The sequence below is a fragment of the Hirundo rustica genome, chromosome 9, assembly GCF_015227805.2.
Source record: "Hirundo rustica isolate bHirRus1 chromosome 9, bHirRus1.pri.v3, whole genome shotgun sequence".
In the NCBI taxonomy this organism is placed as follows: Eukaryota; Metazoa; Chordata; class Aves; order Passeriformes; family Hirundinidae; genus Hirundo; species Hirundo rustica.
In genome coordinates this window covers 19384012-19528190 of record NC_053458.1, presented here as the reverse complement: position 1 = coordinate 19528190, position 144179 = coordinate 19384012, and the positions used below count along the sequence as shown (strand labels likewise).

The 144179-nt window shown below is 37.4% G+C and overlaps 1 protein-coding gene across 2 annotated transcripts; it reads left to right on the top strand.

The window, feature by feature from the left end:
* The first annotated feature begins 60082 nt into the window (after positions 1 to 60082).
* Positions 60083 to 115405, top strand: OLFM3 (olfactomedin 3). 2 transcript variants are annotated; one of them, XM_040073520.2, is made up of 6 exons: positions 60083 to 60372; positions 99438 to 99584; positions 101960 to 102115; positions 104982 to 105201; positions 112649 to 112755; positions 114062 to 115405. In XM_040073520.2, the coding sequence occupies exons 1-6, from the start codon at positions 60304 to 60306 to the stop codon at positions 114737 to 114739; spliced, it is 1377 nt and encodes a 458-aa protein (XP_039929454.1). In that variant the 5' UTR covers positions 60083 to 60303; the 3' UTR covers positions 114740 to 115405. The 2 variants fall into 2 exon arrangements, with proteins under 2 accessions (XP_039929454.1, XP_039929453.1); XM_040073519.2 differs by lacking the exon at positions 60083 to 60372 and adding an exon at positions 94344 to 94477.
* Positions 115406 to 144179: the final 28774 nt, after the last annotated feature.

Here is a 144179-nt window from a genome sequence, read left to right as displayed (position 1 = left end):
AGTGGAACTCTGCACTCACAACATTCCTGCTTGACTCTGTCCTGAGTCATCACAAAGAGGGTGTTCTGTCCTTGAATATCAGAACCTGTGTCCCCACATAAAGGACAAACCTGGCCATCATTCTCATGTGGACATCAAAGTTGTCCTTGTGCTCCCTCACTACATCAGCACAGAACAGTGGGAAAGCCCTGAGAGGAACTCAGCAGTGGATACTGTCCCATTTGTCTAAGGTTCAGATGGCAGAAAGAGCCACGGGCAGTGAAGAGAACTCGGTGAATTTGTGCTGACCATTTCACATCAGTGCAGATATTTGAAAATATCTGCAGTAGCCTAAGATTTCTGATGTTTATGTCCATTAACTGTGTATGTGAAAAAACTCCTTGTAATGCTAAGCAAAGCCTTCACTTTCTGAAGGCATCTGGAAGACAAAAGTTCCTATAATCTATTGGTTGTAGAGTTGGTTGTAATTTTGCCCCACCATGACACTAAGTTTCCTTGATCTCTGAGTTTCTTTATACAAGGTTCAAGTACAAGTACAAGGGCTTTAATTGTCACACCATTCAATGTATCTTATTATGTATAAAAGCCATTTGTGTCCCATGCTTGGGAAAATAAGGAAGCCTAATAATCTTTTGGAGCAGATAACACTAATCAGGCAGATAGCAAAAGGAATTACTCATAAAATCTTACATGCCTGGAAAAAGAAAACAAGAGGTGGACACTTAAAGGAACCTAGTAATAGTAAAATAGATATGTCTCTAGCTAGACACTGTATTACAACTTCTACCTATCTAAAATTTGCAACTTTTCATTGTCATCTGGGATAGTTAAAATACTCTCCCACCAAAACTGCATTCAGTTGACTGGCTTTACTGATTCCAAGGACCTGTGGCAAGAGTCTGAGTTGCTCCTGTCTGCAGTAAGAGATCCCATCAAGGAGGCTGCACAGTATTTCTTGCAGACTGATACATATGTCCAGAAATTTTGAAGTCTTGCATAAACATCTATAAATTAAACCTCAGTATTACACTGTGTCAGAAAGTCTTACATAAACATCTATAAATTAAACCTCAGTATTACACTGTGTCAGAAATTCTGGGTTTTCTCATTTGTAAACTGAGTTATTGTGTAGGCCTATTCTCTTGATACCACTGAGATTTCTGCTGCAGAAAGAAAACCACAACCCTAGTCCTATCTCCTCAGCTACAAAAAACGAATGGATTTGATCCAGCAATTAGTTCTAAAATGACAAAGGACATGTAAGAAAACTTGGGTGCACAAAATTGTGCCTAGGATTCAACTGAGCAAGTAAAGTGAAATGCCTGATGTGCACAGAGACAGCTGAGCTGCAGGGCAGACACAAGGCATGGTAAGGTCGTGCTGCTTTAGGTACAATTCAGTGAATACATGTGAACTTTAGCGTCCCCCTGTCATCTCACTCCTCCTACATCCCTGGAGTATTGCTTTGTCCAAGTGTTTGGGGAGCTGACCTTAACAGAAAGTGTGAGCTGAACCTGTCACGTGGATTAGCCATAGGGACAGAAATCCTGGGGAAAAAAAAAGCTCTTGCTGGTCCTGCACAACATTTCATAAAGAATGCAGAGCACAGCTCTCCTAGCAGATCACCAGTCTATCTCCCTGCTAACTCTGACCTCTTAATCAAATCCCCACTTGTATTGCAGCACACTTTATCTCCCAAACACGCCCTCCACTGCAACATCAAGTTCAATGACTCTCACGGGCTCTACTTCTTCTTATAGCCCTCTGATCCTGAAGTCATACTTAAAATCAATTGATGAGATTCTAACCACACCAATAGCAAGAAAGGAGAAAGTTACAAAGTCACATTTCTTTTCATTTAAGGAGCAACAATTAACTACTTTTGCAAATAGAAAGATTTTTTTGTTTATAAAGAAAAAAACAAAGCACAGTGGTATATTTTCATTTGTACACTTCTGTATTACCAAGTCAGCCCATTTGAAATCCTCCACCCCTTTCCCCATACACAATCAAACAAATTCTGGCTACATTAGTAAATATCACTAATATAGAAAATAATTTATTCTCAGCTGGTAAATCATTAATTAAGATTCAGCCTAAGGCAAGTTTCTCACAGCAGAAATGCAACCTCTGGAAAAGAGGGCATTTATAATATCCATATTCCCAGGTACAAAAGCATAAATTATGATGCTACAGTAACTTCAGAAATAATTCCTTCTATTAATTGGATCATAAAACTTCAAACTCAAGTAAGATGTATGAGTCATATGTACAAACTCACAGTATTGAGAGGGTTTGTATCTGCCATCCTGCCAAGCTTTTGACAAATTGCAGAGAGAAAATTCTAACTTTCTTTAATCAGATTGAAATTACATAAAAGTAACCCCACGTTACCTGGCTCCTATCTCCTGTTACCATGGTTTATATTATCCTTCCACATTCTCAAGAGTACTGAACTTTCTATGAAGATTAATGCTACACTCACTTCACTGCACATTAATGTAGAAGACATTACTACTTTGAGCCCCAGGAATTTCACCGATGAACGATATTAAATCCATGCGCTGTCTGTCCAGGTATCCTGACATCCTTAGACCTGCTGTAAATTCAGCCATGGCTGATAGCAGGACTTCAGCCAGAACTCTGATTGAAGAACTCACTTAAAAAAAAAAAAAAAAAAAAAGTATCTATCAATCCATATCTATCTATCTATCTATCTATCTATCTATATCTTGGAAATATGTACAAATGCAAAACTACAATTGTTTCTTCCTATGCCATCCTATTGGCTTCTATGGGAACACTAGAGAAGCTGCCAAGTTTCACTTTGAAATATCAATTTTTTTTAGCATTATAAGACCTTCATATTTTGACATATTAATTATATTATTTAATGTAATGTGTTCATCTGTAAAGATGTGTCTTTCAAAGCACTAATATTTGTAGAGATTTACCTCTACTTTTTAAAGGAAATATCCTTGAAACTGCTCTAAGGAAAATTTATAGGATAAGAAAAATATATTTCTTATATATTCTCTAAGCCTTCTTGCCCAAATAAAAAAGGAAACACTGAGAAATTTCAACGTTCTATGGTGTCACCATTCTTCAGAATTAAGTGAATACAGTCTGTGCAGAGACTTAAGAGGTTCCCTCCAACTGCAGATTTACTTCAGTACTTATCAAACTTAACTTCCCCTTCAAGCACTACAAGGTTTTGGGTTAGGAAAGGAAAATAAGCACAAGTTGCTCAGCTCTGAAAACTGTACAGATGCTTTCCTTCTCAGATGCATCCCTAGTTGGTATTGTAGTAATTACATATAAAGATTGAAATTATATGTATCAGTTTTGGTGCAGAAGTTAAGAGAGCAATGGAGAGTGTTCATGAAGACTGCCCATAAACCTTTAAAATTTTTGGAAAGCAGGATCTTATTTAGCAGCCAGTCACCCAGCAAAATGCCTGGCATGAAAAATCTGTCTCTCAGGATTTGAAGGTGCATTGATGGTATTAAATCCCTTAAAACCTGAAGTAGCAGAGGTAGAAATTATGAAACAGGCCAAGGAGAATCTACAACCTAAAGATCCTGTTTAACTTTACATTTAATATTTGGAGCAAGAAGCAAGACTTGGGGTATTTACTGTTTCTGTGTGGCTTTAATATGGGTAGTAACAATTTAATGGTATGGTATATTATTGATTTCCAGTCTAAGAGTCAAGGTTCCTTTCATAAGAATTCCCAAGGGAACAGAGGCAGGCAAAATGCAAACACAGGAAAGTGGATGAGACTGATCAAAGTGATACAATTGAACGCAGGCACTTACCACATATATTAAGAGCAACTACAATTTTTTTTTAAATTTTACATTATTTTAAATAAATATCATGAGGGCTGTACTTACCACAACTCTCTTCTTCAAAAATGTGCTTTTATCATATTTTTTATACGGTGAAACTCTTTCTGTTACAGGAAATATAATCCTGCAGAGTTATATGTAGGTAAAAAAGTTGCAGGTAAGGCATCCCTTTGGGAAAAAAATGTCCTGTCAATCATATGTTTGACGTAGTCATACCCTCCATCCTGAGAAGATCTACTTCTTCCAAGTCATGCCGGTTTCAAGCTGCCTGCTTGATGGATGCACTCAGGTTGGACTAAAGAAGTCTGATTTGTGAAAGCTGGGTTTGGATCCTAAAGGCTTCTCATAAGATTTTAGGATTCTAAATGAAATGTCAAATGAGAAGTGGGGCTTATTTTGATAATTTTCACATTTTAAGTCAATACAAATGAAATAAAAAATAGCACTATGGAGCAAGAAGCTATTTTTTTATTCTTGCTTCTCATAATAGCTTAGATTTTGCACCTAAGACATAACAGAGGAATTCATACTATTTCCCTTGAAATATATATATTTTTTTAAATTCTGTTTGGCTTTAGAAAGGATGAACTAGAATTTATTCACTTAGTGTCATAACTCTGCATCATGAAACACCATGGGTTTCATTTATAGCCTTTCTCCACTACCTCAGAACTCTAATACTGTCATTTCCACGAAGAATTCAGCAGCAAAGCATGGCCAGATTCACAGATGAGTCTGTCTCCCTCTCTGAATGTGATCCAGACATAAAAGCCGAGTGAACACACGTGGCCTAGACCCTGTGCACAACTCAGGTGTGTCAACAGCAATGTCAGCAGAAGTGGCACATAGAGGCAGTTTTACATTTAGAAGTCAACAGTATCTGAAACTGAAATTGCACCTTGAGCTGAGAAATCATTTTTCCATCATTAGACCCCAATTCAGAAAGATACTAAAAGATGAAGGTAATTTTCCACGTTAAAAACTCGCTTTCAAATAATTGGCTTTTCAAGTTCCTAGACAAGATTGCATTCTTATAAATGAGGCAACAAAACTATTCCTTGTCAATTCCTGTCAATAGGACACTGATTTGGCTTTCTATAACAATAACTGTTCACAGGCTACTTATCTTACCTCAGTAGTAGCAAACCAAAACAAACATGAAAACACATTTTCAAAATTAGACCAGCATCTTCTAAATACTTTAAAGCTACATATTTGATTTTAAATATTACTGGACTTCCCAAAATACTTATTTGTATAATTTTTTACAATTTATGTCTGTGGTGCAAGATTCTTCAGTATATAAAAGACTGCTGTTCCTTCTGGTTTTTCTTAAGAAAATCCACTGTAAATCTGCTTGGAGATCAGGTCCTACAGATTCTAAAACTAATAGTACATTCTCTCCCTTGTTGATCTTTACACGTGATCAATTTTGCTTTGATTTTTAAGTGGAAAGAAAAAATCAAACGTGTAAGGTCTAGGGCAATCTACTAACTTTGATGCTGTTGTGAGTTCCTGGCAGTAATTTATTCAACACAGCCATGAGGCTTTGGTGACTTCTTTCACCTGATAGAAGAAATCACAAAACTCCCTTCCTTTAAACCCACATGGGCCTCAGTGGTCATCGTGTGAGGAGGAAAGGTCTGGAAATGTTATGTTTCTTCTTTTTCATTGTTACCCAACTTATAAATACTTTTTTATGCTGTCCTGATTGTGTTTTATCAGAGAATTGGACTCCTTTTGAAACAAATGCAATGAATAACACGTTTCAGGGATAGCACTGCTGTTTCCTCCAACTCTGCCATTTCCCAAAAAGCTAATTGTATCCTATGGCTAAAATATAGCTTCTCTCTTGTCTTTCTTTAATACCTTGTATATCAGAAACAATATTTTGTTAAGTAATGGCTTACACGCCTGGACAAGTCACAGTACTCAGCTAATGCTAATTGCATTTGCAGCTGACTGAGAGTGTGCCCCGTGGCAGTTCTTTCAGATCCGCAGCCAGCCCCAACCTGTCACTCCAAAGCAACGTTTGTGTGACTGTGCTCTAATTACTCATCCGCCCTGTTCACATGACCATGGGACTTTGTGACTTGCTAATCTGTGGAGAACTGCCAGACACCAGATACTACATTTTCTATAGCAAGAGAATTGCTATATTGGTCTTAAGAACAATATACCGTATTTCCAAATAAATATTCTGCCAATTCCCACTGTGACTACTAACAGCTGCAACAGCTGGCCCCAAAAGATTCATTCTTAATATGCTTCTTTCAAAGAAAGAGGCTCAAACATGAAACTCCTTAGAAGCTACCTGGTTTAAGGCTCTACCTGTTACAAAGAGGATTCCCGGAGAGAACAAGTTGCAGAACAAGAGGCTAAATTAGTCTTGGATAATTTCTACAAAAGAGAGACAAAGCCCATTTTAATAAACAAAGACTATCCCTATTCTCTGGATAAACACACCCCACTTCTTCACATCACTCACTATATGAAGATTCTCCCTGGATTTTGTTCCTGTTTCTGTCAATTTCCTGTTGCACGGATGAACTGTGATTTTCCCTTTAAACCACCCCAATATAGCTATTGCTGTGATGAAGTGCTAATGGTCTATTGTTTCAGCTCAAAAGGGAGTGGCCCTCCCAAACTGTTGTTTTGTAGGTAAGGAGCACACACAGACTTCTGGCTGTCTGATCAAAGTGCAGCTATTGGTTAAATGACAATGGAAACAAAATGTCAGGTCCAGATTTTGGAACTACAGGAAAGTAAATGCCAGCTTATATGCATAGCCTCTTTATGTCTCAAAAATAGCTTTCTCCTTCATCAACAGTACCATTGATTGATGCTATTCAGGCAAACGTCTAAGAACATTTTGTTCAGTAATTATTGTAGGCTTGAACACACAGACTATAGAAGAAAAATCTATTTTAAGCCCTAAACTCAGTGTGCCCTTCACTGCAGGCAGGGCTGAGACTAACAGAGATGACATCCTTATTATCTTTACCAGATGCAGAAGCTCAAAACAAACCATTGAGCTCATTAAAGACATAAGCATGGGATAGCATCCAACAGTCATAGCAACAAATTACTGGGCTCCAGGCAAAATAGCCAACTACAAATTGAAGTGGGGAAAAAAGAGTGTAAGATACACAGTAATCATTCACAGCAAACACAGAAGTCATAGCCAAATTCTCAATGGTTTTTGACTTGTCAAGGAGGAATACACCAAATGCTATCATGTCTTGAGCAGATAAGAAAACTGATAGCTACCAAAAATTAGATAAAAAAACATGCAATAAGCAAGTACTGCAGTGCAGGAACTGTTTAACACTTTTGCCAGGTCAAAACTTCATGTGCACTTCCATGTCAGTGATGCCATGTACCTCCTCAAGCATGCCTGCTGCACTTTTGTGACTTTAGCAGAGTTCCAACTCTTCTAGCCAAAGAACAGTTTCGTCAAAGCCACATAATTTCCTAGAGTGCTATTGATGTTAGGTAGAAAGGTAGATTTACTCTTCATTTTCAATTGCACAAGTCTGTCCTCTTAGCTTTTTGCTGTCTGCACCTTAATATACCTTGTGTTCTTTTATTTGCTGTAGATCAATTTTCACTGGAATTACACAATGTAAATCAGAATAAGCAAATGAACAGGGCTCAGGATTTGGACAAAGGGTTTTATAGGCTTTTTCAGTTTTGCCTTACTTATAAATCCATTTCTGTTTGTTTCTGCTATTCTTATTTCTCTTTTTGAGTCTTGTATCTCACAAAGGATTCTTTCAGGTTTACCGATATAATGCTTTACTCTCACAATCCTGTGGCATTCTGAAGAAGAAACAGACCTGTTTTGAATGGGGTTGGGTTTCTGTCTCTACATTTTTCTCAAAATCCAAAAGTGATAGGTAGGAGTTAGAAGTGCTATTATCCACCAACCTCAGGCTTTTGGCTATACTGAAAAAACAAGCATTTTCCTAAATAACATAGTTTTTATGTATTCTAAGAAAAATTACCACCAAGATGATGATCAGTCAATGGAACAGGCTCCCTCAGGAAGTGGACACAGCCCCAAGCCTGTCAAAAATCAAAGAGCCTCTCAATGATACTCTAAGCCATAAGGTTAATCTTGAGATAGCAGGGAGTTGGATTCTATGATCCTTAGGAATCTCTTCCAGCTCCAAGATACACCATGACTTTATTGTCTCCTTTGAAGGTCTGTTGCTCACAAAATGGGCATTTACTTTATCACTGACACCAATGGCTTCATTCAAAAATAACCTAGTGTTAAAACTCCCTGGATATATTCCAGCACCTGCCTTGAAAGGTTTGGATAATCCTTGGAAAGGATCAGTGCAGAAAGCTGGAGTTCAAAAGGGCTCTTAGAGTGGTCTCAATCGCAAGGAGGAAAGGGCAACCAGAGCCTGGTCAAGAAAAAGCAACATCTTCCATCCTGAGACAGCCAAAGACATAATGGGAGGCTGTCAGGAGTATAGATATGTTTCAGCAAATCAATGGACAAATGCAAACTTTATTTCAGTATTAGACTATTTTATCAGACTATGAAATTGTTACCAGTTGTGGCTGAAAACCAAAAACAACTTTGAGAAGGGGAGCAAAAGTCTGCTTACATTTTATGGGCATTTTTTCTCCAGAAGAGCAGACTGGAAATCCTATCAAATTGTTGCTATTCCTGAACACAGGAATAGCACATTATCACAGCAGTTAAGCCTAGGTCCATTTCAGTCAAACAAATATTGCGGCCTCTCGCTCTGTACCTGCCATATTTTTCACCTCTGTTAGAATGCTATAATTTGTTACAAATGTGGAATTAAATCAACATCTATGAATCCAATTAGAAAAAATGGAATACAGTCAATCTAGGATTTAACAAATAAACATGGCTGAGTGGAACATACAGGTATTCCATAAGAGCCCACTTGGTCTCTGGAAACATTTTCAGTGCCGATTCATTATCTCTAAAAACATCAGTTTCTTTCATCCATAAAGATGAAATAACTGTGCTAGTCAAAGTGTTACGTTTCATGTAGACTTCTTGTGAAAGTTTAAACTACTAAAGGAATAGAACCATTATTATGAAAAAGCCTTTGTGTTAGGAGGTCTGCCAGCAGATAAGAAGGGTCATCTTCAAGGCACAATCCAGTATCTGTCTTTGCAGAGGGTGTCAGAAAAAAAAGTCATTAAAGAGAAATAGCTAGGTCTAATACAAAGAATATGTTTCTTTCATCTGAAATTCTAAGCCTGAGTTGGCTTCCTGAGCACACCAAGATTTTAAAAATAGCATTTTACAGGTAGATATTCAGAATCTCCAAAAGAAGAGGGTATAGAGTAGAATCAATTCTCCACGCAATCATTTCATTCTACAGTATCCTACAATACTAAAAATGAGATCAGCAGCGTACTGGGTATGACTCATTTTTCATGGAAGTGTCTTAAAAATAAAGCACAGAAGCTCTTTACGAATTATCTCCCTTTGAAAAGACTTGAAAGACCAGATTGCAGATTGTTGACATGAAGATGTCAGATGAAAAGAAAAATGATCCAATCCATTTTTTTGCACATTAGATATATTTTCATTGGACTAGACTATGCACTCTCATGAATCACAATTCTAAGATGCCAGAAAAAATACAGTTTTAAGACTTATTTAAAGGATATTACTGTTGACGACTATGCCACTTAGAAAATAGGGCATAATTTTAAAATTACTAAGTGAAAGTTAAAAAATATAGTCATTAGATATTCATTAAACTATGGTCATTTACATTTTGATGGTCCATAATAGTTTTAAGATTGTTATGAAAACCTTTTGCATGCCTTTTTACACTGTAAAGGCTAAATCCCTGTGGAATTATTAGGACCTGACAGCTCTACATAAAGTTGAAATAATGAGGTTTGGCATCTGAGAGCTCCTTAATCCTCTTCCGTCAATACTGCTGCAATAATTGCAAATGTCAGGCTAAAATGACTGTGAGCCTCAGACATCTGTCATTTACAATTACACAAAAAAATTGGTCTGATTATTAAACTGTATGTTTTATCACAGAATCACAGTATTGAATGAATAACTATTACAGCTTGTGCAGTTTGTTTCAAAAGAAAGGAAAAAAACCCCAAAAAAATTAAAAAACCCAAACAAAACACAAAGAAACAAAACCAGAAAGACTAGCACACACACAAAAAGCCCACCCAGACTGGACTTTCAAGGAGGCCCTATTCAACCTTCCTCTTCCACTGGACGAGACAAACTGTAGTCTCCATCATATATTCATCCATGTTTATAAAGAATGACATTGGCACTGTCACTGAAAATGACAGTTACATCAGAACTACATTAAATAACAGAAACAAAGAGTATTCAGATATACCTATGCCACCTCCTCAGAGCAGTGCCATTTGATGTTTGCAATTTTAATCAAGAATTGTTTTGCCATGCACTTGCTTGAGATAATCTGCCTTTTCTGACCTATTGAACTGTCACAGATCACTGTACACTGATGCAAAGCATGCATTGAAACTTCTTCTCTTTTCCAAAGAAAATCTTCAGCATTTTTGGTTATGGTGACTGCAAGCTGCTGAAGGATCATGCACATTTAGCTCAGTCTGATCACACTGTGATAGAAAGATTGCTTGACATGGAACATATAAGTACTTTAAGTACTTCAGCCAGCTTTGCTGAATCAGGATGATTTCAGTTAGTTCTTTTAATCTAGTTGCCTTATATAGCTTTAATAATATCACTTTCTCAGAGAGAAAAGCTTTTGTTGCTTTTGGTTACTTGCTAAATAAATGTGGGTTTGTGGTTTTTCGTTGTTTGTTTGTTTGGGGTTTTTTTGTGTGGTTTTTTGTTGTTGTTGTTGTGGGTTTGTTTTTTTGTTTTGTTTTGTTTTTTTTTTTTTTTTTTTTTTTTTTTTTTTTTTTTTTTTTTTTTTTCATTCTACAGTACAAATGTGAGGGCTTGCACAAACTACCCATACATTCAAATTTCTGCTTGGAATGAGTGCTGTTCTTAAATAATTAGAGTTGCTGTAGAACCATTAAAAAAACTTTGTATCTTACGAAAGAAAATCCTTTCATTAATTGTCTCTCTATTCTTCCCATGCATTTGGGTATGAAGGCTGAGGCACTGGCGGTCTACCAGACTTCTCAATGGATGATTTCCTCTAAATGATGAACTAAAACTATTTTTACTTCTGCATTTTTAGATGCTCTGCCAGTTTGCTTTTTATTATTGGTATAGGAAATCATTTATTACATTGTTATGGGATACTCAGCATCTTCTTTTTATGTATGTTCCTCTCAAGATAAAGATATATATATACACACACACATATATCTGTTTACTCATTAATTACCCAAACTCATCTTGATATCAGAACTAAGAAACTCACAATAGACCATTATCTCCTCATGCAATTTGAAGTGAAATATTTGAGGGGAAATCCAGAGTGTTCTACCACTGAGCATTCAGGTTGTCAGCCAAATAAGGAAGCAATAACAGTAACAGTCTTTGGAATCTCCCTTAGGAATTCCAGAGTATCTTCGGTAACACCTCCACCTACTAACTCTTTTCCTACTAATGGCTTAAATCTAGAGGAAAATGCTAATAAAGCAAGCTGCATCTCACCCTCAGTCAGTAGTGAAATGTTATGCCCTAAAATTGTATAACAAACTTATTTATCCATTTATCTTTCATACAAGCCAGCTGCAACTTTTTTCCATATTCCCTCTCATGATTGCAAGGATTTCCCTACAAATTCTATAACGATGCTCCCCTACTCCGCCCTTTACATCCTTTATGAAAACCTGGCCTTTCTGGGATGCCTACAAAACCCTTGATGCTGACATGCCAGGAAGTAATCTGTCTTCTTAACTGGCACTATTTATTGGGCTTTTTTACTCCTCTGTTTGTCATACCTACACACCTTCTTGTGTCTTAGACTTAATTCCTAAGCACCCGGGGCAAGGATCATTTATTAACTCTGTTTGTACAACATCAAGTGCAACAGGGTTATGATTTATGCCAGACCTGACAAATTTAATAAATAGCTTGTCTTTCCCCTGAGAGTCTCAAACACTGGTTTTCACAACATTTGTAAAACAAGTACTGTAACTGAATAAAATTACTTGGAAGGTAAGCTCAAACAATAAATTCTGTGGACATTCCTCTCAAACTTAGGAATGCTTTCCAACTTTGCCGATTCTCCTAAAAATTTTCTATTTCAAGAAATCTTTCAACATTTTTTTTCCCAAACGTAAGTACCTGAATAAAGTGAATATGACTTCAGGTGCATGAATAGAAAACTACAAATGACAGACTTACAGTTAGAGGGATGTGTCAATTACAAGACAAAACTATTTGTTCATTACTCTCTGGTTCTCTGGCAAGTCCTTGATCAAACCTTAAAGATTCCCTTTTATCAGAAATTAAGTAAACACATATGGACACAGATTGGGTATTAACATTTATAAATATTTCCTAAGGGGCTTATCTATCTATGAGTTCACATGACGTATCTGTTTTATAAGGACTACACGGTTATATGTAGTTATATGCAAAGCTGGTATAATTTGGCATTCCAGATTTCTGAATGTGTATTATTCCTTCTGACCATTGAGAATAATATAAAAGAGATTTTCAGAAATGGTTTTGATGAAAAACAGTTGCAATTTGTTCACTGATAAGAGTCAAGCAGATTTAGTAGAAGCATTAGCTTATTTTGTCACTCGAAGGCTTTGAAAGCAACTCAATATTTAGCAGCTACAGCTTACTGAATTTGGTAAGTGTGTGTGTGTGTGTGTGCGTGTAAATTTTTGCCTCTATTTCATGGCAGGTGACAAAAAGAAGATGATTTCCTTTCAATCTTTTCCTCCAATCCAGTTTAGCTAGTGAAAAAATTCTACTGAAGAATTAAAACTCATGGTTTCAAAAGAAAGCAAGAATAAAGACGGGGGTGGGGGGAGGATAGAGGGTGGAAAACAAAAAGGAATTGTCACAACTGGTTAGGTTAGTGCAATCTAACACATCCTAATTACCACACCAGGACAATACCTAGATTTTGAGTGACTAAGTAAAGCAGATAGGTCAAATTGAACTTGAAAAACTATATTACCATTAATCCCTCATAGATCTTTCAGTGCATTGCCATATGGTCCCACATATCCTGTAACTTAGTAACAGAATTCAGTTTTTATTTTGTTTCATTATGAAAGACAGCTTTTCAATTTCACAAAATTTTCAAAACTCAGAGACCAATACAAACTTTTTATTCATGCAAGTGAACCTGCTGGTCTATGGATATGCTAGCGTTACAGTTCCCAGGTATGCTTACAGAAAGATTTTCAGAGATTCAGTTTCCCAGGTTTTTCTCCAATAAATATGGAAACGGACTGCATAGTCCTAAAATTTAAGCCTGCATACTCTATTGGAGAAAAATCAACTGTGGTTGTAAAAGGATGCAAGAGAAATTATTTTCACACCATGTTGTTTCTATTTCAGTACAGGGGCACTTAGTCTGATCTGCAATCACGCTCAAATTGTACACACAAATTCTGACCTCAGTCAACCTACCGAAAGAATGAAGAAATAAGCAATCTGTTTTTATAAACTGTGGAATTTTCTGAAATCTGACCCTAGGGAAACAGATTTCCAAAACTGAAACCATGTCCAGACCTACTATTTTTCATCATTCACTCAGATTTGGATGAAGTTTTCCCCTCTTTTACAGGCCCTACTATTGAAACTTAAGAGCATATGATTAACAAAGGAAAAAGCAAACGTAGAATGGTAAGAATGTAATAATACATTTCCTCAAGAAGATGGAAACATAAAAGATGGATAACGGTAGAAAGAACAATAAATTAAATCCCTCAGTAGCAGATTTCCTTTCCTAATTGGGTAGAAATCCAGTTGATAAGACTGCTAAATGATAAGACTGCTAAATGAAATAGAAATATATTATGACAATCTACATTACAGTATTCTGGTTAAAGTTGACTTAAGGGTATTCTCAAAAGGAACAAGTTTTCTGCACAGGTAAACACACCAAGGGAAAAAAAGAATTCCAACATGCACAAAAAACATGCTTTGAAACCCTGTGTCAGGAGAAAAGCATTGTTACTTGGAAGAAGGGAAAGCACAAAGAAAGTGTTTTTCACATCAAAGGCAGTGTTTGACAGGAGAATGGGCATTGGTTTCCGGAAAGAAATTATTCTTCCTCACAATACAGTCTGACATGAATGTCCAGGGACAGAAAAAGTACCAAGTCAAAAGTACTGACATGACAATGACTCACAGTCTTTAATCTTTCTTACCTGTATTTCATACAACTTAGGAGACAAAGAAGCTTCTGACAAAACCAAAATTCTGGGGATTTAAGATTTCACACTCTGCTCTTTTTTAAAATTGCAGGCTCTAGTCATCTTATGCTTGTTTTTCTGGTTTTACGTCTCGACTAGCAACTAATGATAAATCTTGACAGATACAAAAAAATTGCCGAGGGGGAAGATCCTCCTGTCCTGTGGCAAATGGAAGAGAGATCTAGGTTGAGGGACATCATAGCAGCTGGAATACACACTGGCAGAGATGAAGCCCACTGGCTGTGGGACACCAGATAGAGCATGTAGTAATTACACCACTTGACCATGAGTACCATGATACAAACATGTGTTGTGCTTCTCCAGCAAATTATCCATAATCATACCTCATAAATATCCATGCATTTAATTTATATGCTTGTAATTCAACTGAACAGTGGCTTTCCTGTCTAGACATGTAAATCATTGCCACAGTTTGTAGTCAAATTACCACCATTGGGCATGAGTTACTTTACTGTGGAAACACAACTATTTCATGATGAAGTAGCAATGGCATTCTGCAATCACTTCATGTTGATTTCTCACTTGCTGCTCATCTCTGCACCCAGATGACTTAAGTCATTTTGTAATCATTGGCTATCCAACCACTTTAAAATGTTTTCCCAGTCTCAAGAAATTATAGTCAATGGATATCGATACAGCACAGCTGGATATTTAACAGACCAGGCTTTTACTAAGTAAGGTCTTTGGAACTTTAATTTGCAAAGACTAATGCTAGAAACCACATATGACCACTTATTAGACAAAACCAGATGGATCAGGGCTTTATCCTGTCTGGTCTTGAAAATCTCCAAACATGGAGACTGTAGAGCTTCTCTGAGCAAACCGCTTCATTGTTTAACTGTCCTCATGGTGAAAAAGATATCCCTAAATTCACTCAAGCAAATGCCAACCCTGAAAAAGTAATGCACAAATAAGCTCCAGATACATTTTATAAACCTTAAAAGGTTCCATTAACAGTTTATATTTAATGGAGGGATAAGCATGAAACCTAAATTATCAGAGTGACTCTCTAAATGCAGAAGAGAAGCATTGTATACCATCCACAAAACTGGCATCACAGATTACTGAAATACACAGGACTTTATGTTTTAATCACTCCCATACCCCAGCAGTGAAGGCTATATATTCATATATAATAAAGATGCCGTAACATAAACAGGATCAGTTAGCAAAAATCAATATGCCGTGAACAGCAACAGAAGTGAAAATAGGCCAACATATTCACATTATAAAGCTTATCATAGTGCTTGTTTTCTACTAAATTAAATACTGCATGTGACACAGCTATACCCCATTACACATTACAGACACTGCAGGTTATAGTGCTAAGCTTGGTCTATTCCATAATGGTGAAATTACTGATTTGCTTTTGTTCTTTAGATTTATGTCATGCAGACTGAACTGTGCAAAATGACAGCCTTGCAGTGAATCAGTAACAAGCACTGCTTTGTTTCATTGTTCAAACACAAGAAAGAACATTTATCTGAAGAACTGCATTTGCATTTAAATACTTCTTCTTTATAAAAGCACCTTCTAGAAGTATTAATTAGGCTACAGAATTGAAATACTGTCAAGGATGTGCTTAGTTTAATAACAGAATTTCATAACAACTCATTTAATGCAAAAACAGTACAGTGCAAAATTACAATTGTTTTTACATTACTGAACACCATTCAAATAAAAACAACACGTTTACATATCTCTCAAATTTATTTCATACAAGAATATCACAGATATCTGTGGAGAATTAAGCAGTTATGCATTGCATCTATAGATGGCATGCGCCACACAGGTTATCAGTTTGATATCAATTAACCTGACTGCCAGGAGTTAAATCAAGCAAGGCTGCTACATTGAAAATCAACAGAAAAGAGCACAATGGAAGAAATAAGATATTCACACTGCTTCAAAGTGGTAAACAATAACATTGGTTTGAGGTGTTCAGCATGTGAGAGCTAGTGGTCTGGCCTCACCCAGTCTTCTGCATAGTTTATTCTTTTCTGGCTGATAGTCGTGGAAGGAAATCCCAATTCTTAAAACATCATCCAAGGAAAGCGAGAAAAGCACAATAATTATCAAGACCTTAAAGCTTAAAACCATGTGAAAGAAAGGGATGGTTAGTATGGTACCAAATGTATAAGGAAGAGGTAAAAAGAAGCCTGGTTTCCATACTAAGTAGATAGACTTCAAGTTATTATTTTCCAGAGTTAACCATTCAGGCACTTTAAAATTCAGACACTCCTGGGAAAATACAGTCCTGGACTTTCATTTATCTAAAGCCATCTCATGTTCCTGATTTTCCTTCTAGCTCTACTGTTACATGCTGCCTTTCCACTGCCAAAATTCTCATCCTCCTTTAATATGAGAAGGCTGAACCACCCTTCCCTCTGTCTCTCTTTTTCTCTTCTCTCTCTCAAAGCAAACAGAGCTTGTTCTACTTTCAAACTCAGCTTGAAGAAACTGAGATGGGGCTTGAAAACAATTCTGCCATGTTCATCTGTTAACATCACTACACAATGCTATTTAGAGGCCTACTACCAAAGTTTTCATCATAAAGATTTGTTTTCTCTTACAAAATAAAGGTGCAGAATTTTAAGTTATTTCAGTATCCTCTTATATCTTAGTCCATGCTCCGCCCATTTTGTTCTTCCCAGTATCACCCAGTACCACTTCCATTTTCTTGGAGAAAAAACAATATCCCAGTTGTTTTTTTATGCAACTGAAGCAAAATTTCTTACTCAGTAGATGCATTTTCTATAAAATATGTACATTTCATTGAGCTAAGAAGGATGGACTACATCCTCTCATTACCTATAAAATAACAAACATTAGCACAAAATTCAAAAGGCAAAATTAGAGTGCTACCACATTCCAGCTATAGAGAAAACAATATTCAAAAGAGGAATATTCAGAATATTACGGGGAGGTAAATAGCCTCAGAAGGGTGTAGCCTGTAGGAATATGAGAAACAAGTGAAGGAAATACTTGAAAATTCTACAGGAATACCTGTCATACCAAAGATGCTTGCTGCAAAGCCTTTTAAGCAGACTGATTTAGAGTTTCAGAAATAGCTTCTTCATGTGAAATCAGCATAATGGATTCTGCATTTTGGAATCATACCACCACTTTATTACATCTCACCAAGGAAAGCACTGCAGGCTCAGTAAAAAAGGGCATGGAACCATGGATGACAGTGACATCAGAGCACCATTTTGCATTGCTCCTAAACAGAAAAGACTGCTCAGACTCTAAAGTTCCATTGCAATGCTGAATACATGGAACACAAACAAGAAAAAGGTTTAAAGCTTTATTCTTAAAAAAGAAAAAGGAAACAAACAAACAAACAAACACAAAAACAAACAAAAACACAACAACAACCAAAAAAAAAAAAAAAAACCAACCACCAAACCAGCTGCTTCCTCTCTCCCACCAGGCTGTTTTTCATGTATTGAATGAAACACCTATTCCACATATGAGTAGAAATATTTTACAGCATCTTCCATTTCATCATCTGAAGACTACCATGAAGATCCCAAATGTCTTTTTAATGATTGGCTAGACAGGGGGTTCTGTATAACTGAAGGGTGAAAAGGGGTTGCACACAAGCTGTACTATCCTTTCATAATTAAACTTAAAGATTAGATCCAGCAGTTAGCACTTAAAGCTCTACATACTATAGCACTAATTTATTAATGCAGTAGGAATTAAGAAGATGTTTGCAAACCATTTCACCGCAATGAAATGCTCTACAACATACAACTGTATGGGTTTACCAAGGAGCCAGTCTCAGTCTGGGAAAAAAACTGAATCTAGATAAAATTATTAGATACTACATTGTTAGTCTCTGGGCAGTCTCATGTCTGTCTAGTATATTCATAATGTTAAAGTATTCCTAATGATAGGTTCCTGTTGCTTACAGACATGAAGCAGAGGAAGCACTGAATGGAGGATAGCTGATCTTTCCCACTGAGCAGAGTAAATAATTACACCGTCCTTGTGATACCAATGGAGCTAATGGAGCAGAAAAGAGGCCAATTCTTTGCTCCTGAAACTCGGTACATCATCTGAGCAATGAAGGTTAACTCATCTGACATTCCTGTTACCTTTTGAAATACCCGGTGACTAATACAAAACAGGCAAAGAATGGGTTTATGCAGGACAAAAATTAAATGACTCCCCTTGACTTTCTAGCCAGTCTAGACAATGGTTCACAATATGCTGTGCATCTGCTACCTCTAATTCCTCCACAGGACAGGATATCATCTCCTTTGCTACTCCTCTCCCTTTCAGAAGCAGAAAAGAAAGTGGATAAACAATGACATAAAGATGATAAAATGCCTGTCCTCCTAGTTTGGTCTGGTGCCTGCCTGGTAGTAGTTCTGCGTTTGTGCCAGACTACACTGGCTAATGCTCAGACTCTTCTATCCATGAATTGTCCCTTTCCTGTCAAACTATATACACATCTTTTACTGAGCTTTCGCAATGGGAGAGGTCAGTGTAATTTCCCCATCTCTCTGATGAAACATTTTACAGTTCCCTCTCGTGAACTGCAACGTTTTCTCTGAAGTTGACCATGAATTCACACATAATGTGAACAGTGTCGAGAATGGCATATGTTTTGATTGTTACCTGAGCATTATGACTTGTCCTTTTTACAAAATTTTCCATTGTTGTGTGATGTACTTAGTAAGTTCACATCTTAGAAAGTAAAAATAAAATTACCATTGTGTCTGGCGCCCATGAAATTATTTGGTGCAGTTTTATTGAATTCCAGACTGTGGCAGTTAAAATAAGAGATAAATTGATCAAATATCGTACATTGTTTTTCACATTCTGCTATTTTCCATCATTAAAATCACAACACATCACTTTTTGACACCTCATTGGAGGCCCATCTGCTGTAATTTTATCCACAGTGTAACTGGTAGCATGAACACAGGAATTTATTGTATCCCCAGAAAGCAATTCAAAGCTCGACTCTTAGGAACCAACTGGGCTAAACTTTGTTTAGAAAATTTGTTCTGGGTACATTCAAACAGAAAAAAAAAAAAAAAACAAAACAGGAAGGCAAGCTGAAGTCATTAACATCTGATTGATACTGGTAAAATGCAGAGTAAAATTTCATCAGGTAACTTACCATTAATTCAGTTTTAGTATGAAAAATTCTGAGTAGCAAAAAAGCGAAAAGAGGAAGGAAAATCCTTCCTTTACTTCAGGGACAGTAGATCTTCCTGTTGGGGAAGTAAAGGTAATTTGAAAATAACAGGTGCATAAACAGCCCAACAACAGCAGCAGACCCTCTAAGAGTCCCTGGGATTATGTCTTGGTTCTGTCACTCCATGTTTTGTAAGTGGCGGTTCTGAACTCCTTTTCTCCTTTTCATTCTCTTTCATTGCCACTCTACCACTCATTCCATTCTGTTTTTATTTTGTTATCAAAGCATTTCCTTCCTCCCAGCAGCCACTTTGCTTGTTGGAAAAATGCCTCACCCATGTTGTATCTGTCCCAGCAGTTTGGCCTGGAAGCTGAGACAAACCCTGCACACTTCTGAGCTTGCTCACCCCGTGGTGTGGCAGTGCCTCCTCTCTGCTGGTCAGCAGGGGCTACCAGCATCTACCGCAGTAGGAGTACCTGCAGCACCCTGTGCAACTCCACACTGGGAAGGGCTCCTGGGCACATGTTCCAATACGAGCCATGGCAATTAACTATGGTATGTAAAAACTGAGTAAGTGGTGGTAGGAGGCTGCTGAGTGGTTAATTACATGTCTTGTGGACGCTGAGAGCCCTCAAGCTCTAATTTATACAGTTAGTCTAAACAGTATTGGCCAGCATTTACCATTTTGGCTAAGTTCTATCAGCACTCATTTATAAGGGAACAAATGTAATGCAGACTTCAGATATAAACAGAGCCATGGCCCATTTCCTCCTAAATAAAAACTGTAAATTTCTATTGGAAAGGATTTAAAAAGAGAAGTTCAGCTGATGGTGCTTTGTGTCAAATTCCAGAAATACACAAATCTATTTCTACTAAGCAATTGTGGGTTTTTTCTGTTATGGACTATGTTCATCTGGAACCACAGAGAGCAGGATCATTAGGCTCTTGTGTGAGCATGTCTGTCCATTACATTTCTGTCAAAAGCTGACACAAAAACACTTATTCATCCACCAATAACATCAGATGCTTTAGATCAATGTAGAGAAACTATCACATTTTCTACCAGAAAAAAAAACCCAAAAAGTAACAAGTATCAAGGCCTTAGCTTTATTTGTAGCTCTGAAGAGTCCAGTTCTACACACTGCTTTCAACTACTGTAATTTCTGATGGTCTTAAAGGTGTAGACAAAAGAATTAATCTTAATGCAGGAATTTAGGATTACTGGTGTCTTAGAATGTCTCCAGACCCTTCCAGAAGTAAGTAACAAGGACATCTTCAATGCCTTCACTGAGCCACATTCTCAAGTAATTTCAAGTGAAATTCAAGTCGCAGATGTGCAAAGCACAAAATAAAATAACACTAAATTAAACAATTCAATGTTTTAGTTTGAACAGAACGTTGATCAATTCCAAACACTCTGAAAACCAATATGCACTTATATTTATTTTTGTATTATTTATCAGTTTAACTCTCCCAGACAAATCTTAAAGCTAGTATCCACAGAGAAAAGAAAGTATTTTCCACGGACTCTTACTAAATCAAATTATTTACTCTTATATGCACTTAATAAAGGTTAACCATTCTATTAAAATTACTTCTTAAAATAATCCCTTCTTTTCCTTCCCGCAACATGTGACCCACTAAGGTTTATGGTACATTTTTAAAGATGCTGTCTTCATATTGCCTCTGTCATAGTCCAGGTTGTCAGAAGTGTCCCCAGACTTCAACTTACAGTGATTAATCTTACAAAGGTCTCAGGCAACAACTCTGGGGCATGTCACATACATGGGACTAGACTTAGACTGAAAAAGTGCTTTCTTTTAGCACGATGAAGCATGGAAAATACCCACAAAGCCTCAAGTCTTTTTCCACCTGGGATCTATGTTTTGTGCTGGCGCTGATGCTTCTCTACTGACAGCACATTAAGGTATCATCTTAATTTTTCATTTAGTATATTCAACCTTGAAATTTCAAGCACTGCTCAGACAGCAAGAGAAAAAATCTCTCATGTGAGGATTACCACTAAGGTAGTAAAGAGCCAATACAGCCCAAAGGTAAAATAATCAATGTCCTAAAGTTGCATTTAGCTTTCTTATATGTATTGTAATCAAAGGATTATACATACACATACATATGGGCTGTACTCTTGAGACTACATTATCTATTCAATTCTTCCTTAATTTAGATGGGAAAGGTTTTGTCTCCACTTCTGGGATGTCATTGTGAGAATGCTGTAGACATGCTAAAGTTTTCAATTTATAGTAGAGGCTGTGGTGTGTTTTTACCTTCTCCTACTGAAACACACTTTTTACTACCTACACTAAGTTGCTGCAGAAGGAATAAATAAATGAGAATCAAAAATATTGTAAATAGCCTGACAAGAGTAAGCAGTAATAATTTAAAAATTTTAAAATTGCACAAGCAAGTTTGAAGCACTCATGGCACTTATAAATTGCTGCATGCATAATCCACAAGAAGTGCATCAAAAGTTTCAAAATCCTTTACATTCCTGACTAAACTTAAACAATTCTAATGGCTTTAAAAGCTGTTATGGCACTGAATGAGAGGTCAGTTAATATCACTTTTTCCACCAATTAAATAAAACTGGAGATGTAATGACTCTCAGAAAAACAACTTTCTATAACTGCTCATTGTATTAGAACAGGAAAGTTTGAATTTTAAGAATTTTCCAAGTGATTTAGGAATTGAAGCCAGAGTTTTTCTTTTTTTCAGGAAGAATTAACACTGCAATTTTTAAAAAAATCCATCTTTGAAGGCATCTTTGTAACTACAGCTTTCTAGTCTACAATCAATTGCAGCTCACTCCTCAGTGCAGTTGTACTGGGTCTCACAAACCTCAAGTATAACTGATCACTTCCCTTATGGTTTTGACACAGCTGGGCCTAAGATATTATTTAGTTCAGGCATTTCTTTAATTTTGGCTATGTGCAGCCAAATCCTGAAAGACTTCAAGTACCTGCAAGCACTGTTTCAACCAACCAGTCTTGTTAGCCTCATAATTGCTTCTCCTGCTCTTACTGTGGGTTTTTGGTGTTTTTTTGCCTTGCTGGATACACTTTACTACAGGAGCTCCATAGCAAATGTAATTATTCATCATTGTTAATTTGCTGTAAAATAACTGTTTGACTAGCATGAATTCTGCTCTTAAAAGGTAGTCTTAAAAAACCAAATATTTTTCAGACTTTGAACTTAATGATATAGTGTCTATTTTTCTACTTTGATAATAATTCACAGAAACCCTGCAGTGAAAATGTTTCATACTAGAGTTGTTGAAGTCCAGTGTGAGGTAGTGCTAGAACTTTCCTTAAGTTATAACACTGACATCCTACGGGAGCTGAGAAGCAGAGGGAGAGCCCTCAACATAAGTTTCACAATGCAAAGAAATTCAGAGAGCAGAGAAACAGTAATGTCTTAAATTACAATGAATCATACCCCATCATCAAAACTGCCCTTTGTATACTTTACTGTTCAGATGAATAAAGGAACTCTGGAAATCATTAGCAATACAATATCACTTGCCACAAAATACTTCCATACATCTTGCTGGAACAAGATTAAAATTGCTAGGTGTACCCTCTAATTCCTGTAATAGGTTGTCATCACTTAAACACTGAAATTCAGTATTGTTCAAGTTCTAAATTAATACTTAATATTTGCATGGGAAATAGTGAATACCTAGCAGATACAAATTAGCATAATATGATTTTTTATTAATAAACTGTGTCTACAATTTTATTCAAAAGCATGTTTAATTAAATATATACAATTTGTATTAAAGTCGCTATTTACACAGAAAAATATCAAATCATAATAGGTCTTTCATTTACCTGAAAAATGCTTTCTTAAATTAAAATTTCTCACCTACACTGCACTAAAACTTTATGGCCCTTTTCTGTCTCAAGAATCCAAATTTGGACCCTTTTTCTAGATCAAGACTTCTGCTTCCCCCTCCTAGCCCCGTGTGTTTGCATTTGCTGTATCAAAATGCTCTGCTTGGATTTAGTATTCCAAATATTTCTTCAAGATGTGACTTTTACATATCTATTAAAGAAAACTATCTGGAAAAGCTAACACACATATGGTGTAATTATAATCCCCCCTAAACAGAGGTTACAAGTATTATATTTTTAAAAAATTAAATTAGAAAAATACAACCTTCAACAAAAGCAATCAGTACTTATTCCTGGCTTTATTTCTTTATCATTTGATAACTGCTTGCCCATAGAATGGTGGCTTTCATTATCACATTAATAGGCACAGAGTAAATCATTTAAAGTTCAATATATAAACAGTGCCCAACTTTCTGTCAAAGCAAAACTTCTGCTGGCATAACCTGACATCACCAGAGCCACCAAGATGGACTTCAGCTCTGCTGGTGGAAAAGCAAGGTGGCATAAGATTAAAACTATCTTAAAAGTGTGGAGTTTAACACATAATATCTCACCCACATAAACCTACAATTTACTGTTTATGCAACCATTCTGTTCTGTAATAATGATCTGTAGCACAGTATTTTCAGTTGTACTCTGAAGATGGCGTTTTTTATTCAGCTTGCTTTCTAAATATATTAGCATGAATCTGTTTGTCCCAGATGGGTTTACTAAAATAAGAATATAAATGATTTATGGATCTGGTATTTTTCTACTAGCTTGCTACACTTACCCCTTATAAAACTTTGAGATTGGAATATAAAATCTTGACAAGTATCTCTATAAGCAATAAACCTGAGTGTACACCATTTTGGATATTGCATTTGCTCCTCTGCTCTTCTTCCAGTAAGGTTTTTTTTTTTTTTAATTATTATTTTGGTTTAGTCAGCTACAAAAGCATACTTTTATATCCAAAAGGAATATGCCCAGGAGAAAGAGCAATATCTAGAAAGTCATTTTTTTACAATTCTTTATTTTTTAAAGAAATAGAGATGACAAAACCAATGTTTTACATTGAAAACACCCCTGGTCATCCTAGTTAGCCAAGTGGTTAAGAAATTAAATGGCTTAGAAACCAGATCACATGACCTGGAATTGCTTCAAACTGAAAGAAGGCAGATTTGCATTAGATATTAGGAAGAAATCTCTCACTGTAGGCGTGGTGAGGCACTGTTAATAGGTTATCCAGAGAAGTTGTGCATGGCCCATCCATGACAGTGTTCGAGGCCAGGGCGGATGGGATTTGAGTGACTTGGTCTAGTGGGACACATCCCTGCCCATGGCAGGGGGCTGGAACTAGGTGATCTTTGGGATCCTTTCAAACACAAACTATCCCATAATTCTATGACATACTCAAGAAGTGAGATGCCTAAGGTTCTTGTAATTCCTGAAATTTAGAATTCTGCTCTCATGAACACCACCTATCAGAGAGAAAAGCATCTAAGCACATGCCTTAATATAAACTATGAAACAAATCACGGGTTTAATGGAAAACAAAGTTCAGATTCTTACTTTAAACTTAATTCAGAGAGCCTGCCACTTTCAACTCCCTGGAAAGATTCCTGCCTATGAAGCTAGTACTGGCCACTGGCTGCTTTAGAGCACTGTAAACATCCATGACTATTATCAGGGGCACTATTACCTTATAGATAATCCCCAGAGCTGGCAAGTCTTTCCCTCGTCTGTTCATAACTGCAGTGCACCTATCCATTACATTCCATAGCCACGTGAGTGAAGTATGGCAATTCAAACATGCACCACAGCTGCTGTCTTAAAGAAAAACAGACAGAATAATTCAACTGCAGTGGCTATTTTTGTCTATGTGCTGTAGTGACTGACCCAGCTAAAAAAGCAGGTGTCAATAATGTGATGCTATTCACGGAACACTTATCACAGACATAACACTTATCCTGCTATACAGTTCTAACTAAAAAGTCATTATAAAACTCCATCTGATGACTGAACCATGTAGGAGCAATCAACGTATGCTACAACAGAGAGCAAAAGAAGAACTGTCTACTCGCTATAAAGAACTGAAAGTTCCATAGTAATTAGATGGCCTCTGTAAGCAATCATTAACCACATTAGACCCTCAAATCAAAGATAATTTAGTACTAATGGCTAAGAGATGCCTTTAATCAAAGTAATTTGAGCGCAAGGTACCTTAAAGCATGTTTTCATAGAACTAAGTACTATTTTATTCCAAGTTCAACGGTAGCCTATTAACTTCTAGTCAACCTAGCTCACAATTTCATGAACAAAATCTTAAGCATTCAAAAGATTGTCCTGCTTGTTCAGTATTAGTACTAGGGCCAAAAAGTAATTTTCTTTTTGTATTTCTCTGCATAAAACTTCTGCCTTATACACAGACTGTCATGGCTACTGCTCCATGACTGAAGAAAGTGGAAGCCTTAGGAGTATATAAATAGTGGAAATATTACTCCTAGTTCAGCATCACACTGCAGAAAACTGAGCAAGGGAAAATGCCGCTGACAGGTCCTGACTCCACTTCTTACACAGTGCACAACTGCACAGTGGTCTGATATATGTAAGGAAGGAATGCAGCCATTCATAATTGACTCCACTGCTCAAGGTAAAGTCCAGTTACATCTCCTAACACATTGATTACACATAATTCCTAAATCTAGGAGAAAAGCAGTTTACCATCACACATTTAAAAGAAGAACACTGACACTACACACAATTATGTCTGACCTTTTTTCAACTGATTTTGAAATCTGAGTGGTTTTGGTCAATTTGGGAGTCTCGAAATTTAACAAGTATATTTGATTTCAGTGTCAGTTTGGACTGTACGTAAATAATATAGAGATGTATGGACTTATTTTTAATTCGGACACTATTTATCCCTTTCTCATGTGCAGACCTACTGCACAAGTCACAGCCCACAGCTGGGCAAAGACATATAAACAAATCCCTGTAGTCATGCTCTCAAGCAAATAAACTGTCCATACACCTGGAATTGTCTACCATAGCTAGACAGTTGAGAGCTGAATGTCTCTTCAATTCTTTTGAAGCTTGATTTATGCAAGCAGCTTCTCCTGCACCACAAGTGCCTTACAATGGCTTTAAGTGGTTCCCTCAGATAAATGCTGTTATCTGTGAAAATTTCCTATTTTCCCTATAACTTATGGAAGCTATTTTTCTCATTCCCTGACAGTTCTGACCAAGTTAATTGACTTGAATCCTGAAGAAGAACACAGCTATATGATAAATATGGTGTCTTTCACAGGCACAGCATGACTTGTCAAAAAAATCCAGACTTTCAGCTCCAAGAAGCTTCTCTGTCCTGCTCAGAACATCAGACAAACTCAAGAGTCTGGGTATCATGCACTAATGGTCACCATTCTCCTCTGACAGCTATTTTGGGTCAATCTGAGTTGCACAGTCACTTTTTGCAGCAGGAGGCAGTCACAACAACCTGCAGTTAACTCCCTGTGCTTTATGTCAAAAGTTTCACTTCTCTAATGGATCTATATTGCCTCTTGTAACATCAGTGCTGCTGCTGACTTATGCCAATGCCTCCCACTGCCTAGACCATTCCCAACATTATATTTTCTCACTCAAAATGTTAGCTAGAATGTCTTTATTATCTTTCAGCAAGTAGTATCTTAGCTACATATATAGTTCTTACACAGTTTTAAAGTATATATATAGTTCAACTTTAAATATTTTTGCTTTCCCATGAATTTTTTACAATTAATCTTCATGTTCCTGCATCACTGCTGCCCGAAACAGAAGGTATTAGTCCAGGTTCAGTTTTCCTGTGCTGTACACAAAGGAAGTGTGACCTCACTGGTCTGTAAGTTTTATTTCCATCCCTTATTTGAATACCCAGAAAATTCAGTAAAATGTTTCTTTTGAAACTGCTGTAACTTCTGCAAATGTGATTTACTGATTAGATGGCAAAGAATCAGCCATTCACTTTCTTATACACTGGCACTGAAGAACATCACAAGAGATTTACACTTACTTTCATTTATTAGTTTCCTAAGCTTATAGGAAGGCTTTCTGGTTCACTGCTTGTTAATAGTAGTGCTGAATTCCAAACCAAAAAAACTATTACAAAAATCAGACTTCAAACACATTAAATGGAAAAATACAATTTGTATTCATTGAAGAAAGAAATGCAAGTGATGAAGTTTGAAGATAAATACAAACCACACTATTCTATGAACAAGTTTCCTTCCTCACACTGATGAGAAATGAGAGCTACATAGTAAAGGCTAGAGTCGCCTAGAATAAGCACAACTGAGATCAGAAACTGCCTCCAGTGAATTTAACCTATAAGTTAATTAATCAAAAATATGAATTTTCTGGTCTAATTTTTGCATGGTTTAAAGCAGACCAAATTACACTCAGACCACGGTTGTATTTATATGCTTGGATTTTCTACAGGAGTTTATACCATAGCCACCAATCCAAAGGAAGACACTATGAAGCGAGAGAGTAACACTTAAAATAGTGTTGAAGTAGTTAAATGAATCATCTGCAAATCACAAAGCAGCTGACTTCATTTCCTATGGCATGGATTATGAGAAGAGATCATGAAGAGTGCTGAGCCTTTACATCAAGCAATATAAAAGGTGTTTATGTGTTCCAGCAGCTGTTGCATAAGTGCATCTGAAGGATAGCCTGCAGGTTTCTTCCTGAATATTAAAGAGAATTTCATAACTGAATTGAATCATGTTAAGAACCTAAAGAACTTAATTTAAAAGTGGTTTGCTGGATTGTGTACTAGAGGCAACTTCACAGACTTTTGTATTTGTCTCCATTCTGCTGATGAGTCACATAAAGAAAACCATAGTTTTTCTCACAGAGAAAGTGAGGAAACCTATAATACTTACCTTCTTCTTTCTCACCTACTAATGAGAACCGAAATATAAAAACTAAGCACAATGTTATTTACAAAGTGACACCTTAACAGAAAAGAATGAAAAGTTATTTAAAAACACAGTCATTTTGATCTTTCTTGTCTAAAGGTCATTTAGCAACATTAAAACTTACCTAAATGATAACCCAGAATAATGTGACAAGCTCTCATTTACCCTACATTTTAAGTTCCTTATTTATGATACTTTTATTAAAATCATAGCAGGTACTTGAACCAAAAGCAGCATTGTTTGACTTGCTGCCATAAATCCATCCTTCTTTTTTAAATTTATAACATTTGTGTTAGGAACATTTTCACTGCAGCATTCCAGTTGAAACATCCTCTTGTTTAGCACCGCATATTGGGAAAACATGAAATTGCCTTCTGAGGAAGAAGAAATATTGGCCAATTTTTCTGAAAATTAATAAATAAGTTGGAACATTGAGGCCCTTCCAGGATGATTATTAAACATGTATAAAGCATGATTCATTCATAGTTAAAATGAATGTTAAAACAAAGTGAGAAAGTTTGTGGGAAGCAAACTCATTCTCAATATAAATCCAGCCGAAGGCCATGGCATTGTACCAGGGATTAGGCTTTTGACCTACATTTCCTAAATGCATGAAAATAAGATTCAGACTTTCTTATGAATAAGGCATTTAGCCATTAGAAATCTGTATGACCCTTCCAGGCTTGACTGTCAGTCTGACCCAGCAATTCCTTGCATTAGCATTACCCCCATGCCACCTTGGAGGAGAAAACTCCTTTCAAAACAAATTGTCAGCTCCCTTTTAGGAGACTGCGATGAATTATAGGCTCTGACATTGATTTGTAGATCTTTAAAATGGTCAGTGATTTGCTGCAGTCAATGGCTCTGGCTGCAGAGTGCAAAACCAGAGCCCCTCACACAACATGCAGCTGACTCAATATTTTCTCAGTGTAAAATTCTTTTTACGGCAAGGAGATGGACTATGATTCTTATCATCTCCCACAATCCCTTCTTCATAACACACCATATGAACAAGAACAAATGATTTTTATGTTGCCAGTTCTCTAGAGAACAATCTATTTCTACTGCCTGATGGTAAACATGTGCCATAGACTTTTGAATTTTGAAAATATTAAATTTGAAGTAGCCTTTCTTACATCTATTGGAAACATATGGCCATAACTAAAACCTATTAAAAGGCTTCTATTTTCACCTTCCTTGTGAATATTCCTGCTGGGGGCACAATAGAGGTTCACAATATATGCACATATATTATGCATATTTTTAAATTCAATTATTACACAATTTTTCATTTACTGTGAACAGACAAGGATTTCAAGGTTCTGACATGATATCTTTCTAAGGAACTCTCAACTCTCTAAGCAAATTAGGAGATGAAGGAAAGGAAATCATTGCAGGACAAGATCTGCTGACCTGATAAAGACAGCCTAGAAAGGACTGATAGTAGAGAAGTACAGAAAACAACTGGATTGATAGTAGAGAAGTACAGAAAAAAGATGAGACAGAGTATTACACAGTGGTTATATTCAACTGTAAATATCTAAACTGTCTGCAATGAAAAAGAAATGCACAGAAGGATACATCTGGAGCTTAACTAGAGTTTGGTAGAATATGGTACTCCCCAAAATATCTGACTTGCAGTGTGCTGTGTCAGCCTCAGTTACATTGATTCAATACATGTTGTTATAGACCTTCTCCCTGACAGGCTTCTTCTAACCTCAAGCACTCTTTTCTTAGTCTCCTATCAGTTTAGATTTATGCATATTCTTCTCTGGGATCACCAAAGTGTTTTCTATTATCTTCCCAAGTTCAAGAGAATTCTAATCTGCCTCTCCCAATTTCTTTCAAGACTCACTTTCTGCCACAAGTACCAAGGAATACAATTTTCTTTATTTGCCATCACATCTCAATTTGGACTCATATGGAAAATACTTAGGTGTGAGAGGATGACCTGATCTTGCTTGTTTCAGAGTGAGGGAATCCTACCAAAAGAACCAATTGCCTAAGATTTCCAACGGTTAGGCAAATTTCTAGTTAGAATAACAAAAGCAGCTTTGATTTTCTAGGATTCAAACTTTAGTCCAACCAGAAGTCTAAATAAGCATTTCACTTAAATAAGATTCTCCATAAAAAGCAATTAAATGCAGCACTGTTTACTATGACTGGCCTCTTCAATTCTATAAAATTTTAATATTTGCAACTACAGAAGCTCATTTACAAAAAATATTTTAAAATATATCAACTCCAGTGACAGTGTTGCAATATTCTAAAATAAACAAAAAACAACACAACCATCAATAAACATGGTTAGGTATAACACAAGTGAGAAATACACTTGTCAGAAATAGTGTAGCATAAGCCAACACATTTGTCCGTGTAACTCTGTTGGTTATCACCCTAAATTACCTGCTGTCTTAGAGCATTTAACAACTCATCTTCCTTACTAACCATCATTTCTCTAAAAGGCACAAAGCTGTAATCGTAAAAGGTTCTTAAGCGAGCAGACCACTCTAGTAACAGGAGTGAGCCCTTGGGAGTAAGAAAAATATTTATCATTCATATTTAACATATTTCACCTTTATGACATATTTCATATTTAACATATTTCACCTTTTGCTAAAATTCTCTTTCTCTCGAAGACTGTACAAACTTGAAGAAACATATAGTCAGATGAAAGTATGGAAATTCACAATCAGAACACAATGAAAATGCCTGGTGTGTTTGAACAAAATGAGCTGGTTCTACACCTTGACATATTAGCCTGGGGAAAGAAACAGTATTATTCAGCCAGATTTGCCTGCAATAAAGCTCACTGTCAGGCAAGCAATGAGCTCACAGGGATGTGTTCCCTTACTGTCTCGCAGTAGGATTACCTGAGGTCATGCTATTTGGACAAGCAGAAAGTTCTAAACATCTACAAGGACATGCAGTGCTAGGACAAAGGGGATCGGCTTTAAACTGAGAGGGAGTATGTTTGGATTAGACTTTAGAAAGAAATTCTTCCCTGGGAGCGTGGTGAGGCACTGGCCATGTCTGGTTGCCCAGACATGCTGTGGATGTCGCATCCCTGGAAGTGCTCAAAGCTTGGCTGGATGGGGCTTGGAGCAGCCTGGTCCAGTGGGAGGTGTTTCTGCCCACAGATTTTTAAGGTTCCTCCCAACACACATCATTCCATGGTTGTAAGAAGCTATAATCTACTCCATATGACTGTCACTGACTGAAAACTAACTGGTTTTAACTGGCAAGTGGCTACCAAGTGTTCTGGTGGAGAAACTTTCCCCCAAAAATGAGAAACTGAAAGCCATGAAAGAAAATTTTCCTTTGTAATTTCATGGTATTTGTAGTACTGAAGAATATGTTATCCAGGTAAAACAATAGGGAATTTGTTGCATCTCCATAATTTTGTCTAAGTTTGTCTTTTTAATCTTTTGGTTGGCTGGTCAGGGGGTATTTTGGCTAAAATAAGCATAAATTTAAAAATAAAAACCACAATTACTAGAAAAAAGTACCAAACTTTTTGCTATTCAAAGCACAGTATTAAAAAGCATAACATAAAGTAGCCCAACTGAAAAACAGAAAAATGGCCAATAATTATAGGGGCAGGTAAGGAAACTAAAAACGAAAAAAAGATAATGCTACAGGGATTAGTCATAGAAAGTGCTGAGGTGAAGAGCTAAAAATGTATCTGCTGTGCTTAGACACAAAATTTGTGTCTGAAGGTGATATCAAAGCTGTGCTTGCTCCAGATCTCATTTAGCAATTGTCAAGCAAAGGAATATGAAATGATCTCATTTTAAATTTTGACAGAGTTCAGAACACTCCATGTTTTAAAGAAGCTTTCAATTGGATACTTATAAAAAAGTCTAAGCTGAAATAAAAAATTCCTACTTCTTTGCCTTTTCAGTGTCTTTACTATATATTTCTATGTAAATATTTTTACATGTTTGTAAATGGAGATGTTGAAGGAAAAAAAGATGCTGAAATTGGAAACAACCAAGTAGAGTCACAAGTTACAATCTTGCCAGCATACAACACAAGAAAAACAAGTGATGAGCATAAGGCTAGTATTTTTTATTTCTTAAATCAGAACCCTGCAAGAAAGATAAAATGAAACAAGGAGTAAGGAAACAACAGAGTATTTTTTCAGAGTATTAAATTACTCAGTTAGAGGTGATCTTTTGAGACATCTGTATTACAAATACACAGAGATTAAATAAGCACTTGGTCCTAAATTTTATATCTCGGTATCCATAAAATTTTTCATAGGAAGCCCTTTTTTATTGATCCAGACAGGGTTTTTGCTTGCCATAACACAGCAGTTTCTATTATTTTTCATCTAGGGTGCAAAGAGGCTCTTTGCTCTGTAAATCATTAGCATTCAGGCACCAAATGACCAGCTCATGGTGAAATCATCTTAGATGCTGAGAAAGCCACATACCACCAAATTAGAGCCCTCACAGTCCAAAGCTTCAGTAGAATAAGGCACTAAGTAGTACAAGCCCATAGAGTGTAAAAATGAAACACTTCACACTTAAACAAGATCATGAAAGCTAAGAAATATGGAGAAAGGCAAAAAGACCATTCCATTCCTTTGACATAGTGAACAAGAAGGTCCAGAATTTAAACTAGTGAGAAGCTAGCAGCACCAACTGATTCTCAAGGCCTGAGTTTTCCCTTTTGTCCCTCCCAGTCAGCTCATCTGAACAGCCTCTCCTTGAAGCTAGAAAGGAGGGAAATATTTTTTCCTTCAGGAATGAAGCTCTTTTTCTGCTTGAACCCAGGGAATCCACATAGGCTGACCATGACGTGTTTCCCTCTGTATTAGAGAGGATCCTTTGGCAATCTCCACTCTTCCCAGACACTAACATAAACTCAATATGTACCATTTTTTCCCAAAGCAAGTACCTAAAAATTTTACATAAGAAAAGCTTAGACTGCAGGAAAATCACAGACTACATTTGCTATGAAAATAAATGACAAAAAAGATGCTACGCTGCTGTAGCAAGAGTAGATGCCTGCTCAACCCATAACGTAGAAATATATTGGGCAGGTTATAATTAATATTTGCTTCTCTTGCATACAGGCATAGGTATTCTAAATTAACACAAACATACACTGTCATCACGTATAATCATTTTGTAAAGCAGATAAGTATAAGACATAATAACAAAATGGGCAAGGAATATTGAAACACCTACAGTGGGAGAGGAAAAACAGAGAAGGCTGACTTTACCCACCATGTTTCCATCTCCTCTTAGCTAAGAGCTCTATAGCCTGATATCTCAATCTCAGTGACTACGACCACATCCATCAGCATTAACTGTACAGCTCTGTGGCACCACCATTAATTTAAAATAAGCTTGTTAATAAGACTTGACTGCTCTGAAGTGCTGACAGTTATTAATAAATTTTACAAATGAGGCACTGGCAATATGTCTTGTTACTAAAAGTCACTCTAGCACGGTTCTCTTTGAAGCCTCAAAGTGGCCTGATTTATCAGATTTTAAATACTCTCATTGCTGAAGTCTTTCAATGTCTTATTCCCTAACTTGCTCATACTTACATTCACTTGCAGCTGAGAAGATAAGAGAAACATTGCTGCAAAATAAACTGTGAAAATACTGAAGGTGAAGGTTTGGAAACTAATTTTCACCTCACCAATGTTTACAAGTCTGCATTTCTAGAATTTAGAAGGAAAATACTGACTTTTTTTACAGCAGTCTCAACCTGTCAGTAAGAGACCTTTTTACTCAATTCTGATCCTCTGCTCGCACTATAATCATCAACTGACTCCATAACAGAGTGCAGCAGTGCCTCTTCTGCTTTATGCCTCCACACCACAGCAGCAGCCATGACATAAGCCTCAGGGTCCATTCCCAGAGGGGCTGTGCTGTACAGCACCCCTCTTCCCCATCAAACAACCCTTATCCTCCAGTATTTCTCTAGCATGCTCCAGGGCACCTCTATCTCCCTTCACACCTCCCCCAAAAATGCAGTCTAAAGCACTGGATTCAAGCATCAATATCCAAGCATCTGTGCTGTTATTGCCCACAGCTATTGCCTTATGTCTTAGCATAAAGTGGAGATTTTACATAACAGTTTACAGAATAGCTTCAGAAAAGCATCAGTAATATTGTGGGACCAGAAGGTCCAAGGAATTTAAAGAGACAAAAAATACTATTACTGATAAAAGTGTGTTAATTTAATCTCCAAAGGTCGGGTTAAGCCTGCAGGATATAGGATATCTGCTGCCTTACACCAGCTATCTTACTTCTAAACCAACAGAAAATTTAACACAAGGGAAAAAGGAGAATGTGTGTGCAACTGACAACATACAAGGGTTTCCTTGGAGAACAAAGTTAGACCCCAGACTTGGCCCATGGTACATGCTGCAAGTCTCTGGAAAAAAACAGCAATTATTGCCCATGCCCACTATGACCTCGAAGCACCTCTATTCAATTCCTGGGTACATTCCTTCATTGTACAACAGAAAAGCACTCACTCAAAGTGGTACAGTGTTAGGAAAGTGGAAGAACAGGCTCACTTCGTGCTCCTTTCTACAGCTGCATGATGTGGCTGCTCGTGGCTCCCCTCAGTGTTCTGACAAGTGTGGCCTCAGGACACCTCTAGTAGCATGAAGGAAGAACACATAAGCAGTAAAGAGTTCAAGGACATATGGTTTCGAAAAGTTTCTGCTATTGTTTATGCTGTTTCTTGTGCAGCCTGTTCTTGACACTGTTTATGCTTCTGTGCAAATGATATTTTAATGACAATGTTATGAATAGCAAGTCATTAGAATTAGAGAGAATAAATGAATAAAATAATGAAAAGCAAAGGCAAGTGAGAATTTCAGGGGTGAAAATGCAGAGATTTGCTTACTGATGCTTTTCTCTTACTACATCATTTGATTAATTTTTAAATGGCCCCTAAAACACTAAAGAAAAACACACAAAAAAGCTGGAGGTGTGCAGTGGACCAGTTGAGCAGATTATATATATATTTATTTTTTAATCAGCTCTTCTCTAAAAAAGGTCTCTTGCATGTAATGTACTTAATGCCATTTACAGAACGCTGTTGTTTTATTTTTGAGGACTCTCCAAAGAAATTCTGTTTAATCCTAATACCAACATGGAGTTCAGCAGTTTCTGCATTCCATATTTCTTAGAATTAGGTGTCTTATTTGAAGCAGAGGAAAAACTATTGAAGAGAATGCATATTTCCTGCTCTTAAAGGTAAACCTCATCATGCAAGGCATCAACAATAAAACAACAAAGCCCAAAGTCAAACTGGCATAAGGAACTCTGTCTCCAATTAAATTTGTGTCAGAGTGGCATTGAGAGAAAATGAGATAGCAGTGAGAGCCCAAGGATATAAGAGGTCAGCTTATACATAATTAATTTGTTAATCTTCCATGGCATTTCAGTGAAATGTGTTATTTTCCCAAATACATTCAGAAGTATGACAAGCTGTCTTTTCAAGTGGTTTTATGTGTTTGTGCTCCACATTCTATAATTTGATAGGAAATAGAAAAGGATGATGATATTTTAACCATGTTTAAACATTTCTCACAGCATTCTGGAATTTGTTTACTTTGACATCTGCTATTTAATGGCATGTTCATGTTCAGTCAGAATGTTCAAGCACAAGAATTCAAAAATACCAAATGGCCTGGGTTTTTTCTTCACAAAGAAATCACAGGAAAATTACTCAAAAATTAATTCCTTACAATCCTTTATGTTTGTTCCAGGTGTTTCCACTATTTGGGGTTTAATTAACAGTTTGGAAGTAAGAATGCAAGTCTTTTGATTCATTTAACAGAACTGGCTTTTTTGTTTAACTAATTATAAACTAAAATTTGTTCAAGGTGTGCTTTAAAACGTAGAATTAGATAATTCCTTAATACAGCGATGTGTTAAAATTGTTTTGTGAGTTCAATATGGGGAATCATCACTGGGAGTGGGACAGATTTTATAAGGAACACAACAATAAATGCATGCACTCCTGCACTGCTTTGTTATTTTGTGAGACATTTTATTGTTTTGCACTTCTCAAATTCTCTCAGAGAAAATAAAAATGATGAATATGATTTAAAAATATATATCTAAAGAGGAGTGGATATAAAGTGGTTTTATTCAGGTTTGAAAGGTTAAACACATATATAACTGAAAAAATACTCTAGCTCAGAATGCTCTCTGTCTGAATGTAGTTATCAAAAGAGAAATCTTGCCTCAAATAAAAGGAGTAAAACCTGTGCCTCACTGAATATTACAAATAAAATTAATAGGAAGAAATTCATGCTGACCTTGAAAGCATATAAGTATCGAGTGCTCTATGTCAGCGCTGACTCATGGGATGATGTTGACCTACATTAACATTTGATTACATTTTGGCACTGTTTTTAGGCTAAGATAACATTCAGGCATTACTAATCTCTTCATTGTGACTGTTTAAAATAGAATCATCTAGGTGAAAATCAGAAAAAGGAAGACATGAAATGCATAACAAAATGTACTTCCATTTAGATTGAAGAGATATGTTAAATATCCATCGTGACATATGTATTTGAATTAGCAGTTTTCTGTTCTCAGCTGCTGCAATCTTTTGTTATGCAAAATGTGAAGTTACATGGGCATTTTTTAATTAAAATTCTTACCAGGTAGCTACCTTCCATACTCCATTATAGCTAATGCTAGAAGGTGCAGGTAGTAGAAATTATTTCAAAAAGATAGACAGAGAGACAGACAGACAGACAGACAGACAGATAGATAGATAGATAGATTCAGGATCAGTTTGTAAATTACCGCCTTCTAAGGCATAAAGTTTTAGATTCTCAATAATCTTTAGCTGGTTTAGGCTAAATTACCTCATATCTAGGTATGACAATTGCATTACTGCCAGACTGTCTAGCAAGTGAAGAACTTCAGAAAGCCAAAAGTCTATGCCTTCAGAATTACACAGGCATTTAAGGGGGCGTCTAGAGGGCATAATCTGGCCACTGTCATACTCTGAGCCTAGAGGTTTCCTCAGCCTTCACTCCAGAAAACTGGTCTGGGGACTTTTCCTCCTTCCTCACTGATACTGTCAACCAACACTCACATGGTCCCAGACTCAGGAAACAAATTAAATAATAGTGTCTAGGGAAAGCAGACACAGAATCCTAACCTAAAACCCCAAAATACTCAACAATTGTCCTCAACAGCCAGCTACCAGCTTCACTGATCTTTTAGTGTAGCTTTATCCCCTTTGGTGTTGAAACTACTTTTGTCCTGCTACAGGACGAAAGATCCATAGTTCCAATGCAAGAGAGTGAACTCCATCTATAAATTGTACTTCATAAGCTTTTTAAAGCCTGTGCACAGAGAAAAAGAAACAAATGCTTACAGTGAGAAATTGTTTTGCAAATGGAAGACAGAGCTTGAAATTAATGTTATTTCATCCATAAATACATGAAGATAAATACAGTACTAATGCTTCATAAAGCTTCTGTGATGGTTGAAGAAAACCAGTATTACACTACAAATGTATAAAAACTTAATTAGAAGGGAACTTTTTTTTGTCTAAAATTAATTCCATAAGCAAATGGAATGTATTTAAACTGGAAATAGAAGAAATGCAATTTTGCCTTTGAGTACTAGTCTTTCAGTCCTTGTTAATGAAAGCAGAAAGAAGGCAGGAGACAAAAAGAGGAGACAAGGGATAGAAAAGGAAAAGAATGGCTTCTTATTATAATAAATAAACTTTTAAGCACAATAATATAAGCTGATAGCTTTTGAATTTAAATATAGGAAGACACATAATTTTGAGCCTTGTGATCAGCTTCCAAATGGTGTGGAAGATTTCCAGAGTGAAAGAAATATCAAAAACAATGCTCAAAGACAGGAAAAATCAGACCAATTACTTGAAAAATTTTCTTTAAAATCCTGAGAAAGAATAAAATAAGTAGTTCTTGAACTGTTGGATAATAAAAATCAACTGTGTAAACCATAATGCTCAGCGCCAAATGGACTAACACATTTCCAGTACCTGCAAAACCACATAAGACTAGGCAAGTTTTGCTCCTCTACTACAAGGAGCAGGAAGATTTATGTGCACCAAGTGAAGTGTCTGTGAAAGAGAAGTATGAATATAAGAATGTAGTCCATGGCTTCTGGTTCCTGAAAAGGCCAATCCAAAAGTGCACTTCTCTATAATCTAATTTTTCCTCATTTTATAAATGGTAGCAGGAGAGTATGTGGAAATATCTGTTTTCAGAGTTGGTTCTACTCCAATTAACAATAAATCAATATTGTAAAACAAAGTATAGGCTTCATGTACATAAAACCCTACCCTACATTCTTAAAAAAGGCACACAAGGGAAGGAATAAAATTGCTTCATCAAACAAAAAGATTCAAAAAGCCTAAGAACTAACTAATAGCAATCATTCCTGGATTTTTAAATACAAGGTCAAACCCATACTTAGCCTTTCATCTTCTTCATAATATCTACTTTCTACGAATTCCAACCCTTCTTCAGTAAAACACAAAACTTGAAAGGCTTGGATTAATGTTAGTAGCACAACACTCCAATTTTCCAGAAAATGCATAAATTATAACAAAGAGCCACAAAGCATTGGCACTACCTCTCCAGGGAGGAAAAACCAGGGTGCCTCGTTCCTGCTTTCACTAATAACTCTCAGGCCATCCATTTGCATGCTATTTGCCAATTTCAGAGTCAAAGGTATTTGGGTTTCCTCTCCACATCAGATCAACAATTTCCCCTCATCATCCTACACAGAGTAAAGCATGAATACCTCTCCCAGCTTTTTAATTCATTTACTGTATTTTGAGGTACTTACAAGACTCATTTAGTATTCACATTTAATTCATGTAGCACACTAGAGTTACAGCCTTTGATCTTTACTACAGTACTGGAGATCTCATAGGCAGTTTTGTTACTGCAGTGTTAGCTATCCCTTGAGTCTTTCAAACTGGTCCTCGAGCCGTACCAATGTACACCATAGTGAGCACTGGAACTGACGCTCCCTTACTTCTAGTTCTGGCTTCCTCTCAAGTACAAAGAACTTGTACTTGAGACTGACTACACTAAAAACAGGGATGCATGGTTTTATTCCGTCCATCTTCTGTTGTTTTATCCAAGTTACATGAATAATTTGATTTTTTCCTTTCAAAATTCAAAAAATATTTCAGTAACTGCAAATTATGATAGGAGAAAAGCAGGAATTTGAAACAATTTTCTCCCCAGAAAATTTTCCCAGTTGTGATGATCAGTCGATATCTAAATTATATACGTATATACAAAGATATAATGCAGATATACATGCATAATGTAAATATAGATGATGCATATACAAACCAATTACCAACACAGAATTAAGTTCACAATGAAATCATAAGAAACATAGAACTAAAACAACAAAACCACAGGAACAGGGAGGATTTAATAAAAAGAACATTTTCAGTTCTTCTCTTAGTAGTTGTCCAATGATTTTTCCAGTTCAGAGACAACTGTGTATTGTCATCCAGAAGTCTGGTATATCAGAGGCCAAGTGAGAAGGAAGACACTGAAGCATGGATAGCACAGTCAGTCACTGTGACTGGAAACTGCCAGAGAGAGAAACTGGGAAATAGCTGGACAAAAAGCATAAGGCAAGGAGATACAGCAGGGGAATGAACTGAGAATGCAGGGGTGATTGACAGGATTCATGCACTGCAGTATAAATAGGAATAGCCTGCATTCAAGGATACACTGACAACAGAAATGATGACTCACACCACTGAGTAAGAAACACAAAACTTTCCTGGAAAAGAAAATCAGGCACACTACCATACATGACACCATACTTTTGGAGAGACTGGGACTATTTTTCTAGTCTATTAAACTGTAGGAAAAAAAAATCTCATTCATTATATTTTTCTGAATGGGTCATAACAGGCAATGAATCAAATCCCGTGCTGTTTTTCATGTCTTTAACTGTTCTAAATGAGTGGTGTTAGATATCCAGTTAGAAAGACAGAACTTGTTTTGTATCAATGCACTGCCTGTAGAGAAAAGATATGCAAAGGACTACAGGTTTCATACTACAAGTCACCTTAAACAAGATGAACTGAAAAAAAAAGAAACAACTTACATTTATCACATAAAGAAATTAAGGCAATTTCAACAATTGGAGAAATTTTCTATCATCAACCTCTACATGCAACTCTATGCAAACACAATTTATGAAGAAAGTGGTACAAGTCTGCACAAAGGCAAAACTGAGAAGGAAAAAAAGCTCAACAGGCACATATATATGTATATGGCATTCACTTTTTCCATGAAAGACAAAATTAGCAAAGCATTAAAGAAGTCTTAAAGACTCTACCACACGTTGCATCAGAAATGCCAAAGAACACCAATGACAAAAGTAAATGGAAGCAGGATAAATTCTGTTAGCAGGTAGAATTTTAGAAACAACTGCATGATCAGTAGCCAACAGCAGGAGGAATCATTTATACCAGCATTAGTAGCAGTAGTAGTACCAGTACCACAGTATTAATAGCTAGTATTAATTTCAGTCAGATCAGCAGGTGTCATGATGGGCAGGTTTCAAGTTGGATAACCCCATGGCATCCAAGCTAAAGAACTTTACTCAGATTTTGCAACATAATACTTGCAGAGTACATGGGTTGCGGCACTTGCTCATATTTAATTAAATCAATGTTCCGGTTGCTATTTGCTCCTCGGCAGCCTTCAGGTGACCTCTCAGGTATAATTGTGGTCATTCTAATCAACAAACAAAAAAAGCCCTTTCAACACCTTAATATGCACTTGCGGACATTTGGCAGAGAGCTTAGCTAGAGACCATGCAGCATGGCTCTTCAGAATAAAAGCTTCAACGCTGACAGACAGAAATTATGAGTAAGTTTTAAACTAAAAACCTGAATACAAAATGGTAAAAAAACTACACAAAACAACACATTTTACTTTGTTAATAAAAACCTTACTGCATTCAGTTTAGCAACCATTTACTGGTAAGTGAATCTCCTTTGCAAGATCAATTCAGAACAACTGAATATTAACTGGAGATCGAGCCTCTAATCAGGAATTACTTGGATTGTAAACCAGATGTATTTTCTTAGGAAAATTCATCAACAAAAAGTAAAAGTGTACTTAACACTACTAGCAAAAAAAATGGTATCTCAGCAAGTAATGGTGTATTTGGTGAAGTTTTACACACTTAAGGTACATGTTTTAGCATCCAGCCTCCATATTTCATGTATATTTCTGTCCAATCTAAAAAGGCTCCCACAAAGGACTATACAAAAACAATCATATCAGCACAGACGGTTATTCCTTACGCTGCTTTCCACAAGTTTGCCTTTAATACACACCAACTTCTGATTACTCACTGTAGAGGCTCTAAATCATCTCTGCAGATTCCTTAAAGTGATGTTACACCACATTCACTGAAGTCCTGTGCAGGTTTCTCTTTCCATCAAGAGAGGGGTTTATTTGACCTATCAGCTATCATACAACTGGTCTGCTTGAAGTCTGGGTAGAAACTCCTTCTGTCTTAATTGCGTTGAGCATGGGTCATGAACAGAAAGCAATGCTATGAGGTCTTTTATGTGAGCTGTTGTTAGATGAAAAATAAACGAGATTAATAATGAGTGACCCTCAGCAGCATGTATAGCTACAAATCAACTACAATGGCAGCTCAGGTATTGTGAGAGTCGAGTGTTTTCTCTCAGCAAAGTCATGTACCAAGGTTAAAAGATGAATGGAACTTGCAGATTTCTGATCTTTAGAGATGTTTATTCAGTTTCTTATTTCAAGGTCCGCACGCAGCTAACATCTAACTTAGCGCACTGGAAAACACAGCTGGCAAGAATGCCAGCCAGAGAATTCCAGGGTCTTTCAAAGGTTTCTAGTCCAATTAACTCTTAAAACGTACTACATTTACAGTTTTGTGCCAAAAATCACTACCTATTCTAAACACAAAATTTCTGCATCAAACCCATTCTACCAATGTCTTTGTGCCACCGCCACAGCAGAACATGGAGTAGAAGAAGATGAGATACCACCCCAAATCCTCCATCTTGCTGTCATCTATCTCCATACTAAAAACCCAAAACTACAAATTTTCACCCTGTGACAAACTAAACTGCTATTTATTTCAAATCTTTGTTGCTTTTAATTAATCTCTAAGTGTTGGAAGTTTTTCCCATGGACTAAGGTCAAAGTGGGGTCTCAGCCCACTCAGCCCACTCAGCCAGGATCTCAGACCCTCCAGGGCAGTTCAAGGGATGTTCCAGGAACCCTGGACTCCAACAAGGTATCTTTTATAGCTACATTGTTTAATCTGCTGCAAGATACTGGAGGCCTAAGTTTTGATCAAAGGAATATACTTTGAGTAAATACGTTGAATGATGTAAATACCTTTTTCTCACCCTTGGTAAAAATAAGAATAGTTATGTGAAAGATTCTTACAAGAACTCGTAAAATATAAAGTTTTCACTACAGAGAGCAAAGATTTCTTCTGTCATGAATGCCAAGCATTTCTGAGTCATTACGAGAACAAAGAAGATGCTGTGGAAAAGGCAGCTACATGGTCTTCCCTCTCAGTCCCTCTTGATTCTTTCAGACACACCTTTCATTTCCTTTGGGGTGTTTTTTAGGAGAAGCATTTTTGTGACTGTTGCTGGAATAATAAAGTGCTTCAGGAAGAGCACTTGAACTCAAAAAGCCACTCTTCAGCTGAAAAGGAGGAAGCTGGTACCCCATAACTATGCAACAAAGAATTCACAAACATTCATTTCAATGATTCCATCATTTTGGGCAACATAAAATATACTGCTTTAAATCAAACTGTCCCTCTAATCTCTTTCTTATTTCAACCTGAAAATACACTACCGGAATCACTTCTGTTTAGTCTTAATTTGTGCATTCTCATTGTATGTATTTATGTACATTGTGTGTACTTATGAAGGCTTGAGGTAGACCCTTTCCTTGCAGACAAGCAGAATAACTGTTTTTTTATACATAAAAGTATACTGAAATCACTTCTCAAATTTTTTTCTTAGAGCTGCCTTATATTTAGACCTCTGAGTAAAACTGGTCTTATACTTCGGGGAATAATTTCAATGATAATAAGCTTCTTTAATTTTTCCAGTATGTTCCTTCTTTGCTTGGGAACTTTTTTTTCTTCACAAGAGAGAAACGCGGATGAAGGAAGCAACCTGACTACATTTAGATAATTGTTTGTATAAGATACTGTTAATGTTTACAGAATCATGACAAAGGGGATTTTTTGAATAATGAAGTTACTCAATTAAAAATAATTTAATGTGCTGGATTAGTAGGGTGTTGGGAGAAGACTGAAACAGTTACCTGGCAATTGATCAAGCAGCCGTGTCTCACAGAACAATACTAGCATAAAAATAGCTCATAAATCTGAAAAGCTGATTACTAAAACTGTTGTGGGAGCTCTATTTTTTAGAAGAATCTTGAATTAATGAAGAATAATACAATGGGGGAGTTTAATTATTCTGAACAGAAACATTTTCTACCCTGGCCTCTCAGGATGAGTGTGATTATGTAGGTCACACATCTAAAATGACTTTTATGTATATTTCATTAAAAGCCACATCTTTTCATGAAGGATAGGAAGCAATAAGCCCTCTTCAGATAGTACTTTCTCTATAGTACCTTAAAAGAAACCTATTTCCTTTGTGGTTATGGGGCTGTTAAGATGAGCCATCAATAAACACAAAACCAGGCATATCTCATTTTCAGGTTATTGCTTTCACACAACAATAAATTGTTTTCTTTCCCACTCTCTCCAAGCCCTCACAATCATTTCAAGTGTACAGTAATTAGACATTGACCAGGTTTCTTAGTCTGCTTGCACCTCTGGAGGGTTACTATCAAACTGATGAGAACATGAAGTAAGCATTTTCATGTTCATCCAAACAATGAAGTCTTGATTCTGCATAGATTTGTAAGAATTTTCAATAACATTTTATACATACAAATGAAACTAAAGAATCAATAATGAAATTATCGAGCAAATATATTGATTTTTTTTCAGTTGACAGCCACTTTGCTGTTTGCAGACAGGAAACATTTTTGTATCCCATTCAGTGTTTTTCTGCTTTGGTTTTTAACTGGATTTCAGATTCTTTTTTTTTTAATGTAATAAAACATTGAAGTTTCTCACTAGATTGACACATGTAAATGTTTTCAGGTTTTTAATCACTGTTGTCACCTTTTCTTAGCTGCAAGATGGAGATTTAGTGTAATGCACATTCTTAGGAGGAACGGTAGAAATGTTTGATGCATTAAGCATAAGACAGACTAATTACAACTTAAATAATATTTTTTTGCCTAGTCTTAAAAAGCTGATATGCATAGTGGAGCATTAGAAGGTTGATAAGATATTGTCATACATAATGCCAAATCCTGCATGTCTCAGCTCAGTGACTGAATGTGAATGTAGTATATCCACTACATTCTACTGGTGAATCGAACCACATTTCTTCAGAACGTGTCTCCACTGAAGAAGACACATAAACTAAAGGTCTATGGATTAACTCACACATTACCACATCCTCTTAGAGTCCTAAATAACTGCTTGCAAATTTGAGGTTTAGGGGAAATAACTTCCCAGGTATTCCTGAACTCCCATTTTCATATACATTCATACCTACACATAAGGAACACTGAACATAAAACTGCTGTTGGTAAATTATGAAGCCATAGTTTCCACCACAACTTGGTATCTTGGCTGTGGTACTTCTGAGTCTGAAATGTCTGATGGAGCTTCAGAATCATTCCTCCAAACTTCAAATATCAAAAAGAATTCCATGACAATTTTCACAGCTGAACTATTTCAGTCTTCAGTGAACACTATTTTATAGAAAAGGTAGTCGGAGTAGTTAAACAGGAATCAGGAAAGAAAGACACCATGCAAGAGATGGTTTACCTAAGCAAAAACATTAGTTCAGCACTGCCTCAAACAGCACAGATCATGGTATATTCTTTGATTGTTTCTCTTGATGAGAGAATTGTCATCAATCCCTCTACCACGGTTGAGGCTGCACAGCCTTCTCTTCAAGCTTTTTACCCAATTCCTCCTCCAGTGTTCTAACCCACCTAAGCACCTTCTTGATTGCTATTGTGCTCTAGTGGCTCTAGTTATTAAGGTTATTAAGGTTCCGGTTCCCTTCTGACCAAACTGTGCCAGCAATTTGTTACCTGATGAAAAGTGGCATTCTGAACTATCTTCTCAATAGACAAGACACATAGAGATGCTTTGGTTGGTGTGAGGTTTCCAACCTGCACTAACCTAAGGGGAAAAGCTTCCCATGCCCCAGAGAGACTAACACACTTGAAGCTGACAAAAAACCCAGACACACGGAAGGGTGGAAGCTGTACTCTTAATGTGGGACAGAGCTCAAGCCAGAAGGTGCACAGGATTTGCAGACACTCCATCTTGTGTGCAGAAACCTACTGCGCTTACCATCAGCGTTATTCTCATGTCCCACACTACCAAATACTGTCCACTCTAAGAGAAAACCTTCCTTATCTCTTCCTTACATTAAAGCCATGTATAGTTCTCTTCATACAGGCACATGCTAAATTGTTTGAAACTGTGAGAGACTCTCAGATGGGATCCCAAGTCATCTTCCAAAGGACCCCTGGCTTCCTCCAACAAGAACACAGAGGGCCAGGGTAGACAGGGTCTGCACTTGGGTCTTAAATTCTGTCACCATTTCTCTTGACCCATTTTTCCACAAAGGAATTCATAGGCCTTAGCAGATCCATACTAGCTCATTCTTTTAATGATTCATGCACAAAGCAGTTGGAACAGGTAAGAAATATGAACTTCTTCAGAGTTGCAAGTGATTCATGAGCAACAATGCCCTGGGGCCATTAAATTTCTAAAAGAGATTGAAAAATTATATGGATTCTGACATGTTTTTTAACACAAATAGCCTAATGCTATATGCTTACACTTACGGATATCGTTTGTGCTTTCCATTTATCTTGTGAAGCTTCTTTTTGCTTAATTTTCATGTGCTGTTGACATTTTGAGTATTTAATCTGATACTGAAATAACTTCTAGCCTGTACAAAACCATATGCCACACTTAAAGAGTAGAGCAAATACAAACAAGGAGGTTTCATCTAATCTTTCATTTAATTTGCAATGATCTAGACCACTGTAATATGAAGGAGTACCAGACCAACACCAACAAAAAAAATTCAGCAAAATACTCCAGAGACAACACCTGCTACATCAACTAAATTGTGCCTGAACACACCCACATGTAAATTGTGACTGGGCACAATGTGGGTAGCTTATCATGGGGCTCGCAGGAAATTAACATTTTTCCAGGAATTACACCTCTGAAATTTATAGAACAAACAAAATGATACCTAGGATCTGTGCACGCCACTGTTTTTAACTGGCAACAACAGTTAGACTTAGTCTCAATATTTCCAGTATTTAATTGATAGTTCCTGGTCTGAACCTAGTAGAGGAACCAGAAGACAAAACTGCACAAGTTTTTATGAACACAATTAAAAATAGAGAGATAAAATCATTGAGTTGAGCACCACAGGTAAAATCTAAGAACTGAGTAAACTTTGTCCAAGTAGGCTTGGGTAAATTCCAGCTAGTTGTACTCATTCCTCGCTACACCTAACTGGGGTTCAGCTCACACATATTTCCTGATGCTACTTTGTGATAGCAAGGTAGCAGGCGTGCATTCTTCAAGAGCTCCTCTCAAACAGCTTTGAGACAGAAGAAAAGACAGTCTTCCTTCAATTCTGACTATGACTCAGATGTTGAGATATAAAAGGGAAAACAAAAACATAAACACAAATATTTTCCAGTATAAGGGACACTTCATCATCTGAGCAATTAAACTACATCTTAAGATCACTGTATCTTATTACGAGGAGAAAAAAATAAACAAATCAACCTTATCCTAAGGTTGTTTTCTTCTGCCTGAAAGTTAAGAGACCTTAAATATTTATAAGGCTCTGTGTTACACAATAGAAACAGCTTTCTTAGTCATGTATGCATGTTATTTATGTCATTTACACTGACTGACAGTGACTTAAATGTCAGTGTCCAAGCACACCAAGACTCCTGGGATTGGCATATTGAAAATTAACAATGAGTAAATTTCAAAAGACTCCTCAATTTCAAGTCAGCGCACCCTCTGTAAGTATGGAATGCCATATCTACAAAAAGAAGTGTGCCTACAACACAGTGTTTTATCACAAGTTCTTGCTGATTAAGAGTTGATTATAAACATTATAAATGCAATTACATGGGAAATTTTTGGCATTTTCAGTTTTAGTTAGTTGAAACTCAAAATTTGTAATTCAAAATAATGCAAATTCAGTAAAGCATGTGTTTTTACCAGTGCTTAAGATTGGGACTTTTTAAGCTATGTAGGGAATCAGAAATTATGAAAAATTAGATCATTTTTCTGGAGTTTTTCAGTTTCTGATTTGCTTGTCACTCAATATTTTTTGTTTCAGACATTTCCCTCTTTTTTACCTCTGTTCACAGCCCTTCCCCTTCTGTTAACTTCATTTCCCCTCTACTGCTACGTGTCTAATAAATATCTGCACTCCATAAACATTGCCTAAGATATGACTCCAGGCTTTTTGTAAACATCTGTAACTGATGAGACCAGAAAATATCAAGACTAATCAAAAAGATTAGTCAACTTTTCAATGCAACTTTTCAACCAACCCACCTGAAGACTACAGTTGAAGTTCTGAAATACAAATAGCAAAATTTTATTTAAGTACTTTTAATATCTTCCTATACTAGCCTGGTGAGTTGTGCCATCTTTACAAACTTTGTTATGTTATGCAAATCTTCTTGAGACAGGACCTACTGTTTGTATCTGGTTTTGTTTCTTAAGAATGCCTTTGGTCCTGCTTTGATCTTGTTTCAGTCAGTCTCACAGAATGAGACCCAAGTTGCAATAAAATCCTTAGCATGTTTCTAAAAGACATAATTTAATACTTCGGAAAAAGTGAGACCATTAAAAATATTTCAGCAAGATTTCTATAGAGCTTTGATTGAAAAAGGTAGTTTTTAATTCTTAGATTAATATCAATATAATTCATAGCATTAATTTGCTAACTCTAGTTAGGCAACACATTTTCTCAATTTAAAATGAATAATAAAATCAAGATCCTCTAGTTCAGTGGTTTTGAACAATCAAAATGTGCAGAATGTCTTTAATTTCATTTAGGTGAAGGCAACTAATTGGTAAATTATATTTTAGAACACAGCTAACCACGTTCCTCCAGTATCTAACAAGTACAGAAATGTCAGTAACAATGGCCTCATGCCTGCCCAGGGAGACTGCTCTTTCAAAGGTAATTGCACTCCTCTAGCTAACACATAACTCAAAAATGTTTGAGTATGAGTGGTAGTTACAGGTCTATAGGATAACACCATTTAGTACTATTCTAATATATTTTGTCACAGACCTATACAGTATACAGACAGGTACTGAATCTGAAAACTGATACATTCCAGATATTCTTTTTCTAAGCATTTGTACATAGAAACTGGGTTATTTAACAAGAAACTATCAGACCAATGCCACTGACTCCAATTAAGTCATAGTAAAAGATTAGCAATACTTCTTATTCAAAATGTGCTTGCCTTGCTCAAGGGCTTCTCAATATCAAATGCATAAGAGGTTCCTTTGGCCCATGACTGGTTCAGAAGATATGCTGATCACCTTGCATAGTAAAATGTAAGAAATCTCTGCAAGCAGTGCTCATATAGGTCTTTCCCCTGTACCACCACTAGTACTTTTTCCCCAAATTCTAATATTCTAATATAATTTTCTAAATTAACCAACATTTCATTTCAAAAAAATAAGGGGAAGATGGACAGAAAAAACAGTGTTTGCTTTTTTCTCCAGTAGGAAATAGGATCAAAAAAACTCTGAGATAGTGAACCCAAACCCTTTCTAACGTAATTCATGCCTTGTCAGTCTGTTACTGTTCAAACAGTCTTCCAAAAAGCATCACATTATTTTTTCCTCATCTGGAAAATTATTTTTAAGTATTTAATGTTCTTTTGAACTTAAGCCTCATGCCTTAGGAAAGAAATCCTATGCCTTGGCAGAAGGAAACAGCACCTTCTGGACTAAATGATGCAGGGGTTTGATGATGAGGCCTCAGCCTCTGTCAGAAATTTGTCTGCAGCCACTGTGTGCCTTCCTTGTGATTTCTAGCATCCAGTTATTAAATTAAACCAACAGATGCCCATAGAAAATATTTTATTAAGGCAGTAAGGGCTTCAGTAACTTTCCAAATAACTAATTCACATAGAGAATTTAGAAGTAATTAAAAATTTACAAGCTGTTATCATTCTCTTCCTGGTTCACCTTGCAGTTCAGCTCACTCAGAATTTTTCCTTCTTCTTCCTACTATGTTTAACTGTATATATTCATTAAAGTATGAAAGTCTGCACGCAAAAACTGACTACAATAATTTGGACAGTTTTGACCATTTCTACAAAGCAAACAGAATTTCCACTGCAATGGATTTACATGTAAACTATACAGCAGTGCCCTAGACAGTGCCAATAACTTCTAATTGGATTGCAGGCATCTCAGCACAGCGAAGTGACAGCTATAAAGGAATCAAACCAAAAGCTTACAGCGGTCCAAACTGTTGGTTTTCTTGGCTGAATGAATTAATCAAAAATAATGTCCATAGCCCTGTATGTAAAAAAATTTTAAAGACTTCCTAGACTAGAGATAATTATTTTTCTTCCTTCAATTCATTCTTTCAATGTTACATTAATATTCTGAGCTGTGGTTTTATATGGGCATTTATTTTGTAACAAGATCAAACATGAGAAAGCAAATATTTACCTTTAAATGCAAACAAAAGAAAAATAGATGTTGTTATGTGAAAAAAGCTTTTCTCTCTCCAGCCCTCTTTAATCAGTTGAAAAATTAATACACTTGAACAAAGACAGGAACACTAATTTATGCATTGTATTCCCTAAATCCTGTCAAATCTGTTATAATAGTTCTTTACTTTTACAGAAGATCCACCTGACTCACACTCCATATTAACTGCAGAAATCAATTAGTTGGGAAATAAACCCATTATGTCCCATATTATAGGAATTAGTTTTTTCAAGGATGGGTGTAAAAGGGGAGTCTCCATAATATCAAACACAGAATGTAAATATGATGTGATTTCTTTATGGTTCTACTGGAAACCTAGCTGAAGGTTACGCACATCCTTATATCAGCACATAAAAAGTTTAATAAGGCATGAAAAATGCTTCAGAATTCTGCATCCATAATTCACAAAAAATCTGCAACTAAAAATGATTAGCTTAGAACTTAGTTCCAAGAGCTGGGGAGGGAAAAAAAACAACAAATCTACTTAAATGAAGATCCTATTTTTACAAAGATCTACAAACTTATTTCTTCTGAATTGTAATAAATGCAACCATTTCACAGTGATGGAAATACAGAGGAGCAATATTCTTATTAACTTCCCTGGCTGGTGTTCCTACTAACTTTATCTATGATTATAACTATGCATATAAATCTCTTCGGGATCAGGAGCTTACACTGCTTCAGAGAGAACTTCAATTGTAATGAATAATTTTTTCATTAAATCAGTGAGCGAAAATAGCATGGTCCTTTATTGCCAATTATCTGTAACTAGTTAAAAATACCTACTCATTGGGAAATTCTCACAGTTTTCTGAATAAATTTTAGTTGTAAGATTTCTTGTAAAGTATACAGGACTTGGTACAAACCAGCAATGTGCACTTATAAATTAATAGTAGCCTGTGTGACTGATTTTTTTGGGTCACAATACAATGATCCCTTTATGTTAAATGATTGCAATATTTCACTAACCTTTCTTAAATAAATGGAAGTTAGTGAGATACCAATTTCTCTTTGTATCTACACAAATACCATCAGCAGGCCTTAAAATTCAGTTTCTACAAACACACAAATAGAAGAAATGTTTCTTGAACAGCTAAAAAGGAATATTTACAGCATTCAGCAAGAGTCAAAGTCTATAGTATCCTTCACACAGAAGAGTTCACCTTATGAGCTCTGGACAAAACTCAGCACGGCTGAAAAATTCAGACAGCATTTTATATTTTTGTCCTAAGTATTCCATTATTCCTGTTTCTGCAAGTCTGACAAGAAGGCTACAAAGAAAAACACTATGTAGATTGGAAAACTTATGGGGTTTATTCTACCTAATACAGCAATTTCTTTTATATAGTTATCATATGCCTTTATTATTTATATTCAGAGTTTGATAAGATATCATTTACTCCACACCTGATCTGCTACTATAAAACAGAACCAGCCAAATTCAAGTGATGTGAGTACTGCCATTAAATAACCACAGACAAACATTTGCTTGGTCATGCCTTTTTTCTTTCTTTTTTTTTTTTCTTTTTGTTTTCTTCCTTTTTGCATGACCTTTCATGGCCTAATCCCAGGCCCTGATCCTGATGCCACTCAGACATGCATTTGTGGAAATGTCATATTTGTGCTTTAACATTCGAAACACTGGGCTTCTGAATTGTACTCTACTGGTTTTATACATTTTCCTTCTTTCAACGCAGTTGTATTCTAGGAAGAAAATTATCTAATTCCACAATTAATTTCTACCTGCTGTGACAGTGCACCCTCAGGGTAAACATGATATTTTATATTAGCACACTGAAAGCTTCCATTGTGATTGACCTTAAAGACGCTCACAGATTAATTACTTTGCTCATCAGTATGGCATGGCAGCCAAAAGAAGTGAGCAGATACCCAGCCAGTTAACATGCATGCTGCCATCTGCTGAAAATGACAACAAGGGATTTGTACTGCTCACTCTGAAAGAAAAGCTGTGCTGCTTCCCAAGAAGAATGTTATCAAACTCCTCAATCCCAAGTCAAAAAAAAAAAGACTGCTCATGTTCTGTAAAAGAATTGGTAGTGTTTCATAGTTATCTTTAGCCATGGGTTTAAAACTAAAAAGGAGACTATCACAGCAAATTCATTAAAACCTTGGAATTAAGACCACTGCTTAACAGCTGAAGCTAGGTTATCTTCAAAATTATCATTATATTTATACAAACACTCATGCAGTGCAGATATCAGAAAGGCATTCTATAATTTATGTACCTCATTGTCCACCCTCACTATTACTCTGATCTAAAATGCTCTCCTCTGGCTTGGGACAAAAAAATGTGGTATTAATGTGCTAAAGTTCCTGTAAAACTATGGCCAGAGACCAGCACAGAGAAGCAACTTTTTAAATAATTAATTATGAAAGAGTTTGACACCATTCAAACAAAGACTACAGCTAACTTCTGGAAAAAAGCTTCCAAAAACACACACTTGTGTGTTCAACTTGTACTGTACTGTTCCGTAATTAAAATCCATATTAAACTGGTCTATATAGCAATATAGATACATATATTATGTATATAAACCTATATAATATATATCACATTGGTAAAAAAATCCATACTAATGGGAAATGCAGCACATATACTTTCTCAGATGCGCTGAGGAATGAGATAGGTGGCTGGCTCCAAGTCCTGCTCACAGCAGAAGAGACAAGCCTGTTGTGTGGATCACTGCCATTCACATTGTTACAGGATAATTTAGGCTGGAGGAGACCTCAGGAGGCCTCCAGCTCAAACTGCTGCTCAAAGCAGAGTCAGCTGTGAAGTCAGACTTCAAAGTTACTCACGGTTTTATTCAATCTGGTCTAGGAAACCTCCAAGGACACAGATGGTACAGCCTTGCTGGGCAACCTGCTGCACTGCTTGGTTTAATAGTGAAAAAGAGTTTCCTTATGTCTTAAAATGTGAGGTATTTGCAGTTTTTATGCTCCCTGAATATAAAACATCGTAGGTATGATTCACTTTTTAGACACACTAGTTAGAAAACAGACGTAGCTTTATAAAAGATAACAGAATTACTGGAACGGAAACCACAGTTTGAGGGAAAAACATGACATTTTGCTCCAAAGCACAGCTTTTTTACAATTATCTTTTATGGCTTATTTAATCCAACTGTTCCCTCTACAATTTACAAATGGGCTGATATCTCACAGAAAATTTAATAAAATCTTTATAAACTTTCTTCTCTAAAGAAGAGACACCATGTTTACTTTGAGTAAGTATCATAGCCAAAGCTATAAGTGGAATGGTATTTGTTCCTCTGTGGCTCCTGCACAACAGGATAGGAGGAAAATCAAAATAAAATAGTAGCCAACTCTCAAGCATTTGAGGTAACACTTGGCAGATGGAATACGATAAAAAAGGGATCATATGTCCCACACACAAGTTATAGACTCCTAAATCTGACACTAATGAGAAAATCAAAACCAAATGACACTGAACATTGTGGAACATGGAAGCAGCTGAGCTGTTCAGCCCAGTCAGCACAAGTCTCTGTTAGCTCGCTGCACCGCTTTGAGATCACCTTTCTAAAGTACTTCTTGGATGCCACCTTCTAAAGCATTTATCTTCCTAACATTTAGCTCCTAAAAAGCTCCCTACCTACTCAAACCGATCTCAGAGAGAACAGTGACAGGCTCCTTCTACTGCACCCACATCATTATTCAAAACCTAATCCTAAAGAAGCACCCAGGGGATTTCAGTGAGCATCATCTTGAAAAATTACCTTTTTCTTTCAAATTAATTATATTCTAACATCTACCTTAATTAAAATTGAATTAAAATATCAAATATGTGTCAACTTACAAAAAGTACCCTAACAGTGCCTAAGTTTATGTTCCCAGCTATAATAAGCCCTTGGCTATATGGGACAGAATCATGAATATTGTAATAGTACCACGAATAGCACCACACTGGTAGATTCTTTTAAAAACTGAAATTTATTAAAAATCAAAGCAATTAACTACTGTATTACAGAAAACACTCACCTCTTAAGCCCATTTGTCTTTGGGACAAGTTCTTACGCTAACTTTTCTTTCTCCATTCCAGCAGAAATTTCTGCACCCAAGAAAGGGATACTATATGTACTGATTCTTCATTTGGGGAAAAATATGGTTAATTGTATGATGCTTAATTCAAAACCTTAAAATGAAACAGAACACAAAGTCCATTGGAATGTTTGCACCATCATTTGTAATCTTGACCTAATCTTTCCCTTAATACTTAATGCACCCTTAGTGATTATTTTTTATTATTATTATTTTATTACTTTGAGACCCATTCCTGCAAGATGCTGAGTCTCAGGAACTCTACAAATATCAGCAGTTGAGGATACTCTGGCCTTTCAATTCCCACAAACTTCACATTGCTACAGCAGAATATTGCAAGCAGCCTCTTTACAACAACACTTTGGTCAATAAATATTCATGTAAATGCTATGAGACACAAACTAGTTTTGCCTGCATATAAGTATTTAGAGAATATACCAAAATAAATTCATGGATGTGACGTCATATAGAATACTACTCTTTGTTACTTCTGCAGCTATATTTGGAAAGTACATTAAAAATGCATAAATTAGAAGAGGTATTTAATATTAAACGTTCTACAGATTCCGGTGACTGAGAAGGAGACTTAATCACCAACTTAGCCCAACTTTAATTGTGACTTGACAGGCTAAAAATTATGTATTTTTAGAGATAACAGTCAATTTTAAGTATTGCCAAGTGAGTATTCTAGCCTTTAAAAATCTTATTATTCTTACTCATTTTGAGTTGGACAAACCAAATTCTATCAAACAACTTCTAGATTTTTCTATCTGCACTCTATTCTGAAATAAAAATTATTTTAATCTTAATTCTCCAAGTTTCACTTATTCTATGGGATCATATTTTTTTGTGATCTTGTAGAAGAGAATCTTAATTCTTAAATTTTACAAGATTTAAAATTATAAAAGTCCCACATAACCAACAATCAATTAAAAGCTACTCTGATGGGATCTGTTGTAAAGTACTTGTCCATACTGGAAGGGGAAAATGCCAGAACACTTGTGAGCAGAGTTCCATAATATAGGAAAAGCATTTTTGATAGAGAAACACTCTTTATAGAAGCAGTCACTTTTACAAAGAATACCTTTCACACTGATAAAACATTTAATTACATTTTCTCATTTCTACTCATAGTGATTCAAATATAACTGAACTATAAATCTGAATATCTTATAGCTATACTGTACTCTAAAGATTATGTTAACTCCTAAAAGGCCAGAAAGAGGATGTATTTTATAGATTTGGTTTTCATGCATTTACGAAGTCCTGAATTAAAAAGTAAATAAATAAGCATAGTATCCGAAGGAAAAACAAAGCAAGCCAAATGACAGAAATGTTTAAAAGCATTGATCTTAGCTTTATATACAATTTAAACTTCCATAGAGTTAAGTCTTCCTTGTATTTCATATGAGCTGTAAATATGCGGGAATACTTTACTAAGGCCATTTCTTCTCCAATGAAAATGAAGGTCAAGCTTAAACCAACAAAAGTAAATTCTAGATATGGATTAGCTTTAAACAAAGAGTTATAGAGGTGCCTGACTCACTGGTTCTCTGTTAAACCTGTCCACATCACCCAGTACCTAAATATTTCAGTCCATCTGTCAGGTATTTGGCGCTTGTTGAGGGAAGCAGTAACACTGATGCTGACTCACAGCTCCTCCCATCACAGCACACCTCACACTGGAAATAACAGCACTGCACCTCTGCAGAAACATGATTTTAACTACTCCAGTGCACACTTACAGACATATGTAAAGAAAGGAAATGTTCACAGATAAGTTCCTAAAACAACCCTGAGTAACAAAAATTCTTTTGAAAGATTCACTCCTAGAAAGCAAGGAGTAGGAAAAACATCAACTCATAAATTTATTTGCTGTAATTATTTAGTCACCTTTTAATTCTGATAACATACAAAAAAGTCAAAATGCATTTTTCAGGTAATAGTAGGACTTCAAAAAATTCTCTGTTTAGAAAAATAATCATCACTAGGACAGTTACACTGTCAAAACATGCTTCTAAAGCCTCATTTTGATATTTTAATTACTATAGACTTCGACTAGAAAGCAAGGTCATAGTATTGACAAATTCCAAAAATTACTCTGCTAATATGACTGATAATTACCAATTGTTCTTCAACCTGATAGTAAAAACTATTCAAATATTAGCAAATTTAATCATTTAACGTAGTCCCACGGTGAATTTTATCCCACACGTGCAATAATTTTATATTTTATTTAACATCCAAGTTCTCTTCACTGGCTAAATTAAACTAATTTTTTACTAATTTTTATAATAATCTGATTTTAAAGGACTTCAGGTGTTCTGTTTCCGTCATGTTCTTTACACATGTGAACAAATATAGTGTGTCAAAATTTTGGCTTCTGTACCATTGATAGCTTAATTTTGTTTGTACCTTTTTCTCTCTTCAGCTTCCTTGAGACATCAAAATCTTTTATGTAGTGAACAAATTTGTCCCCTTCAAGGACATTTCAGAGCAGTTAACATCAACAAGGGTCAGTATTCAACCCTTCTTTCCAATTCCCTAAACTTTTAATTGTCACTGGAGAATGCCAAAAATTCAAAATCCAGACCACCTTCTTAATTTAGTAGAAAATCCAACACTCATGACGTATTAGGTATTAGACCATTTTAAAGAAGAATTTTCCTGCTTGAAAAAAATATTTGTTAGCACTGCAATTCAAAAGTTTTCAGATGTTACCTGCTACAAACAAAGATTGCCTTTCCAGAGATGCACATGCACAGTATCCTTTTTCATAACTCCCATCACCACTTTTGAGCTGCCAAACTCAGATTGCAGAACTTCAGACTTATTTATTTACGTCTAATTTGGTACCTACAGGCAATTTACCAACTTCGCATCCTATGCACCCAAGTGAACAAGTCTGTGTCTTACTCCAACTGCCAGCAACACATCCTGCAATATGGTGTGAAGAAAAGTTGCTGTAACTTTAGGCACACACTGAGAACACCCTTCCCCATCTAGACAAGCTGCATTCACAGCGTGCCTCCGTTCTGCTAATACTCTGCCCCTTGGTGCCTGCAGGAAAGCTTTTGGGATCTCTTTTCTTTTCTCTCACAACCACGTATTTCACACGGACTGCAGCAGTCAGTCTCCATACAAAGACCTCGAGAAGAAATGTAATTGACACAGAATTTCATAGGTTTTTAAGGATGATTAAAAGCTTTGCTAGAGAGAGATCTTCAGAATCAGGTATCAGGGCACATAGCAAAAATGAAAATTTCTCATGAGAACTTGAATTTTGTTTAATTTTTCAGACAAACTTTAACAAACAGAATTCTTTCAGGTACTAATTGCTAATGATTCTCACCAGTCTTCAGACAGTCTTTTCTGGCAAAAAAAATAATTACTTGTCAGGTTGCTAGAGAGTGGAGGAATAAGTCTACTACATATTTTCATTTTCTTCCGCACGGATTATTAAAATCAAGCAGAAAAGAACTGGGTCATTTTATGCTATCCTTTTGAAACATGTTTTTAGGTACCTTTTCATACATCAAACAAATTATTAGCTTGCAACACATAAAGGTACCTGAGAAGGTCGAGTTCTGAAGGCTTGTTTTTAGGGGAATCGCTGGTTTTCTTAATTTTAACTTTACTCTTCAACATCTTACCGATTTCAAAGACAGATATTCCAAGCAGCATCAGGAAGTAGAAACACATACTGCATCACTGAAGCTCCATAAAAAGTTTGCATTCTATAATTAATTTAAGAGTTCTTCTGCTTTGCCAACTTTATCTATGATAGATTAAGAAAAAAAGAAGGGGAGAAAAGCACGAGAAAAGTAAAGCTAGGAAAAAAAGAGAACTAACCACTGAGGTGCCCTAGAAGATTTAAATACCTTCAATCTTGCCTTCACAACTTTGAATCTAGGTTTTTTCATATGAAATTGTTTCTGCTGAAAGCACCATTCACTGTCCTTTGGACAACCTGAGGTTTTCAGTGCATTGGTACCATTATTTTATATTGAATTCCTATGAATATATGTGGCCATCCCCTTTTATATTTTTTAGAGCTGAGAAAATAGAGCTTTTACCTACTTTGCACAGGAGGGTAAAAAAAAAAAAAAAAAAATCCTCCTTTCTTTTATATTTTCCTTGTAGAAGGCAATTCAAAAGCAGCTATATCAGAGGGGAGTCTCTTTCCATTGTTGACCCGGGAATGTCAATGAACGCTCATTCATGATTTCCTTTCCATGCCATAAGGAAATATAATCTGTAGACCTACCTTCCAAGGAAATGAAAGACTTTATCTTTGTAAAAGATACTGCTGATGAAAAGGGGGTGTCTAAGACATCTTGGCATAAAACATAAATTTCAATTCACTCACAAAATAAAATCTAGTTATTGTAATCCTAGAAGCAATTCAAAAATGTAATAAAACACTGGAAAAGTCAGCATTTTTTATCTGGGAGCACTATGCCAAGGATATGCAATCTTTTCAGATAGCCTGTAAGCACTAAACTCCATTTTTCTTTCAGCAGTGCCCTTAGCTCCTGAAGGCAAACACCAATCTTGTAGACTTTCACATAGTTAAAAAATCACATTCTGTTCACACTCAACCTAACAGCCTCCAAAGCTTGAGGTTTTGTTTTGTCTGGAGTTTGGTATTTTAACACTTAAGTTTTGCTTTTTTAAGGATCTTTTCAGCCCACTTTTCCCTTAGCTAAGATTATATAGCACCTAAAAAAAAAAAAAAAAAAAAAAAAAAAAAAAAAAAAAAAATTACCAACTATAAAGCTAATATATTTTCACCACACAAAGCTGAAAACCACATTTATGGTGTCGTAAATAAGATTACTCCAACCACAGATCTTGAGTTTGAGTCCTCTAAGGGAAAATAATTGAACCATTACGATTCTTAAGATTCTTTGCCCATGTTAACAGGATAGCGCTGCTATTTACACTTGGGCCATGCCCAGCTGTGCTGAACGCACATCCCTGAGGAAGACAACTCCCATCGGCGCCTGTCCTGTGAAACTGACCTGCATGGGCGCACAGCAGCCACGCCAGAGCCCTGGCTGGCAAAGCAGCGCTGTCTTGACTGCAATGATGTTGGCTGATGCAGGGAAAAGGAAACTCCTGATCGCCCTTGGGAAGGCTTACAAGGGTTCCTCTCAGCAAATGACTTCCACCTGCCTGCACCTGCACAGGCTTTCCCACCTCAGCTCACAGACCAAACCAGAGGAGACACATTGGTCCCCTGCTGCCCATGGCCAGCTGGTAAGTATAGGTGGCTTTACCCTCACCAGAGCTCAGTCAAGCCCGGACTTAATTTTCTAGACCGTGATGCGAAAGGGATTCCTGAGGAAAAGCCTATACCCGCAGCTCCCCACATCAACCCACCCTTGCCATGGTGCCAGGCGCTCCTTTCGGGAGAGCGGCTCCTCCCCGCCTACATCTGCGCTCCACAGAGGAGCGGGCCTCCGCCGGTCACTGCCGGGGGCGATAAACCGCAGCCGGCTGCGGGCTCGGGCGATAACCCGGGCGCGGCGCCCAGCGCTGACCCCCGGCCGGGGGCGGGCCCGGTGGGACCGCCCCTCACGGGGGGCACCGCGCCCCCCAGCGGCCCGGCCACGCCTCCCCTCAGCCCGCGGCCGCTGCCCGGAGCCCCCGCGCCCCCCGCCCGCGCGCCCCCCGCCGGCGCTGATGTCATATCCGCCGCCCGCTCCGCACCCGTCCAGCCGCGCCGGCTCCGCCGTCTCCCGGGCCCAAACTTTTGCGGTGGGCTGGCCGGGGGGAGGGGAGGGGCGGGGTGGGACGGGGCCGTGGAGCCGCTCCGCCGGCTCGGGCAGCGCCGTCCTCGCCCGCCCTCCCCGCGCCGAGGCTGCCCGCGGAATGAGCGTCCCCCGGGCGGCTGCCGCTGCCGCCTCCACTCGGGCTCCGGCGGGCGGGCAGAGAGCGCGGCTGCCGGCGGGGTCGTTGCGGCGCGAGCGGAGTGAATGACCGAGAGGAGCGGCGCGGAGAGGCAGCCCCGGGATCAGGATGCGGGCGCCAGCCGGCATCCTCAACCTCCTGCTTCTGTCCTTGCTGGCCGGCCTCGATCCCTCCAAGGTAGGAGCCGGCCGGGCGGCAGGTTCTCAGCGGCGGAGCCTGGCCGCACACGGCGTATGCGGTAGCGGGCGATGCGCCGGATGGCTCCGGGGAGAGGCGGGTGCGCGTCCTTGTCTGCCCGAGCGGCCGGGAGGGAGAGGAGAGCTCGCGTCGGGAGCGGCTGGCCCCGCTTCCCGGCGTGGCGGCCCGGGCGGGGGGCGCGGTGCCCGCCGTCAGCGGGGTGCAGATGCCGAGCAGCGGGGCCCTGGGCCCGGGAGCGCAGGGCAGGGCACCCCCGAGCCCCGCAGCTGCCCACGGCCCCCGGCAGCAGCCCTGGCTCGCAGGAGCTGAGCTGCGTCCGCCGCAGAGGGACGGGGCCGCCGTGCCCGGTAGCTGTCCAAGGCCGGTCGCTGTCCAGCGCGAACCAGCGGCGATCCACCCCGCTCCAGGCAAGGAGGCATTTATAGCGCTGGGTGACTGCACCAGTTCGGGGGAAGCAGCGAGGCGCTGGAAGCAGGGATCGGCAGCCTCCGACTGGAAATAAATTTGTTTAGAGTGAAACTGGAGGCGTCACGTGAAGACACTGCATTTAGTACTATAGCCACGCTCCGGGCTGCTGCAGTTCTGTAATTTACAAACGCGTTCAAGTCGCCAAGAGATGGCAGCTGAAACTGAAGTAACGATAAAAGTAAACGACAGGTTTACAATAAGTAACAATTGATATGATAACAAATAATGATAAAAGTAAACAATAGGTTTTAGCCATGCAGCCTGGGTGGTAAAGGAGATTTCAGATTAAGTCATTTAGAAAACCGGAACTGCACTCTACCCCTTGCAAGCGGTAATGACTGAAAGCCCCCAGGTCTGCAGATGTCTGTAGAGCTGTATTTTATAGATGTGGAACTTGTCTCACTTGTCGGGTTTTCTTGTGGCATACAGTCTTGTAACTGAGCATGATAAAAACATGACAAGAGAAAACATTGCTATAGTATTGCAGTCCATTACCAGCAGCACTCCATACCATGTTGCCACAATTTATATTGCATGGTGTGAGTGTCATATTATTGATACCAGTTAGGTGCCAGACAATGTGAGGCAACACTCAACTCTTATGGCAGATTTTTCATTTAAAATAAAGATATTAATCTGTACATATACAAATGTGTACTGAATGTCCAACAGGATGGAAGGGATAGTCCTCTTTAAAAACAAAAACAGAATCTAACAAGCATTTTACTGGAAATCTGATTTATGGCTGCAGTATTCTGACTGCTTTTCAATCAGTAAAATATAGTGACAACTTAAAAAAGCAGGAGGTGATAGAGGATTAATAACATTACCTAAGAAATTAGTTATATCAGTTCTATTAAATAAGAGCTTATTTGGAAGTATCAGGTATTGCTGTGCCTGTAAGGAGACTCATCTGGCAATGCACGCACAGGAGTTTCATATCTGTGTGAATAGCAGCACATGGTCTCATAATAACTACAGGTTTCCACACACTTGTTTTCTTTATTTCTCTGTCTTCCATTGCACTTAGCAAGATCTACTAAAGAGACTGCATAAAAGCAAGAAAAGCAAATTTCTATCATTCTCTGTCCACAGAATAGTAAAATCACTAATGAAACAAACAGAGCTGGCAGAACAATTCTTTTTAGTTCAGACCCCAAAATGACAGTGGGAAAAATCATGTTCCATTTTCTGTCTCTGTCACCATCCAGCCCTGAAAAACAGGATGAGACACTGGAATGAAATGGCACAAATGAACTTTGGAAACTTTGCTTCTAGCCCTTTTTGCTGTGGCATGCTTTGCAGAGGGCATGAAAATGCCCTTTTATTTTTCACTCTGTGTGACATTTTCAGAGATATTCAGATGTTTTTTCCAGGCTCTTTTGACTTTGTCAAGGGTCAGAAATAAAAAAGCTCGAAAGCCCTTAAGATTACATATAAAATTAGAAATCTGTTTTTTATCAGAGCTAATTGGGTTTTCATAAAATAAAAAAAGGGAGATCAAGTGGATCCTACACCACATTAAACACAGGAAGGTGCCACATAGCAAACAGTAATTTAATTTTGTTGACTATGAACAATATATTTCATATTTCTGTGGAAATTATATATGTAAAAATTTTAACAGCATTTTTCTAGCAAAAAAGTACAAGTTCTGACTGAACGCACTTCCAAAACTAGTGCTCAATTATTTATATCTTGATTCATGCTAAATTGAAATAGAATAATAATTTTCTGCCCTGCAGGTTAGGAAGCAAAACTGTGATATGAACCTAATTGTAGGAAACAAGGGAATGGTAAATTCTTTCTTTTCCAGAAAGAATTGTGCAGTATGCTCATGCCTAGCAAGACAACTTTCTGTGTGCCCTTGACAGTCACAAACTATTTAGCTTATGGAGAGCTTATGGATCACAACAGATATTTACGGTATACACAACACATTTCTAGTCATGTCCTGCATAATTTTCAGGTAATAATTTATTTTATCGATCAACTATTTTAAAATAATGCCTCGGGGAGTTAAAAAAAATCTTTAATTTAGTACCAGGCTATCACTGAGTCAAGACTGCTGCCTTCAGGCACTCTTATTATGACAGAGAGGTTGTGTTCAACTTACTCAGTTATTTACTGATAGTAAAGTGTTTAAGTATCGCCATCTTATGGTAAAACATGTAACAAAAATTTATATATAGTTTATTCCTCAATCTCTGAAATATTAGGATTTTATTTCAACCATAGTAATTTATTGCCCATGCTCTTGAATTCTTTCTTTTAAACTTGATATAAAATATTGATCAACTGTAGAAATTATCCTTTAACAACTGGAAGGCAGCTCACTAATGATAAATTTTAACACAGTGCTTATTACTGAATTTCAATTTAAGATAATTATTAAATGCTATATTTGTTGACTTTATTCTATTTTTATCTGTATTTACATAGGATTTTTTTTAAAAAATATCCATGAAAATATATTTCATTAAAGATTTATTTCCAACAGGGTGGCTAGACATTCAGCAGAAAGCCAGCTACAGTGAAGGGATTTGGAAAGAAAAATCTTCCTTTCTCCTACTCATAAGTGCAGTACCTTGAAAGAAGGAAGTATCCAGTATTAGGAAATTTCTAAGAGTTACTGCTAGATGGCATCTCTGTGCTGCTTTTCTCCATCTGGGGTTTTCTGTAATGCCCTTCACAGTATGTAAAGTGGACTCCTTTTCTAAGGGTTGCTTTGCTGACCATCATTTGATGATCACAGTGGTGTAACCAAGTAAGCATTTTCTAGTGTGATAAAGTTGCTCCACATAGAAATCAAGCTCAGCATTTTTGGAAGTCTAGATGGCATTTTGTAAGTTTAATTTTGTAAATCTAAATAGATCAGATAAAAATGTTCGTGTTTCAGTGCAGTTAATGACCTTTAGGCCTTCAAATTTTATAATGGCTTTATATCCTACATCTATTTATTTTGCATTGTTTGAATTTTGCAAAAAAATATTTCAGAAAATGACTGCCAAGTACAATCCCAGACAGAAACAAAGTGCATTATTATTAAGGACAGTAACAGAAAGGGACTGTGATTTATATTCATTGCATGGGATAATAGGATGGTTGGGAATATTAACATTATGAAACAAAAAGCTGGTTTGAAATCAGTCATCTGCTTTTGAATGCTTCAACTTTGCATCTTTGGAATGGCTGTTTTAAAAACCTGTGATTTTCACACATAATCAGGCTATACAAATAGCCACTAAAATCTTTCTTTTTCCCAAATTTCAATAACTTGTCAGTAGGAAGAGTGCACTGCTTTAGTGCTGATTAGCAATGCAAATTAATTTATCCCTATTGCAAGAATTTATAAGAATAGTATGTCAGCAAAGGGTTACCACAGTAAACTATTTTACTGAAAATATGATTCACAGGAGTACAATACACTGCTAAATTAAATCTTGTTACCTACTTGGAAATTAATTTACTTTGTTTACAGTATTAGTAGTTAGTCAATATGAAAATCATTCATAATTATTTAACTTCCAAGGTTTAAGAATGCTCTAAATCATTAATTGCTGACTGTGGTCAAATCTCACTTGTTGTGTGCTCTCCCCTTTCTGAGGAACATGACTCGACAGCCATTGAAGAACATCCATTTACTGTCAATAATATGTCAATAATACTGTCAATATGCCCTGAGCTCTCTCCCAGGTGTCATTCCAGATATTTTACTCTCACTCTAGTAACTTCAGTCAATATGTTAAGACCTAAGATTGTAGTTAACACTTCTTATCTTCCTGCAGTAATCAACCTTTCAGTCCTGGGAAAAAAGGATGCTTCATGTATTTCCACTTTATCTACACTCAATGACATACATCCACTATTACATTACATAAAATAACAGAAAGGTATTCACTACATCATTTTAAGTAATGTATATTAAAATATTGGAAGAGAATATGCAAAAGCACACGTGAGTGACATCTGCCTGAGTGCTAATTCCCCTGTTGCTATCAGATATCATGTAGTCTTTAAAGGCTTTTTAAAACTATTAGTGCTATGGGAAGAGGTGGGGTTTTTTGTTGTTGTTTTTTTTTTTTTCCCCCTCTGGTTAAAAACTGATTTGATTCCTCTGTTGCTCATGGCTAGTTTGACTTCTGCTCATTTGAATGCACTCAAAACCAATTATATATGTTATACAAAATGTCAGAAATAGTTGTATATGTGTATATATACACAGACAGACATATCCTCACAGGAAACAATTATTTTTCCAGTAGAGGCATATTGCCTTTGGGTAACCAAGCTTCCACCTTTCTTCTGTTTGGCCAAGTGAAACAGAACCAATTTACTAGGTCTGCAAAGAAGAAAACACTGAAGCAGAGAATGCAACCGTCAGGAAGAAGAAATGTAGTACTGAAGCTATTAAAACAACATCAGCTCTAAATATGGTGTTTCCAGTTGGCTGCAGATTTAACACAGTTGTGTTAAAATTGCAAGTTCAAATATGTGAAATTCATAAGGGACCTATTAAGAAGTGAGCAGGGAGTCTTCAGAGAGGGCCCAATCTATTTGCGGCACTGAAATCCCATTTTTTTAAAACTGCAGCATGACAAAAATGGTTCAGGACATCACTTAGGCATTTTTAGAGAATCTTGACTGAAAGCCAGGGAGAATTCAAAGGCGTTCTGTAAATCTTTGCAGCAGGAGTGTGGGACAAGTCCTCACAAGGACCATCTTTCATAAGAACAGCAATCTATCCTACTGCTTCATTCCCCAGGGCAGTAGATTTCTTGTCTAGGAGCAAGCCTAGAGAAAGCAAGGACTTTCTGTGCCGGGGTTGGAGTACAGAATTCTTTTAATGAGTGAGAATTCAGAAACAGCGAAAAGGTAACCCTATTTTCAGAATTTCTGAAATTCTTGTATTTACCCAGAATTCCAGACCAGATCTACTATTCACATGTTTTTAAACCAAGATATATGACCCAAGCACATGGTTCTATCCACATTAATCATTCCACCTGAGAACCTAGCCAGCAGAGCTTTTAGTGCTCTAAGTTAGTACGAACCAGAAATACAACAGCAGTACGTATTATTCTGAAAAGTACTTTGGAATTTATCTGGGACACGACTTATGTGACAGCATTACTTCCAGGATTCAGTGACATTTCACTCTAAGCATGGACTGCAGCTTCCAGTTTTTTCCTTAACGACTCAGAGAAAACTGACCTTCTATCAGCAGTATTATTTACTACAACACTTGAAACTGTTTCAAAAACATTACTGTTTTTATTGTCTTTAACTCCTGACGATAAGGGCCTTTAAAGTCTAGATTTGGTTTTATTTGGAATTGAAAAATTTATATTTCTGTCTTAAAGATACACCAAAATTCAAAATAACAAGGCTCCCTGTATAGATTATTTTATCTCTACTCCATCCTGTTTGGAATAGGACTAAAAGTTTTTTTTTTTTTTAATAGATAGGAAAATAACTGATATATCAGATAAAAAAAGTTAGTACTGTTTGTCTAGTTAGGCATGTGTTGTCTAAAACTAGATGATCTCTAGTCTTCATCTTTCCTGGCTTGCTTCTAAGGATGGTTTCCTAATAACTGCTTTTTCTGACAACAGGGCCAATTCATACCAATTAACTGAATACACCACAAAACGTGTGCCTGCCCAGGGAAGGAAACAGAGCATGAAATATTGGTGATACAGCAGCTGACATTGAGAAGTAACTGTATCAATGGACATAGGAGTGTACATACTGAATAATTTGCATACTGAAAGCTTCATGGTGGAATACTTTGCTTTCATACTATGCCCTGCTGCCTTCAACTTCATGACAGAGGTTTGCACATCAGAAAAGCTAAAGAAACAACCAGATATATTTTTAATAAGTTAGTAAACAAACTTAAATTGGAATTTGAGTTATAGCCAAAAGTATAGCCAAAAGTATAGCCAAAAGCCAGGCCTATGGATATGGCATTTTGTGAATTCCTACCGACCTCCTTCTGCAGCTATATCTTTTCACAAGAAAGAAAAACATTTTATGTAATTACTCATAAAATATGCAGTCTTCTTTATTTAAAGCATTTTTTTTCCTCAGGAGGAATTAAAGAAACTTTAATATTCTGACCTCTTCTAAGCCTTTTTCAGACTTTTAAATCACTTAAGTAACTAACCTAAAGCAGCCCCAGATAACACAAATGCAATGTTTTTCATCCTGCATTCCCCTGAAGAACAGTCATCTGTCTGCTGCACTGCCTTCTAACCAAACAAATCGTTGGAACTGTGATTTAATGATTCTGTTTACTTGTTTCACTAAAAAGCATATATCAGTCAGCATAGCAACAGCCTAAGCAAATTCTGAGAACAAGTAGCCCTCTTCACTGCTATGGTTTTAGGAAATAGTGTTTGCACCCTCCTCAAGCTGTAAGGTAACCCATAAGGGGGCAACCAGAACAATTGGAAAAAACTAACTCCATTCTGACTGAGAACTGAGTGAACTCTCTTATTAAGTGCCATTCATAACATGGTGAATATTATTCTTTAATTATTGGGACATGTTATTAAAAAATAGTGTATAGAGATTTTTATGGACTTCCTTCCTTAGAACCACAGCTAGGGGCTTATACTTCAAACTGTGTTTCAGTGTGTCCCTTTTAAGGAGACAACTAAGGACATAAATGGTTTTTCACGTATGGAATTGTAAGTGCTATTTGAGCTTGGACTTCAGATTTAAAATCAGGTTTCTGCAAATATGAACTGCATTTAGAATACATTAATACTTGTGATGACAGCAAATATTATTGATCTCATAAAAACAAACCTGTCACACCCTTGCTTACTCATATTAATTGTGATTGTTCAGTCTCAGCCTCTCCACTACAATTATTTTTTTTGTATTATTTTTGTATAACCTCCTACATATTATTTGAACTATCCTGCCTTCTTATAATAAGACTGTGCATTTTCAATATATGGTATTGGGATGTTTTTCCCAAGAAAATATGTAGAAGGCAATGTAGCTGTAACAAACTATTGTACTGAGTAACCAACAGTACACAGAATAGATGATGGTACAAAAAGCATAGATCCAGTCCTGAAACCAAGCGTATGACAGGTTTGCATTTATAATGAGATCTTAGATCAGTATTATTTGCTATCATCACAGGTGTTTCTGGGAACCTGCATAAAGAATATAGATATGCAAGTCAGGCAGAGTAGCCTAAATACAAAGATTGCCACTGACCTGTTTTCTGTCATGTCTCTAAATACATGCACAATTATCAAAACACTAAAAACATACATGTTAACAATCGTCCATGAGAAACAGCTTTAGCCACAAGCACAGAGGATGGTTTCTCGCATTTCTAACTTTTTAAAGCCTCAAGTTCACTTCTGACTCTTTAACCTAGAGGCTAATCCTACTGCCACCTCTGTCTGCCACATAACAGGCAGGAATTTACTGACTTCTAGATACCTCCTCAGTCTCCAACAAAAATTTCACAAATGCTCTTGTTTTTCTTTGTGATTAATATGTTGACGTTAAAATAATAAAGACTTCACTATTCAGCAAGCTCAACAGTATGTACATACTGTAATGTGCAATTAAGCTAGATATGCAAAAATGTAGCTGGAAAGGCAAATGAGTAAACTGGAAGCTATACTCCATACGATGTCACAAAAAACTTTGAGTTTTCAGTATGACAGAAGTCTCCTGGCCCTGAAAAATACGCTGGAAGTATATGCAAAGATGTAAAACAAGTTCTTCTAAGGGAGGAGGGCATGTAAATAGTAGGAGTGGCTATGTCTTTACGCTTCTACTGAATTTTCATTTAAAACCCCTGAAGTTACATATGCACCACGTAATCCTGCATGCTTTGATGCAAGAGGTTCACTTACGACATCAAAAAAATCTGTCAGCTGTGGCTCATACAAGTTTAAATAGCTGATTTGCATTCTGATTATTTTCAAGAGAAAGTTTATAAAAATAATTTTTAATGACCTTCTGTTATACCAGTTCTGCAGACACTGCTAAAATAAATACTTCCATATTAGCAGATGATATAAATATGTATTTCTACCTTGTTTCCTTTCCATATGTCTTGCTTTTATCAGCACTCTGTCCAGCACAATTCAAGAAGCCTCAAGAAGTTTTCTGGGCTGTAGTTGTTTTTTGCTAATCTTTGCCCTCTGGACTTGCTTTCTTGTAAAGCTACATACGTCTGCTGCTCAAGTTCAAGTCAGAGAATATCTTCACCATGATGATAGAGCAAAATAAGTGCATCCAAAGTTCTGGGTACTGGCCTTGCATTTACATATGGTACCCTGCTTTAAATGGTTGCTGATATCCTTATCCGGAGTGGATGTTGCTGTTATCATTTTGTGAGATCTCACAACACCAGCAATGTTCTGTCCTTTCTTTAACATGGCAAAATACAACTTTAGCCTACAGACACACACACACACACACACACACATATATATATATATATGTTCCCCTCTTATTTGTCAGTGAAAAAGAGCATGCATCTAAAGAAAAATTTGAATGGAAATATTTACTGAATCAGTGTTCTCAGAATGCCCCATTTATTTAGACCATGGTGTTTATCTTTTTTAGAGATAAGGTCTCTCTCATTTAAAGCGCTCCGAAGAAAAACTGTATTGACTAAAACACTCAGTCATCATTAAAAGTATTTTATGGAGCAATAACTTGGTTTTGTGAGCACCTCCACAGATGAGACTGTGGAATTTTAGAGCAGGCAGAGGAGTAGTTTCTTGTCCCCAGAACACCTTTACTTATACTTCAGTCAGTGCTATCTTTCCCCCTCTTCCTCCTCCCAGTCTGAGCTTCAGAGAGCAGCACATGAGGATGGCCACAAATGCCACTCACCTGTTCTTCCACCTCCTTCAGCATCATCTGTGTGTGGAGGGATGTACAGGCACATCTGTTCTCTACTTGTCAGACTAGACAATGAAGTTATCCTGTGGATATTATGCCCAAGGAGAAGGACTGTGTTGGCTCCGTTTAAGTTTCTTCCAGCCTGAATGAGAAGTGAACATTCTTCCTTTGGAGATTTCAAAACCAAAAGAAGACAGAATGACATCAGGTTTCCTGATGTCTCTGATATGGCCAGTGTAGAAGAAGCCATCAGACAATATGGAGAGCCTCTGTCCTGGTTTAGGGCAAATTTGAGAGGAAACTTCCAAAGGGGTCCCTCTAGAAAGCAGATTCAACCCAGCTGGTTCAGGAAAAGATTTCCTTGGAGAAAAGTGGAAAAAAACTGTTTATTTATTAAGTGAAGTATTCACAAGCATTAAAAATGAATAATATTAAACAATGGAACCTCTCGCTGTTCTGAAGAGATGCTAAATTCAGACAGTCCTTGTCGTGGGGTGTAGCTCGGCTCGCTCAGTCTCTCATCAGCTCCTCCTGCTCTGGAAAATTCCACATCCCAGGCCCGGGTGGGCCACAGGTGTGAGCTCCTGGAGTGTATCTGGATTTTCAGTCCAGAGCCGGCCCCATCAGTTCCAAGAAAAAGAAAAGCACAGTCTGGGGAACTTCTCTGCCACAGCTAGCTAAAAACTACCTAAAAGCAGAGGAGAGCTCTCTCCTGCTGTCCATGCTGCAGACAACACAGTCCGTGAGAAGGAATGCGGGGCAGTGAGTGCAGGTTCTGAAAACAAACTGTGCACTTCTTCTCTCCCTTTCACTCCCAGAACCAGTCTGAAAGGTGCAGAACTTAATATCCAGCATAAACAGAACAGTAAGCTGGGGATACAAGCATCACAAAGTCACCCTAGGACAGCCTCAAATTTTAATTTTTTGAGAAAATTAAGAAAAGGGGGTTTTCACAAATACTGCAATATTTGTAGTAGTTGAGGTATTCAAATTTGCCCAGTTCTAAATTTGTCAAGTGCTCATGCTACACTAATGGCTAAAGTCACCACTAGTGTTTATACAGAAGAAAAACTTACCCAGATGCTATTGGAATTCATATTACATTCACAAATGTTTTCAGGAATAAAATTAATTGCTGTTGCTAATAATTCTATCCCACTTAGAAATAGCACAGAAATTAAATAAAGTTAGGACTGATTAGGCCAGTGGGTCCGTGTCTGTACAAGGGACATGACCCTTGTTCAGACCCTGAAAACAGTTCAGATTTTCTCATGTGGTTCCCCAAATCACTTTCTAAATGGATGGTAAGAATGATACTGAAAAATATGCCTGGTAAGCCCTAACTACCCAGTTCTTCTGTTAAATAGACACCAGGTTGCATCTTTTCTCCTTCAGAATTTTCCCAAACCACATACAATTAGACATCATCCAACACTCACATTCCTGTTCTCATTAGCAGTCTTGGGTATATATGTTATTTGTATTTTGTGATTTTTCTGGTTTTAGTAGCCTCTAATACTTAAGAATCACCAATGTTACCTTTTCACTTTCTAGTCCCTCTGGGTCCCTACCTTCAGAAACTATTCTTTTAGGCAAATACTGTTGAGTTGAACTATCACTCTTTGTTTATCCATTGTCATAAATTTCTTACATTTCTAATAACTTACTGTATCATATCAACATTAGTTTCCCAAATTGAGGCATATTTTATGAAACTAATAAATGGGATATTTTTCTCTTCTAGTATTTCTGCTTCCTCTGCAAAAAATCTGCTATCATTAGCTAATTTAATACCAAGGTCCTTAGGCTTCTCCTTTCTTCTCGCTCCAAAATGCTGATTGTTATTCTGTACCCACACACTTCTTGTTTGCAATCTTGGAATGCTTTCTGACTAGACATGTCCCTTAGAGATCCCCCTAACAGCTAGGGATTTGTGTTTGCCATTCAGCTGTCTTTAGAGGATAGCTTCTTTTTCCAGGAATCTTTTTGATACTTTTTGTCTTTGAGAGATTTAGAGTTTTGCTAAATTTTGATAGATTCCTTCTATGTTATTTCATATGCTAGATTTTGGTATTTCTATTTTCTTTAATAATAATTGAAATTAATTCCTCTGAGCTACAAAGAAGAGCGTGTCAAGCCAAATGCACTGTTTACCTAGCAGAAATAACCCAGACTTTCAACAATTCACATGGTTGTGGTTCATGCCTCATATATGTTTGATTTTACTTAAAAGTACGTAACAGACAAATCTAGTAACTTGTTTATTGGACTGGAAAGACTTTTAGCTATCCTTCCAAGGGCATATATTCAAATTCTGGATCAGTTATTCCAATTAGTATCACCTTAATTACAGTGCCTCCAAGTGGAGGCAGGGAGGGTAAAGAACCTGCCACAGCCTCAAGGAACCATTTTTAATATATTTATTGTTTTGGGACAAACAGAAGTCTGTTTGAACAAAGTATTGACTGTAACATGGGGGAACTAATGATCAGCCCACCTACCACCATTAACTTAAGCATTAGGTAAAGAAATATTTCTAATAATCTACTTGGTTTTTAAATTTTTTTTTAAAAATAATATCCAGTCAGACGAGTCACATTTGGAGATCAGTCATATTATTTCAGAGTCTCTGCATTTTCCATTGAACACTTTGAATTCAGAACATTTTAAAATTGGCAACATCCTGTTAGGGACATCTTCACACCAAACAGAGCGTGTCCTCCCCATTTCCAGTCAGTAGGGCTTTGCACTTCTGTTTTCATTAGGACTAGTGGGCTCAGACCCACAGACACTGATGCTGAGGGAATTCTTGCCTGACAAAGTGACAAGGCTGATTCCACAGTATAAGTGAGTGCCATGGTATCTGTTCATTACAAGACTCTACTTGGAGATCAACTTCCTTGAAGAGTAACTGGCTGAACGACCAAAGATAACACTGGAGGTTGTGGGGAATTCAGAACAAACCCTTAAATGCCTGGCTGTAGATGCAGGCTATGCCACTGCTGACTGAAAAGTGACCTCTAAATCCAACTCAAAACTATATGCAAGACCACCTGCACTGTGTCCCTTGAGACAACTTCTGTTGTCACATGGCACCAAAATTGAATTGTGTCGTTTGGAACAATACGTACTTTATAAAAACACACAAGATATGAGCCTTACAGGAAAAAATGTATAATCTATCTCAAATGAACAGGCTGTGAAACTGAGAGCTTGTGATGAAAAGAAGGATGAAAGTAATAAGCTAAATAATGCACATGTTGTGAAAAATGTACTAGGTACTCTGAAAAATTGAAAGAATAGGCTTAGAAAGAGAAGATAAAAAGAAATCCAAATGATACAATGTGAGGTTAAAATAAATAATTCTACTGGGAACAGCCTGGAAATACTGAAAATGGAAATATCTGAAAAAACTTGCTAATACCTGAAGACTATTTTTCTTTCATAAAGGCACTGACCTATTAATAAAAATAAGCCTAACAGTAGCCAAGTAGATTGGGACTGAGATATATTTCATTAAAAAACACACTGCTGAGTACCTGAAGAAAGCCCTATGGTTATACCTCCCTCTGCCTATCCATCAGTTGTGAGTTAGAATACCACACCTTTGGCTGGGTCTGCAGGCCTGTGCCCATCAAAGACTGGACAGAAGATTATTGTGGACAAGCACATCAGTGCAAGATGCCTATGAAGAAAATGAGGATGAAAAAGCAAATTATTCAATATTTAGATTTCCTAACACACTTCCCTCAGTAGATAGGAAAGAAAATAGAAGTAAAACCTTCCACAAATAGTTATTCTGATTTTTAAACAAACGTAGGTTAAAAATTGTTTGTACTACTTTCCTATCAAGCAGAATTAATGACGAAGCAGAATGTTAGGTGAATACTATAATTTTGAATACACATTTATCATTTGTACTTGCATTTGTGTAAGATAACAAATTTTGTGTACTCACTTAAGAAATGCCAGTATATTTATGGCTTATCATTCCAAAGTTGTTCAAATTTTAGCATTCAGATCTGTGAATTATTCATAAAATAGCTGTGCACTAGGAATTATTTATAGAAATATTGTTGAAAATAGCACTCTTTGTAGACTGCTTCTAGTAAAAGAGAAAGCTGATTTTGTTAAATTGTTTAGATCAAATACTCTGCTTAGCCTTATTATTGAGCATACAGTGCAGTCTATTTTTAACTAGGCAGTGGGGCTCTCAACACTTCTGAGAAGAGTGAGATAGAGCCTAGCACATACCACTGCTGCTGTTTGGGAGACCTGCATAATATGCAATTATGAATGGATTCAGTGTGTGAAATTGCTTTAACTGTACTATCTTCTACTGTGTTTCTGGGAACTGCTAAGCTATCCTGTTCTGTTTCTGTCCAGAGTTTTGTCTTTTGAGGATATCATACATTACTGCAGAAGAAATTTAAAAAATCTTCCATATGAGAAAGAGTAAGCAGAGCAAACAACACAACTGTTTTTACGGGATTTACAAGGGATTTGTATAGCACAATCTCAAGACAATCTATTTTCTTATTCTATAGCTAGAAAGAGAATGTGTCTGAGGTACAATTAAAACGTGTTAGGACCCCTAGGCCAGTGTTTCTGCACAAGGACCAGTGTAGTGGCAAACAATATCTGCACTGCAGCAGGGAAACGGTGGCAAAGGCTGAGGATTGACTTGAGGCCTTATCTCTGGTCTCTGTTTATAATTGAGATGCTGCACCCCGAGCGCTGTCTGAAGTCAAACAAGTCATACCAGTTGAGGATCTGACCCCAGCTAAATTCCAAGTTGTAATTTTGTGGTGTTACTGAGTGTAGAGCGATCCTGCAATCCTCAAGCCGTAGTTACTGGCTGTGCCTGGGCCTGACATCAGCACGGCACTACAAAGTTAAAACAAAAGGCAAAATCTGGCCATCGTTATTTAATATCCTTGCCACCATTTCCTTCCTTCCCGCCTCCTCACTAAAGGAATCCTAAGCTGAAATAACAAGACATTTTTTGCATCATTTTTGTCACCAGGGGTTCTCAGAGAAGTCCAGCTGAGTGAGGACTCATTCTAGTGCTGAAAAGAGGTCTGTTTTCTGTGTAGGGGAATTCTTAATTGCCTTTTCTCCTCTCCTTGAAACCTTTTTAACAAAGAAAGTCATGCTGCTATTTACTCCCTGTTCATCCTTAGCTAAATAAAACTCCGTAAATATTTCATTTTGGTAAAACCTTAATATTCAAATAAACCAACACGCTCCAGAAAACACATCCATTATTACAGATTACTCTGAATTGATTTGGCACATATAAAGACTTTTTTCCGCCCTAAACAATAGTTGATTTTTATGTTTGGAAAGAGAAGAAAATAACCCTGAGTGTCTCCATTCTAATTGTCCGGTGAGCCAATGAGCAAAAGCAATTTCCAGAGAATGAAATTGTGACACCCTTAGTGGTATAAAGTAGGTACCATACTGAAGACAATCACTTCAGGGTTAGTCCTAGATATCAGAAGACACAATGTGCCTCTATAATTTTTGAGAAGACAGATACACTTGCATAAAACAGTGAGATTTAATGCTTAGAGTCATCACTAGCAACCACCCTAAAGTACACTCAGAGATGCACTTCATGCACAGAAATATTTATGCAATTAAACATCGTTTTTATTTGGTAAGGATTTTGCTCATTTTTTGCTACCAGGACTGGATATCTACAAAGCACAGATATGGTAGTTTGAATTCACACTTCTGGGGGTTTTTTTTCAGCTCAGTTTTCAGGGACTAATTTGAGAACAGTGCAATAACAGAGTGTGAAAAAGAGAATGGTTCCATTCTTTCTGGGCACAGTGATAGATAATTTCTTTTACCATGCACACTTGTAACCAAGTAATTAGTTTAGTAAAGAGGCAATACAGAACAAAATTCTTAATCCTTGTCCTGTCTGAGTAAGAATTTAGGGATTTAGCTCTGCATAACAGCTGCTTCACATTATTAATATATGATTATTACCTTTACCATGTGTAACGATGAGAGAATATGTTGTAACCTAGTGTTTAGTATTTATTGTACTCTAGAAACAACGTGCATTTATGTGATCTTGTCTCACACATGCATTTATATTTTCCATATATTGTGAAATAGACTATAAATGTGCTACTTCTTTGTACACAAGTTATATTTTAATTATACAAAATCTGCACCTCACGGGCTAGATTTCACCACCAATGTCTTCAATTACAATCAATAGAGGTCACTTCCAATTCTACCTCCCTTGCTGTCACGCCAGGGTTTTAGCAATTTAACTGTAGCTTCAAATCAGTGACAAGAACACTTATTCTTCATATCACATGGAAAGTAACAGGATTTTAGAATTTCTCTTTGTTGCTAGGCTGGACTAAACACATTAAAATATTATGACGTCCTTAAATTCTCTGTGTAAATTAAAATCAGTATTATTATTATTATTATTATCAAAGAGAAATTAAGGAGAAATTTGAAACACAATGAAATGGAAAATAATTCAGTCAGACTTGTTCCAGACTTAAATACTTCCTGTGAATTCAAATTTGGTTTGCCAAAGAACCCAAACTTGGATAACCTAAGATTAATCCTTATGGAGGAGTTTTATGGAGTCCCTCTGAGAAGCTCCTGTGGCATTTAGGAGCTGGCTGATTAACTGCACTGCTGGGACAGCTTTCCCCTCCATGGAGTTTCCACAGAGTGCCTATCAGGAAACCCTCCCTGTAGTACTACTCTACGCTTTACCGAATGAACCTGAAAAGATGAAAATGCAATAGGAATATTTGCCAAGTGACACAAGTTGATCCTTTGTCCTTAATGAAAATTGTGTTCCAAAACCTTCAAGCTTTTCTAGCATGTAGAGTACAACTCATTTCCAGATGAAGTGAGACATTCTTTCTCTCTTTATAAAATTGTAAAGAAAGCCTTTATAAACTATATAGGTCATCTACTTCCAAATTATGCCCTGGGGATACAATTCTCATTGATCATTAGATTGGTTTACTATTATATGAACAGCACAAAGAAAGAAAGGTTTCCCCCTTTAATCCCAAAGATGTTAATTATTGCTATTAATAAAAGAAAGTATTTACTATTCTTGTCACACTGCCTCATTTGCAATGGCATATTATCTTGGGAAGAGAATTGTTTTTGTATTCCTCCCTATTCTGAAATTCTCTATAGCTCCCTGTGGGAAGAACAAAAGAGCAGGACTCATTCTTCCTCAGCAGTCACACAGCTGATCTCACAATAGGATGTTGAGTTCATAATGCTTCCAAGTGCTTACCAAAATAAGAGAGTTTGTGTTTGACTTCAGATTATGAGATTTCAGGAGTATATACTCCTGTATGAATGAGAGGAGGGAAAGACTGGTTTTTAATGTTTCTTGTTCTTTCCATTCTTATTCCTTCCCCATTTACAAAAGGAATAATGTGGAAGAAAAAGTATTCGTAAAGGGACACGGGAGGGACCCTTCCTTTGTTCACTCTGACACTTACTTGGCATTTATTTTATCTCATTTTGGCAAAATTACATTGCAGCTGTCTGGAAGTGATATTTAGTCTGTTATGAACTCTGCTTGAAGTATTTTTAGATTTGATTTTGGTGAGCCTCCTCTTAGTAAATTATTTCTAATTCAAGTGAGTTGCATGAACCCAGAGAGCTCCATTAACCTTCATTATGCCTTTTCCTCACTTTGTTGTCTGAGCTCACATACAGACACAAAAGATTTAAATGAAATAGTGTCTTTAAAAAGATTCCACACTTAAACTACTGGTTTAAGGAGTCACAGCTGGGAGGCACAGCTACCTTATCTATGCTAAGATCCCACCGTTGTTCTGTTTGACTGCTTTAGTGGACCAGAGCCTAATCAATAGTTTCTTGTCAGCTCAGAAGAGCTCATTTTTTTGTCACTCTGCTGCCCTCTAAAAACATTGCTCATTTTAATGGTATTTTGAGGGATCCTATCCCCCCACTTTAATCTCAAATGAAAACCAAAAAAGTCTCTTATGAACTTCAGAAATTTTTCTCCTTCCCAATTCACTTCCTCCACCCAGAAAAAAATCTTGTGCTCCCTACCTTCATCAGAACACTCACTGAATCATAGAAAATAAACTAGAAACGGAAGCTTCAAAATGTCTTTAATCCATTCCTCTAAAACAGAACAATTTAACATACTTGCATCATAAACTCCTAGCCCTGCATCATCCTAGAAATACAGCCAAAATATGAGTGTTTTATGCTGACAGATAATGTCATAAAAACTTTTTCTCAAAAGTGAAATGAATACATTTGTCTCAACGTAAGACTTCAGGCCATGCAGTTCCTCCCTTTTGCTCTTAAGTCTTCAAAATCAGTGAATTAATTGTCTGAGCATTACGGAGTTTTCACTCCTCCTAACTACGTGTGGAGCTGGTGGATGGAATGTGCAGGTGTGATTGAGCAGATCTAAATACTGTGCTATGGAAAAGAAAGGAAAACAGTTGATCACGTTAGTGCTTGATCAAATGTCACAAATTATATGCAGCCTGTAGTTCAAGAATGTTATTCTAAAGATATCTGGCATTCCTTATGTTCCCCTTTAGGCTTTATATTGCTTTCAGTTCATTAACTCCTTTGTTAGTGTTGTCTCAGTTACAAAAGATGATAACTTACATTGTGGCTTTTAAAAATGTGATCCGAAGAAGGGACTTTACCCTGGTTTCCTAGGAAAGTTTCTTGGAGCCCTCCTATTTCAACCAACAGGATGCTGCTTGTATTTAAACAACCTGAGCCTCCCTCCTTCAGCACTGTGCAAGGTCTGGGTTCAGGAGGTGGTGGTGTTGCTGCCCTCTTTAGCACAGCACAGGACAGACTTGCCTGGAAAGGTTTATCTCAGTCTCCTGTTTGAGAAACCCTCTAAAACACAGATATCTGTGAAGTCAATGATACTTGGCCATGTGACATTGCAAGTAGCAACGTACTAATTGATGGAAAAGATGACACAGTTTTATGAATTCATATTATATTTTATAAAACTCTTTTAAAAGCTGCAGTACAGGTTCCTCAAATAGAAGTGGTCTTTTCAAAGAGTAACTGGTAATTACTTCAAGAGCAGAGGCAGAACCCACGTTTAGAGTCTTACACATATTCCTTTAGTTATAGGGTATCCATGAATCTGTATTATTAGTAAGCAAAAATAAGTGCTGAAATAACAATCAGTAAGGTTCCATAAGGTGAAATTTTCCCTTCTAATTTCAGGGATTAAATAATCAATTCATACAGAAAATTCTCTCCAGTTGTTGATTAGAATAACAGATGTTTCACTGAGCCGTAAAATTTTTATTCATATTTACACTCCCTTGTGCTTCAGTAAAACTAAGTCCAGGGTAGGGTGATTCTTCCATGCATTGAATAAAAACCGTCAAAAAGCACCACTGTACACAAGAGTTTTAGTGATATTTGCACACTCCTTCACTACTGATAAGGAACTCCGGAGATATGATAACACCCCAGTCCTTTTCCCGTAAATTTGTATCTCAGTACTAGAGCCTGGCATTTCTGCTGCATTTTCCTAAAGATTACTGGTTTGCCCTTTAGAACCCTCTGACATGTATCCAGTAAAAACACCAGAGAAAGACTGACATAGCCATAAATCACTTGCCATGCAGCCTTGGTGTTGCCAGGAGTCCCTGCTTATTGCAGCATAACCCAGAGCCTGTGGTGTCAACAAGTGCCGCAGAAGTCCAGGAAGGCAGTGAGCAAGAGAGTCATGTAATGCAGAGAGCTCTTCACGCTCAGACATCCCTTCTCAGCCACTGCAGGACAACTAGTATCCCAAAACAAATCAGAAAGCTCCTGTTTCTTGATTTTTGTGAGCCTTCACTGTTACACTTCCTGCTCTCTCTGTGAAAGAGCTCTGTTTTCAGCTGCAGCAGTTTTCTTTAGCAGGCTGCAGGGGTCTTACCCAGTAAGACCAACCATACTAGGCTGAGGAAGAGTCTTAAGAAAGGGTCAGGTAGAATGAGGAATAAAGAATATTATCTTGCTCAGTTTAATCTGTTATTTTTATTTGTATTCTTCTTCTCTGCTTTCTTCTTTAATCTTATATTAGCATGTGAAATATTTTTTTTCCTTTTCCCTCTCTTACAATAGATTCCAGACAACCGTTTGCCAACCCAGAAGGCTGAAATTACAATATGAATATGGACTGTGAATTGCCTTAAATTCGTCATAATTACTGAAGAATGACTTTGTGCAGACACGTAACTGTCCGTATAGAACGCTGAAAGGCTTTTATCCTGATGGTTACATTCAGAATGCATAAAACAGCATGTTACAGCTATGGTGCAGTTCTTATGCCTTTGGCATAAGTAACAGCATTAAGTCATTTGGAAAAAAAATCAGTCCTTCAACATCTGATAAATCACGTTCTTTTTTAGGAGGCTCTTCTTTACCAAGATACTGATGTTCCCAACTGTCAGCCCTTTCACTTTGTGTTGCATTTTTAAAGGATCTGTATTGCCATATCAGCCACACTATTTTCCTCAGATTGTCTTAGAGATAAATAATATTTGATTATCATGTCTAGAAGCATGATTTTTTTTTTTAGAGGCAAGTTTTTCACATGCAGACAGTAGGGCCAGTTTTCTCTGTTTTATTATTTGTAAAGTTCCTTGAGAATTCTTTTATCTAATGGAGCAGCACTTGCACTTTGTGCTCTGGAACAATGTTGTTTCCAATTCATTACATAAGGAGAAATGAGGCATCTTGTGAAGTAAATATTAGAATATGAAGTTAGAAAGTATGCGCTGCTAAGCCAGATTGGTCTTTGGGGAAACTGGTTATGTCCAGTCCACTAAAAAGCTATTATAATACCATTCTTTTGACTGCCAAACAAGCTGCACTGGAGACTTCCTGCTTAACGTATCTGACTTCTGATACCTTACTTTTGAGTCAAAGCAAGATATTTTACCTTTTTTTCTCTGAATCTCTTGCACCTACTGATTCCCAACCTTCACTCCTGTACTGTTTAATGCAGTAACAGTGTCTTCCGAATTAAACACTAATTCATCCAAGACTCGAAGTGCGAAGAGAAAGAGTAAAAACAATAAATAATGTTTGTATCTAGATAGTATTTGCATTATACATTCGACCTTGGCTTTCCAGCTTTATCTCTAGAGCACAGTGCTACTGAGGTAAAAGCTGAAGCCTCATCTGCCTTGTAAACCAGGGGTTTTATCTCCTCCACTCTGCCTTCTTGCTCTGGTGTGTTACCTGGTCTTGTTACATTTCAAAAGAAGTGTTTCCAAATCCAGTATATTCTGTCTCTGAGACTGCTGATCAGCTCAAGGGATTTATAGCTGTGACATTTCCTGTACATCTAGGAATCCATAGCAGAAATTAAAATCTTCAAGGAACACTGATTGAGATGCTAATTTGTGTTTTCTTATCTGGTCTACACATAGTGCACTGTCCAAAATTTATTTATAGGTAATTTATTATACCCTCAAGGAGCAAAGAGGAAAGTCCAAACTAGGAAGGCTTACGGTAGGATTTAGCAAAGCTGAGTTTACAGTCTGATACCTCTGTTACCTAATACAGGTACCTTCAAGCTCCGGTTCCTAGGAGAGTCTTTGACCCTGCAAGGGTGGATGGAAAATCTGGAGCCAGAGTTCTTCTGTAAAGAGATGCATACCTGTGATCTCATCTGAACTCAATTGTTCTAATCCCAGAAAGCAAACTGTGGCACAGAAAACTAATACACATTAAGGGAATGTTCTAGGTTCTCGTATGCATATGAGCCATAAAATTTTTAGAAATTTATATAATTTCCTTAATCAACAGATAGAAAAAATGGTTTGCTAAGGGAAAAATCAGCAATTTATATGGCTTAAGAAACCATAACCAGGAATTCTTATAAATCAAAAATACACAAGAGCTGCAAACAGCTTCTGTATATCTCAGACATGTAACTTAACAATAAACAAACATGAAAGTCAGCAGCAAAACCTGAATTCAGGATAAAACAAGATTACTTGAATGTCCCTGTTTAGGTGTGTTTTTATAGCCTGCTTTCCAGGCACTGGAGCATTCCCATAGACTGTGGGTACAAGTAACTTGTCAAACAACAAAATAAATGTATTTCAGATCTCTATGAATTTTTCAAAAGAAATCAAGTGCCTAAGCTGATATTTATTCTAAACCTTTTGAAAACGAATTTGTTGCTTAGGCAAAAATATCCATTCTTCTTCTAATAAACCATTGAATTTATGTGAAATTACTTGATTGACAAGTTTCTGAGGATCAAAGTAATTTACAACCTAAGGACTTATCTTTCACCTATTAATAACTGATTAAAGTCAAGCTTTCCAAAACATTTTCTCTATAGCTGTGATATATTAAAATACCTAATGATAAATTTAATATTTTAAATTCATCAGAATATTTTTATAATTCGTACTATGGATGAAAAATGGGCACCTCACAAACTTTATCTACTGAGTTTCCCTTTAACTCATGAACTTCTCTGTATCTTGAGTTCACTGAACAATGTATCAAAAATCTCACAGTCCAGAGCAGAGTTTAGCTATGTGAGCAAAGGTAGTCTATCCAAACCATGAGGATTGTGATAGAGTTCTGGTGTAAATAATGCAAAAATAATGCAAGTCACGCTCAGCCTTTAAACTGATTTTGACTATAATGAGCAAAAACTGTCTCCAGAGTGACTGTCATGTAATTAAGTTACTCCAGAGCTAAAACATAGCGCTTTATTTTAAAACTCCCCTTAAATCCTTCCAGGAAGATGTGGTATAAATTCAAGTTGGGTTTTTGTAGAAGTGCCCTTCAGGAAATTACTTGTATTATCTGTAAAACGTGTGTGGTAGTAAAACAAAAAGATCTTCCAACAAGGCTAATTTGGGAAAGTATTCTTAATAGTTCTCAGGCTAAAGTTGTCATCCCTTGCATCAGAGAGAAGATCTGCAGACGTCTGTTTCGTAAGCAGTCTAAAGTAGATGAGAAGCTGCAACAAACTAATGCTTGGTTTCTTGGGGTTTATTTCTACTGAAAAAGCCAGTGTCTTTTAAACTGGCTGCTACTGCTTGTTTATTAGGCAAGTTTTCCTGTTATTCCTGATGGTCCCCTGCTAAAATCCTGCATTAATGTCACTGCCTGCCTTCCCCTTGACCACAAGGGAGTGAGTTTACAGGAAGTGGGAACACACACAGGAGGTGTTTCCCTGCAGCAGCCGTGTTTTCATACTAGAGAATGTATTTTCTCCTTGTTTTTCCTTCATTATATGTGACAAAAAAAAAAAAACAAAACAAACCACAAACCCAACCAAAAACTAATTCTTGCAAATAGCCCTATGGCATTCCATCTGGTCCCAAAGTAGACAAATATTTTCCCAAATCACTGGCTGAGGAAGATTCCATCTGGAGTCACTTTTCTCCTTATTTGTGACAGATTGTCTCTGTTGTATTCATAAGAAAACAAATAAGCAATAATTTGTTAGTCCATCAAAAGCAAAACATCAATAAAAAAGAAGTATGTGGGAAATGCAGTTTCTTCAGTTTCCTACTTCTGAGTTCCACAATATTATCTTCAGCATCTTCCTATTTCTGTCAAACCGTCTCTTTTTATATAGATTTTAAATAATTTTATCCTAGTTATAAATCTAAAATGATGTCAAAGCTAACAGTTATGGGTCTTAGTGCTTTTTTATTGCTATTTAATTGCCGTAACACCACAAGCACTCTGACAAATTGACTAAGATTTTTTTTTCCCAGTTTCATGGTTGTAGCTTTTACTGTTATTGTTTAATGTCTTGGTGATGTTTTAGAAGCAGGAGATGGGAATCTTGACTAGGAATACACTAATGCAAGACAAAAAACTCAGAGCAGAATTTTTGCTTGGTCAGGGGCTTATAAGAGTGCTATAAAATAAAGGCAAGAACTTTATAGTCTGAACTGTACAGTGGCTTTGATTGAAATTTCCTTTTCCTGTTTTCTGGTCCTTGATATGAGTTTGTGCCTGTTTTTAAAATTATATTTTTGGATTGAAAACACTTTCAGGAGCACCAGCACAAGTGGTGTGTCCGAAGTTATTTTTTGCCCTTGAACAAATAGCTCTACTTTCTGTAGCACTGCTAGCCAAGCTGCAGAAACTAATTATAATATTTAGTAGAACTATTTTATTAAATTTCTGTCATTTGCTAATAAGTTAGTTAGATCTCCCTGTAAAATTAATATCAAATCTTGAAGGTTATGTAAATGCCTTCATTAATCAAAATCTTGGCCCTTTTTTATTAATTAGATCTAAAAGCTTATGTAAAACTTCACCAGCATTACCCATGAATTTTATTCTCTTAGTCACATTGCTAAGCAGTCCTTTAAAGACTCACTGACTTTGTGATTCTTAATTGGTGAATTTCCCCTCATTAAAGCTAGAAAGAAGGCCTGCATTGAACTTCTTGTGGATAGAAACCCATTTCTCTGTAAATAAAATCTTTGCTTCTGAGCTGTTCATTGATGCTCACTCCTCACACATTTCGTATTTTTCTCTGAGATAATAGTGGTGTTTTAATTTTGATATTGTAAACAGAGGATTATGCCTGCACACAGGGAGATGTGCTGGAGATGATAAAAGATTGGCCTTAAAGTGCTGAAGAGACAATTAAAAAATATAAATTACATTAAAAATGTGTATCAGTAAACAGAAGGATTCTGATGAGATATCACCTGAGTCGTCATCATGTATACTCCACTGTTGTCAGCTCACTAAACCCCACAAATGTGCAAAATTCCAGTCATGTCCTAAATTAGGAATGACCTTGTTTCCTCTGGTCATAAACTGCAACTGTAAAAGAATGACTGTAATGTGACCTGATGTGCATTGTTGTTTTTTAGAATATGTTTTCGTCTTCATTTGGAAGATGAAAAGTGAAATTTCTGTGTGGGATAAGTCATTGATCGTTTTGGTGTCAGAAGCGCTTACTGAGCTGTACCAGCGTTGTTCTGTTCCGCTGTCACAGCGTGGAGTGTCAGACACTGCTCTGTACGACTGCAAAGCAGCACCAAGCCCTGCCGTTTCCCACAGCTCCTCAACTGCTGCAGTCCTGCTCTGCAGCGGCTGAAAAACCACCCAGTATTAGTCCAAGACTGCAACTTCCTAACTCAGAACAGAACTCAACGCCTCTTTTAGAGACACAAGGAGGGCGTGAAAGATAACATGTGACAGGGTGAAGAATCACTAGTGTTGATATTATTAATCTTTAAGTACCATTGTGCAAGTTACATTCAATAGCTTTCCATGTACTTTCGATGTACACCGCTCTCTTGTAATGGAAAGAATGTGGCCTCTCCTAAAGGTTGCTAACTGGTGCCCATACCGATTTTCTGAGCATTGTGCTGATACTAAAATCTACAGAGTGGTGTGGCAATCACACCTGAGTCAAAGCCCTGGTAGAAATGGAGGAAGGGACGTTAGAATTAAAATCACTTCTTTCAAATCAATGTAGAGATCTCTGGTTATCCAAAACATTTGCTGAGGCTGGGATCCTGGAATATGAGCTATATGAATAGCAGTAGCCTTATTTGTCTCTAAAAAGAAGCAATTAAGAATATTAACTAGTTCAGGATTTTGTCAAGTCTCAGAGGAGAATCTCAACCTTCACGCAGCAGGCAGTGTCCCCAAGGTGACAGAATGACCAATTTGAGGATGTGCACACTACCATGACTGCCACTGTGCCCATACATAAATACTAAATTTATTTTAAAAGTTGCTTTGAATTGGCTTTTAGGCATCTTTCTTTTGTTATATTCAAGTGACAAGCTAGGAGCAAAGAGACAATAATCCCTAGAGCTCACCACTAAGTATTTCTCAGTTTTTTCAGAGCCATTTTTTCCCCATCTCTTCCTTCCTACAGTTTTTTCTTTCCTCCTAAGAGTTTTACAAAGTTGTTGTAAACTTTTCATGTTCAGATTAGCTTTTACAATCTTGTTTCTCACCCATATGCAGAAATCTCAAATCAAAACTTAGAAAATTTTATCATTTCAGGGGGTAGCCAAGAATAAATCACACATTATTTAGTTTTTACTTATTTATACAAGCCGCTGATACTACCTGCGAGATAAGACAACTGATCTTCAGAAGTTCTGGGACACACCTGGGGGATTTTTTATATTTGTATTTGGCATTGTTTGCTGCTGTGCATTCAGCAGTGCATTTCCCACAGTACTACCTCAGACAACAGCACCAATTAATAAATTTCTCTTTTTGCTCACAGCGGGCTGAGAACAGAACTTTGGGCCTTCAAATTTGACACACAAATTCCTCATCCATGAGGAGCTACAATTGTTAATGGCATTGTGGCTCTCAGCAGCCCAGTGGAGGGCAGCACCCATTCCTTACAAGGATGGATTTAACCCTCAGGGTCACACACCTATTTAAATTATTTCAGTACAAAAAGAAAAATAAAATCGGGTAAAGGAGAAGATTAATATAAATGAGCAATTGAATCCCTTAAAGTGAATTGTTATTTAAACTTTTATTTCTGTTCTATAAAACATAAATAGGAAATTTAAAAGGCAGCAAGAAAAACAGTATGTCATAACTTCAGTAAGGTTTATGGATATTCTCTATTCTTTTTCTTCAAGTAATACAATTTTTGATTCCTTCCCAAATAAACACCTTCAGTTTTTCTCAGCATTATTCAGTTCAGAAACTTCCAGGATTTTTACAGCCTTAAGAAACAGCAAGTGTTTGCTTTTTATACCCTTATTTAAACATAAAATATTTTACAACATCTGGGATCATGCTTTGTGGCATGTAGTTACCCAGTATTGAAATGCAGCATGTTTTACTGAGCTGAAACACAGCACCTGGCTCATTGTATTCAAAGCACTACACAGCATTTAGGACAGGTTAAGGATCTAACTGAAACTGCAAGAAGCATTTTGCTAACTACTGGAATTTTGCCACAGTATTTGGATTAACACCTCTGTCTTGCAGGCAAGATTGCCCATGGAATTTTTTCAATATTCACTTGCACTACTTGTAAGCTTTCCTCCCTGTTGAAAAGTAAACTAGGCCTTCCAGGACGGGGTCAAGAAGCAGTATGCATTAAAAATGGATTTGCTTGCAATGAGACACATCCACAAAATCTTGTTGTTTTAAGATGTTGCAGGAAGCGTGTGGTGCTTTCTGAGCAGAAATTTAATTTGCTTTCTTGGACTTTCTGCCTACAGATAAAGATCTTTATATCTCGGGAAGGAAATGTTAATGCCACTATTGTTAGAAAATCCAAACAGGAAGAGGCTACAGCCTTTAAATGCCAGTATCAGTGCCATGCTGGTTAAACCTATAGACTCTTGGTTAGCACTGTAGCCTGTGGATTGCCAGACCACTGGGAGTAAGCTCAGCTTTAAACTTCTGAAGAATTTTTCCCTATTTCATCTCTACAGAGAATATCAGAGGGATATGTTAGAAAAGGGTATCAGCATGATGTGGCGGTTTAAGAGGCTTGCCAAAAGAATGTATGGAAACGTGGTGGGATGAAGGGCAAGACAGCAGGATAACCCTCCCCACCTTACCTTTTATAAGTCAATCTTGACAATCACCTGTGTTGGGAAATATAGGAGAATACAGCCAAGTATTTCTGTAGTGCAAAGCTGTAAATTTGCAAAGAACAGACAAGGACTTGCTTGACAGAATGCAGCAGAAATCAAACAGTTGATGGTTCCTTTGCTCTCAGGTCCAAAGACAGCACTTGGCCAAATGCAAATACATCCATGCTGCTAAAAAGGACATGAGCTGATTTCTGGGCCCTGAGGGACAACTCCTTTCCACACAGCAAAAGTACTCTTTCATTCTTGAAATACTGCTCCCATATCCAAATCATCTAACTGCATCATACCCAGGCATAAAAGGAAAAGGTAATTAGGGTGTGTGGCACCAACAAACACTACAATTTACTATGGGCCAGCATTCATCCTCATACCCCAACCCTGTTTTATTTATAAGTGCAGACATACCCCACTAAGTCTTCCCAAAGACAAAATTCCCCTTTGGCAGGGAATTTTATTTTGCAAACCCTTTCCACTTTCTTCATTTCTGCCTTCTACTCACTTGCAAAGATTCAAGGAGATTTTAAAAAGGCACAGAACAAATTTACCTGTATCTATTAAATATGACAGTCCACAAGCAAGCTCCAGTTCAGGGATGTGTAAGTGCTGACTGCAAAGCTGTCAGCTTACATTAACCAGGGGAAGGGCCAGCTATACTGCCCATTTTCAAAATGTAAACGCACTTTGGCTTTAAGTAGCTTAGGTCTCTGTTTTCAAACATCTACTTGCACTCATAGCCAGCTAAAACCACTTATTTTATTAAATTACTACAGAATTTACTGATTTTCATGGCTCAAGCTCTTTCCAGGATTATATATGATCTAACTTCATGGGGAATTTCAGTTTTGGCTCCTTTAATTTCTTAAAATTTTTACTCTGAATGAAAGCCAGTTCACCTGCCTCACCCAGGATGAACAGAATAATATGTATTTTGAGGATGGAAAACCAAAATTGTACATTAAGCATGATAATTAATCCAGGAGGAATCCTGTATAAATTCTCATATCCAATCCATACAGTTTTCAAAGGAAAGCAAAACTGCAACAAATTCCAGACCCGGAACCACCCAGCATTGCACCCTGCCATTCTGTGGATGCTCAGAGCAAGATAAGAGATCCCAGAATCCTCTAAAAACATGCAGATTTTCAGCCCCTGGTAAAGGAAAAAGGACTGTCTGCACAATCTTTAGCCATTATCTACTAAGTAGATGTCTCCACATATTTCAGAAAATATGCTCTTTCTCCCATTAGATCCATCATCATATCACACATTTGAGGGAAAAGCTTATGAGGTTTTACTGTGTAACTTATATAAATGTTATTGAAAATTAAAATGGCAGGAAACCAACAGAAGCTTTTCTTTTCATTTCACTTAGTGCATCCCCACCCATTTGTTTTTCCCAGCTGTTTCAATTAAGTGCAGACTTTCCTAAAGCAGACTGCCCATCCTGCTTCCTGTTTCAGTCAATTCTCATAATGAACTAATTCTTCTGTGGAGACACTGTTTTGTTATTCTGTACACTAGGGATTTGCTAAAAGCACAGCACAAGAGAATAGGTGTGAAAAAAAGATGAAAATGTTCTTTAATGTCTTCATTCAAAAGAAGCTCCGTGAAGCCTGGAAAATGCACAAGCAGATAGCTAAGAGCACTTCAGAAAGGTCACCTCAAAAGCATTGGTACAGAAGCACATAATGGACAACAGTCTGAAAATCCCTTGCTCAATGCTTCTCTAAGTGGAGACACCTGACTGCAGAACGTCACTGTTTATGCACTGATGTGCTGTGAAAAGAGATTTTCTAGAAAGGGCATATACCTCTCAAACTGCCCTAAAAAAACCCTGGGTATTGCTACTCACAAGTAGCACTGCAAAGCCACAGGGTTTTGTTGAACAAAAACAGAGTAAGATGAAGAAGGCACAGTTCTCTAAATTCAGAGAACTGCAGTTCAACTGACAGCACAAGTCTGTGCTTTCTCAGTCCATCTGCAGCTCTTTGAATGTTAATTGCCTTTCCAGTTCTGAGGACTTTGCTTTGTGCATGCATCAACCTAATGTGAATTAATAATCATGCTCAGGAACATGACTAATATACTGCCATTTTTAAACTAATGTACTACAGAGCACAATATATCACATGAAGATAAAGACCTAAATACACTATAGAACAACAGTGCAATGGAGGGAAGCTTTGGCTTTTCTTCTTGAGCTTACTTTCTAAACCTAACCTGTCAAAGTACAAACTTACTGAGATTTAGGATACCTGATTTTGCTCTGCTTCAAAGGAATCCAGTTTAGCCAGATGAGCCATGAGCATGCAATCGCTTCTACATAAAATGCAAGTTTTCAAGTGTTTATATGATAGCCTTTACCCATGAACACAAATTTGAATTCTAAGAAAATTTTAAGGTAGCATTGTTTTTCACATATATTAAATATGCTGATGTCAAGATTAAGTGACTGCTGCTGAATTTCACCATTTCCTCTTTCTTGCAATCAATATTTTCCTCTGGCCAGGAGGTAATTAGTTTTTGGGTTGGATGGCTGGCTATATTTTCACACGTTGCTGACTCAGGACATTTGCTCTGTTGCTATTCCTAATACTGATGTTACTTACCTTTTACAGTACAGAAATCCTACTGTCTCACTTGTAATAAGATAATGTTGGGATATATTCTCATTTTCAGCAGACTAAATCCCTATCAAAATGTAACAGGATCTCAAAGTGAAGGTAAATATCAGAGACTAGAAGAGCCTTCAGACTATTTATTAAATAAGGATCTTAAATAATACTTTTAATAACCCTAGTAATTTGTAATATAATGATTGACTATTACAGGACTAGCATACAAGAACATTAACGACATTGGAATTGCTACAGATTAACAGGCTTTTATGTAAGATCAAAATATGGCATCTGAAGTTATTCTGTACAGATGCTTCAGCTTTCACTGACTTTTGAAGAAGTTAACTAAAAGAGGAAGTTATCATACCATCAGAAATTTAGGGTAATAAAGAATATTGTTCAGATTTTAGAACTGCTGTTGCATTCTAGCTTTTGTTCAGAAAATTAATTCACAGCAGTCAATCATAAACTAGAAATGTGAAACTGCAGCTTTAAAATAAACAAAACAGGAAATAAAGAGCTGAAATAAAACACAGATCACAAAGTTTTGTTTCTGCTTCCTAACAATATGAGAATAACTTCAGTTATTCTGTGGCTCCAGGTATGATATTTATATATGTGATCTCAGATGTGGTAGAAAAATTTTCTCCTCTTTGCTTGCCATTTTTATTCATTTATCCAATTATTTATGGTAAAATACAGCTAAAATTACTTTCATATTTTTTAATTTCCTTAATAAAAAGGGAGTTTGAACACTTACACAGTTCTGGTAAAAACACAAAATATAGTTTCATTGAGTATTTCCACTGTTCAGGAAGGAAACATTTTTAAGACCATGTTCCCATGCACATTTTCTCTAGCAATAGTGCTCTGAAGCGATATTTGACAAATGGGTGTACAAAATGGGAAGTGTCAGATACCAGAATATTGGCAATTCCACAGAGCACGTGCTGTCCCTGTCTGTGTCAGCACACCCGGGGCTGCAGGATGCAGCTGCCCTGCATTTGCAGCCCTAGGAGAAAGGGTTTTCAGGTGCCCCGGGTGAGCCCCCCTCGCGCAGCCCCAGGAGAAGCTGCTCTCGTCCCTGCACTGCAGCACCGAGGGCTTTAGAGCCCCTGTGCAGCTACAGATCTGCCGGCGCTCTGGGAATGGGAAATTACGGAACCAGCCAAGAGGACTAGAGGATCACCTCCTGCTGAGCTCTGTGAAGGTGTATCCAGCAGCAATGCTGGGAACCACATGGCAGCCAGCTTTCTCTTTCACAGCTAAACCAGTTGGAAGAAAATAAAGTGCTGAACTGCATTAATGAATATTCTGTCACAAGAACCGAGAAGAATGTAATCTGTTAGGAATAATCATAATAACTCAACAAACAGCATTCTTTCCAAGAGCTGACAATACCCTGGATGAAGGGTAATCAGCAATATTTTTTAATCTGGGCATCAGAAAGGTCTTTTATTTCCTTTTGAATGTATTTTGTCCAATGTTAAAATTTAGGAGGAGACCAATTACATTCTTCTGTGAAACACCAAATGTTGAAGAGAAGAAAACCAAAAATGTCAAAAGCCGCAATTCAGTGCAGTAAAACAAAATTCTATCATTACATTCAGGAAATGTCTTGGAACTGAGGGAATTACTGTGCTTATTAAATTACTGAAAGGACAGAAATGAAAAAGGGTGATAAAAGTGATGAATTAGAATCTTTTTCTGTATTAGGTCTAGATAGGATGCTGAGACCAGCTTCAGAAGAATCTAATAAAACTGGAAAATTTTCCAACATTACCAAATGTTACCTAATCCATATTGGAAGTAATCAGTGGAGGTCCTTGAGAAATTGACAGATTGCCAATGAAATGTGACAGTTCCGCTGGCACTTTTGATGTCAGTCTGGACAGCTGAGTTTGCACATCTGTTCAGGGGACAGCTTTGAGCCCCTCTCCACAGAAACCCTGACTCAGGGAAAGCTCAAATGCCTCCATCCGCTAAGCCCTTCATCAGGCCCAGGGAAAGGCCTGACTCTCCTCTCACCCTATCAAGGATGGACCACAGGGACTCTCTGCAGTAATTACCACCAGCAGGCAATCCAAGCTTATATATGAACCCAAGCTTATATACTTTATCTCCTGAAATACAGAAAATACTTGGAGTAAAACAGCTGTGATCACATAGCCTTCCTCAAATTTGCAATCTATGCACAACTTCGAGCAGCATTTTTCACAAAAGACATTATTCAATTGTGGAACTCCACGCAGGTGAATGTTGTACCTCCTGAAAGTAGAGATGATTTTAAAAATTACTTGATAAATTCAGAAGAAAGCATCATGAACACAAAGTTGCAAAGTCTGGCCCAGTAAGCATCATTTTGCTGAAAGGCTACCCTGAGGAATGTATTACTGTGCCTCTGTTCTGTTCTTATATTCCTCTTTTAAGCACCCACAGCTGAGCGTTATAGTCAAAGGACCTAAATGCATCAGGGAGACTGATCCAGTGAAGCTTTTTTTCACTGGGACGCTTTTCTTGTAAATCAGAAAAAAAAAATATATAGATACTGTCTTGTTCAGACATCAGCAACCATGAGTCAATAGTTTCAAAGCAATTCTAGTTCTCTGCAAAAACAGCCCTTGTGGGTTGGTTTCAGGTCTTTTAGAAAAAGTATGTGAAATAAGTCAAAAAACAGGCAAACCAGTGTGTGCAGTCAGTATGCTAAGGTAAATAAAACTAAAATATATTTAGTATATAATAATTTTCATATTTAGGTCTTTTAGTGCAACATATATAGAGAGAGGGAAAATAGCAAAAAGCTTATTTTCCCATGCAGAAGCTTTACATAAGCAAATTCATCCTTTCACTGTATTCAGGTACTTCTTCAGTGAATTAATTTTTTGAGTATTTGAAAACATTTCACAGCTCACCTTACTGTGTAACTACCACAAGATACTTAATACCTGGATACACAGATTTTCTATTACTGAGTGACTCCTTAAGTTTATGTAATAGCTCTCAGTGGGTTTTTCAATTTCTTTTTTAAAAAAATAAGTTTACATGTGTCTTCCTTAGACTGCAGAGATTTCAACTGCAGAAATCATACTGAATGGATATTGAAAGAGAAATGTCTAGCCTGAATTGGTGTACAAGATCTGAGAATCTGCAAAACTGTTCTCAAGGTTACAGTAGCTTTAATAAATACATCCATGATGACACACCCATAAATATACATCCGTTCAGTTTCATTGCATGCAGGGTTCCTTCACAGAACTGCCAAAAGTCCCCAAGAAAAAGTAATTTGCTTTTTTGAAGCAAATTCAGAAACTAAGTCCATAACTGCCCTGGAGAAAATGCAGTAGCCTGTCTCTCAGCAAACTTTATGCAAGTTTTCTCTTAAATAACTGCCATTAGAAGTCCTCACACAGCACTTCTTTTACAAATAATTCTTACAAAGTAAAACTGCCCCTATGGCACAATGATTCCTAGACTGTTTTTTCTGCTTTTTTTTCCACCCCCTACACTCAATATATGAGTAAGGTAAATTGCTACAGAGCCTGCAGCTCATTCTACAGCACTAGGGAGCAGTAGATTTAACAGCAAAGCCAAAAGAAGTCTCAAAATGTGCAATCCCCAATTTATCTTCTGTTCACATCCAAGCACCAATGAAGACATAGTGAGTCTGCCAACTCTGGAAGTAATGCAATAACTCTCGGTACAAAAATTTGTAAACCAACAAGAACGCTGAGAAATGTGACTCTTCACAGCCTCAATGTTCTTTTATGATCAATAAAGATCTTAATAACAAGTTGTGCAAATAACAAAGTCACTGATGTTTGCAATTTATGAGAGATCAGCAAATCACGGGAGGTCCAGAAAGGTTTCTGGTGCTTTGATGAGCAGGTTGACAGTCCTGTCCCTTCCTCATGGACAAGTACAGAATCATATTTACAAACAGACTTCAGCATATTTCTGCCAAAGCACTGATGAGAAATGGGAGGGTTATTTGTGCTCGGCTTTTGCATCTCAGACAGGAACACACTGCTGTGCCTGGACTGAACTAATTAAGGGCTAATTGACTGTCTAGCACCTATAAAGAGATAATTCACCCACGCCATCTCCCACTGGAAACTGCAATGACTGTTAGCATAGAAATGATTGTTTATTTAGTGGTCAGCATAAGACAGTCCTAAGTATTTGTTAGTAAGAGCAGAAAGAGGGCAAATGAGGATATGAATGTTTTTAATGGATGATTAAATCTGGGTAGCTTGATCTCCTTTCATGCTGTGGATGTTGTGTGCTGCAGTCACGCCTCTCACTGCCAGCCTGCACTAGGATGATAATCACTCACTATGAAAACTCATTAGCTCCACAGCAATGAGTCCTCCACTGCTGAAGCTTGGTGCTGTTCTTAGTACCATGGCAATGATCTCTAACTGGATGTCCCAAACTCTCCCTTCTCTGGTAGGACTAAATACCACCAGAATAACCACTTCAGATACTCTAGTAAGTAGCTGTTATATGTTGCAAGTCATCTTAATGCTGAATTAGTATTTAAGTGCCAGCAAAAATGTTCATTTGTTGCCTCTTTGTAAATCTCTTTTTTAGCTGCTAATCTTCCTATCTCTTAATGCATGCTTCTTTTTGGGCATCATGAAACTGCACACTGGTGAGCATGTTGTGGTCTTACTGTGAAAGGAAAGGTTTCAAAATAGTATCCTTAAATATGTAAGAACAAATGCCTTCATCTTCAGCATGAAATGCTAAAAAGAGTACAGCAATGTCTTTTCATTTGTCTAGACTGTTCTTTCTATCTTTACTGCTCTAGAAAAATGCATTGTGTTGTTTAGAAAAATTATATCTGGCAGTAGCTTTCTTTTTGAAAATTGGATGATGCTGCCTAGTAACTATCCACTACAATATGCAAAGGGTCTGATTCCTTCCTATTTTTCTCTATTGGAATGCAGTTAAACAAATAAATAGCTGTTAAAAACAAAATAAAATTGTTACTAGGAAGTTAGATACCAGAATTTTTTAAAGGCTGATAATGGGAATAATACAAATTACAGAAATATCAATTTGTATCATTGATGCTCATATACAGCAGCCTTAGTTAACAAAAACCTACAGGAAAGCTGTGAATAGCTATGAATTCATAAGCCTAAAAAGTCAAGTAACACTTTAATTGTACAAGAGGGAACACTATCCTGGTGCTCGTGTATTAAATTAGAAGATCATTTTCCTAAATGCCTAGTAAAACACTCGTCTATGTATCTTTTTGTGTAACTGCAAGCAGATGTTTACATAATAGTAGGTTATGTAAAATATAAATTTAACTGTTTGTATAGTAGTTCACAATTCTCAAAACTCAGAATTCTGTAACTAAAAATTATGCATTTACTAACCAACATGTAATAATTGAATATATGCATGCAAGAAAAATACTACTGCAGGAAATCACTGTATTTAGTCTATAAATATTACTTCAAAATTAATTATGCTGTAAGAAAGATTCAGTTATCTTTTGGAGCAGCAGGATGAGAATACAAAGAAATGCTCTATTTTATTTTCCTTAAATGTAATTTCATCTCACTGAATTACAGTATATATTGCTAGTTCTTGTGGCTGTATAAGTTCCCTATCACATTTACATCCAAGTTTAAAGTTGCAGCTGAGTAACTACAAGGTGCACACTATGAGATGTCTATATTTATACACACACACAAATATATATGTTTATACTGATATGTTCAGATTCCAAGTAGTACAAAACTGTCATGCTCCCTTTTAGCTACAACAGGGCACTACTGATAAAATCCCTTCTAAATATTATTTCAAGAATCCTCTTTTCACTCATTGAGTTGAGCTATATGCACACTTCTTATTTTGATAAGGGTGGCAGTAGTGCCAGTAAAGCTGGGAAAGTGATCATAAAAACAATTATCTGAGCTTGGCAACATCTGCCAAATAAAGCAAACATGAATTTCAGTCACATAGGGTTCTTTTTGCACAAAACCAAGCACCACAAATCTGGTATCTTTCTTAAAACTTTAGATGTTGGTTGAAAGACTTTATGCCCCAAGTGCTCAGTAATACCGAGGTCATCGCTGACTGATTTTTGTTTGCCATCCAGAGTCCCCCCTTGGCAGCTTCTCCAGTGAACTCTGCAGCACGAGCATTTCTCCAGAATTTCTACCCTAGCACATACACAGCTCATAAACTGTGTATATTGTACAATGTAAAAAAATAACAGAACCTCCCAATTTCCTCTCTTCAGCTGGAAGAACTGTACAAGGATGTGGGGTCAGGTAAACGGCCTCCTCTTTGGAGTTCTGCTTCAGTACCAGGGTTGAAATTGCAAGACAAACCAGAAAATGCTGTTTATGTTTAAGCAAACATCCTAAGTAAGGCACTGTCATTTGACCTGTCCCTATAGTAACAACAGAGGTAGCTGTAACAGTTTTTTCAGAATATATGAAAGTGCAAGTGGAAAAAAAATAAATCTTTCAGAAGTAAAATAAGTCTTTATTACAACAGCCTGCCATGGCAGTAGTTAATATTGGGCTTCACAGGGACTCCTCTGTTTTCCCCAGATTTTCAAGAAAATTTATTACTGTTATGACAAAATTTATTATTGTTGTTTTCCACTTTTTTCTTTTCTTGCTTGTTTACTAAGGCATGTCAGCAGTAAGCCTGCATTTGATAAGTTGATGCTGTAGCTTCTGTAAGGTTTTAATGACTTCCGGCTCTCTTTCTGCACAGCAGTTTCTGCTTGAAGTAGGGATTAAATGTCGAACCAAAACAATAACAGAAAAATAAAGCAAAGTGGACTTTTGCACGCATGCATGTTTTTCTCTGCCATCACTCACGTTACCCATCCTAATTAATGAAAGAAGGCTAATATTCCAAATAGAGGGAGTCACAGAAAAATTCATAGAACTGTAGCCTAAATTTTGGTGCTACATAGGTGCTTATTAATTCATGGACAGTCAATAACCATGCTCTTGGTTAACCAATCTCTCACTGTGAGAAATATTTTCCCAAACAGAAGTTACCATTTTAATCAGATGTATTTTAGATGCCATAAGAGAATACATACTAAGTTAATCATTAAAGTGTTTTTTATTTCCTTAGATAAAGCCTAGAGAGATACTTACAACCTCTCTGTCATAAATAAGTACCTTTGATAATTGAGACAGGATTATACAGCTTTACTATGGACTGCATGATCCTGGTGTCTCATACATTGCCCACTGTAGAAAAATTACTTTAATCCAGTGAAAACAATTTCCCTCAATCTAAATGTAGAAATCATAAGACTCAAATATAATAATTTTTCATGAACTTACATTAATTACTAAAAGAATTAGAATCAGAAGCTCTGGGTTCCCAAACAAAAAAAAATTGTTTCCTTGCTGTTGCGTGACCACACTGTTTGGCCGTAAGTTCTGCAAACGTGGAAACTACTGGGGTAAATGGAACTTACACTTTTCAAGGGTTGCAGCCTTGAAAGGCTTTACTTGTTAAAGTTTGTAATTTTAGTTGCTTCTCAAAACCAGTTTAAATTCTCCCTGCAGATGTAATTTTATTTAGTTTTTATTGTTCTCCATGTCTTAAGCTAAATTCCCTTTGCCCTAAAAATTAAGGTGCAGAGAATGCCATAGAAGCAATGTAATTTAGCAGTGAACACTTTCTTTTCTAGAAAAACCTAAGGCAAGATCATCTTTTTAGAGGAGAGAGAGAATGGGCAAGGCTAGAAAGGACCACAGTGGGTCATCTGGTCCAACTTCCTTGCTCAAAGTGATCCTAGAGCACCTGGCACAGGATTGTGTCAGATGATTCTGGAAGATCTCCGGTCAGGGAGACTCCACACCCTCTCTGGTCAATCTGTTCCAGTGCACAGTCAGCTGCACAGTAAAGAAGTTCTAACTCATGTTCAGGTGGAACTCCCTGTGCATCAGTTCCTGCCTATTGCCTCTTGTCCTACTGCTCAGCACCCCTGAGCAGAGCCTGGTCCCTCGTCTGACACCTCCCTGCAGATACTGACACTGATGAGGTCCCCTCTCAGTCATCTCTTCTCAAAGCTCAACAGGCCAAGCTGCCTCATCCCTTCAAGTCATCTACATTATATCACTTCGTTTTTCCTTGCAAAGCATGGCAATAACACAATTTTGATTTTTCTGTTAACTCTGCGGTAGAATTTCACTGCCATCTTCAATGACTTCTTCAGAGGAGTCTGTAGTGAAAAGCCCGTGCTCTTTTCTTACCTCAGTCCACAGAGATACTGGCACCTCTTCAGAGATGAGGAACTCTGCAACTCCTGCGCTAAGCTGCCAGGAAAGCATCAATATCAAAGTTTCCCATTTTAAATAATCACTTTCTCTGCTGGCACTGAGTACAATTTCATAATATAAATAGCAACTGAATCAAACTCTTTCCAAACCAAAATTGCTTCAATGATATCTATTAGCATCTGTACTATGAAATCCATCACCCAGTACAATATTAGGGAAGAATAAAGCACAATATTAACTTTAAATTACAGTTTAAAAAGAAAGTATATATGCTTCTTATATCTTGTATTAAGTTCCATTACCTGAGTGCTTTCAATCATCTCATTATATTGTTTTCTATCATTCTGACACTATTTCTGTACATCCCATTAAAGAGACACCAAATCCCACACAAACATGAAATGCAGTTCAGTGTTACCCTGCTCTGCAAACAAATGTGACTTTTTTTTTTCCTTCAGTTTTTTTTCCCCTTTCTTTCTTGGTCATGATTGCTGTAAAAAAGAACAGGTTAGGAATTTCCAGATTTCTGCTGTCCCAGTGAAGGACATGCAGTGTCTTAATTGCCCTGTGGCTTGCTTGCCATGAGCCCCATTCCCCTGGCCTAACCAGACACTTTTCCATCACGCCCTGAGCAAGCCCCTGTTCCCTTGGCTAAGTGCAGTGGAAGCCCATGGAGAACATTTCCCGTGAGGTGCAGCTTCAAAAGCAAACCTGTCCCCACTTCCAAACTGCTGCTGAGCCAATTTCCACCCATGAGTCACTCACTGTGCTCTCCCCAGGCTCATAGGTTTGTTCTTTCCTGTCTTTGTTGTTGCCATTAGTCTAAAGTAAAAGGTTGAAAGGACACGTTTGTTCTCTGCTGATGAAAAACTGTAACGTCCCTTTGCAAAGAATTAAATTACCAGGTTTGTGCTGAATCACAAGCAGAACACCATTCTCACCCACCCTGCAAACTGTGTGTGCTAAAGTCTTAGAGAGAACTATTGCAAAGGCGTGAGAAATGGCAAAACTGGGAAACTAGCAGCTAGTTAGTTAAGAGTAATAGTTGCTGAGTAATAGAAACCTCATTGCAGATATGTACTGGAAAAATAAAAATATTCTGCTGCAGTGGTTTTTTCAAGCAATAAAAAATCAATTCCATTCCTTTGATTGTTATTATTTTGTTGTTACAGACTCAGATTAGCCCCAAGGAAGGGTGGCAAGTTTATAGTTCAGCCCAGGATCCTGATGGCCGTTGCATTTGCACTGTCGTTGCACCTGAACAAAACCTATGTTCAAGAGATGCCAAAAGCAGGCAGCTCAGACAGCTACTAGAGAAGGTAAGCCTTCCCCAAAAATTCCTCCTCTTGGTCATTAAACTTCCCATGGAAACCTACTGCTGTCCCTTTCAGTTAATACAAAATGAACTAATGAAGAGTTACCTGATAAAAATTATTCTTCAGGGTATATCCCTTATCTGTGTTCTCATCTCAGGTTGTTATTTATCTGTTTTCCTTACATCACACCACTCCCAACACAAGTTGCATCTCTTAGTCACTCCTCCCAGATTCTTTCTTACATACAACAGGACAGATTTTTCTGTGTAAAACCAGTTACAAATCCCACCTCAAACTAGCTTGGTGCTGTGGGATTTAAACTACAGCTTGTTTCAATCATATGACACTGCTGAAGGTCATTTCTCGTTTCTTATAAAAAAATGAGAGAGACACCACAGCATCTTGAAAGAAAACAGCACAGAACATAAACAGTCCTAATTTTTTCATAGTTTCTTTTCCTCAAATTTATTTATTCACTTTTTGGTGGTGCAAATTTTCCCCAACTGCCCTATTCTTAATTCCAGTATTATCCACTCTTGCATATATGGTGAAACCAATGAAGTCTTGTTTTGCATCAACAGAAAAAATGCTGTAATTATGAAAACACAAACATTCTGCATTCCCTGTATAAGTAACCAAGGTTATAGTTACTGTATTACAGCCAGTGGTACGGAACCTGAGGCCTGAGAGAGTGTTTGAACAGCAGCAAAGGTCAACATAAAAAATATAGCCTTTAAAATACATTTTTAGCACACAATTCTTTGTAATTTTCTAGCTACAGAAAAATCATTCCAGTGCTAATGTAGTGCCAGATCCCCATCGATTTTTGCTCCCTGTGCTTCCACGATCTTCAGAACGGACTAAGTTTCAGGTTGACGGAGCCCATAACATGAGATGCATGGAGAGAACATTGATGGACCAGCAGAGAGAAAAGGAGCTGCCTCTCCTCATACTGTCTGTTTACTTAAGAAAGGAACACTTCAGTCTTTGCTCCAGCATATTCCCCAAGTACTAAAATATTACTGCAGAAAACCCCACAAAAATGACACCTTTCTTTTGAGCTGGGGGCTGGAGGGGTGTGTTAAGATTTTTGACTGCCGCAGAAATGAACCTAAATCATCAGCCTCTAAAAGCTATTTTCTTATGATTAGGACTGTGGCAATCATGGATATGTAATGTTGTATTACTACTTCCCTGAGTCCATATGGTCCTTTAATTAGAGCCTCTATGTGAATGTGTCTTCTGCCAAATGGAAATTCTCAAAGTTTTTCCAGCATCCAAATAAAGGACTTTGTTTGCCTGCTTTCATCAATTAGATTGCAAAGGGGAAAAAGACTGCTTTTTTCATTAAAAATCCTTTCTCAGAACTATTAATGGCAGCTGTAAAATAATTAATGTATACTATTTTTAAGAGTAGTTTCTAAATCTATACATTCTGTAGATGATGATGAGCTAGCTCCAAACATGAATAGCCATTCAAATATTGCGTATTCTTGCAAACCACAGGAGTACTGCTGGGTTTGTCTTTTCTTTGGAAGGTACAATATGTTTTGTTTGAGTCAAAACTTCAATAAGGTGTTTAGTACATTTGCAGCAGTCTAGCTTTCTCTTGTTTTAGGAAAACAAAACACTTACTTGGAAAATGTGTAATTTTTATGGCTGGCAATAGCATTGCTTTCATAACAGAAACTTCTAAAAGTATGTACAATTTACTCTGGATGACAGTTACTGTTGCATCACTGTGGTAAAAGTCCTCACTATAACTACAGTCACTTGCTCTACAAAAGTTACCTAAATATTCACTACTTTTCATCTGTTAAAAAAAAAAAAAAAAAATTGTGGTTTTCTACCACCAAGGCAGTTGGACAGAATTATGAGGAAACACCCCTGTGGTGATTGACACACACCAGTTTATCTCTGGGTAGTCTTATGAATGCCTTATATTGAATGATTCTATATTCCTTCACAATGAAAGTCATGCTCCTCGTACTGACCAAAATCTCCAAATTTCAGTCCTGTCCCTCCCAAAGCGCCTGCAAAGGTATATGTGCTATATGAGCACCTTCTGAACCACAGTCACATCTACCACAGGTCTCAACATAGACTCTACTGCCTGACAGCCTTTCCTGAGCCCAGTGAAAATTATGCTTAAAGGACCTCACTCTCTTTACCTCTGAGCAGTCCAAACAATTTCTGGCTTCAAGGTCTTGCCCTGTTGCCCAATATTCGTACTGTCACGCTGTTACGGAATGTAGAACTGCACTGTGGTAGAAATGACTCTCAGCTAATTGACAGATGGGCATTTCATTGCCTGACATTTAACCAGGAAAAAAGCAAAGCAACAAAAAGTGCACTTAGAGATTGTTCTTCTTTAACAGGTTCAGAATATGTCCCAATCTATTGAAGTTTTAAATCTACGGACTCAGAGGGATTTCCAGTATGTTTTAAAAATGGAAACGCAAATGAAAGGGCTGAAGGCCAAGTTTCGGCAAATTGAAGATGATCGGAAGACATTAATGACAAAGCACTTTCAAGTAGGTTCCATTGTACAGCAACTTTCAAGCCTGCTGGCAACAATGTACTAAGTAGCAATGCATGGACTTCTAAGGTCTCAGTTTGAAATGCTCCTACAAGGGCGCCATTTAAAATAAAAGCATAATAAATTTTCCTTTATGATGATAATCTTTTGTTCTGTTCAATTTAATTGTAATAGGGAGGAACTATTAATTATTAAGTCATGAGAGAAATGCCACTATGAACAGATTCCTGGTTTTTCTGTATCAATGTGCATGTCATACTGAGAAATTTATATACTTTCAAGCTCCAGTGCTGAAGGGGGAGATCCAGTGGAATTCATAGCAAACAAGTAGATTTCTGCACTCATAGTGCTGCATAATATTTACTGTAGTTGAAGGGAAGAAAAGCTATAATAAATCAGTTTATTGTCATTTTTATCATGTACAATTAAGATCTAATTTCATGTCTGAAGGTCTGCTGTTTTGAATTTGGGATGGGGAGGAGAGCAATCACTCCCAGACACACTTGTGTGATAAAAAAAAAGACTTCCACTGAATTTTAATGACAACATATACCACAATCCAATCCTTGAGGAAGAAGGGTCTGAGTTATTACAAGTAGTATTGTGTATTCTGAAAAAGCTACCTGAAGTACTCTGCAGGAGAAAAACATTTCAAAAGCATATTTAAGTTCTTTAAATATCAAATCTGATAAATTGCTCTTTCAAGACTGTGAGACCACAAAATAGGTTCTAGAAAATACATTCTGAGGATTACATTATGTTAAGCAAACATATATTTTTTTGAAGTGTTCCTGGAAGTTCACATTAAATGAACCTAATTCCAATTGGTGCTAGAGTTAGATACCTAAATAATTATCATAGCTGAATATTGAATGAGTCTTAACAACATCAGGAATTAAGTACACTAATGATCTGACCACCAAGCTTTATAAATTATGTCATTGTTCTTAGTTTAGAGCTGTTTGAGCACATACTCCTAGGTTTTTGGTTAATAAGAAACATCTTCACCTTTTTTCCCTTTTATCCCTATTGCTACAATAACAACACATTTGCATAATTCCATTATGTATCCTATATCCTCATTTTAGTTTTCCTTGGGAACAGAATATCAAAATTTGAATGTCTGATACACAATGTCAGAGGCAGGAGAATACTCCAGTGCTCTAACCTTTTAAATATTCAGTATTTCTATTGGCCAGTCATTTACCTTCAGTTTGACAGTTTGCCAGGAGTATAAAACAGAGTCCAGCCAATCCAGTTATAAAATAACTTAAAAGGTCAAAATAATACAATATGCTGTTCTGAAATTTAGTCTACTAAAATTCCAGTGCTTTATCTTTCCTGAGACAAAGAAATCATGCTATGTTATCAGGATATAACATAACCCTTCATAACAACTGCCACAAAGTGCCAGAACACATCTACCACCTATCTGTATTGCAATAGAAATTAGTTCTTGTACCACTCATCGCAGCAACAAGCTCTGGAATGTCAGCAGAAGCCAATTTTTTTTTTTATTTTTTTTTTAATCATGAAAATACCAGAATCAACTTTTTATGATTTACTGAAGCGAGATATTCTAAATCTGTGTTTTTGTGCTGACCAGAACCAAGGAGTACAAATTTGGTCCAGATCATACCTGAGCATATAGTCAGTCCATACTGCACTTTATGTCAGGCAGGAGGTGCCTGACTGCCACAAAAAGTTACCAGTTTGCTCAGATATGATACATCATCTGGTATAAATCCTACCAGGAATACATTACCTTCACGAATTCAAACATATTTTATCTTCCTGAGATTTCACAAGTTTTGCATTTTTTCCCATTATGGCTTACCTGTGGTTTTTGGCTATTCTCTGTCCCACAGAACTGAAGCCTAAGTTCATAATTTCAAAATGAAGTAACAAAAACTATGGTTTCTGGAGATATTATTTCTCTGTCACAAAGCCTTCTTCTGTTGTCATCAAGGAAAAAATTACTGTTCATTTTAAACAGCATGGATTTCTACAGAACAATAACAAAAAATAACTTTAAACAATTGGTTTAAATTTAGTAAAGGCCCTATTATTAGTCCTTTTAAAAGACTAATTAAGAAATGAAAGATGGGCAACCAACATATGCTACAGATTAAGACAAATTCTCAAAGTATGGGTCTCAAAAAATCTGAGAAAAGGCCAATCTGAGATTTCAAATTGGAGCCTTATTTTCTTCAGTCAATGTTTAAGGATAGGATTGGCAATGCAACAACTGCACATGGCAAAAAAGCCATTGGTGGTATTCCAGAAGAGATGTCAACCAAGCAAGTTTAAAAGCATTTAAGTGATGTAGCCAGTTGAAAAGTACTAATCACAGTTAAGAACTGGGTTTTCACTTCAGAAGAAGAAGTTATATATCCTTGTGGCTGGAGCAGGAATAAACACTTTTCAACAGACATTGAGAAAAACAAAGAGTTTAGTACTTCTGGGGAATGAAATAGAAGATTACCAGCTCACCAACTATGTATGACAGCTCTGTAAACCAGGTATGATCTTGAACACTATGTGTTCAGGCCTTTCATCTTCTGATGAAAGACACACTTAGAGGTGGTTTAGATCCTCTAGATGGAAAGTCAGTGGGTTTGGTTCAGATCATTTGAAGATAACTCTTTACTTTCAATAGAAAGACTATTCTCTCACGTATTTAATCTACTGCTTATTACCATTAAGTCTGAGGTGTCTGAGACCTTCACAGTAGACTGTAATTAAAATAAATAATCATTTTCAAGCTGTTTTAATAATTAGGCATAAATACCACATTAAAGGAAATTAGTGGATTGAACTCCTTTAAAATTCTCTAATGCACATTTGATTGCCTTTAACAGGAGTTGAAAGAAAAGATGGATGAGCTCCTGCCACTGATTCCAGTTCTGGAACAATACAAAACTGATGCCAAGTTGATCACACAGTTCAAGGAGGAAATCAGGAATCTGTCTACTGTGCTCACCGGGATTCAGGAAGAAATTGGTGCTTATGACTATGAGGAACTACACCAGCGTGTAGTCAATTTAGAAACCAGGCTTCGTGACTGCATGAAAAAGCTCAGTAAGTTAACAAGTTCACGGCAAATTTGGTCCTTTGGCTGTGCTTTTTTAGTTGTCTCTCTTCAGAAAGATTAAGGTTTGAGGGGAAGGAGGGATTTGTTTGTTTCTTTGATGAAAGATTGCATTATGTTTTGGTCAGTGCTACCCTAATAAAAGACAAGAGTAACTCAACCTAAGGTCAGTTATATCATTCTAAGTACATGACATAATGTACTGCCTTACTGTATACAGAAGGAATTAGATGAAAAATTATAACAGATAGCAAATTCAAATTCTGAGGTTTAAACCACTTGGAGGGTTACAAATATTCTTTCATAAAAGCTCAGGAACTGCTACTAGAGTTATCTTTGGGCTGTCAATGTGAAAAAAAAAAATAGTGAAAAGTAGACTGGAATCAGTTTTGAGATGTCCACATCATACCCCAGCATCTTGCTGTATCACCTGAGAGGCCAATCTGACTGTAACGTCTTTAGCCTGTAATATTAGCGTTAAGGAGATCTCCCATTCTCCAATTTGCATTACAATCTAACCAAACTTCACATCTAACTTAAAGGAACCAAAGCATGGTTTCTGCAGGATGCACAGCAGCAATCCATTGCTACTGCTGAACCTCAGGCCACTCCATCTTGGCTGCTCCCATGCTGCTTTCAGTTAGAAGTTAAACATTGAGCAGTTTTGAGAATCAGCACTAGCTCAGTACCAGCTACTAAAACGAAGGGTCTGAAAGATCAATATCTACTGTCAGCCTCAACTTCCATTAGGGATAGGTAACCTGCTTACAAACACAGTGCAGTCCCCTCTCTTCCCTGTCTATCCATGCATTTGGAGATTTCTGAATGGAGCACTATTGCAACCTGGATAACTACAGCAAACAATCCAGCCCCTTAATGGAAAAATAAACACTTTGCAATTTAACACCAAACTCAAAATTTCAAGGTTTAGGCCTGTGATCAGTGTCTCCGTTATCAAGTGTGAGATGTTCATTTTAAATGCTACCCAGAACATTAAATATCTTAACTGGATAAGCAGAGCCTCCTAATTTTTGTGATGCAGTAGAATGAGAAAAATCTAGGTTAAGTTAGCCTCTTAAATAATTTATTTCTTTATTTTATTCTGGAAATAGCACAGTGATGATGTGCTAAAATATATGAAAGACTTCTTCAAACAGAAATTTCTTATGATCCTATTTTCCCTCAGTACACACACGTAACAGCACATTGCTGCATTGACAGAAGGCAGGCAGGAGAAAACGGCTGTGGTGCAATACTGCAGCAAGCAAGAAAATCCCTATGAATAAACAATATTTTCTGATAGCGAGTGCTCCAGTAAGTTATTAGACATCAAGAATCATCAATTTAACAAGTATCTTGTTTTTCTTTACTTTTACAGCATCTTGCAACAACAGTTAGTGAAGCAATGACAGCATGAAATATATTTTGTACAACAGAATTACTAGGTGTATTGACATCCTATCTATCCTGAATTCCTGCAACACATTCTAATCTCTTGATGTACCTAATGTAAAAAAAAAAAAAAAAATACATCTATTAACAGTAGAGAGAAAGTTTTGCATAAAATAACTTTTTAAGCATGTCCATTATCAAAAGGGAGTGGACCTTCTCAAGATGTGACACAGATTCATTCATCCTTATTGACATTATTCCCCAGTCTTAAAAGCTTAGATTACTTTTATGGTCCCCTGCTAATGGGGAGTGGCTGTTTTTCTGGCCTATCCCGTGTGCCTTTTGAAGTACAAACAGCCTCAGTTTGGCTTCCTGTAACTGCTGAGAGCTGGGGCTGTGTGCTCAGATCAAAGAGCACGAGGGGAAGGCAGCTCTCATGCCAACTCCTGCTTTGTGGCCACACTGGCCACGCTGGAGATGACCCAGCTGTGCCTGCCTGATAGCCAGAAGCCAATGGCCCCAGTGTGCCACAGAATCTGGCCTGAATCTTCAGAGACTTTGTTGCATTTCACAATACAATTTTCTAATCAGTGTATGCAATAGCTGTTCTCTATTCTTCTCCCTAGCAGGTGCTTTTCAGCAGTATAATGCATTATTTATGTTGTCCTGGCTACTTGAAAGGGCTCTTCCATCTGCACTGGCAACACTTTCAATGCTCATTACAGTACACTAAGCAGTTATCTTACTTTCACTGAAATTTAATGATTACCACAACACTTGTGATGACTGAATTTTGCTCCTTCTCTTTGGAATAAGAAAATTAAAGATGAAGTTGCTGGGAAATCAGCTGACAAAACTTTTAAAGGGTGTATTCAGCTAAACATGTAGGAATAGAGGGCATGTGATCACACACACCCCAAATTCACATGTAATTTTGCATGAATGGATCCTTTGCTGATAGTCCTGTAAGTCATGGGTGTTTATAGGAAAATGCAGATTGCACAGTATGCTTGGAACCCTCCTATTCTTGTCATGACATGGTTATGAAATCGGAATAAAACTTACATGGGTAGCATTCATAGAAGCCAATACTCTGACATATAATTAGAGTACATATATATTGGATTTATGTCTAGCTGCATCTGATTATAATGTAGACTGTGAACAATAAATAATATTTTTTTTGTTAGAAATTCAAAAGTAGAATATTCTATGTATCCAAGTTGTTACATCAGTGGCAGAGGAGCTATTAGTGCAGGCTTGAGACTACTGATATTGATTGCAGTGGTACTTCTATTTCCAAAGCATCCTTCCCTTTGGGATTTGAAGAGCTTTACAAGTATCATTTAGTATAAAACTGGGCAATAGAGATACAGATTCCTATCCCTGTTTTGTAGATAAAGGAACAAGCAGCCCAAAAGTATAAATGAATTCTCCAAAGATTACACAGCAAGTCATGGTACCCATGCAGAAACATCCAGGGCCTTCCTCTCAGCAAATTATTTTAGATGTTATTCTAAAGCTATTCAGGAAGTCTGGATTCATATTATGCAGGAAAACAGATACATTCATTAAGAACTAATTCTCCATTCTCTCAGATTAGTATGTTATGACAAATTTGACCATAAGCATAAAAAACTGCAAGAAGTAGAATACTTGTAACTCCTTTGTGCAAGTGCCAAAAAAAAACCCCATTTCATTTTCCCCTATTTATTACAAAAAAAAAAAAAAGAAAAAGATACTTATGAACATTTCAGGAGAATGTTGTGGTTTTATTTCCCTTGCCAGTCCTTCTACAAATGATACCCTCAGTTGCTCTATATGGCAGCTACCAATATTCAGTCACATCACAGAGAACAGAACAATCTACCCATTTCTAACTACTCCAGAGCAGCTCCTCTGCAGCTACACTATCACAGCATCCTCCTGGTACTTGCTCACCTTGGAGCTGTCCAGACATATTCTGCCCCATAGACTTTCACAGCCCACAGGCTGTACAAAAGTACATCTGTTTTCTCTTCTATGGTCACTTCATGCTCAGCTTCTTTAATATAAATACTGGAAATCATGAACAGACTGACTGCAGTCCAATGTACAGAATTGTTACAGGAGAGGAATCAAGCCAGAAACATCTGGATTGTGCCTATGATGTTTCTTGTGCAGCTCAGTTAGAATGTAAAAAGACTCTATGGTTGGGATTTTCCAACTACTACAACCAGCTATGGGTGGGACTTTCTAACGTAGGCTAGCTGCTTCTTCCAAAGCCAAGGGAAAGAGAGTTAGGGCTTCTAAAAATCCCACTGCTTTTCTGTGTAGCCCCATCTGAACCTCTTAGAGAAGGGAAAAAAAAGCCTAGAAGTATCACATTTTTCTTAGAGTACCTGAACTTCTTCACATGTGCTAGTAGGAAGATATATTTGACCTAACTTTTTACTACCATCTGGTCCTTCTATCAGGGAATCAAATTGCTATAAACTAAAACTTCTTGTATGTTCCCTTCGCCAGAAAAAAGAAAAAGAAAAAAAAAGATGGGCAGGGAGGGAGGCTTTGGCTGTATTAAAAAAAAATTCACAGGCTAGTTTTAACTATCAGCCCCCTCACTGCTATGGAAAATTCATAGTCCAGAAGTTATTTCCATTTCACATTATATTTGTCTCTGTTCCATTTCTCTACATACAAAATAAGCTAAAGAAATGCCTCAACCGGAAGCTAATTGGAATTTTCATTAATTTCAAAATCCCAGACTTTTCATGACAGAAAAATTTTAGGTAAATGATCCTGCCTTTAATATGTTAGTACTACCCTTCCCTAGCAAAAAAAAACAAAACAAAACAAAACAAAACAAAACCCACCAACCACTACCACCCTCAGCATGCAAGATCAACTTTAATGCAGCCACCCAAACAATTAAAAGGTTTTGCAGCTGCAAATACAGACAGGGATTAGATCAATACTCTTAAGTACACAAGAAGAAGCTGTCACCAGCTTTGGTGGTGGAGTAAGGAAAATTTCTTGGACTGAAAGCCAAGTTGGAAATGCTTAAAACCAAGAGAAAACTCATTTTGTGTCACTGAGCTGTTAAGCATGACTTCTGCAAAAGTTACTTGTGCAGCCTTAAGCAATTTAAAACAGCATCAGCTAATTCAAGTTGACCACTCAGCCAAGACTTGCTTTGGGGCCTTGTCCTTGTCCTTTCAAGCAGTACTTTCTGAACTAAGAGGACTTTCTGATTGGTTTGAATTCTTTTACTTGCTCATTTATTAGAAACCCAGTCATAAGGATCTCTCAGCTATGAGGAGGCTGGGATGACAAGACAGAGGTAGGCTCTGACAGCTCTGCTGCTTCCTTTTTACTGTCCATGCTGTGAGCAAGTAGGTCAGCAGACCTCAGGTACTGCTGGGGGTTACAGAAGAGGCTTGCTAATGAATTGTTACTACAATGGGAATGACTTATCATACCTGGAAAAAATACTTGTAGTATTCCTTAGCTTTAAATACCGGTTCCATCAAATTGTATCATAAAATAAGCAGATCTGTAGGTTTCTGTTTAATGAGGAAGGAAAAGAAAAATGGGACCTACTACAGGACAGGAGAGGAAAAAAATCCTCATGGTTCTTACAAAGAGCTCTGTTTTGTTATGCCAAAAAGGGAAACTTTGTCACTTCTTCAGTCAGCTGCCCCTTAGCTATACAGCAGCTCTCCTAGAGTCTCCTTTCTTGATCACTGCATGCTGTCTGGGAATAAAAATTTGATCAGAAATACACCTTGACTCAAACTGCTGATCATTTAGCAGCTGAGGTACAATGTCATCTCTTTTCACATTGAACACCTCAGTCCATTTTGAAAGATCGTTCTCTAAAAGCATCTAACACCTGTGACAGGGGTACACAGCTCAGTTCATATAGTTTAAACTAAATGAAAGCTGAAGAAGTTCATTAATTATGAACAACGTGTAACTAATCAGTGAGCTATACTTTCAGGATAAATGCAATACAACAGAGGAACCACAGTACTGATGCTTAAGCATACAAATCTCTGAATTATTCTCTAACCTCCAAACGGTTAGAGAACACAGAAGCACCCAAACAGCTCCAGAGCTGTGTGCACACCCTGCAGGGACTCCAAACCTCACGTGCTTTTACCTGTCCTGCTGTATAGCTCCAGGGCCTTGAGCTGGCTGCGCTCCCACGCTGCTCCCCCCTGGAGTGCTCACACACCTGCCCTGCCTGCGCCCCCCCACACAAAAGGGGGCTCTGGGAGCCCTCACATCTCTGCCAGGGGCTCTTCCATAGGTTTTTCCCATTCAGAAGCAAAATTTCACAACTCATTATGAGTTCACTTTTAGCTTCCTGGATTTCTTTTTTTCATAGAAGAAACAGTGCTTCAGATTCCAAATTCTTTTTATGCTTTCCTACTAATTGCAGTACTCTGTTGTAAAGACACTAATTAGTATTATCATACCTTATAACTCATTCATTCACAGTGTTTTAATTATCCTAGAAACCACAAGTTCAGGATTAATTGTTATTCTGTTTTCTTTCTCTTGTTAGTTTTCTGATAACTCATTCTAAATCAAGTATTCCAAATTCAAATCTTCAGAAGGGTTACCTCTTGACCATTTCTAAGACTATTTACTAACAGACCACCTGAAAATAAAAGCCTTCACCTTGACAGATTGAAGTCCTCTACCCTTCCAGCTAATAGCAGTTTGTGCTGTAGAAAAAGAACAGTCAGCACACAATGCTAGCAGCCTACCTACAAAAAAAAATCCAGAATAAAAAAATTATGTCCTTTCATAACCAAGTATTAAAAAACCTGTAAGATCTTTAAAACAGGAAATTCAAAAAATATCTTCAAAATACTGCAACATGCATCGATTGAGATATGTCTCTTAATTGACCCAAAAAATAGACACAGCCTACCCTGCTCATTGAGGTTTCAGCATGCATTCAGTTATCTTCATTTCTGATATGTCCAACTTCCCTGGCTGTGAACAACAGCTACCCAAGCAGCCTCTGAGTTTTCACCACAGCATTAACCCCATTCTAAGTGACCAAAACAGGCTGGCATAATACATTCCTTCCAGTTAGAGTATAAGATTCAGATGTGACCCTCTCTTCTGAGCTGAATAAATTCACTCTCAACACCAGACACCGTTTGTTTTCCACATTCGCTAGGTAGATACGGTTACCAGTATAGCACAACCATGTAGCACAGATAAGCACTTATTCTTAAATTTAAAAAAATATTTCATTTCTTTTTACATTCTTTTATTTAAAAACATGCTATTTGACCTAATTATGTGCACACCATTGTGTGATATTAAATCTTGGTAAACACATGAATTCCACTGGGAGCTTGTTACTCACAGGTATCTTATTAACATCCCCTAAAATATAGATTTTTGAGATGTTAGGAAGGTCAGCATCTGAGATGGTATCGACTTTCATTATTTCCTCCCAGACAGTCAAATGGATTTAGAAGCCAACCACTACAGCCAAGCTTGCTAAATAATTCTCATACTCATTTTCTTCAGTCAGCCTCCAGTACAGAAAGAGCCGTGTGCGTAAGCAGGGGCAGTTGAGGCACAGGGTTTGAGTTTTGCAATGCTGTGTGTACAAGCTCATTTTTGTTTCTGCCTTTAACCCTCTGGTCAGTGGAAAACTGAAACATCTGTCAATCCCAGAACTTTCTGAAGGCAAAAGTGGGGGGTGGGATTATGTCTTCATTTCATTTATTATTAAATGTTCTTCACTTCAACTCAAAAGGTATTTTACCAGTTGTATTTCAGCTTATGTCCAAAGACCATAACTGTACTTCAAAAGGTGTATATACAAAAACATACACCAATAAAATTTTATATGTATTTCTTTGCAGATTTATATTACTCTTCAATATGGAAATGCTTCTCCAGTGGAGGTGACAATCAATTTTCAACATAGCCTGAATCTCCTGTAGCCGCCATGTAGTTTGGAGCATTTGATCTGGTGCTCTAACTGATGTCAAAGAGAGCTGTGCATTAATGCTTTTTTTTTTATTATTTCAGCATGTGGCAAATTGATGAAAATTACAGGCCCCATTACAGTGAAGATATCTGGGACCCGATTTGGAGCCTGGATGACGGATCCATTGGCATCAGAGAAAAATAACCGAGTATGTTAAGGCACTATATCTTTGCATCCTGGAGTCTTACTTCCTTCATTTTAATTTTTTAAAAGATATTTTCCCCTAGCAAGTTACAGTCCCAAGCACATTTTTCTCCTTCAGTCATTTTCACACTCAAACATCTCCAGAGAAAAAGTAACAGTACTTTTGGAAAAATACCCAAAGACAAAAGTTATCTAAGAACGTTTGTGCCATTCCCTTCAGCTTTTTCAGGCTTGGCAAACATCTATCAGAACTGACAACCCAATTTTTTTATTTCCTAACATTTAATTTTGCTTAGGTCTTTTAAGAACCAGAGTAATATAAAACAAACATCAACATTTTTACCCAAAAGCAGGACCCATAATGCAACACAGTTAAAAGTGGCAGGATTAGGCTCTAGTCAGATCATTTGCTCCATCACACCCAAGGTATGTTATTGTTTTGTTGTTTGGATCTCAAATTGGCTACAGTTTTGAGAAGCTCTCTCCATCAAAGGGTTTTGGAAGTCAAAACAGTAGGTTTCATTTGTATGAAATCCACAACATTAATTTTTTTAAATACAGAAAAAAAAAAAAAAAAGGCAACAGAAAAATGACAATAAATAAAGATTTGTGTCCAGCTCACCCTTGCCTGCTGTGTCCATGCAGGTTTGCTACTGACTCCAGAAATCTCAATTACCTTTAGGAGAGCAACAAACTCTGAGAAACTAAAAGGAGAAAAAGCAAATTGCGGGAAGGAAAAAAATGGGGGAATAGAAGTTGCATAAAGAACATTAAAAAGAACTAATAATTCTTTTTTAAGGGGAAGAATGGCTTTGAGACTTTACTGGTTCCATTGCTATTGTTTTTGTTTCCTTTAATAAGAAAAGACTATTTTTCTTTGAATAAAGAATCAGCTGAAAAAAATTTAACCACATTTATTCCTAAGCATAAATTCAAGTTTATCTCACATGCCATTTCCCATCTCTATCTTAGATTATTAGTCTCTAGAAATATCTTTAAGCAAGTACCATATAGCAGAGGCCCAAACACTGAAAAACCCAGAATTAAATTTCTCTGAAAATGCAGACACTCTTGTTAGTAACAGTTGTGTTGAAAGTTCACTTGTACAGGTAAGTTTGATTCAGAAATCCAAGAGTTTCTCCTGCTTTTGTAGCATGAAGGAATGCGGGCCATATTGCACTTTGATAGCCTGCTGCACATCTAAAAGTTGTTTTCCTTCTGTTTCTGCAATGTCTCCATCATGCCACATCACGATCACGTACCACACGCCGTGTTTGAGATGTTCACTCCCATCTTTGTTTTCTTTCCAGGTCTGGTACATGGATAGTTACACTAACAATAAAATTGTCCGTGAATACAAATCAATCGCAGACTTCGTCAGTGGGGCCGAATCAAGGACATACAACCTTCCATTCAAATGGGCAGGAACCAACCACGTTGTCTACAATGGCTCCCTCTATTTCAACAAGTACCAGAGCAACATCATCATCAAGTACAGCTTTGACACGGGGCGGGTGCTGGCGCAGCGGAGCCTGGAGTACGCCGGCTTCCACAATGTCTACCCTTACACCTGGGGAGGCTTCTCTGATATCGACCTGATGGCAGATGAAATCGGGCTCTGGGCTGTGTACGCCACCAACCAGAATGCAGGCAACATTGTCATCAGCCAGCTGAACCAGGATACGCTGGAGGTGCTGCAGAGCTGGAGCACGGGCTACCCAAAGAGAAGTGCTGGAGAATCCTTCATGATCTGTGGCACCCTGTATGTCACTAACTCGCACTTAACAGGAGCCAAGGTCTACTATTCCTACTCCACGAAAACCTCCACTTACGAGTACACAGACATTCCTTTCCATAATCAGTATTTTCATATATCCATGCTTGACTACAATGCAAGAGATAGAGCTCTCTATGCCTGGAATAATGGACATCAAGTCCTGTTTAACGTCACCCTTTTCCACATCATTAAAACTGAGGATGACACATAATTTTCTTTCCCTTACCTCCCTCCCTTCAAAGCAGTCTCATTTGTGATTAACTCTAAAAGCATCCATCTCTCTCAGTTCCTTTTAATTTACATTTCTTCCTTCATTAAACAAAAGCAACATTTTCTACTATGTAATGCATTTCAAATATGGCTGAACCTGTCAAAAATGACCTGTCAGAAATAAAAAGCATCTTAACTCATGATTCTGCAAGGTCTGTCAAGACCTTGTCTTGAAAAGCACTAAAGAGGATTTAAATGGCTAAAGACAGTTTTTAAAAGATTATGATCTGCCTTATTTTAGAGTCAGAGACTAATGGTGGCTTAAATGCATGAATGTCTTTTTTACCTCATTTTTTGTTTTAATATATTGCTTAACTTCAGGAAACATTTTGGTAGTGTCAGACACACATTGCACATTGTATTTTTTTATTTATTCCGAAAGAAAGATTTAGGAATTTAATTTACTTAGACAAGGAGTAGGATTCATTTTGCCATCATCCAATTTCAGATGTGGTGCTGTACAGTATGTTTTTAAATCTCTTGCAAACATTTTATCAACAGTATGTATTTCTACCATTGTAACCACCATTGTGCAATTGTATCTCTTCACTTACGTGAAAGTAAACTAAGTACTATTTTTTATAAAATATATTGAAGCTTAATTGCAGTTTCGGCTATGAGTCAATTGAAAGTGGTAAAAATCTGATAAAAGGTTGTTATTTCTGAGAAAGACCAGGAGCTTCTCAGATGCATGACTTCTATTCTCAGCTTTGCTTCCTAGACCTCTTCACCACTGGTGCTAACAGGCACAATTGCAATTTTGAAGCTTCATTCCATTTCCAGCTTTAGAATTCTTTGCTTTGCCCAGTTTTTATCTCCTGCTGCTGGCTTCTGTTTCTCTCTCAATCCTTTTCTCCTACTTTCTTCTGCCCTTTGACTACCCTTGTTTATGCTTATCCCTTTGCAAGCCAGAAGCTGGAAGGGGCTGGTGCCCACCAGCTGAGAGTGGGAGTGCGTCCCATCTTTGTGCTGCTCTGGGCACTGAGGAGCACTGGTAAAAGCCAAGCTGGTCTCCATCTGCCTGTCTTCTTAATCACGATAGGAGAACATTTACCTGTTGACAGAACTCTTCTCTGGGATGACAGTAATCAGAAAATACACCAGGGTAGGTGCAAAGCCCAGATGATCAGTGTGGCCCCTGTATTCACCATAATTCTTGTTAGGGAACAACATCAAGGCCAAGCTCATACAAAGAGGTTTGGGGCTTGCTAGCAGTAGAATTGGTATGCTCAAATGGATGCCTTCGAGAAACAGTTGCTGAAAGCTGGGTGGGTTGGTGTACTATCATTGGAAACGGGGGGGCAGGGACAGTGGTGCATAATTGAGAAAAAATATATCTTTTGGCAAAAATAGAAAGAAAGTAACATTAAGCACTAGTAATCAGACTTTTTTATTAGCTGGGCTGTAAGATAACAAAAAAACAGGTATCTGAAAAATTCTGTGAAAGCTGCATTCCTCACACTATCTGAGCTTCTATCTTTTATATCCTTTGAAATTGAAAAGCCAGACATTTTATTTGCTGGTTCTTCTAATGTACCAGCTTAGACCACCTAAAGACTCATTAATGTTTTCATGATTATAAATATGTGTATATGTTTACAAATATGCTTTGTAATGCAAGGCCATGTGAAGCTGAACAAATTACCTTATTTTTCATACTAGCTGCAAAACAAAAAAATTCTAGTGGGGTTTCAGGAACTGATAAAGGAGGCAAAAAAACCCTGAAGACAAACAACAAATTACATTACATGACCAGAGGAAAGTTACTTTCTTACTCCCATCTCCCCTCTCCTGTCTAGATGAAGTGGTAGCTGTTGTCCCATACAATCAGTTAAATGAATTTGGAAAGACTCAATTCAGCTAAATAGACAAATCACTTCCCTCCTGTAAGCAGCTTTCCTGTATTGACAATGAAACCTCCTCTGTGACATGCGAAAATGCATATGACTACTCGTTAAAAAATATATTTTATGTCATACAGGGATGTTCTATGAAAATGGACTGTGTTCAGATTTTTATCAAAATCCATAAAACAAACCTCAACCTTTCCCCCATACAGAGTAACTTCAACAAAATAGAAGTTTTTTCAACCAATAGAGCATTTGTAAAATCATTAGTCATTAGATTGAGAAATTAAACTTCTGTCTACTGTATCATCCTAAACTAGAAGAATAGTCATGATCACTTTATCTGAAAACAATGATTACTACCATATTTCTTTATAAGAATTTCATGCTCTATAATTAGCATACATCAGTAGTACAGGTTGATAACAGTTCTTACAATATGATTACTCTCACCTGATTTCAATACCACTTACAGGGTAACACACTCCTCTTAGTCAAAAGAAAGAAACAGACAGAATTCTACAGGGGGCTGGAGGTGGACGGAAAAGAGGGGTAGGAAAAGCACCTTTGTAAAGTGGTTTGTCATACCAAGATATCCTGCCCTTCTAAATTACTAATGAGTTGAATTACAATATTTAAAGAGGAAATAACAGCTTCCATACAAGCAGTACAAAACATGGCGAGACATTATGCAGTAACACAACTTTCTGCTAAGGAGCACTCATTTTTCTGTGAATGCATTGGTCACCTGTCTTTTCAAAATGGGAAATTCCAAAATATATTCCCATAAGGCTGAAAACACCATGCCGCAATACAAGCAGATTTCTGTTACAAGCTTTGCCTTCATAATTGGGCAGTGCGAGAAGAAAATCTTCACCACGTGGAAGCAACCTACAAGTTTTATAGGTGAAGCATATATTTCTTATTATGATAATGGGGCACCCATGGGGGGGGGGGGGGGGGGGGGGGGGGAACGCCTCCTTACACATGGGGAAATTAATTGAAGATTCTGTTTCAGTATCTTAATGACCTCCTGTTTCAAGGAATAAAAGGACCTTGTCACTCTTCCACCCAAAATAGGATACCAAAATTTCACCAAGCTGTGCTGGCAGCAGAGAGGGATTCAGACAACTCCAAATCTAGCCCAGGAGCACGAGTCTGTCAACCCTCCAGGAATCTTGTCCTGAGAGAGCCTAAGGAACATGAACGGTGCACACCACAAAGCCCATAGCACTCTCCCTGGAATGGACTGTCTACTCCCCAGGACAAAATGGGCAGAACAAACCTTCCCAGAGAAAGCTTCCTGGAGAGTAATCATCTTCTCTAGTCCCTTCTGGCAATTTGTGCCAGCAAGCAGCTACCAAGTCTATTGCTAGGCACAAAGGCTGTGCAGCCTGCCCTATCTGTCACAGTGTGCCAAACAAACCACTGGAAGGGTGACTGTGGAGCCTCCTCAGCACTGTAATCACTGCAAGCAAAAGATGGGATTCAATTCGAAAAATTAAAAGAAAATAGCTGAGTAAGATAGATTGATACAAGGTTTTATTCGCAGATTGCTTATATCTAAGAATCCTCCTTTTCAGACAGGCTCAGGGGCACTAGCTGTCACTCAGCCCAGCAGGCTGGATCTGCAGCAAAGGCTGTTTGTTTCAAAGCACAGCCTGAAAAAACCTGTTACCTGGTAATCTGTCATAATCAATTGCTTAGAAAATGCTAGAGTAGAGATGAACAAACCATTTACAGCAAATTACTCATCCGGTAAATTGTATCCTGTTCCAGTTCAAAAATTGCCAGGGAACTGCCTTGATACATACTGGTGTTTGTGCCAGTGTAAATATTTATTTGAAATCATTTGGATAAGCACCTCTTCCTATAAATCACCCGAGCATTTCCTGCTGTGAATCTTATATCCTTGACATGCAGAAGGCAATGCTAAGCATTTGGGCATCTTTTCCACAAAAGGGAACTGAGGGCTGCAGCTGCAGATCTTTGGGGCAGAGCTCCATCACAGCCTGCTGTGCTGACACGCTCCCCACGCCACTAATTCCCAGGAGAGCAACTCCTGCACCTCGACAGTGCCACAACTGCGCCCTGCCAGAAGCTCACACTCAAAAGGACTCCAGGCATGAAAACTACCTTCCACAGATCATACAGCCAAATCCTGAAACTCACTTCCCCACCAAGAATAGAGACCACCTCATTGCCAGAACGAAAAGCAAAGCCCTTCAGTTTTCTAAGCTGAACTTTCCTCAGTAATTCTCTGAACACATTATCATATACGTGGACATCAACATGCAAGTAAATAAATGAACTATAAAATAATCCTAGAATTATAGAATAATGTTATTTTTCCTACAGAAGAGACCATTTAGATTATGCAAATATCATTTTTATGAAGGCTTCTATAGTCACTCAATGGGAAACTGAGGAAAGACAGCACCAAGTTGCAGAAATTATATAAAAATGACTGTTTTATGTAGTATGGGTTTTGTCTGGCCCTGGAAAACAGAGATTCTGTATTAATGACCAGAGATTCACTAAACAGAGGTGTGCAGGAGTTTTATCAAAAGTGCAAACACATCATCCTCCTGAATATTCTGGTATTATGGTTAATTACCATTCTTATAATCTGTAGACTCCTAGTTGTGGTCAATCGGTGTATTTAGTAAGCATTTCAAAGTAACTTCTACACTCCTACATCTCTTTCCACAGAAGCCTCTCACCCACATAGTACACATTGTGTCAGGTCAGGACTGTGACAAACACAAGGGATACATCTTTTCTGCAGCTGTCATTAGTCTGGAGGGACTATTCATAAATAGAGAGATTGACCCCCAGATATCAAAATTCTGTTTCTTCCAACACCACCACTGGAGGAAATCCTCACAGTTAAAATACAAATAATTTTTATTGATTAGTTGCACCAGCTTTTCATAAAAGCTTCCGGCCTCTTAAAGACCAAGGATATTTGTCTTGGCCTTTGAAATACAGACATGGAAGAAAAATTCACATTTTCTTAGAATCCGAAATTTCTACTTGACTCATATTCTTCTTGCTAGGTGAACATCAGCAGGAGAGCCTGTGGAGTTTTTCCTGTTATCTACTGCTTCAGAACATTCAATTAAAGTAATTACACTGCAGAAACATTTCAGCTGTCCAAGCGAAACAAAGGTTCCTCAGGATTTTGATTCAAAAATGGCAGAGTTTTAAACACAGCTCCCTATAAATGAATGCAATACAAAAGGCAGATCAGCTACATTCTGGCTCCACCTCTCCATCCGCTGTACAGAAGTACCATTTTCTCTACAAACTACGATATGGCATAGCAGCACAGGAAAGTATATGAGGACACATGAAAATTACAGCTAACAGGTCAAATTTGCCACATCAAAACAATCTATTATATTGTGCCTTTTGTACAGAAGTTTGAACGCCTATTTACACAATTCTTATAGCGAACAGGAACAACCCACCAGGCCAGAAATACTCATTTTTCTGTCACACATTATCAGCCACCTGCACAAACCACTCCAGCTTATTTTTCTTTGCATTTTCTCTTATTTTATTGGTTCTAATCATCTTCATCTTCACTTAAACCTGCCCCAACCCCTTTCATCTTGCAGTATGTATAAATGAATGGCTCTTCAGATAAAATCCAAACTGCACAGAGAATTTATAGTGCAGCAAGTTTCCTCTGGAGGAGGTGTAAATTTATTTTACCAGTTACATAAAATTTAGCTCTAGGATGCCCATAAAACTGCCTACAAGCAATAATGATTATATATCACAGATTGCTCTACTGAAATAATTTTAAACAGTTTCAATATAACTTTCCTCCCTTTTATTTATTTTAAAGGAAATATTTTGTTTCATATCTGTCATGATAATAAATTAATTCAAATTAAATTCATCATTATGCCTAGCAGGTTTAGACATCCATTTTTCCTTTCTGGATAACATCCTCAAGGTGCTCAGCAGCACTTCCAGCTCCAGGAAAGCATGGCTCACAGAAATTGAGTGTGCATGCTGTCAAAGGTCCTTAGGCCTTTCAAGTTAAGCTCCAAAACTGTCACACCATGCCAACAGGCCATTTATTTAGGCTTCCCTCATCTCGGTAAATTCGCCTTGCTGTCACCTTGAAGGACATCCCAGACTGATGGTGGCTCAGGGCTGTTCCTGTCAGACAGGTGCCTTTTGGAGGTGAAGTGTGCAGGAGAACCGCGGTGTCTCATCGCTGCGGCTCTGACAGCAGCTCATTCCTGGGACCGCACAGCACCTGCCATTCCTGCAGCAGCCACCTCCTGGGGACTGCAAGATCATTTACAGAGGCTAATTTAGACCATTTCACACTCCGTCAGGAAGGAAAGGACATTTGTACAAATCTCATTGTTGAGGCTGAGCACCTCGGACACAGAAGTGCTCAGCTTAAGCCCAGCAGAGCTTCTTTGGCTCACCAGCAGTTGACATTAGATTTTCAGTTCTCATATCAGTGTTTCACTCATTAGCTCACTTCTGATGAGACAAGTATATGTGTCCCAAAGTTCAGCTCCCACACTCTCACACTGATTTTTAATGCCTTACCTGATTTGTTTTTGGCCTAGTAAGGAGGCCCCTGTCAATTGGTGAAGTGGCTGGTTAATTCACAGTCACGGTACGCCTGCCATGGGCAACTCCCTCCAGTAACTTCTGAGGAAAGAAATGTCACTTTATATGGAGCTGGTTTGTTCCCTTTATGGAGGAGGAGCCCAAAGGCTGCTCCCACAGCCGGGCAGTGGCAGGGACGGGCACCACCTTGGACACAGAGCTCTGCCGGGAGCCACAGCGCAGCCCAGCCGCGCTCAGGAGGAGCCACGGGTCCGTACCGAAACACTTCTTAGGCTCCTACATCTCTGGACTTGCTCTCCTCACAGCACAAATCTCACCAAAGTACGTACAAAAGCAGTTCTGTTCACCAGGCCCAATGAGGAGGAAAACATGACCATTTTTATATGCTTTGACACTTACTTGGGAGCTGACGTAGGACTTGGGAGATTCACAGGCCTCATCCTGGCCCTGTGCCCAGGAATGAATTACACTCTGAAATACTAAACTACTCTTATAACAAATGCTAAAATGCTGTTATTGTAATAGCAGTGCAATATCATGATAGAGAGCAGAAAAATGACACACAGCAGAGCTCCTAATCTAAAATAAAATAACACTGTAAAACATAACATTAAAAAAATTATCTCAATTGCGTGTTTCCCAATATACACGCTAGCTTAATAACACATAGTTTTTCAACAGAATATACCAAATACCAGCTTAGTTGATTTTATTGGTACTACTGAATAATAATATGCATTAAATGACTAGGTAATTATTGAATTGGATATTTATGTACCATCTAAAAATTAATACTTATGTCATTCAACTGACTCACAAAATATTTTTTTAAATTCTGTAATTATGCTGCTTATTAGCCATATTAGATCAGAACAAGAAAACACAGTTAAATAGGAATATTTTATGCCACAGTGTAGGATGATATTTCTATTACAGACAAAAATTATAAACCAGTATATATAGTGCATCAAATACGTATGGATGAAAGAGCTACACAAATTTCAGTTCTGTGTTTTCCTTTCCAAACTGCACTTAGAAAAAGCACAAAGCCAATTTTATAGATAGTATAGACAGATGCAGATGTAAATACAGACACATGACTGTACTTGGGTTGTAGATGATATTTACAACCACACCTGGAGAGCATGTATCATGTCTGGGCAAGAGCTTACACACTGAAGCAATAACAGCCAGAAAACAATCCAATACGCAACACAAGAAAACTGGAGATATCTCCAAAACAGAGATATTTCTTCTACCTGGAACAAAATCATTCATGCCTAGCAGAGGCTGCAGCCAGCCAGAGAGATTGGGACAGCCATGGCCCCCCGTGTGCAGGCAGTGCCACCATGCAGTGCGAACAGCAAAATGTTTCCTGTGGAAACTGGGAAGCTCTCAGCAGACAGTCCTGAGAAATCCTAGTGTTCTACATAACGGTCACCTGAATTATCAAAGGAATCTTTGTAATAAAGTCAATCAAGCTGTACAGTGTCACAGACTTTGTAAGAAAACAATCTTAGCATAAACAGCTTCTGTCTAAGTTGTTTGCCAAAGTTTTGTGCCGCTGTCTAGCTAGTCCACTTGGTGGCACAGACTCAGGAACATTTTGTCCATGGTTTCCACCTGGGCACCCAGGAATTAGGGGATAAAGACTGGGGCGATAAATTAGATTTATTACAGAAATTCTGATAAATAAGCAGATAGCTGCAGCAAGTCTAGAAACTCTAATTTTCTGATTTGTATTCTTTTGGAATACCTCAGTCATCTGCTAATAAATAGGGATTCCTCTGGCCTGCAAAATAACCCATTTAAAATAGCACACACTTACATATATTGAAATAGAAATTGGCCCCATTGTCAAGCCTGGATGTCTTGACTGTGTGAATCCATCTATCAACATTAACAGCTAAATTATCTTTCACTGACACTACTGGGCTCAGCCCTGCAAAATTTTAGAGCCCTTTTACAAGGTGTTTCACTAAGTTACAGAAAAGGGCCTTTGACATTTCAATTAATCAGATATATGTTCAACAAATAGTCTTCTGTTTCCCTTCTACGTAAACAATGCTGGCTATTAACTTTAAAAGGGGCATTAGGAAACCATATCTGAAAATATTTTTATACCAATAAGAGCCGTAAAAGAACTGACTGAATTATTTATGTACCCAGCGATGCTGAGAATGTGTGAACAGCAGGAAGTTTCTCCTCTGTTTTGCCTCAGTCAGTTCCGAACAGTCGGACTCAACAAAGAACCAATACTGGAGTCAGTTTTGGAGAAGTGTAATGGTCTGTGAAATAGGAAAGGTCAGATTAGGTAATGCATTATTCAGTATAGATTTACACTCTGACTGTATGAATCTCTGACAGATTTAGATCTAAAGCATTTATCAGCACTTTCGGGTGCATTCTTCCATTCAGATTTATAAAGATTGAATAAACACATAGCAATGCTTCAAGAAACATAAAAAGGTCAACATTTAAAAACTGTCTCTTCGATTTGGACTTTCCCACACTTATGGAAATTACTGATCTAGAAAGTCACGTGAAAGTTATGAGTAACCCTTTGATAGCTTTTGCTTCAAAAAATCAGATAATGCTAAACAGTGGTTACTTTGGGCTGTCTTTTCACAATATACGTGAGATACCAGCATTTAATCAACTTTAATAATTGTCATTAACATAAAAGTCAGACTGGGAGCATATTGGATAAGTGATTTTATTTGTAAATATTGTAGGATGATTTCTGGTTTTTTCAATGACCATTACAGACTTGTCAGGAATCAAGACTAATCGCAAACTTCTAAAGAGTATAGTTCCACACTTCATTTCAGTAGTAATAAATCCAGATAAAAAGGTTCTCACTTTTCCCTTCCTGTTTGTTTCCAACTCCTTGCTACTACTCACAGCCTATTTGAGCTGATGCAACTCTGTGGGGTGCTGTGTAATGGACAAATGTTATAATCTAAATCGAAAAAAAAAAAGGGAGGAATACAGAACATTGACAACTAGACAGATATTGCCACACAGACACAAAACCAGTGTCTCATGCTGTATACACGTGGCACTAGCTAATTTTGGTTTAAAAATTAAGTTAAACAGAAAAGAAAGATTTGGGGACATGATTACAACCTTGAATTATAGGTTCTTCCAGGCCTCCATCTTGACTATAGTGAAGTTAACATGGCACATGGAATATAAATGTTAAAGCAAGAACCACAACAGAGGGATGCAACAGATGGATTTTCTCTTTTTTTTTTTGAGAAATTCAAGAAAACTGCCTTAAAAAAAAAACTACCAAAACACTAGGATGTTACAATATCTATGTAGGAGGACATCAGAGATGATGGTGAGCTGCTGATAGATTAGGCTGAGTAAACCTCTAAACTTCTTTGGGTAAGGAGAGAGAAGCATTACAGGGATTGTCTAAATTCCACCAGTCCCCACAGCAGTGATTCTCCTGAGTGGCTCTGCCTAGGTGCCTGTCCAACAGAAAAAGCAAATCTCAGGCAGGGGCCACACCCTGTCCCCGCATGGCTTACAAAAACCCAAACAGATTGAAATAACAAGGCAGATAATCTTGGCAGGTATTAGACACCAGATAACCCGACCCTTACTACTACACATTTATGTCTGGCTTTTTAATCCCTGTGGTTTGTGCCTAGGTGTTGCTTGCAGATAAGAGCCATCTTTCCTAACCACCACTTTTTATTTTACATATACACAGAAGTGAGTTAGAGACCTCCAAATTTCCATTTAATTTTATTATCAAAGAGAGAAACCCAATAGTTTTAATTATATACTTTTTGTTTGTTTTCATCCTTGTAGATGCAATAGTAGTCCAGTGAGAATATTTTCTTTGTCTATTTAGCTTCCAAGTCATTACATTAAAATGCTATGGATAGAAATATTTTTTAAATAATATATGAAAACACCAGTTTCGCCTTTCTGATTATTTCTGTGGTATCTGAGTTCTCTTCTTTCTAAAATAGCTATCACTTCAGGAAGTATTTTCTTGAATAAAAGATCCAGGCCCAACCATCTAATTTCAGCAGAAAAGGCTGAAATAAATACCTTTCACAATATATTCCAAAACTACATGGACTGTAATTTAGCAGATAACCACGAATTTATACAAAACATCTAGATGAAACAGGCACTTTATTAGACAATTTTCTGGCTGAGTAACCCATCTTCAACAATCTCCAAACCTGTACTGAGTAACCAAATGTTGCTGTGTCACTGACTCATGGCAGACAGCTTTTACTGCATTAATATTCTAAAGATTCTTCCATTTTTTCAATTTTACAGAGCCCATTCATCAGTATCACTTACAACAATACTGAGATGCTATCCTAGCATTCAACTACAATTTCCAGAGGTACTAAACAGTTTTTCTCTCGTTAATAATTCATTACAGAAGCTGAAGTTGCCAGACCCTATCAGTCGTGTTGTTCACAAACATTAAGGCCAAGGCTTCTTTGGGGGAAAAAATGGTCTACCAGCTTCACGGCTACCTTGTGGAAACAAAAACCACTATAAACAGTCAGGTTTCCAGTTAAATTTCTGTCTGTGCCATCACACCGGGGTGGAGCAGCTGCGTCAAACCTGTTACTCCTGGAGAGAAGAACAGCCTCAGGATCACTGCTGATAACAACTACACATCTTACGGAGGGGGCTCAGGCTATATAAGGAGTGCCCATATATATATATATGCTATATATATAAGTCCCAGGCTATATAAGGTGCTGGTTACTCTATCCCTCTTTATCACTAACCAGTTGTAGAAATTTTCATTCTATCTTTACTATTTTGGGACTACACCAAGCATAAATTCAAAGACTGTATTAAATGTAGTCAATAACAAGAAGGAGAACAGGCAATTCAAAGCCTTAAAATAAATAATCCTACATTTTATGCTCAGGAATTTAGTATGCAGCTTCTATAAAGGTCTACATTTAAATACAATAATACTTCGATGGGACTTACTTTTTCTGCTTGAGAGCTGGATCTCTATTTTGTATACTTTAAAGTATCTAAACACTTATAAAATATCTCTGGGAAAGAAAATTCCCACTAGAACTTGCATATTAAGTTAAGCTTTTCTACTGAGAATATTATTGAATCCCACTAAATCCTATTTCCATTCAGTCATCAGCAGCTCTGTGCATAAATACATAGAAAGAATGCTATAAGGGATTATGTCTGTGAAAGAATATCAGCCAGCATTCCTGGTTTATTCACTAGCAACAAAATAATGATGATTCCTAAAAATCAAAATAGCTTTAATTTCCCTAAATCAAGAAGTTACTGGTAATACCATTTTAAATCACTTAAGTACCTTTAAGAATCTTAGAAAGATCAAACCATGAGAACAACAGGAGATGAGCACTTTTCTTGTTATAGCTTGCATTATGACAGGAATACAGAATAAGGGATTATACCAGATTCCCCCCAAGTACTCTGAACATTGAAAATTAAAGATGTCATTAAATGTACAGAAAGATGTATGAAAAAAGCTTTTATATTTGTTTAATAATGTGTGAATTTATCCAACAGGGAGAGAAATTTCTTCTGAAACACACATGACAGGTGAAGAAAGAAGATGCAAAATGTAAAAAATTCCAAAAACATGTTCTAGAAAGAAAATACTGGGCTTGGTGCTATTCTTTCTTTTCTCTAAGGATACTTCAATGTCCTTAGGAAGTGTTTAATTTAACACCAACACTGAAACAGCATTTTCTTTTGAATGATGCCCTGGCGGTGGCTGCACAAGCAGCCCACCTTTGCTGCATGAGTAAAGACAAGCACATGGAGCCAAATGTATTTCTTGTTTCCAGAGATGGCAGGTTAAGAAAAACTCTGTAGATTTAGCCAGTTGGTGCAAGTCTTCAGCTATCTGAGGAATTCATTTATGGCATTTTCTCTGATGATTTTCTCATGATTAAGTTTCATATTTTACAGTTTTAATGAACTGTTGGAGCTTCATTTTGATAGCTGATATTAACAGCCTTTTCCTATATTCTATAGCAATTCCAAATGCTCTTTGTGTATGGCCATATTTAAATTCAAACAAACTGTCCCAGTTTCTTCACGCTGGCTAGCAGCAAGTATTTCAATTCACGTTTGAGGGATCTTTAGCAGCCTTTATGGCTGCATTGATAAGACAGAAAAGGTGGATTTTTCTGCTTTTGTGTAATTCATGCAACACATGACTGAAAATTACAGTACAAGAGAGCACATCATACCCTACAGGAACATCATGTAAAACAAAAATTCAGATCATTCAAGCAGCATAAAAGCATCAACCCTGAATTGAAGCCAGTATTATTTGTTTAGTCCAGATAAGAATTCATTGTGTCATTGGAGCTAAAACCTTGAAGAAAGGGAGGTTTTGGCTCTAAAACACTAAATGAGAAATTAAAGATATGCGTCTGTGTGTGTGACTTCAAGAGCAGCCCTCATCATCTTGTGTTTGTCTTATTATCTTCTAGAGGCACCTGGATTTAAGATCATTTTCTTCAGCAGTTTCCAAATTCATACTACCAAAAACCAGGATGACTAAGTGACAAGATAGAGTAACCTGTGTAGTCTACAGACTACTTCAGAATTCCATACCTTGGCCATCACTGATCATGAGGAAAAATAAGACAAATAGATTAAACGTGCACTCTAATGTCAATTATATTCATGAAATGAATATAATGAAAAGTGCAGTAAAGGTTAACTAACGCTGAAGTCCATTCATTCACTTCAGTGCATTGCAAAATCAGCAGTTGTGATTACTTTAATAGAGCTCATTTACCCTACAAGGCACCTGGTTAAATGAAATAACTTCATCAAAACATATAGTTAAACTGTAGTTAGCTGAATCTAGATTTTATTTTTCCAGTGCTTTAGCTCAGACAAATGCTTTTCATCCTCCCCTAAAGCTGTGGTATTTTTCTATTCTGACCTTTATCCGGCATATCTGATGGATAGACACTGCATTGACAGTACAACCATACATAAATTTAAACTGCCACGGCAGGAAGAAAAAAAATGTGTTAAGATTAGTCAGAAAAACCTGCCAAGTACTGCCAAGTACCTATTCTTTTCCCTTCTTTGAACTACAGGAGCCTGTAGCTGAAAGCACTTTAAAAGCCCGTCTTTCTTTAAAGGTTGACATGGAAAACATTTTGAAAATCAAAGCATCACAATTTTTTTTCATCTTTGGAAAAATGAAATTTACAGTATCTATATGATTAGATAGAGACGCAAACTGTAGTCTTTATTCTTTTTTTCCTCAAAAAAATACTAAATATGATCAAAAATTAAGTGTTATTTGCCTACATAATATCTGGCAATAGACAACGTCTGTTGGTCAAATTGCAAGGAGAAATATTTAGCAGCTTTTACCTCAATTCCTCTTTATTTATCCAATAGTTAGTGTTGTATGTTAAAAAAAAAAAAAAATCCAGAATCAATGTTTCCTGTAAAAAAAATCCATTTCTAATTAATGAGACTTTCCTGCACTCTAGACTGCCAGAACTAATTTGGCTTTTTGCACCTGCATAGTGTCTTTCCTGCATTTCTGTGCATTGATACAGAGTGGCAACAGAGTCTCAGGCAGTTTAAAATTCACTTCTGCACACTAGCAAGGAGAAGTATGAGTATCTATTTTAGCTGTGGAACAAGGGGTGCTCTGCAACCTCACAGAGCAAAGGACACTGGGGCAAGTCACCCTCTGTCCTTTCTTCCCTCATGACCCCCAGGCTACCCCAAAGTGCTGTTGTTCTTCCCAAACCCGTGGTTAGCCTCTCCAGGACAGGATTCCTTACACACACCGAGCAGTAGAGGACTTGTGTGGTGAACATTACACCCTGAAATTCCCATGCCATCGCAGAGAAAAAAGGGATTAAGAGGATAAAAACAGAGAAAATAAATGCCACCTTCAATTCCCATCTATACATAGAAGCTGAGGGCTACAAAAGGCAAACCAGATCAGCTAAATTAATGAAAAACAGACGCCATATACATGTGCCACACCATCCCTCCTGTCCCCTGAACACAGCCATGCTCAGGTTTTTCTGCTTAAGCAGCCTTTTAAGCATCACCGACAGATCCGCCGGCTAAAAGCTGTCCCACCCTTGGAAGAGCAGAGATGCCTGAAGAGAAATATTTCACGTCAAATCTCTTAAACATCTCAGTTAAGAATCAGAGGATTTTTTCCAGTTGGTAAATCTTACTTCTGAAAATCAAAAGCTGTGTATTAGAAGCCGCAGTTAATTGTGACTTCATAAAAGAATTTTCAGACATGTATAGAAACAGTACAGAGCTGACTCCCTAAGGTGGGATGGGTCCCTGTAAAGAAATCAGATCCATAAAAAGCAAGTATATAAAAAAAACCACTGCTTTAGTAACTCTGGAAAAGCCCCTCTGCTGCTGCACATACCTGTGGATACCAACACTACTCTTCTTGTAGTTCAAATCTAAAATCATGTGAAGAAATATCATTAATACTCCTACAATAGACATAAGAATTTTTTCAGATAAAAAATACCACACATAAATACTTTTAAATAACACTCAGAAGTAACATTTTAACAAGTAGCTTACAATCCTTCAAGAATATCTCTCAAATAATAATTCAACAGGGTCTAATGAAAGTGCCAAAGTGTTTTATAACAATAACATAGATATTTGAAGAAACAAAACTGCCTGATAGTTCATTAATTTAAATAGTTCATTAGCTTTTCCATAGAAAATAAAATCTATTAGCATTAGGACTATAAAAAATACTTGAGGGTGATGGTTGTCTGCAGTCACACTGTTAGCAAACAGCTGAAACCTCTGATTAGCGCTTTCTCAGTTTTTCCCATTTGTGCCTCAGCTATGCTATAAATGGCAACAGTAATTATTTCAGCAACATACAGTGTCTCCTGTGAGCCCGATAGAACTCAAAATACCCATTTTCATTCTTAATCAATGTTTATTCATTTCCTCACCATTTGCATAACTGAATGAAATGTTAGTTCTAAGCATAACAAGAACTGTTCTAAACCTCCAGGCAAAAATCCTGCCTTAAGTACGAAGTAAAGGAGAATCTTTAACAAGGCATTTCAGAGACATCTCATCTCCAGTGTATCGGCCAGAAATCTACTGCTTCTCAGATCTGCTCATTTACCACATGCACAGGCACCTGTATCTCATTGGTCCTGTTCTTTGTTCATCACAAAGGTACTGAGCTTTAAGAGACCAAACTGATTCTGAGCTTGTAAGGACATTTCCACTGATAAGATCACAAGTATATGAGCATAGGCTCCCTCAGGGTGTAGGAAAAGCACAGATGGGCTTCTCTAATATTCCATTCAGTTTTCTGAGTCTGTAAAACTACAGGCTGACAATGAGTAAGAAAATAATTAGAAGAGTATATCCAAGATCAAAGACAGGGATATAACCCATCTTGCAGCATATATTGTTGCCTGGATTAGTGATGTATATTTTTAAAAAAAAGTGTCTAGAGCAAATAAAAGCTCTAAATTTTGATATGTTCATGACAGTGGTCGTGTGTGACACAATCAAAATCTTTCCAACTACTGACATTTCACAGAATCAATGAGAATGATTTAAAAGTAAAAAAAATTTAACAGTGTTTTCAAACGTCTACTGAAGCCAGCTGCCACTGACATTTCCTTGTAGACAAATTTTAAGTAATTAGAACTAATAATATCAGCCAACTTTACTACCAAGACAATTTAGCTCTGTCTGAAGTGAATTGCACATATTGTTGTTAGTGCTAGCTGGGAGGCACTGTGCTAAAAGCAGCCTTTGGTACAGCGCTTCTCATTTATAGCAAACATCATTGCTAGAAAACCTTGCTACATATGTAAGGCACGTCTGTCAGACTTTGTCCCTTTAGGACAAGCAGAACAAGCAACAAAATCATGCCTGGCCCTAGACTCCATGCATACAGGTTAATTCAAACAAGTCAAACACTGCCAAATCTGAATGCAGCTGGATAGCACCTCATTAAAGTAAAATAGTTTTAGTCAGGTCTGCCTAGAGCCATTCCACCTCTTTAAGTACTCAGCCAAAATTATTAACCTTGACATGTGGCAACCCTGAACTCTGCAGCTATATGAACTCATCTAATCCCTCAGGATAACAACTTCAGGGAGCTCTAATCTACACTTTGGTCCTGCAGTTCCCTGCCTAGGGATAGCTGAGTTTGACTGATCCCCTCTGCACCAGTACAAGGTTCAGGGCACATGTGGATGTCAAGGTGTCTGCTCATGGCTGTGTGTTGGGGAGAGGCCCCTGGAAAGGTATTGTGGAACTATTTAAAACACCAAGAAACTGTGAAAATGAGAACTGTTCGTACTCAACTCAGGAAAATATATATTTTGCGACTCATTAAAGGAATACAACTATCAGAGAAAAAAGGAAAATAAACTACTGGCACAATTCAAACTTGGCCTGAACTATCAGTTATTAAGAGCCACCAAATTGTCCTACACTATTTTCCATTCACCCAAGCCCAGAAACAGTTCAGGCACACAGTAGCCATGCCTATTTTGCCTAAGGAACAAACCTTTCTAATAAAGACACGGCCATTTAGATGCCTCAGCTCTAACTTTATTTGCATTATGAAAACCTTCTTCTATTCTTTGGTGGGGGGTGAGGGGGATATGAAATAGAGGCAATATAGTGCAATAGATACAAGGATTAAATAGTATTTTCAGTCTGCTAGGAAAATACAGAACAGTGATGGCAGCTCTGAAAGAAGAAAGTTTATAGTGTTATTCTACAGCTGAAAAAACAATATTAAAACTCTCCTGCTGTGAAAAAAATTAATCAGCTGTACTAAAGTGCATGTTGATACAAGTCACAGAGAAATAGATGTGTTAGACAAATACGTGAACCAAATCTTACAAGCTCTGGGAATTCATCACATGGGCTGTAATGCTGTATCTAATTTGCAGCATCCCATTCAAGGACGATGAGAATTAACAGGGCAAAGTCCAGATCATCACATCATCTGAAATCTGGAAAGTCTGGCCTCTTCTTGAAAGACTTGGGTTTCTCTACTGTAGGAAAAATAAAAACTTGAGGAGTCAGATGGTGATAGGCGATCATGAGACTGCAATGAAGAAGATCGAAGCCAACTCTGCTCCGTGTTCATTGTGGGAAGGGCAAGAAACAACCTTAAACTGCAAAAGGGGATTCAGGCTATGGGAAAGATTCTCACTAAATAGACAAGCTGCTTAAACTCCCAACCCTCATCTACCTCCCTGTTAGTTGAATAAATTAAATATGCGGCCAACTCTTACATATTTTGATGTGAATGACTTCATTAAAAAAGAATATATTAGGCCTGAAAAAGGGACATAGTTCACTAAAGACAGCAGAAAAGTATTCCATCAACATTCATAATTTTAGAATCTTGCCCCTTAACAAGATTCAATACTGATACTGTTTCCTATTTGATAATGTGTAAAAAGAGAATAAAAAATATTTTAGTAAGTCCATAATCTCCACAGCAAAAATTAATAATACTAGCAGGAGCTGCAGAATATATATACACATACACACACTCTTTTTTTAGCCAGTAGTACATCAAAAGCAACTCTGTAGTGTTTGGAACAATTTTTTTTTTTTTTTTTCCTAAAATTAGGGCCACATGTGTTTTGAAGCATAAAAGGCAATTACTATACTGTTTAATAGGTTTCATGTGGATTATGCTACTTTTTCATACACCTCCTCTTCCTGAAACTAAAAAAAAAAAAAAAAAAATTAAATAGCAGAACCTTCACAAGACAGCAAGTGTTAAGCTGAAAATTTATGGTTTTGAAGGCCAATAACCCTGGGCTGGTGGAGTGGTTTTCCCCTTTATGGTTCATCTTACATAAAATCCAATTTTATTCAGTTTTCTTAAGTGCCCAAAAAGCAATATCCTGGTAAGAACATTGTTGAAAGCAGTAATTGAGCAAAACAGCTATGAATCCTAGCCCTGCACTCGTCTAGAAAATACAGGGCATTACAGAATAATTGTCTTCACTTTGCAGTTACTCCAAAAGCAATATTTTACAGATAAATGCAAAAACACAGGGTGAAAAAAACACCTTTATTTTTCAGCATTACTTGGACAAGAGCTCAAACAATGCTCTGTAAGTTTTTAACAATTTTGCCCCCAGTTCTGTACATTTGTTATCGGACAGTTTCCAATCAAGTCAGGCTGAAGGTTCGTACCTAGGCTATCAGTTCAAAACTGATGGGACTTTTGCTACAAAAGGTTTTCAATTTCTTATCTTTCTGAATTTATAAGGAGAAAAACTCCACCATCTTGGGCGCAGATTTGGATGTTCACTGCCAACTTTGATTTGATTTTTTTAAAAAGTATATATTTTATTTGGAAAGTATGAAGAATTTTGGATAATAAATTGACTAATGTTAAGGTGGGAGGTTCTCAAAAAGCCAGTAAGAAATGAGAGCTAAATACGAACATTAAGAATTTATTATAGACTATGTCACAGCTAAATATTTGTTCAAGTACTCAAAAAGATCAGCAATATGCTGAAACATTGTGACCGTATAATGCAACTTGATAAGTGAAGCAATTGTTTCCATTTATACCTTTTTTATTATATTTGGCTTGAGTTAAAATAGATTGAACTGATTGTATTTCTATATTTAATCCACTGTTGCTATTCATAAAGCAAACATATTGGTAAAATCAATGTAAAGTTGGATTCTGACCCATCCTTTCCTCCCCAAAGTCGCTAAGGCCACAGAGCTGCAGCAGCTGCTGAGGCAGAGGCTGGTTCTGAAGGGGAGGTGAATGGAGACACCACCCAGGAGTGCCCAGGGGTGTGCACTCAGAGCAACTGCACATGGGAGATTTCAAACACCCCTCTGCAACACTGGGGTTGCAGCTTTAAGCTTCCCCCCCCAGTTATGATGTTCTTATACCAGCTTCAGTTTATGCTGCCCTGTACTGGTATTGTACTGGTGAATAAGTGCTGATTCTGTGCTATGTTTGGGGAGCACCTGTGAATGCTAAAAAAGCACAAGAGAATGCTGCTTGCAGATGTTCTAAAAGCATAGCAAACACCTCTTAGGTTCACATTTAAATCTTCGGGATATCTTGATAATTACAGCTGAGAACTATGCCTAATCAAATTTCAGATTAGCATATGCTTCTGTCTGCTTATATATAACAAAGCCTCCCAGATAACAAGTGTTTTTAATTGAAAGTTAGATATTAAAATTCTTGTGGGGATTTTGTTCCCTCTTCCACCACTCTTTGCCTACAACCATAATAAAACAATCATTAGCGTGTCCACACTTTTGTAAAGCTTAGACTCGGTCTGAAATTATCTGAGTTTACAGAGTTTTACTGGACAGAGTTCTTAATTTTCAGAACATAAACACTGTATCTTCAACATTTCTTCAGGAAACATCACCTCATAAATTTCAATATAGCATGCTGTACCCTGATTGTACTTGTTTATACATTCTAGCTAAGATTGGGCCAAGGTTTTTCACTTAGAAGAGATATCCTTCTGGAAAAAACATTTTAATGAATGTTGCTAAAATATGTCTAACCATTCCCTTGAATTCAGCCAATTAAAAAAAAATTGTTTACTATACTAAGCATTACATTAGGTCTTCAGTGTAGATTGCCTGCTTCTTTAATCAATAAATTGCAGACACAGGGGGCCAATTTACTCAATTTATTTAAACTTAAGATCCTTTTGATTCAAAGTTATTTGAATTTCTATAGTTATATATCATTTCTCTAGTTTATATATATAGTCTGTAGACTATCTCCTTACTGAGGTGCAATTTTATTACTGTGCGTTAGAAATAATTAGTGCTGCAATGATGTTATAGCGAAACGCACACTTGACACAAATGGATTTGTTTTCACTGTGTTTGGTATCTCTAGATGATCTGGCAGCTTTATTCTTCAACTGAATCCAGATTAAGAGTCAGTTCTGGTACCAAGTACACAATTCATTTCTTTCTAATGAGGTATTTGATCAAAATATATTTGATATCTTAGCTGTGGAAAGCAGTACTGAATATAATGCAAGTAACAGAATCAATGAGCCAGAAAATATCCTTGCTCTTCCTCCTGAAATGTTTAGGAAGCAATAGCTTCAGACCATGAAAAGACATCCCTAAATTGCAATCCCAACCCAAGAACTTTAAAATACCATTTAGATAAATAATAAATTAAACTGTATCACAAATAAACCAAAGTACCAGCCAGGTTGTATTACACAGCTAAACAATTTCGAGGATGTTGTAAGAACTTCAGAACTGCAGAAGCAACACAAACTCCAAGAGCTGTGTTTGTTGTCTCAGGAAAATAATTTCTGAGTTAGTTTTATACTGGCACAACATTCTGCATACTTATCTCCAAGGTCAAAGAGGTCTCCATACCAGAGAAGATATTTCTGAAGCAGCAATGCCTCCCTTGCAAGGCAGTGGCCTGAGACCAGCTGCGAGGAGGTGGTTGGCAGGAGCTGGACCAGGTTGAGAAACCTTGGAGTTGTCTGGGCTCCATTTACGTATTCCCTTGCAGGCAAGATGAGAACTGGCAGATAACTACTGGGAGGGCACATTGCTACTTGTCTGGCTCTTCTCTATTTTAATTTTGGTCAAGCTGAAAGGAGAAAAGTACGAGGAAAACACAAAACTTCCACCGCAGTCCACGGAGTATATTTCAGTTCACCCTTACTGCACAAGAGGTGAAAGGAAAGGAGCAGACTGCTACAGGGTTTTTACAAAGGCAGATCTCAGACAAGAAACTGAGAATAAGAAGTAGGGTGAAGAACTCCTAATTCTGCACTCAGTTGAGTAGAAAACACCATATTTACACATTTGCTAAAAGAAGTTACAGATCTACATTGGTAGGGGCTCTTTGGCCTTTTAGGTTCCCCCCAGCAGCGAGAGATGTGAGCAGGTGCAAGAGTCAGGGTCTGTGTGTTCTCCAGACCCTGACTGCTGCAGCTGCCTTTAACTACAGCAATGTTTGGCTGGTAACAATACTTCCAATCAAATGTTGCAAAATGGCACTAAAGTATGATTTTAAATGCTCTACAATATGTTCCCAAACATCTTAATTTATGGTCCCTTATAACACAATTTATAGAGTATATATGGTCCCTTGTAACACTATTTGTATATATATGATCAAATAATATTAATGAGTTTACTTATTAAATGGTGTAAAAATATTATAAAATGTAGATGTTACATTAGACTTTGCTATACCATGTGTCAAAGAAAAATTGATTCAATTCTTCAGCATAGCATACTGTGAATATTGTTCCCATTACACCTGTACAAAAAGCTGCCTCAGAGAGACTGGTCAGACCAATGTCCCATTCCAGACAAAGAAAGATGAGAGTACCTCTCATCTCTTCAACACACAAATTTTTCCAAGCTCTGCAGCTTTTTCTTTCTCTGGATGCCCTGCACAAGTGGAGGGAATGAAGACACCCAAGACTAAGTGCTTGTTCAATAGTTAATTTTCCATAAATATTGCAGGCACAGAAATGGATGGAAAGGCAGGGGCAACTTGACATGACTAACAGCAGTTGATAAAAATAATGTGGATAAAAATACCCAGTTACAAGCAAATTAAAGAAGTTGAAAAACACTTTCACACAACATCAGCAGAAACACGTAAACAATGGCTTTCTAATGTGGCATTGGACATTCTTCTGAATGACACAAAGATTACAAAATTTTAAAACATGCTAAAAATATGATTCTGGCAAAAAGAGAAACCACTTGGCATGAAAATTCTGTAGATGTTTTCAGCTACAATATTTTAAAAACAAATTAAAATAGGGATTGCAAATATGATCAGATATGTTGTCTGTTGGCTTTTTCTCCTTTCACTACTTCTCTTTGCTGAAACACAAAATCACCCAGCAATCCATGTGCTTTATGGCATAATCTATCCAAAATTAATAGGGCTATAACCATGACTCAGCCAGCTCTCCTCTGTTACTAAATCTTAATCAAGTATCTCTCCTCCTGAAATCACAGGCACAACAAAAGTCATACTTTACTACAAATACATCTAAGGTATAAGCTGTCTTACAGGTCAGAAAATCCTTAGCAAGCCCATCCATCCAATATGGATGCCCAAAGTAAAAGAAATTCTGATACGCTGAGTTCATGCAAAGACATCCCCAAAACCCACAGGGTATTGAAAACCAAAGTCTTTCCTTCATGCTATAGACAAGATCAGAAAGAAAAATGAACTGCCATTTGCACAGCAAATGAAAACAATTTCGGGAACTGTCTCATCCCCTGTGATGTTTGCAAGTGTGCACACAATCTGCAGAATTGAGGTCAGATTTCGTCACCTCTCTGATGGCTATGAAGGTACAAGCACAGAACCTGAACTGCAAACACAGAAACTGGGTTGGTCTCATCTGTATCTTACTGTAAGGGTGACCATGGTAATACATCCATTTTCTCACTCTCCAACATTCATGAGACCTTGAAGTATTTTGGTCAGAAAAACAGAAGTGAAAGAACAATGTTTGAGTGTCACTTCATATTTTATTTTTGTAAGGAATTTCACATTTTCTGGAATAGTTTCATTATGATCAAGCCCAAAAGATTCAAATTGTTGTATTTTTAAAAAGGTTTTGCCCAGAGATTGAGAAAAGGGGATTTTGTTGACCTAACAAAAAGCCTTGTAGGGACACAGTGAACATACTAATTCTCAGATGTAAATTAGAACAGCTACAAAGCTATTCTAAATTCCACTTTTTCTGCAAAAGCCAGGGAAACTATGCCTGCCAAAGGCTCCTACAATCCAGTATACTCTGAGAAGGAAGAACAGTGCAGACAGCTAACCTACCTTTTTTGCTGCATAGGGATTTATTTTACCAATAGGCAACCTTAGCTGTCTAATTAAGCCAGTTGCTAGACTCTCATTTTTAACATGAGTGCATATAATTTAAGTGTCCTGGATATGCAGATTTACTTTTGAAAAACAGCCTGATAAAGGGCTATATGGTGAGTGCTTTCTTACACTGATCTGTAGAACACAGTTGCTTAAAATGCCAGATCACAGTGAAAAGGTATCACTTCACCCCAGACTCAACTGCAGCAATTTCTTTATGAAAACCCCAACTAGGATTTGTGACCATGTGCAATAGCCCACAGGTCATCTCAGACTCTTGAAGAGACACTGCAATAAGCCAGAGGAAAGGTTTCAAAAACATTCCCAGGTGGAAAAACACCTGCACAGAGATTACCACAGACATTTGGTTATACAGGTTTGGACCACCTCCACAGTGTGTTATAGCAACTCCAGAAATTAGGATTTCTCTTGTTAATCCTTTGTAGAGGATTGGATAATATTTTATGAAGACTGCAGCCTATGCTTCTAGGTTACCCCTGGTCTACCAGCACAAAAGCAGTGACTGAGTAATGGATGGAGTACAGCCTCTGCCTGGGCTGAATTTCCACAGCAGGGATTAGATTTCAAAGTTATGAAGAGGGATCTAGGAGCTTCATATTTCTCCTATGACCCAGTATAGCCTCAAGGAAGCCTACAGGGGTAAGCCTCCAAGAGAGATCAAGTGCAAGCACTATTAGACCTATTGCTCTTTCTTACCTCTTGTTGGAAACATCCTTTTCCACAATCAGTCCAGTTCCCTTCACCATGCATACAAAGAATTGCAGCATTTCTAGTCATGGTCAATGGAGAAAAAGCTCAAGCTCATAAAAACATGCCAAGCTTGAGTACATACGCAGAAATTTGTTCTTCTTCTCAAAGCACAATTTTCAAGTCTCCAAAAAGCACATTCTGTAAAATATGCCCATGAGTTGCTTGCCACATCTCAGATGCCTAATTCAAATGAAAATAAAAAATATCAAGTACAAAGCAGAAGGCTGAATCCTGAGACTAGTCTGTCCCAGCAACCAGAAAACTCAAGCTAAAGGTTGTGAATATTTATTCTGGACTACGCTCTGATTATCTTACGCATGCTGAGCAGTATTTTATTCCTCATATTACTGTACTGAAATGGAAGTATTTTCAGAGTTTATATCCCCACATAACTGTTACTCCACCTGGACCATATGTTGCTGCTAGGAAATTATGAAAATATTTTCAGCCAGGCTTTTTTTGCTATTAAAAACCACAATTTATTGTATTGTTGTGTTTTGACATCATACTTCAACAAGAAGCTTAACTGCTGAGAGGAAAGGCTGTGCTGCAGCTACTACTACTGGATATGACTGTCCAGATGTATTTCCTTCTGGCAAATTAAAGCCTTCAAAGTTATCAAAGTTATTACCATTGTTTTGGCAGTTTGCTGAATTTCTAAGCACTAGATGTCACAAAACCTCTGCTGCCTTTTTTCAAACTACATTCAGTGTGCAAAACACGGACTACTGTCCACCTGCAGCACAGGCTTTCCTTAGGAGGGAAGAGGGAAAGCCTCATGGCTGTCTTTGCCTTCAGAACAATGGTAGGAGCTCACTTCAGGGGTCTGCTGTACACACTGTGAAATGTCATCTGCTGTGCTAGTCAGGAAAAGAGTTGCCATCATGTTCTCCCTTCCCCACACCGCAGGATTGCATTATCTCCTACATGCTCTTTGACTTTTATTTCTCCTGCTGATTATCTCCTGGTGTCTCTCACTTCATTTTGCAATAACAATGAAGATATAACATAGTTGCCTTGGGGAAGACAACACAGAATGGCAATCAGAGAGAGCAAGATGCTCAACCACTCCCTAACTTCCTCATTTTTATCTTCATTGTGCTATTACCTCGTATAATCTACAGCTTACAATGACACAAAGTAACAGAGAAAGCACATAATGACTTGTAATGGATTATATTTACACTATTTCTGTCTCTTGTAAATTAGGAAAGGTTTTGTGAAGGTCGCCTCATTAATGCAGTGACACAGGAGACACTGCTACCCCATATTCATGCAGAGTGGAACCACTAATGAAATTTGCAGCTCCTGGGTGGAGGGCTCACCCAGCAAGTGCTCATATTTTGATGCACAACGTGTTTGTGTCAACAGCATCAACTGATACCTCACCACAAACCCACTTACGCCACATCTCTTCCTTTGAGGCTAAGGGAGCAAAAATCACAGGTGACTCTTCAAAAAGGCTTCTCTTTAAAAATGGTCTCTAAAGATTCTGATGGAAATTACCACGTGATGGCATTTCATTTTTCATATGATTACCATTAAGAAGCATCCAGATTTATTCTGGAAAATTTGACCAAAGCTGTGGGTAAACAGAATCTAAGAAACTGGTGCCACTTTAAGAATCTGACCTTCAATACTTAATGAAAAGCTCAGAAATTAAAATTTGAAAATACATATCTTTACTTTCAGGAACCACCACTTGAAAAAAAATTCCTCTAAATTGTTTTTAAAACATATTCCTTAGTCATTTTACATGGAAAAAATGATTCATTTTCTCTGAAGTCTTCAAAAATAATAGTTTAAGCTGCTCTGCAAGAAGTACCAAGTCAGTCAATTCTTAGAATTTAACACGCATTATAAAACTAAACGAATAACAAAAAAATAAAGAAGAAATTTAAAGCAATTAAACAAAAAAAGCCATATAAAAGCATCAGCAGAACTTTTTGCTTCCAGGTAGATTGACTGACAATGAATACAACTGCGTGCTAATAAGAATTATAGCAGAAGAGGCTATTTTATGTTGAATAATGTCCATGACAAATCTAAAATCTTCAGGGAGATGATTTAAAGAGATGTTATTCAAAATACTATATTGATACACTGCTGAGACAAATTTCAATCCACTGAACTCAGGGAATTTCCAAACCCAAGGCTTGCTCCCATAGCAACTGCAGTTACAGAGCCTCACTTCAGCATTATTGCCTTTTCTTAGGAGCTGCCGGAGCAGAGTCTGGCAGTCCAAAACTCCACCAGGACAATGCTTTTACTACATTTGTAACTCTAATCTACAGGTGCTACTATACTCCAAATTCCTGAAGTTTTTTTTACACTCTATTCTGAGTTACATTTGACCTTGAAAGTCAGGAATGTTAGCACAAATCCAAACAAAGAGAAAAACCACAGCACTTCAAATCTCACTGAAACACAGAACTCAGAGTAGCACATAAAGCTTGTCCTGTATGTTTTTATCACAGGAAGCTGTTGCTACCTCATGATGGACAACACTCCACTTTTTTTTCTTTTTTGTTAATATCTATTATTTCAAGAGTTGCTATTCTGGAAACATTACATTTCTCAGAATCAAGCTAGACAAGGAAAGCAGTATACTTCTGTTGGTAAAGGAAATTCTTAGTAACAGGATGAACCAAACACTGTCTTAAATGATCCAACCTAAAACAAAACAAACTCCAGAGCACGATGATGACTATGTTATAAAAATCAGTTTGTTCAATGACTATTGTTCTTTACATAAAAACTAAAAATCTGAATTCAGTTTGAGCTCACTATATACTTTGGATCTGATACCTATAAAGAAAAATAATTGTAATGAAATATCTTGGTAGGGTACAGTGTACATGGGCTCACTGGTGTTCAGAGCTCTCAGGAGGGCAGTTCAGAACTCTGGGTAATTCAGGTTCTGCAGCCAGCACTATGCTCTCATGTTCTGCAGAGCAGTTCTGAGAACCTCACCTCTGCTTTGGGCACTCAGGACAGCATCAGGGTCTCCATCACACCTCTGCAGAAGGCCTTTCCAAACCTCAGCTAACCTCCACTGAGGTCAAACACTCCCTTAAAAATGCCAGGTAGGATACAGTTTCAGGTGGGTTCAGTTTCTCAGGGGGAAAAGGGAAGGGGAGAGTTTTGGGGTTTTCATTTTGTTGTTGATGTTGGTTTGGTATGAGTTCAGCTTTTGGGGAGTTTTGGCGCTTTTTTTTTTGTCAGTTCCTTGTATTTAATAGGGTTTTTTTAAAAGATTTGAATTATAATAGGTTTTTTATCTTTTTAAGGAAAATAGCAAAAAAAAAAAAATCAAGTTATCAATAAGCAGTATGAAATAGTCTGCTGTCTTGTAGTTTCCCAGCTGCTTGCTGATCACAGAATTACCCACTCTCCCTCTCTGTTTCTTTCTTTGTGCACATATCAAATGCTGGCTGCCCAAAGGGAATAGAATATCATCTCCAGAATGTTGTTAACATAAGGCTGTGCATGTACCATACCATTATTATGACAGTTTGCTCTAAAGCAGAAGAGACAAGCAGAACAGGGGAAAAGTGCACAGCTCCTCTGTCTACCACATCTCCTGCTCATTCATTCCTTAATATTAACCTTACTGGGGTCTGCATGCAGCAACTGCAAAGCACAAAGCACTTCAGCAACTCAGTTTGCTGTACCTGGGTTTGTCCTTTTTCATTACTGACAATTAAGAACAATCTTCTCCGAAGGCTTCTGAATTGTTCACTTCAGTCAAAATACACCACAGAAGCACCTTGTGTGACAGGAATCTCACAGCTCTTCCCCTTCTCTGAATGGTGGGATCATTTGGGTATGAGTTGCAGGACCTCCCATGCTGAAACAAGTAGTAACTTATAGCAAGAACTCGTTCACTTGGTATTGCTTGAAGTGGCCAATCTGGATTAAACTCAATTAGCAAACTTGCTTCAGATATGCTATTGCTCCTCAAGTCTTCTGCCTCATTATATTCCCATCTCATAGAACCAGCCTGAAAGTACTTGAAAACACATGACTTGCATAAATATCATAAATAAAATATTAATGAATTCTTGTTTCCATTAGCTTCTTGAGTATTTTCCCCAGAGTGAACACCGCAGGTTTGAAATATTCAAGAACTGTTTCTGCTCTCATGTTGCCAGTTCCTATCAGAGCCATCCTCTGCTCCTTTCCCTACACTACAGCAATCGCATTAGCCTCTGGTATTCCCTGCCCTCTTTCTTTAATAGGCCCCAAAGAGATCGTTTTTAATTTCCTTTCTACCTCTTGCATAATTAAACCAGAGCACCCCTGTCTTCCATTCTGTGATTTAATGAAATCAAGTATGGTAAAAGAACAGTATTTCTCACAATTCAATACTCACAATTGCCTCCTACATTTTTCTACTGATAGTGTTTTTAAAACTGAGTTGATGCATAAATTTGACTCGGTCGGGTCAATAAGGCATTTCTCTCCACCATTTGGCAATTGGCTAAAAAATAGCATTTTGTGTCCTTTATAAATAACATCAAAGCAAGGATTTCCTTGGTTTTGGGCACAGTGCCCAGTCAGAAGAGCAGAGTTAGTCTCAAGAATAGGGAGCCCCTTGCACCCCCATCAGGATACCTGTCTTAGGGGCCAGAGGACAAAGTCCCTTCCCTACAGGAATCCAGGCAGCTCACAGAGAGGGCTGGCCCTTTGCAGATCCCTACCTCTCACACAGCATTTATTTTGGGATAACCCTATCTGCCTCTTTTGTGCCCTTGGCACAAATGTTTCTGCTATGCTCAGAAAGAAAACCCAAGACCATAGCTAGATCTGAAGAGATTTTGCTTAATGAGTCTCCCAGCTAGCTCACACATAAATCAAACCAGTTCCAAAACAAGGTATTTTAAGCATTGCAAAGGCACTGAATTTAAAACACCCTACTATATAACTGGGTTTGGGGTTTTTTTAGTTAATTTGGATTTTATATAAAGATAGATATCAAACAGGAGAAAACGCGTACAGACAGGTGCCAAAAGGGATCAGTTCAAAGTGAATACATCAGACTGCTAATATTACTCATTTTCTGCTAATTTCGGGTTTTTTTTATCTTACTGATTGTCAACAGACCATTATTTCCACAGAAAGAAAAAAAAAAAGAAACCCACCACACACCACCAAACACCATCCTGAGAAGAGGATCTGGTGTGATGAAGGACCCACAAGAACAGACTGAGCCAAATACTGACAGATGTTCACAGACTTAT

Excerpts from the sequence above, each read along its gene's own strand:
- OLFM3 (XM_040073519.2), top strand. The coding sequence starts at position 94,349 with ATGAGTCCTCCACTGCTGAAGCTTGGTGCTGTTCTTAGTACCATGGCA. Across the intron at positions 102,116-104,981 it reads TAATGACAAAGCACTTTCAA|GAGTTGAAAGAAAAGATGGA; the intron begins GTAGGTTCCATT and ends TGCCTTTAACAG. Across the intron at positions 112,756-114,061 it reads CATCAGAGAAAAATAACCGA|GTCTGGTACATGGATAGTTA; the intron begins GTATGTTAAGGC and ends TTTTCTTTCCAG.